At 42.3% G+C, this 128315-nt stretch overlaps 9 protein-coding genes across 15 annotated transcripts; 6 read left to right on the top strand and 3 right to left on the bottom strand.

The window, feature by feature from the left end:
• Positions 1-25777: 25777 nt before the first annotated feature.
• cdcp2 (CUB domain containing protein 2) lies at positions 25778-30303 on the top strand. Its single transcript, XM_062405296.1, has 6 exons — positions 25778-25844; positions 26060-26407; positions 27651-27992; positions 28889-29242; positions 29720-29898; positions 29998-30303. Exons 1-6 carry the CDS (start codon positions 25778-25780, stop codon positions 30301-30303), a joined length of 1596 nt encoding a protein of 531 aa, XP_062261280.1.
• A 62-nt stretch (positions 30304-30365) lies between these two features.
• Positions 30366-32868, bottom strand: tceanc2 (transcription elongation factor A (SII) N-terminal and central domain containing 2). Its single transcript, XM_062405298.1, has 4 exons — positions 32443-32868; positions 32219-32360; positions 31246-31439; positions 30366-30828 (listed from the first exon to the last, which is right to left on the bottom strand). Exons 1-4 carry the CDS (start codon positions 32539-32541, stop codon positions 30640-30642), a joined length of 624 nt encoding a protein of 207 aa, XP_062261282.1. The 5' UTR covers positions 32542-32868; the 3' UTR covers positions 30366-30639.
• A 464-nt stretch (positions 32869-33332) lies between these two features.
• On the top strand, positions 33333-37836 carry tmem59 (transmembrane protein 59). The gene is made up of 8 exons (XM_062404632.1): positions 33333-33523; positions 33714-33819; positions 34042-34136; positions 34791-34943; positions 35068-35140; positions 35740-35866; positions 36198-36315; positions 37129-37836. The coding sequence occupies exons 1-8, from the start codon at positions 33368-33370 to the stop codon at positions 37279-37281; spliced, it is 981 nt and encodes a 326-aa protein (XP_062260616.1). The 5' UTR covers positions 33333-33367; the 3' UTR covers positions 37282-37836.
• A 10442-nt stretch (positions 37837-48278) lies between these two features.
• Positions 48279-51181, bottom strand: lrrc42 (leucine rich repeat containing 42). The gene is made up of 7 exons (XM_062404642.1): positions 50793-51181; positions 49973-50104; positions 49763-49884; positions 49548-49633; positions 49354-49467; positions 48802-48886; positions 48279-48700 (listed from the first exon to the last, which is right to left on the bottom strand). Exons 1-7 carry the CDS (start codon positions 51179-51181, stop codon positions 48405-48407), a joined length of 1224 nt encoding a protein of 407 aa, XP_062260626.1. The 3' UTR covers positions 48279-48404.
• yipf1 (Yip1 domain family, member 1) lies at positions 51068-55993 on the top strand. 4 transcript variants are annotated; one of them, XM_062404646.1, is made up of 10 exons: positions 51068-51199; positions 52422-52530; positions 52960-53120; positions 53210-53290; positions 53403-53490; positions 53575-53691; positions 53781-53947; positions 54085-54267; positions 54843-54948; positions 55447-55993. In XM_062404646.1, exons 2-9 carry the CDS (start codon positions 52497-52499, stop codon positions 54927-54929), a joined length of 918 nt encoding a protein of 305 aa, XP_062260630.1. In that variant the 5' UTR covers positions 51068-51199; positions 52422-52496; the 3' UTR covers positions 54930-54948; positions 55447-55993. The 4 variants fall into 4 exon arrangements, with proteins under 4 accessions (XP_062260630.1, XP_062260627.1, XP_062260628.1 ...); XM_062404643.1 differs by lacking the exon at positions 51068-51199 and adding an exon at positions 52032-52136; XM_062404644.1 differs by lacking the exon at positions 51068-51199 and adding an exon at positions 52092-52241.
• A 1177-nt stretch (positions 55994-57170) lies between these two features.
• On the top strand, positions 57171-58268 carry zgc:113691 (uncharacterized protein LOC503529 homolog). The gene has a single exon (XM_062404651.1). It carries the CDS (start codon positions 57291-57293, stop codon positions 58047-58049), a length of 759 nt encoding a protein of 252 aa, XP_062260635.1. The 5' UTR covers positions 57171-57290; the 3' UTR covers positions 58050-58268.
• Positions 58269-58401: 133 nt separating this feature from the next.
• ndc1 (NDC1 transmembrane nucleoporin) lies at positions 58402-65923 on the top strand. Of its 2 annotated transcripts, XM_062404647.1 has the most exons (18): positions 58406-58572; positions 59331-59451; positions 59533-59634; positions 59951-60125; positions 60215-60341; positions 60496-60604; positions 60809-60860; positions 60955-61087; positions 61484-61576; positions 61678-61759; positions 61844-62005; positions 62213-62455; positions 62692-62807; positions 63472-63522; positions 64301-64364; positions 64455-64555; positions 64879-65039; positions 65126-65923. In XM_062404647.1, the coding sequence occupies exons 1-18, from the start codon at positions 58534-58536 to the stop codon at positions 65187-65189; spliced, it is 1995 nt and encodes a 664-aa protein (XP_062260631.1). In that variant the 5' UTR covers positions 58406-58533; the 3' UTR covers positions 65190-65923. The 2 variants fall into 2 exon arrangements, with proteins under 2 accessions (XP_062260632.1, XP_062260631.1); XM_062404648.1 differs by lacking the exon at positions 63472-63522 and having other exon boundaries at positions 58402-58572.
• A 391-nt stretch (positions 65924-66314) lies between these two features.
• dcaf8 (DDB1 and CUL4 associated factor 8) lies at positions 66315-73755 on the bottom strand. 2 transcript variants are annotated; one of them, XM_062404650.1, is made up of 13 exons: positions 73499-73755; positions 72995-73068; positions 72776-72871; positions 71746-72404; positions 71131-71271; positions 70929-71023; positions 70434-70544; positions 70187-70317; positions 69656-69763; positions 69405-69535; positions 69148-69267; positions 68776-68892; positions 66315-68416 (listed from the first exon to the last, which is right to left on the bottom strand). In XM_062404650.1, the coding sequence occupies exons 2-13, from the start codon at positions 73029-73031 to the stop codon at positions 68309-68311; spliced, it is 1854 nt and encodes a 617-aa protein (XP_062260634.1). In that variant the 5' UTR covers positions 73032-73068; positions 73499-73755; the 3' UTR covers positions 66315-68308. The 2 variants fall into 2 exon arrangements, with proteins under 2 accessions (XP_062260634.1, XP_062260633.1); XM_062404649.1 differs by having other exon boundaries at positions 72776-72874.
• Positions 73756-76993: 3238 nt separating this feature from the next.
• LOC133968547 (guanine nucleotide exchange factor VAV3-like) lies at positions 76994-120209 on the top strand. 2 transcript variants are annotated; one of them, XM_062404653.1, is made up of 27 exons: positions 76994-77218; positions 79963-80079; positions 85230-85288; positions 85727-85792; positions 86440-86557; positions 87297-87389; positions 87620-87688; positions 87969-88072; positions 89071-89170; positions 89657-89752; positions 91773-91841; positions 93045-93131; positions 94372-94457; positions 94706-94838; positions 97565-97674; positions 100042-100143; positions 100678-100769; positions 101264-101286; positions 102173-102197; positions 103855-103985; positions 107726-107791; positions 108062-108096; positions 108249-108365; positions 112072-112159; positions 113383-113512; positions 118516-118664; positions 119857-120209. In XM_062404653.1, the coding sequence occupies exons 1-27, from the start codon at positions 77015-77017 to the stop codon at positions 119896-119898; spliced, it is 2511 nt and encodes an 836-aa protein (XP_062260637.1). In that variant the 5' UTR covers positions 76994-77014; the 3' UTR covers positions 119899-120209. The 2 variants fall into 2 exon arrangements, with proteins under 2 accessions (XP_062260637.1, XP_062260638.1); XM_062404654.1 differs by having other exon boundaries at positions 87300-87389.
• Positions 120210-128315: the final 8106 nt, after the last annotated feature.

The raw sequence follows: 128315 nt of genomic DNA on the forward strand, positions 1-128315 counted from the left end.
TAGAAAAATCATCTTTGAGGAAAACTCTGCTTCAGTGAAAAGCAGTTTGATGGCTTCCACGTTCCAGAAACTCCTGGAATGTAAACACTGCCGTATCAACAGTATATTATTAATAATAATACATTTAATTATCATTTTCCTGTCTGTGTTCAACACAGAGAGAAGGTTAGAGAGGAAAGACGCAGGTCTAACACTTTATTCATAATTAGAAATATAAATCTTATTAATTGCAGTTCAGCGGGGTCTGTTCATGAATAGTAAATATTTCCAAAACTGTCTTATTGATAAATGAAAATGGTCTTATTCACATTGCAAAATAGCACAAGAACACTAATATGTTACTAACTAAAGTACGGTGTTTAAGTTGTACAATCATTAAAATAAATGTAGCGCATAATTAAAATAAATATATAATAAATTAGCATTTGTATTTTTTTTCAAATGACATTTCTTTTGCAGCTAAAAAATAAAGACTCTCCAGGACTTAGGCCCAAACTTGTGGCCGACCAAAATACATGAAACATTTTCCAAATCACTGAACGTGTGAGTGACACCTGTGTTTATATTCACGAGGCGTCAACAACGTTCATCAACACGTTCTCGTCTGCGATGAATCCCTCTCCAATCCTTTTTCTGTAATTACCGTTTCACGACTCTGGCTAATTGCTGGAGTTGAATTCGTTTTGGAGTCTTGAGCGTCTCCCCCCCCCCCCCGGCAGAGCCACATCTATCTGTGTCAGTCCACTCCGTCTGCCCCGGGGAGCGACAGTGAGCGAGGCGGGAGAGGGGGAAGAGCTCAGGGTGGAAATTGGTACAATTACGTTCCCTCTCTTGTCTGAGGACGCCTCCTGCGATAGGCGCTCCCTCTGGGATTAATCCCCCCCCAGTGTTTGAGCATCTTACCTGTTTAATAACCAGTCTAATCACTTCCTCCTAAGGTTCAACACTTCTCCAAAAGACACGAGCGGTTGATTTGTATTAACACGCGGCGCTTCCATTACGGGCCAATTAGGAGCCATGAATCAGTTGTGTGCTTGTGCACGTGCTGTAATTCGTTTGTTGTAAACAAAACGAGATGGGGCAATCGAGAGCCGCCCAACATGGCTTCACTCAGATTAGCAGTGTTATTTATCACCATAACAAACGCACAAGGCTGAAGTGCCGTCGCTGCACAATCAGATGTTGCAATAAAAAAAATCTGTTGTTTCTCCCGTTTCTTTATTTTCCCTCTTTGTGCCTCACACACTGTTTATCCCCAAGTGGCTTCAAAGGCTTAGCATTCAAACCTGGATCCCTCCTCAAGGTCGGTGGCGCCCGTACAACAGGCCTAATTGAGAATTTGATCTAGTCGCTCAAGGGGCTGGACCACGTGCTGCCGTGAATGCTAAAGATGAGCTATCAGGATTTGATCAGGAGAAATCAAAACGCCGGCCTGCTTTTAGGTCACTTCCCTCTTTGCCACCAAAGTGTTAGCGGCAGACTGTGCTTTATTCCCCGCCGCCATTTGTATTCCGCACCAGCGCCGGGCTGCAGCAAACACGTGGGGGGGGGGGGCTGGTTACTGCAGGCGAGATGGACGTAAATCACAAAGTACATTTTCATACTGTACACCGGGACAGAGAATTTGCTACGGCTGTGGCTGCCTGATGAAAAGAAGCTGTTCTCCTCACGACCCACAGGAATACTGGCCCGTTGTGAATCAGGACGACACGACGGCTGCCTCAAAGTGAAGCCAAACGCCCTGATCGCCCCCTGGTGGCTGGCTGCAGCATTGGTCATAAATCACATCTAAAGCACGTTAGTAGATGGGACATGGGCGACACAACATTTTTGACAAATGCATATTTTAGGGGTGAAAGGTCACGATTGAAAAGTGACACTAACTTGTGATGGTTCAAGATCTGACATTGGCAGAATGTGATGAGATCTGATGTCATTGAATATGGCAGAGACACATTTTTTTCTAGTTCAGTGGCTCTATGTTTTTTCGATTTAGGGGCCATAAAGGGGCCACAATTTACACAGGGGGGGGGCAATTATACGTGATAATAGGTGGTAATTGAAATTGTATGTAAAAACATTGAAAGCGGATCATGAATTAACCTTGAAAAGTCTAATTATTACTTCTCATATATGTTTCTCTGGTAGTGCAAGTTACAAACCATCTAAATTGTTCTCTCTCTTTGTAATTTCTGACAAACAGTTTGGGAACCTCGCACATTTCACGTTTTAACAGCTTTTCAGGACTAACAGTGAAGTGCAACACAACCACAGGCAGCAGCTTCCCACTCCTCCAGCAAGCCGTCTAACTCCAGAAGAGAAGCAGCGGTGCATGGAACAGTTTGCAAATTACACTCGACTTGGCAACTTGTCCATCTCTGTTGAAAAATCGTGAAAAAGTGTCGCTGAACGTTTGATTCCGCAGCCGCTCAGCGAAAAGGTGCGTCTCTTCCTCCCTTCTTTCATTCTTCATGATGTTGTTGCAGCCGAGGGAAGCGACTCTTCGGCACCAGGCCCTTAGCGAGAGGAAACAAACTCTCTGATTAAAGGCAGACGGCATTTGAATCTTTCATTGCCGCCTCAAAAATGAACTTGTGTTGCGAGAGGCGCTTTGATGTGAACTTGCCGTTTTCCAGCTCGTTTGACAGGCGGCAGTCACACGTTCCCTCTCTTCAGCTCGATGGCAGAGCGGTGATGATTAGCTCTCTCGCAGGATTCTCCTAAGGCGAGTGATTACGACACGCTCTGCAAACTGTGACACCTCTTACCTGGAGCCCAAACAAAGAGAGAGCAACCCCGGAAGAATTCCAGAGCGCTCGCAAAGACGAGTCAGAGCCGGGTTGCCTCCTCCCTGCAAGACTCTGTGTTTAATATTCAGGTGGAGGACTTGGAGGGGAAATTGGTTTTGCTAATGAAAATTACTTCCTATGAAAACAAATGAACTGTAAATGCCAGCCACAAAGAGCTGCCTGGCCGGCTTCTTTTTTTATTTTTATTCCTGCTCGGTGCTCAGGTTGGACGAATGCATCATCTTTCTCAGTGTTTGGCTCTGTCCCCCCCCCCCCCATTCCCAGACTGTGAGAAGTCCTAAGCCTCCACCAGAGGAATAACCTGAGCTGGAGGAACACTTCAATGTCGCCCTTTCCTCGTCTCCTCAGCGAGTGATTATACAATTGATTTTTTTTTTCCCTTCTCCCTGCCGTGGTTCCTGCTGTAGGAGCAGTAATAACAATTTATCTGGGCTCCTTGTTCCATTACAGCGGGGCTGCAGCGAAACCAGAGGAAAAGTGTTGTTTCTATGATTTATGGCGGCTGTTTGACCCGTGCCTATTAGAGGGATCTACTGAACGTGATGATGTCTTTCGGAAATAGACTATGAGCTTTGCCGTGTGATGGCGCTGTGGACATGGCTTTCGGGGAGATGATGGAATGGGAGTCCCCGGCTGATTGAAAAACAAACATGACCCACTCGGAGCGCCCACATGCATCAGGCTCGCTGCTCGGCTGGTTACTGTCGGCTCTCACTCCGACTCAGAGGTCAATAAGAAGAAAGCCTCCGCGTGGATCCCTCATAAAGAGTCTATGTTGTACAGTGAATCACTAAAACGGCCTCGTGAGGTGTTATTTGTGGGAGGATGAGATAAGAGGAGATGCTTATTATCACGTGTCCTCAACCTGATTCCAGTTTGTGTTAGAGTGATGCCTGAAGGAAACTGCCGTGGCTCTCCGGGGCCCCCTGGTTATTCCAGGCTGATTGGCGTTTACGGAGCCGTTTAAGCATGGCGGCTACCTCTGTGCCCGACTCCACCAAATCCAGGTCCCTCTCCTGTGGCAAGTGATAATATTTAACTGCTGACCTTATCTTCTCTCCCCCACGTCTCGGGCCCCGCCAGCGAACGGGGAGCATGTTAATGTCTGACACGACTCTGCGTGGAGCATGCTAATCCATCTGTGGCCCGGCTGATTAAAGATGAATATCGGCGGGATGGTAAACACAGGCGCGCCCCGGGCAGCTACACCGATGAGCACAGATTCACAGGACCATGTTAACGGTTACACTCCAGTCAGGATATTATATTACAGATCTGGGGCCAGATGAAAAAAAAACACAAGGGTGCCGAACAAGCAGACAAGCTGCAAACATTTATTTTGCAGAGTACGTAAAACCACGGGTTATAGAATGTTTATTAAAGTAACTTATATTTTGCTGTATTGAATGTATTTTCAAATCAAAGCAATTAATTATTAATATAAATAAATAAATACATATCGGGGTCAACGAGAGCCCGATCGACAAAATCCCGAATGCTTAGGCTTAATTTAATCTGGTAAGTATCTCCGGTTGATGTCTGAGGAATGATTCATCTGATTGGAAGGATTTATGTTGCATCTTCACAAAGTGTCTGTTAAATAAAATAAACTCTCAACTGAAATATTAAAAGAAAACAAGCTTTAAATCAATCTCCCACTCACCACAGAGTCATGTAGCATGAACAAACCATTAAAGCCAGCAAGTCAACACGATGCAATTAAATAAACGACACTCATCCCTAAATATTATGATCTTATATGTAATTAAAGTCGTATAAATGATTGGTATAGTTGCCGCAGAAGGTCACTGGGCCCAGTTGGAGGTTTTTCTTACAATAACAGCAGCCAGAAGCAGAATAAAATCTACTTTAATTACATATATAAATTAATGTGAGACTCAAATCTCTACCATACTAACTACGTGATTAATATAGAGATAAACTGAGCCATGATCTTATTGTAATTTAATATTTCTTTAGAGGAAACAAGCTGCATCTCTGTCTGGTGAATCAGTGTCTGCGCAGCAGCCCGGGTTCTTCACACGCGGTGAACAAACGTCGTCTTCGGCTGACAGAGACAGAATATGTGCCGCCTTCAGCTGATCGATAGCGCACCACCTGAGAGTTGTGCCCTTTCTTTGTCGGCACAGTTGTTACCATTAGTCTGGACGAGACGCACAAAGTTGAAGAAAAAGAAAAAAGGGAGATAAAGCTCGGAGAAAAAACACACCACCGACAACAACGGCTAAAAGCTGGGAACTGTGAGCGCTTCTGAGAAAGTGATGGTTCACTTTATTTTATGAATACCATGAGAAGAAATCATTATCTCTACAGTGCCGGGGGGGGGGGGGGGGGGGGGTGGACTTCTCTTTGCAGACAGGCCATGGGGCGGCGAGACAGGAGAACTAGCGTCTCACTCAGGTAGACTACTAATGAATCCCCTGAGCTTATGACATCTCCCCCCCCCAAAAATAAAAACGTGGTAATACTTTTATCTCTCTTTCTGCCGGAACGAGAAAAACTTTTGACAAGCGAGCATCACAAATGACAGGGAAGGAGATAGAAAGTAAACCTCAGAGACAGCAACCGTTTGAATCATGCATTTAATAAAGTTAACGCAGTGCACGGCTTCTTTAAAAACAGCCCGATGATGCTTCCCTGTGATGTACATGCGTCTCTGCGAGTGTAAACATGGGAGACACCACTGGCACACTTCAGGCTAAATAAATAAGTTTGCCAGCGTGAATAGTGTTCCTGCAAGGCAATCTAAACTAAATATGTTTTCTCAACCCGGTTTGCAAACAGCCTGTCAAGGGTCGTTAGCTCACGGAGCATTCAAGGGCAGAGCATGTTGACTGACGTCTCACAGCCAGCACAGATGCTGCGGTGGGGGAACACTTCCAAGGGAATGTGGGAGGAACGTCTCCGGCAGCTTTAACACGGCTGCTTTAAAGAAGGATTACCAGAGCTACTACGTTCGATTTGGGATTTTATTCTTATTTGAACAAAAATCGTTGGATTTATCTGGAGAGGAGTTTTTTTTTTGCGATTTGTCCATTTGTTAGCGAATTAAGCCCAAAACAAATATAAATAAAGATTTTGTTGAAACTTGAAAGAAATAATCGATCAAGGTTTGGTCCAGGTCAGAGGGTGGATCCAAAAACGATTATCACTTATCAATATTCATCCCTTTCTTTAAATTAAAATTGTAAGATAAGATGTTTCTTTCACTTGTTTCTCGAAGAACAATTCATGGAGCTTGTTGGAAAAAAAATCTGAAATGTTTAGGGAACCGATTTTATGTGTGTTGGCAATTTGGTGCAGATGCAAATAAAATCTAGATCTAGTGGATTTAATGGAGTCATAAGAGGACTGAGGTTTTCATGTTTTCATCTGCGTCTGTTTGTGTGTTTTTTTGCAGGATTTGACAAAAACTACACAACGGATTACTGTGAAACTTGGAGCATATCGATCTCAACACATGAAAATACAGTATGGTGATTAAGTCGAGGTGGAGGGATGTGATCCTCGGATGTTTGATTTATATACAAACAAATGTCTGGAACTACAAAACTGTGTAGTTACACCTTCTTTGCTGCCATTGTAGTATTTGAAACTTCACTTACAGGGACACTGGTGTATAATTGACAGCTTGTCTGGATCCTCTTCCTCATTTTTCATTACTGATAAAAAGACTCATTTTAGAGCCTGATCATATTTTATTCATCATTGCTCATGTGGCTTTTTTTTTGCTTTTGCATAAAACAGACTGACCTGCTGTCCTCAAACGTTTGGGCTCAACGTGCCTCTCTTCAACAAAGGGCATTAACACACACATACACAAACACACACACCATATATCATGCACTGAGCAGAGCTGCCCCATTCATCAAGGTTTTATAATACAACGTTATCAGCCACGACATGGTGGAAATGCCTAATTTTTCATTTTTTCCTCTGTAGATACGGGCCCACATCAGAGAGGTGAGCACTGTGTTTAGTTTTATTTATAGGTCACAGACACTGCACGGTGATGAACAGAGAATGTGAATGTGCCACAGGAAGCTCATAATCCTTCATTTTCACCTGCAGTCTCTTCGCAGAATGTTAAAGTGAAGATGAAGAGTCTCACATATTAATTGCAGTAAACTAAGCAGATGTGAAGGCAGAGTTTCATTCACAGGCAGGTTGTGTATATAAGCTACAATAGGAAACTTGACTTTGTAATTAAACTGGTAGTTTCACCAAACTGAGATCATACTTCTTTCAAGAATAGATTTCTTCGTCTGGCAGAAACAGATCCCAGCATGTTTGAGAGATATTTTGGGGTTTTGGATGTGAACACTGGTCATTTGATTGATACTAAATCGTACAATATAATATCAGTTTTATTCCAGCAGCCACACACACACACACACACACACACACACACACACACTTGACTTGCTGCACTCACTCTCAGCTCTGTGTCTGCTGCTGCACGTTGTAATTCAAATCACAGGGTAACACACAAAGTGCGCACGACAACTCTTTGCTGTGAGTTCTGACAGTCTGGTCATTTACACGCCCTGCATCTGCACCCATTAGGATCCAGCAAGCCCCTCCCCCCTCCCCCTCTCCCTATTCTGTGTTATTGTATAGTGTGTAATGAACACAGCTATTAACAACAGGCACTCATTTTCAGTGTGTATTCTGAAGATGTCGACTGCTGCCATGGGACAAAAACCCAATCAGGGACTGAAAGCTTACAGACTGATTACACCAATTATGTTTATGAAAAATTAGGCGTGTTTCCATGGACAAAAAGTTAAGATAACATTTTAATTTCATTAAAATTTACAAGTAAACGAATCATCTGGAAAGTACGGAAGGTTGATATGGACAAGATTAAAAATAAATAAATCAGCTCAGTGGATATTGATGATTATTCCTATGAATTTAAAATTTAAGTTTAATGAACAATTTTCTTTAATAATTCATCTTTAGGGCAGAGAACTCAAACAGCAACACGTTTCATAAATCTAAGGGAGAACATTAAAGCCAATATTGTGTTACACCTCCTCAGCATGTTGGCACAATGCACAAGCAATATGTTGTTATCCATTTTGTTATTGTTATTAATGAAAATCACAGAGCGATAATGAGCGTTATTGTTTTATCGCCCGGCCCGACTGGTTTCGAATAAATCACTCATCTCGTGTTGAAGGTGACTCTGCGTCTGTTCATCTTTCAGGAAGAAACAACGAGGAGACCGTGAAACTCTAGTTGGAGCTTCACGTCCACCACCGTGTCTCCATTCATCCACAAGCAGCCGTCCTCCAGAGACCAGCTGGCATCGGGAACACGCCCGTCTGTCGGTGTTGGCATCCACACCATCCGGCTTCTGCTGTTGATTGGCCTCTCCAGCGCTAGGCCAGCGAGCGGCATCCATGACACCTCGGAGCAACAGATCGCACTGGTCCATTTTCAGTTTTTGTAAATTTCCGGGCCTCGCCTGCCACACGCGCACGCCGCAGTCACCAGATGCCAATATCTTCAGCGCGAGTTTGGGAGGAAGAGGAAGGGGAGCGGCACATTAGCATAAATCAGGATTACTATGCATGACTGTCACTTCAGAAGATAATCAAACAAATTAGAAAATTCTTCAAGTGTTCACGAATGTTGGAATGAGTCACAGATAATCCACTTAGCTCATATTCAGTTATTTTATTTATTTATTTTCGTCAGTCAGGAGCGTCTGAGAACCGACTGCTGGTGCATGAGGACGAGGGAGAACATTATTTAATGAAGAGGTGGCAATGCGTCAAAAGGGAAAAGGCGAACACAGACTTAGGTCTAGACTAAGTGATGGATATGGGCAACAGCAAATAATCAATACACTCCCTCTGCCAAGCGATCATTTATAGCAGCTCCAGACGGGGCTCAGACACGGAGCTGGTTTCTTCAGACGGCCTGAAGATGAAGAGAGGGGACGTTTCCGGCTCCTTGTCCTAGATACAGTAATAAGAAGGCAGGTGAAATTAAAAGGTCAACTTCATGCGGTGACCATTTACTAATGTTTACAGCAACTAATGCAGAGGCTGAGTTGATCGTTCTGTTGAAAGGTTGTTAAGATGTTTCTGAAACACCTTTAATCCGTTGAAATCCTCTTCAGGTCCCCGTTAGCCATCAATAAGTAAAGTTAAGAACTCACAGTGTCAAAAAGAAGTCTCAAGTCATATTGCAGCTGGGGCCCATGCCCCCCCTGGCTCCACCCCTGGATCCGCCATGGAACCTGCTTTTGTTTTCATCTGCTTCCCCACGAGGTCACATGAGACGTGAGGGGGCGTGTCACTTCCTCAGGAGCTTTACAGTGGAACTGTTGTGATATTTTAGTTTTACTCTTCCCCCCCCCCAAAGGATTTCAGTTTGTTTTTCAATTGAATTGTACAGATTTGATCGCATTAAAGGTGGAAGAAGTTCTGACATGATTTATCTTGGTCTCATTTTCTCCACAGCACAACAACCTGTTTTTTTAACAGGGGTGTGAAGGCTTATTTATATCAAACTGTAATCTTAATCATATCCAGTCATGGTTGGTACGTTTAAGGTTATAGAGAAAAATACCTGTGGAGATTCTCCTCCTGTTTGCGAACGCCACCTGATTAAGAAACCAGCGGCAGCCTGAGCCCAGCTTCGACCTTTTCTCCTTTTTTCACCAAACATTCTACAGAGAAAACAATCACACTAAACAGAACTAATCCATTACGGGCTGCGGTGGCCTGAAGATCATGAAAGATGGGTTTTCATTAACATTTCTCGCTGGTAATAACTGGCCAGGAAAGTTACTGCTGATCTCTTAATCAATGAAAGTTAAGTGTGAGCCCTGCTGCCTCAATGAAGCTGCTCGCTGCACTGTGCAGCACAGAACTGCAGGAGCACTCGAGTTCAGCAGGAAGACCCTCTAACAACTTCCTGAGGGCTGAGACTGGAGTCAAGTTACCGTTTAAATATTTATCGTGTAAGAAAAAGACGAAATAAAAACTTCAATTCCCCAACACTGTAAACTAATGACATCACATCCTCGAACCCGGGGGCCTCATCAAGCCGCCGTAAAAGTTTAATAAAGCACAATGAAATGAGATTTTCACACGGTGCCACTCATTTCCATAAGCCCGGGCGTTTACTCGCCTCGCGTGACGCCGCCGTGTCTCCGCGGGGTTGTAGAGAAGTGGAGCTCGCGCAGGAGCGGAACGTTCTCACAGCTCCATTTTCATTAAAGGGTCATTAGAAATTCAATTCCCAGTAAATGACTTTTTCGAATTTCACAGCAGTCCCTTAAGAAGTTCCTGACGTGACCCACTTTTGTCTCGAGCAGCTTCTCTTCACTACACGGTTCATCCGACTGGCTGCTGAAGATTGTCCGACTCATGGCGGGGGAAGCCCGGACATTCAAAAAATCAAAGTCCCACAGTGGGTTCTGTCGCAGGATTGCAAACTATTATTAGCTTTTACAGTATTTCTCATTTCCGTCTTGTGTTTGCAAACTCCTTATACGACTGTGGAATACACTCCACTGGTAGAACACAGAGAGAATCAACACAGTGACGCAGCTACCAGGGGGAACCACGTGCATGTCTACCCTGCAGTCGAGCTGGTTTTTTTCGTGTTGCAACTTGATTCCCACAGATCACAGGGTGAGTTCCACCAGCACGTCCACATGAATTCCTCTCTGGGTCACGCGTCAGGAGCCAACACGCCGTGCATCGGCAGCTAAGCACGCTGAGATTATGTTCTGCGATCCGCCCCATCTGTTAACGGGCCCATGACGAAAATGGCAGTTGTGCAGAGAAGTGGGTGCGAGCTCACACTTGTAACTTTGAGCGGGAAACGAACACACCCACGTTTCCTGTCCGTGCAAACGAGGCTTAATGAAGGCGAAGGGGCTATAAACCTGGAGCTCCGCCTTTTTCAATTTTCCGCTTCAGTGAGCGTCCTATGGGAGCAGGGGGGCCGTCCCATCACCGGGAAATACCCCCACAGGGCGATGACATCACATGTGTAGTAATGCAACACGTGATTTGTGCAGAAATAAAGATTTCACACACTAAAGCAAATTGAATCAAATCGAAAAAGCAGATATGGGCCATAAACTCAAAAGAAAGTGAACTAGTCGGACCCCAGAGGAAAGGTCGGACTCCAGGGTGTAATTCTGACAGAAATCACTCTCTTCAGGTCAATGACAGTTACCCTTTGAAAGTTGAGTCCTAATGGAGCTAATGAATGCTCCACCAGCGGGTTTATGAAGCGCACATCCTTGACGTGAAGTCCACCGCCCCCGACGTTAATGGAAAGCCTGCTGGCTCCGACAGGTGGTCCAGTGCCGGGGAGCAGGTGACCCCTCCACCCTCCCTCCCCTCCACCCCCCTTCCCGTCCATGCTGTCAGCCCCCGGTGACATAGGTGATGTTAGGAGCAGGTCTCGATGTGATGGAGGGGGCGTCTGCACAGCGTGTACATCTTTTTATAGCCTTGGCACCCGGATCAGACGGGCAGGCGACACGCGCAGATTTACCCACTTTCCAGAGAGTGGACACATTGTCAGAGTCATTACAAGGTGCCCTCCTGGAAATAAGAGGATAAATAGTTTGCACTTGATCAGAAGAAATGAAATTACCACAGGTACCAAAGAAATGTCCTCCTATCCTTTTTCCAAGCATCTCCCCTTTTGAAATACTGACTACAATAAGAATACATAAGAATAATTAAATTCATCATTACGGTTTGTTATATTATCAATTAATTGATTCTTAATGAGTCATTAAAATGTTACACTCCCATTTTCCCAGGGCTCATTGTGATGTTCTCTCGTAAAATGATTCAGAACAGCTGCAAATTTTCACAAGTTAGAAGCCGACAAAAGAAATTAACGCTGCCATTAATTTCCAGGAACGTTTCTGTATTTATGTTATTTTATATTTTTATGGACAATTCTAACTTGGGTACTAAAGAGGTATTAGGTATCTGGAATCATTGTCAAATATTGTATATTTATGTATTTTATCAGCTGATATATCTCATCCAGAAATGTTTTGATCCTTAATACCAACATCGGCATCTTTAATATGATTTTGTATGTTTCATTTTTTCTGTTGCTCCACCATCTTTCAGTCTTTTACAACCATGCACTAAAAATACCAGAGTGCAAATGTGAGATGCCTGATGTGTTGGAAAGCTCTATAGAAGACGTCTATAGAGCAGGAGTCTGAGCTGCGGAACGAACGGGTCTCCCCAGAGGAGGACGAGAGAAAACTCCAATCACCTCTTCCTCTCGTCTTTCCCGTCATCGTACCTCGGATGTGCCGGTGTTGAAAACACGCTGTGGGCTGTAATGGACCCGTTTCATTGTTGCCTCCGTGCTAATTGAAACTGGAATCTAGGGGGTGAATAGGTCCATTTGGTCGGCCCAGGCTTTTAACTGGGCCTTAATGCACAGAGCGATTCATCTGAGCATAAGCTAGAGTTGAGAAACAGACACAGAGTAGAAGGAGAATCTCGGCAGCGTCTCTCGTGGACAGTGAAGACTCTTTTGAAAGCAGCTGCTAATAGCTTCTGCGCCTCCAGGATCTTTTCCACTTTGCTAGAGGATGTGTGTGTGTGTGGGGGGGGGGGGAGATGTTTGCATCATTTAGCCCTGAAATTACCCAAAAAAAGTTTTAAGGCTTAAAAGTAAATAAGTTACTTTGCCCTTTGGGTTTCTCTCGATTTCTCTGGGTTTGAACATTGACGGACAATTTTTTGGAGAATATCAGCACGCAAAACACATGGCATCTTGTTTTTAGACATTTTCCTAAAGAATTGTAACATATATCTTTAAATTATTAATTCCATATGTTTTTCTAATTGGTTCAGATTAGTGAAACGAGATAATGGGAAGCAATGAGTGTCGCCCTGGAGAGCAATATGTTTTTCAACCACGTGGTTTTCCATCAGAAACACCACGATGAATAAATAATAGATGGTTTCATGTATAAAAGATTATTTATGCATTATTCACCAGTAATAATAGTTTATTCCTGAGGTCTGGTATTTGTCGAGCACAAATATCAAATTCAGCTGATAGATTTTCATGAATATTTTATAAGAGCTGAGCTGTGTCAATTATTTGTGTATATCATAATGACGTCTCGACACAGGAGCCCAGATAGAGTGAGTGCGGCGCTCTCGCAGGTTCCCCGAGGTTAAAGCTGACGTCTTTGATTCCAGATGTACGAAAGAATCTAAATAAGCAGAAGAAAAACAAACACATCTGTCATAGCTATGCTAATTGCTTAGCATTATAAGTCTGTGTGACTGTATATGAATTGTTGCACAAGTTTATTCATGAGGATTAAAAACCCTCGATATGAATGTGTGATGTTTAAATGGTGCAGCTGGAGATATTCTACATTTAGCCCAAAAATCCCAAAAGACCAAATCCAATGTGATTTTTTCCAATCAGCAAGTATTTATTTTATCGACATACCTTATTCTAGCCTTTGCCACAGACCTCCACTGTTGCTATTACACTATTTAAGCCTGTGCACAACCATTCTAGAGCAACAAAGTTGTTGTCCCTGTCTGATTAGACCTCTTCTCACGAGTGTGTACAACCTACAGCTGATCCAGTCGTACATGTGGCTGCAGAGCTGAATAAATATATCTGCTTCCTGATGTAATACATGAACAATTTCAGTACAATGGATGATAATTGTCCTTTGAGGGGGGTCGGGGGGGGGGGGATGCTGATGCTGACCATTAGCTGGGCCACAAAACAGTGAATTCCATTAGCAGAAGTCCTGTTACTCTAGTCGGATGTGTAGTCTGTGGCGGAGCTCAGGTTGCAGTATAGTGGTGACTGAGAGGAGAGCTACGGGGCAGCAGCTACACGCTAACGCAGCTTGAACCACAGACAGAGATGCATTGTTGCCCTCCGCCCGATGCCTAACTGCCCAGGCGTGTCACCAAGGCGTTTGGGTTCGATGATTGATGGTGAGGATTGATTTTTTCGCTGTGGCTGGCAGTCACGGAGAAATATCACCCGCAGGACGACATAAGATACTGCCAATGTACCGCCGTATACTTGCAGACTCTGTTAAGAGTTATGACCTACTCCCAGATTTAGCTCAACAAGTCTCTTGCGTCGAGCGACAGTGTATATCGAGGGAAAATCCAAATAGTTGCATGGTCAATAGGGTTAAAGGGTAAGTTTTTTCTCAAGGTTAGATATAGGGACGGACTCTGGGCTTAATACGTCTTCTAAAAGCAGATAAGGATGAAACCAACAGAATGGAGCAGTACCACTTGAGAACATTGGGGGGCAGTGTAGCCAAGTAGTTCAAGCGAGACAAACATAGTAAATAAGGAAGAAATTTAATTAGCCTTTTTCACCAATTGCCAATTATCGAAACATCCAGAGATTTTTGCTGATGTCAGAAACTCTGCCCTCTAGTGGAAGAACAATCACGTTAACCTTCAGGATTAATGGAATTATGTGCAAAGCTTTTTTTGGTATGTAATGGCGACATAATTTAAATCGCCACCATGTGTATTGATTTGTGTTTGTCGAGAGGCAGATGCTTCTTGTGGACCTTGGATCTAAATATCCACGAGGCAAAATAGTGGCTATTAACCTGGTGAGTCTACGAGGCTAGCAGTGTAACCTTGTTGGAATAAGTATTAACATTCTGGGATGAAAGCAGCATGACAGAAAATCTAATTTACAACTTTATTAATTCAAAATGATTGTTATCCTTCATAGGGAATTCAGACAATACAGACAAATGAAGGAAGTGTTTATTTAGGATTTGTCTTTGGATCTGTTAAGTCAATTCACAACTGGATAATTACACCATTCTCATCCTCTCAACTCAACTGACTTGAGGCAGAAACCTCAGGGACTTCCTGTGAAAATCATACAATAAAAAGGCAAATGCCATCAATAGACAAGGGCTGTGAAAAATAAATGAGGTTCATGACGTCTTTATTTTCACGTTTTATTCCCCTGTTCATGTGGGATCTGGTTCAAATGCTCCCTGTGTCACAAAGCACAATTTACCCACAAAGCACCAGCTGAGAAAACCCCCGGCAAACCACGGATATATGCACAAACTTCCCCGGAGGGAAGTTGATGAAATGGTTATAGGACATAGTGAAACATCATCCGCACATAAGCTAAAACACATTTCCATATTTCATTCCTGAAGAGAGAGGGAAAAAGCACATTTGAATGAGGAAGGGACACGTGGGGCGAGCGACGTAAAGCAGGAAATGGAATAATCTAAGCGTGGTGACCATACAATCTTTGGAATATAATAAGGTGACTGGAGTAGGAGGTAGGCAGGGAGGGAGATTGGCAAGATTTTATCACATCAGGGGAAAGGCATATTAATCATAGTCCGGTGCACGGTGGTGCAGGAAAGAACTGGGAAAAGGTTAATGTGTGGAAACGGGTGTAATAATGCACACCGCTGGAATACTAAAATGTTAAATATGCAGTGTAGCAATCATCGCACTTTGTTGCACGTCTTTGTGCATGAGGCGACACCACGCACACACTGCTGGCAAGAAAATATGAAGGGTAAAAATGTCCACCAGCTGCCAAACAGCATGAATCCGACAATAAGAACCTGAATTGTTTGTGTGTGGGAAGCTCAGCTGGTTAAGGCTGTCAGTTTGAATCTGACTCAGTGCCTCCCGCATGTCATCCGGTTTCTCTCATTTCTCCGGCTTTCTCTGCTTAAACTAATAATCTCAAGCATCCTCTCGATGATCATCTACAACCTACACTTCAGGCAAATAATCAAAACCGAGGCAGACGAAGGGGGAAAATGAAAAAGGAGTAGAAGAAGCAGCAGCGGTAACTATTTTCAGCCCCGTCTCTGACTCATTTATGACCATGAGACTGACGATAATGAGACAGTGTGGAGGGAACCAAAGCAGAGCTGGAGCAAAGCAGATCCAGACCAGAGTGACTCAGCTCGGCTTCTTCTGACAGTCCAGAAGGCTCCAGGCTTTACATCTCTGTTTCGAATGCAGAATCAAAGAGATTGTGTACTCATCAGCCGGCAACAGACATTGTCCCCCTCATTGTCTGTCGGCGTGGACGTCCCGGCGGCGGCACCCTAGTACTAGAAGGGCCATTGTTTTCCCACTAATGAATGCAGACAAGAATTTAAAAAAAGGGCCATATTGAGAAGTAGAGGGACATAAAGCAGCTTTTCCAGATCTGCAGTGACGCTCACACAGACGCCACCAGAGAGCGGGACAGTGGGAAGACAGATCACAGAGAGCGGGTGTGTGTTTTTTAAAGTGTAACTTCAAAGATTTGGCTCAAGGGAAGCTGGGCTATGACGCACCTACCCACCCACTCATCTCTCGCTAACCTGACACACACGGAGACATCATAAACACACACACAAACAAACATACAACATACTAATCTGTAGCTGAGTTATCTAGGTCGTCCAGCTCTGAGAAACGACTCCAGGAGCAAAACACACTTGCGACAAATGTCCTAAGACGTGGAGGGATCTCGGCAATCACAGTTTCCCGACGGACAAGACTACAGGCGTCACAAGCCGTTCGCAATTGCTGCCACAATCGGCGGAGAGGATGGGGGGGGGCGTCTCTGAATGGTAGATGATGTGGTGCTGTAGGGGATGAGATTCATACTCACATCATTTATGAGAACTTCCTCATATATAAACATTATCGACGTGCAGACGGCCTGAAACGGTCGACTCTACGCAAGCATTTCGGCCCTATAAGGTCCTAGATGGTTTGAAACACTAGGTGGCGTTAGGAGCCACGTTCAACCCTTAAATGTTGACGTTTTTATAAATTTGGTAGCAAATTTGATTTTAAAACCAGCGTTAATGTATTTCATCAAAAGTCATAATTTAGTGTGTGGCTCAGACGTGTGCTGTAGCTCTTAATCAGGAAAACAGGTAATCCAGGTAACTGCTTTCTCATTTGTTGTTTCAGCTTTTTGCGTGAAATCAGAAGGTCAGTGGACCTCGACAATCACAGCTGCTAAAAACTACGACTTAAAATCCATCCAATCAGGCACGTTTGCACTTTTGGAATCACCGGACGAGATCAAAGGAAACCACTCAGCGCTTCTGAATCCTCTGAATCAGACGGAGCTGGTACAGTCTGGTCGTCACAGGCCACAGCAGCTCCGCATGAAAGTGCTGATTCTTTCAATTCATTCAAGAAACAACTTGTTACCTAAACTGCCCTGTTTTCAAAAACAATCTCACTCAGGGAATGTGACACGTTTGCAAAGCAACTCCCGAAAAAAGAAAAACCAATTTGAGTCATTTGCTGAGCTCGACATCAATGCAAATCGGGGGGGTGGCCTCCCGACATCAGCATAGCGAATCCCCCCTTTCCTGTGGTGAGGAGGTGTTGTAATAAGCGTGTAGCTGGTTCAGAACAACAATCCGGGCCTTCCAACGCGATATTGTGCGACATCAATCAGGACTGTGGGTACTAATGGAGCTTCAGTGGCCATCAGAGGAGGGCGGCCGACTGATAGATGAGGGAGCACGGGCATAGAAAAAAAAACCTGTGTACACACATAAACACACAAACACGCTCCTGTCAGTGCGCAATCAAGTCGTGACATTGGGAGTAATGATAATGTCTCATGAGAGGCATCGACATTCCAACCTACAACACTGAGATCCACGGAATGAACGACACAGGAGCAATAAAACGGGAGAAAGAGAAAATAATATCTTCTATTTACAGTTTTATTCCGAAGAACATATTACTGGCGATGTTCGGGGGGGGGGGGGGGGGACTATTTAATTAGAGCCCTATTAATCACAGTAATTTCCCATTATGCGTCCCGGGAGCGTAAGTAGCCAATAGCTGCTCAGTTGCTGCTGTTGTCCTCAAAACTGGTAACGTACTGCGGGGCATAATTTCCAAATGAGTCCCGGGAAGGATTTTCATTGGCTCCCAGTGAGGGGTTGATTATCTCCGACTGTTTATTCATGCAGGGGCGGATTATTCCTCAAGAGGACTTTGAATTGGTATCTCAAACAAACACACACATTTTGTTTTGCCATCGACGCGGGCGAGTGTCTGAGGGGGTTACACTTCTTCACTCGCCTGCACAAAGCAGCGGCTGATACCACAGAGAGAAGTGTCACAGAATAATTGGGCCGCTCTGTGTTTTTTTACCATCTTGTTTTGTCAGATCTAATGCGACATTGTGTAAAGTGTTCAGAGGGAACAGCGGCAGAGTGGCCCCGGTCAGGCTCTACGCTGGTCCAACTGGTATATATAAAGAGGGACGATATGACAGCTCCTCAAAAGTGAAGCCAAATCATCGTCATCACCCCCTGGTGGCTGGATGCAGTATAGGTCATAAACCCTGCCTTCTCCGGTGCAGGATACTCGATTTCAATATTTCCTTCTAAGCATGAGAATAGCTTGTGTAAGGCACTTATGTTTAGGATCTGTATTCAGGGTGAAGACGATTTCAGATTTTCTGTATTTGTCACTTTCTTTTGTAATTGTAGATATCGGGTGCTAAAGCGACTCGGTTAGACTAAGGGAAATACAGTTAGGGAATAATTGTGTTCATGGCTATGGCATTGAGTGTCAGCAGGAACCCGACCACATCGACCTTCTCCCTCAATGGACTTCGTGGCTCGGTAACAACCCAACATTTCCTGCCTTGCTCCCGGAGGACAAGAGTCATAAATCCCACAGCCGCTGGACGACTTCCCTCTCGTACTTAATGTCGGTTTTGGACGTTTGCTGCAACGACCGACGCTGATCTTTTTCAGGAGGACATTCTGGATATGTGAACATGTTAAAACTTATGGACTGCAGCACTTTACAACTCCGAACATTTGATAGAAGAATGTCAAGAGATGTTATTCCAAGTCTCTCACCTCCCATCTGCCGTCAAGTAGCTGAGCTGCTGGTGTCACTGATGCCTGTCCCCATCCACTTCATCATCACGGCCTTTTAATTACTTTTTGTGAATATTCATGCAAGATCACAGCAGGAGCAATCTTCTGATACCACTGATCCACGATGAGTCAGATGTTTACCACCCATTAAAACAGCTTAATCAAGTGCTCCTGCTAAGGGTCATGATTGTACTCTGTGTATGTGCCAGGGAGCACTTCTCTCCACTCCTTGAGTTTCTGTTACCGGGAGCATTTACACTGCTGCATCGCTATGTCAATGATTAATTAAAAATCGTTGACACCTTCTTTTTTCATTTTTAGCCCAATATGAGGCAGCCGTCTGGACGGTTCAGTCGGGATTGATTTAAGGTTCTCGTTTTGATGTCATACTTTTATGTGCTTGTGCCGCGGATAGCTGCGATATATCTTTCATTATCATTGCTATTATTGCAGAGAAACACTTCAATTGTCACTAATGAAAAGTGCATCTCAAACTGTGCCATTCGAAGTCATCTGACAATTAGCAAAGCTGAAACGATGAATAATGAAAGTGCCTGAGCGCACATTAGACACTTCTCTGGTGTCTGTAATACAGGGCCTGTCAATCAATGTGAGAGGATCGGGGTTTAAAAAGTGGCGTTTGTTTTTAATAGACAGGTTGCAATTTTGTTTATAGCACTGTGCTGATGAGAAACAAGGAATATTTACACAGATTTCACACAGCCTGGGTTCGGGGTTGAAATCATCTTTCTCCACATGATGATAATAAACCTCTCCCGTGAAGAGAGGCATCAATACGAAGCCAGAAGAAAATAAATCCACTGCTTGAACCTTTTGCTTTTGAGTTTAACTGCACCTTTTCCCTAATTATATACTCGGTATTGAGTGTGTGGAGAAAATGCTGCTGTCCGTTTGTGTAACAAGAGCCATGTGGAGCTTCCTGTGAATTCATATTTCAAGGGCGAAATATTACATGGGCTGTTTGCAAGAAAAACAGCCCCTGTCACAGATATGCAATATTCAAGAGACCCGATTTAAAGTGGGCAAATAGGGGAAAAGAGCAACAATCCTTTCCAAACCCACCACTCCATCTTATTCTGTTAATGAGACGAGTGCATTGACAGAGGAATGCCCAACGTAGCTCACAGCATCAGCCAATCAAATACCTGCAAGACAAGTTCCACACATTTTACAATGTGAAATGGGCAATCCTCTCGTTTCCATTGCAATCTGTGAGACAGAAGGCGATTCATTCGTCACAGAGTCTCTGTACAGGCTGCTGACCAGCTTCCAAACTCATTTCAAACTTCCTGCATCACACGTCCCACAGCTTCCAGCAGCAACCCACTGTTCAGGGACACAGGGAGTCGGTCAGAGCTGGAGGTGCTGAGAGAGTGAATAGTGACGTCATGGTAAATCCAGCGCAGCAGCACAACATTAATAATTCGGGATTCATTTGAATGGAATAAAAGGATTTTTACCAGTTTCAGAACATTTTAAACTACAGCAGGTATCAGGGCCATAAGTGAACTGTTCTATTCATCCCTTTACAATAAGTTTAAAAGAAGAAGTTTCACTTTGAGCTCAACACAACTGAACAGCTCTTATTTAATAAAGTTGAGGATTTGAAACATATCTAACTTATTATCACTACCATTAAAATCCCTGATCCTCATGCAGAATGTTATTAAAGTTACGTTCTACATCGTGTCAGATTACACAGAGTTTGCACTGAATGTTCTCAAAATTAACCATTATAATAATGTACCAATGGGCGGGTATTAGAACTTGTGGCATGCTTCTTTTCAAATGTTACTCTAGAATATTTAATCAAATGACAATGTAAATTTGTATTGATTTGTGAAGTAAACTATTTTTGACCTTGCAGTTCCAATTTCTCGCCTGTAGGAGTTGCTGAAGCCCACCACCAATCCCTGATGCCCTTTCAACGATACGTCACACATCACAAACGTTCATGGACGAGAAAACCGTTTCCTCTATGACAAGTGATGTGCAATTGTGTAATTTACAGCAACAACAAACCAGTCATCCTGTGTAACAAGAGCTATGTTGAGCTTCACATTACATTGTGCATGTTGCAGGGAAATCATCAAGTGGAGGCTGGTGTGCACAACAACAATCATGTGTGCATCCCTACAGCAACACAATCCCGTCATATATCAGAGACCCAGGTGCACAATGCGGCAATAGGAAACCGACACAAAAAAAACATGGCACCTTATGAAGACAAATGGGGCCCAAACTATCCAAGTTATTCTTCACTTTCTTACAAAGCATAAAAGCTCATAATGCACGTGTCTGACCGAAGATGAATGTGTTCAGCCGGTACGACAAAGTAGCTACTTCATAATTAAACAGACAAGTCGCAGCAACACAAGAGAAACAACATGAAATCGGACTCCAAACACTTTGCACAAGCAGCAAACACTTACCTTTGCTTGGCATCTGTTTGCGAAGAGTCAACACACATCAACTCCCAGTCCCACATCTCAGACTGGAGAACGTTTGCTTGAGATTCATCTCCGCCAACACAAATCTTCTTCCTCCACAAAGTGCTCCTGAAGAGGTGTTATTGGACTGTTAGCACGGCGGCTAATGAAGTGCACTTAACGAAGAAAAACAAACAAAATACTGATTTGATGATCCCCTGGGGAGGAATAAAAAATTACAATCATTATCGCAAGTTACATTTTTATCAATAACAATATAACAAATATCCCAAAGAGATATCATTCTTGTGCATTGTTCAAGCACATAATGGATCTATCTCAGATTTGTAAAATGTTTTGCTGTTTTGTCAAGTGATATCTGCTGATAAAAAAGAGATTAAAACCACAAAGTGACATAATTATCAGTATCGATATCAACATCTTTATCCTGTCATAATGTTCCGGTCATCTCGCCCACCCCTGTGGTCCCAAAGCACAGCAGCAGGATCAAAACAGACCACACAACACAAAGTTGTTCCTTTCTCACTCTAAAATATTCAGAGATATAAGCATCTGTAACATGTGATACAAGGTAGTTATGTTTTCTGCATAGACCCACAAAACTCAACAAATTATATCTGATAAATATGACCAAATAAATGTAATATTGCTAATATTTGTTGCAAACCTTCTCCAGGTTAAATTCTCAATCGAGGACTTTGAAGGTCTCTGTTTCTGGGTCAAACCTCCAGCTATTCCACTCACTGCTCCCCCTAGTGGCCTGGAGATTTTCCGTTGCGTTAACGTGCTGCATTCCATCCATCTGATGAATTTTTTAAGGACTGTGGGTTTGAATCTGTTCTTTGCATTAATTTGTATTAATCTTTAACCTATTTCTAATGACCCACTGCTGCAGTCTTTAATTCACAGCAACATTTACGTTGTTGTGTTTTTATTGGGGTTTTGGCAGGTGGATTCATGTTTCTGAAAAGGCAGCACAGTAGAAATGTGTTGGCGAGTTCCAGTGTTTGGCCTTGTCAGCCACCGTAAATCCAACATGGCAAAAAGGTGCAGAGCAACAGATGGAATGTTACCTTCTATATGTTGGCTCAGATTTTCACTCTGATGAAAACAATGATTAGTAACTGTAATTCCATCAAGTATTTTCTATCAGTAATGCTAACAGAGTATATATTGCTTCATTTTGAATTAGCCTATGTAACATGATACTAGTTCTTCTTGTTTTACGGAGCCCCAGAAAAAAAGCTTTGAAAAATAGTAACATTAAATGAGCTTTTAAATCAAAAGAACACTAAGTAAATGTAAATAAATATTACAAAGGCCTTTTTTGTTTGACAAGGCAGAAAAAAACTAATTTTTAGCCGTAATGAACAATATTAGTGGAGGCTGCACAGCTGAAGAGCTGCAGCTGCACAGCTTTTGAAGCCTCTGAGCACAGACACTTCTCATTCTTTGTGCTTTAAATTGCTTCTGTCGTCATTTTTATGTAAAGCTTTTGGTTCAATTTCACTCTGTTTGTAATTAAATTTGAATAAATCTCAAAAACAACCAGCAACATAACTATGGAGGGAAGGTAGCAGGTGTGAGAGTCAGAGAAGTCGATCTGTTCTCTTTCCTGTTTCTTAAACCTGAATAACGGATTTCATTGCCCCCATAACTATAAAGAGAGGCTTAGCTCATTATGGTCCATAATCCAATCTGTGAGCTCCCTGAATTGGCAGTGCAATGATATATCAATATCGTCCCTGGTACAGAGCGGGTGGAAATGCAACAAAGCAGCAAAGAGGAAATGTTAACAAAATCTCTGCGAGGGAGGAAGAAAAAAAAGCTTTTCTGGCTGTAAGTGAGCACCAGCTGGGAATACAAGGTTGTAGCAATGTTTCCTCAGTACTCATTCAGTTTGGCTGGTCCAGCACTGCATAAATATTTCCACCACTACCGTGACAATTTGATTAATGCTAAATACTCTGAGCAAAGCTCTTTGTTAGAAAATGAGCTTTTGGTGCAACCTGCAGAAACTGGATTTTCACTGTCGATGTGCAAACAATACGAATGAAACAATATGTTGTTGTGCACATCTAACTAAAAAGCAGCATTTCTGAAAAGACACAACAATGCATTGAAAATATTAAAAAGAAAAATCACGCCAACACCATATAGAATTGGATGCACTTGGAATAGGCACAGGGATGTTCTGTTGAGCTGTGTAGGAAACATTAACCTATAATTTCCCTATGACACAGTGTATGTGCTTATTTATCTAATTTCCTCCCGACTACTGGGGCTTCGGAGAACGTTCATCAGAGTGAGCACTTACCGACCCACAGCAGAATCTAACCTAATGACATGTGATGTGAACATTGTTGCAGCAGATTGCCTTTTATTTAACGATATTACACAAAAAATATCAACACGGACATAGATTTGCCTTCGAGCTATTTTGATCAAAAGATAAGATGCAGGCACTGTTGTCGCCTGCCAACCAGTAAAATCCCACTTAGTTCTGATGAATTATTACAGATTTAACACATTTGATGTGTTTTTGGACCAAAACCGTTCCAGGAAATATCCCAGGTCAAAAAGCAGCTCTTTGTTTGACAGATTTTTCCTTATTTCTCGTGCAATTGCTCAACAATTTCAACCTTGTTTAGTTGTTTGAGTATTTACCCGCTAATAGGTCATTTAATTGCTCTAAACAAACGCTATCTCTCTGAAACACATTTCGGTGCTGCCCAGTATCTACATCCTTGAACAATGACAAGCTTTCAGAGAGGACAGAATTAAAATTCAAAGGCAGGGCGGTTCATTTTAGTTCCAGGAACCACTGTGTGAAAAACACTTGACTGATTTTAATCACATTCTTATTTTTCTTTTCTTTTTTTTCTTTTTTTCAGCTAAGAGCACTGCATGACTTTTTAAACCCTGGTGGAGATTTTTCACAGGGTTTTCGCAGTGCGACAGCTCCATCTAGTAGGTTTCTTTAGGTACTAGCTTTTGTTCAATGGAGCCATTAGGTATTCACTCTAAAAGCCCTGCCTTCACAGAACTGCTGCAATAGCAAACGTTTATTTGCAGAAAAGGCTTTTACTAAGAGCACTTTATCTCCCTGTCTTTAATACACTTCACTCATACGGGATTACTGCTGTCTACATGTGTCCGCTCTGTTCCGTTGTGAGACTGCAGGGGTGAACCACAGGATGTGATCGGCATTTGGCAAAAAATAACAAAAACCAGTCTGCAAATATTTACTCCTCTGGGAGGGAGAAACCAGAGAGTAAACAATGTTTGCATTAAAATATATTGTGTTTGGTAGAGAAGACCTTCCTTAGGATTCATAACGCAGTCAATCTACTGTCAACAATTAGTCTGTAATGAGACATTATTTGTTTTTCAAACCAGTTTCATTTCATTGAGCTCAACAGTTTTCTAAGATCTACGTTTATTAGACAGCTGCAGGATTCTTGTGCAAAACATATTCTTGCTTTCTCAGTTAATACATCATACAGCATTAGAACTCTGATGGGGGGGTGCAGCACTAATCGCTGACATGCTCGGTGACAACGGTCTTGAAGGAACATGGGCCACATGGAGAGTTGTCGTCCACCCCAACTCCGGCCGCAGTCATGGCCGGTTTCTCCCCAGTGGCCACTGGTCACAGCCTGAAGGGGAAACAACCGTCCACGTTCACATTCCTAGTTAATTAGAGCCTCCAATCAACGTAACACCAGTCCGTGTGTCTTTGGACTATGGAGTGTAAGGTGGTGCACAGTGGCATTGAAGCACCACCTGTTCCACCATGCTGCCCACACTGACTTCTGCATTTAATGATATATGACAACAAATTATCAAGGTCCATTTACTGCCTATGCTTTAGAAATTCAATAGTAAAATCCAGCTTTTTTTGTAAGATGTATCGACTGCCATATTCCTGGTATAGCAGCTGAGCAATGAAGAATTTCATGTCATAAAGAAGTGAGATGGTTCTGATTTCATTGTTCTCAGTCTGGACAGATGCAGGTGCATTTCCTCATCGATGCAGTAACATGTCGATGTGTCATGCTTTGCTGCTTCTACACAGCAAACATCCTGCCCCTGACTCCACAGCATTAAAGGCTGAGGGGTCTTCTCTCCATCACGTTGCTCTAATGAAGCCATTTGTACTAGCAACAAATATGGCTGTCCTCTTGCTTGTCTCCTTTATCAACTCCACTCACAGCTGGTGTATGTGTTGTGTCTGTGCGTTGTGTGAGGCCACGCATCATTAAAAATGCATAAGCATCTCTCCGACGGTGTCCTGACAAGCCACTCGTGCTCATTGGATATCAGTCATTAAAATTTAGCGGAGAGGGGCAGAGCGCGGCCCGGGTGGGTGTCAGGTTCCTCGTCCGGGCTTTGAATGAATTTTTCAAAGTGCTGTTACCTCTGCAGGCACCGCCGCTGATGTCTCAGGGCTGCCTGTTCCGCTCTGACACTGCTGTTGTCTGTTGTTGTGCAGTAGCGTGGCTGAGGCGTGACACAAAAGCAGAATCAACAATAACAACAACATGAGTCACAGGGTGGCTTTGCTCGTTCATTTGCTGCTGGTCGTGGAGCGGGCGGATTCTATAAAAGGTGAGTTTTTTATTTGTTATCTTGATGGAGCAAGGCTGAAACTTGAAGGGAGTGCTTTATCCTGCAGGCAGAGTTGGACCTCAGTTGATCAGATTTCAGCTTCAGCTATTACACGTACAGAGGTTCTATAGGTTGCAAGGAAACTGAAACAGATAAGTGCAATAACCCTGTTTGTATATCTTTACTCTGTGCTGAAACCCTTTTTTCATTATTAGGTGTCAAATGTGGAGGAGTCCTGGCGGCTCCATCCGGCAACATCTCCAGCCCAAACTTCCCAGGGCCGTACCCCTTCAACACAGACTGCTCCTGGCTGATAGTGGTGGCCGAGGGCTCCTCCGTCCTCCTCACATTTCACTACTTCGAGCTGGAGTACCACGCCAACTGCGCTTACGACTACATCAAAATCTACAATGGCATATCTGAGGACCAGGGAAACCTTCTGGGGACATTTTGTGGGGACATCTCCCCACCTCAGTTCACCTCTTCTTGGAATGTCATGTCCATCATCTTCCATTCGGACCGGCACGTGGCCCACAGCGGATTCAGCGTCGGCTACAGAAAGGGTAACTTGTCAGAAGGTTTGATGCAATATGACATCAAGTGAACTGACAGAATCTTGATCCGACTTTTTCTGGCCTAGAAGGAATAGCATAACTCAAGCCTCGACCTTAAACCTCAACAAGGTCTCAACAAAACATTATACAGAAACATGAGAAAGAATCGAGGGCCATATTTAAAGCTCTTTGTTGTATAAAGTCACACAATATCATCATGCTCCTAATGAAAAGGCTAGCATGATGATGGTTAGCTGCATGGTTTAACATTTTCATCTAGGTTTATTGTGTTAGCATGTAAAAAAACATTAGCTGATGGCATTTGGTTATAGGCAAAAAACATTAATTATGAACTAATGACAGCACTAATGAAAGGTCGGAGGATATAAGTTACTGCAGCCGATCACTCAAGTCCAGGCACAGAGCAGGTAAACCCAGAAGATTGAATCAACAGCACCAGAACGTGCTGAACAAAATTGTGCAAGTCAGGGAAGCCAATCAATAATACAATGAAATAATAATAAAGCCGGGTGTCGTGGGGCAAGGAGTCCAGAGTTGCGTCCAAGTGAAGGTTGTTTGCAGAGGGGGAGCAGGGGCTGTGTGGCTGTGGAGCCGGCTGAGTGCAGGGGATTACTGAGGGTCAGACAGAGAACAGAGGTCAGGGCTCAGGCAGACCGGCGTACAAACATCAGGCTGGGAACAAGCTGAGTCGGCCCAAAGTATGAATACCACTAAGGTAAATCCACGCCCTGGCAGAGAAGAGGTGAACAAACCTGTCCTTGTAAACAAAAGCAGGTGAGCCGGATGATAGGATGATGAGTTGGTGAGGGGGAGGAGAAAACGGAGACCACGCCCAACCAGCAGGATACTGCCAACGAGGACAAACAGAGCAGGGACAGGGCAAACATGCACAACACAACCCCAAAACCAGGAAGTATCCACAGAGGATAGGTGTTTAAATTACCATCAAGTCATTGGAACATCCTCCAGGGACCATGAATACATATGAACTAAATGTCATGGTTGTTAGAATAGACACTCGCAACCACAACTTACGATCATCCCCTAGGTACAAACTCTGTTGCTAAACCTTATAAATATATACAGCAAACTAAGTCTCCAGAGTTCTACCAATGCTACATGTAAATACTTATTGTCATCCGTCCCACCTCATAAACCAAATTCTTTCACTTTAACAGTAGTGTCCTCTCTGGAGTCTCCTGTATGTAAGTTTGTCTTCTATTGTCTCCAGACATGTGTGGTGGAGTCCACACTGGCCTATCCGGTGTAATCGCCAGTCCAGGCTACCCTGAGGAGTACAGCAACAACGCCGACTGCTCTTGGACCATCCACGTGTCCAACACCAGTGTGGTCACCTTCGTCTTCCTGGACTTTCAGCTGGAGAACAACGAGGGATGTAATTTTGACTTTGTCGCCCTGTTTGACGGCCCGACGGTCACCCATCGGCTCCTGGGCAAATTCTGCGGGGCAGAAAAACCTCCCAACATAGTCACCACCTCCAACCAGCTTCTGGTGGTCTTCAAGTCTGACTTCAACATAGGGGGGCGAGGATTCAAGGCGTACTATTACTCAGGTACCACGGTTTTATTAGGTGTAATCAACTCTTCACACCAGTGTACCGCCTTTTTTTATGTCTTGGCAATTAAAAGAGGACTTTGGTCAGTTCCAAACAATGTGAGGAACTTTGCCCGACTTGGAAGTTTAAACAATGCAACATGTATTGACAAGGATCTGATTCATTCACCAGTTCAGATGAAAACATTAAGAATGAAAGCCAAGCGAGAACAAGCTATAGATCTGTAGAACAGCAAAGACTTTTCTGGGGGAATTTAATTTGACTAAAGCACAAGGGAACTTAAACACTTCTGTTGCCAGAGTCTGCACAGTGGTGATCGTATCCAGCTTCCACTGATAGACACATAATAAACTTACAGGGAGAATTAAGCACGTGGATATACATCAATCTGATGAGAACTACCTAAACTGACAAAAACCATCTGTGAGAACTGTGTGTTTTATGTATATTTTGACTTTCTAGCTTTGCCCATATTCCATCTGTTAACATGGAGGAGACAGAGTTTGTGACCAGTGCTGCAGGCAGCCACCAGGAGGCTATTCAGTCGTATCGGTTTCCATTCTGTGGTGTGGTCCAGAGTCATCTGACTAAAAACTAAAATGGATTTATGTTTAGTCTAATCTGAAAAAATGTTGACAAGGGACATTCAGGCACTTCCCTAGATCTCGGCCGAACACAGTGACCTGGATGAGCTGTTTCCTTTATGTCCAGTCTCTGTGCTCAGATAAACTAATAGGATGTAGGCTGTCGCTTCACATTTGTTGCACCTGAAAGTTGTATCGATCTTCTCATCTACCTTTTGGCAAGAAGGGAACTGAACTGAGCACTGTGTAGCAGACTATTACAAATTAAAAGAGTTGGCTAACTTGTCTGATCTGCTGTACCTTTTCCAGGCGAATGCCAACAATTCCTGTCAGCTGTAAGCGGCAACTTCAGCAGCCCCCATTTCCCTAGCATCTACCCGAACAACATCAACTGCCACTGGAGCGTCACTCTGGCGGCTGGATATCGCATCAAGCTCTTCTTCCCCGTGATGGACCTGGAAGATCGCAACGGTCTGTCGGACGAGTGCGACTATGACTCTGTGGCTGTTTACGACGGGGACAGTCAGACGGACGCCCTAATGGGACGCTGGTGTGGCCGAGAGCATCCTCCCTCTCTCATCTCCAAGAGTAACAAGATGCTGGTGGTGCTCAGCACAGACAGAAATGAAGCTCAAAGAGGGTTCACGGCATCTTATCTTGGAGGTAATACTGGAGTAAAGGGATAGTTCACCCAGAAATTAAAATGCATTTGTTATCTAGTCACCACTATGCCGATGGAGGGGTGTGAGTCCTCCAGGGGTAAACAGCAATGCAGCCAAATCCAATACAATTGAAGTAAATGGTGACCGGCTCTACTGCTCCCGAGGTGTCAACCAAGTGTCCCGAAGCCCCCACATTTAAATTTGACTCATGTTTTTAGCCTAAATATCCGCTGTTATCCATGTTCACGCACAAACACTTCACACACTCCTCCATCAGCATTGTCTTGAGTGTATTGGGAGTAAAGTTGAATTTTTGGGTGAACTATCCCTTTAAGCACGATATCATATTTTCAGCGTTTGATTATCATCAATCTCCCTACTATTGTCTGAAATTCTAAATGATCATCTCTGCAAAATACTCTTTCCAATGTTGATCTTAAAAAAAGCAAGTTGTCTTCTTTTTTTTCCTGTATCCAAGTGGTACCAGTAAACGTTAGCTGTACAAGATCAGAATTCACCATTTTGATACCCCAGCAGTCCTTACCTCAGCTGGACCGTGAGAGAATCTACCTGGGAAACCCGACCTGTGCCGCCCAGTTAACGGCCACCTCCTATAAGATACTCGCTCAGTTTGTCAACTGTGGTACGGCCGGCCAGGTGACGAGCCATAATCTAACGATAAGCAATGATTCACCCTGTAGCAGGTTAAGACAATGACAGTGTTGTGTTTACACTCTAACTCCTGATCCTGTGCAGAAACACCAGAACATCACCGTGCTGGTGAACAAGCTCTACATCGATTTCTCTGACGGGAAGCAGCAGAATGTGCAGGAGTACAAGGTGCAGTGCGATGCCCTGCGGAAGATAGCATCAGTGTCCCTCATCACGGCAGAGGAGCGGCGACTGGAGGAGCAGGCCCTGCAAACTGACCACAGCGGCGACGACCACCCCGGGCATCAGGACACCGAGCCTCACGATTTGAGCGATATCGTCTTCATCAGTATCTGCGTTCTGGCTGTTATCCTCATGGTGATAGCTATTGTTTGGCTGGTGTTGCTGTAGTATTATATATAATGTACATATAGTCTTATTCAGCTCAAGAAAGGACTCCAGTGATGAAGCTGTGATATTTAAAATCATATTTTATATAAAAAAGGGTCGAAAACAGTATAAAAACAAAGCATCTATCATACATGATCACGATAGATTCAACATTATCATCATCACCAACAATAAAATGTATTTTCTTGGTAATGACTCATGCAAAGTTCAACAACAGTGCAAGAGTATGTGCCACACAATGAACAATTATTTTGTATTTCCTTTGCAGAAAATAAAGAAAAATTAAATCAGAAGTCTCTGATATGCAGTCAGCAGCAAAGCCTTGTTCTTCTTCAGCTATTTCTTGTATTTGGAAACCACCTGGTTAACTGATAATGTGTTGTCCTTCACTTGAGCTCGGGTTTCTGGGTTGTGCTTGAAGGCAAACACCAGCGCTCGAACAGTCCGTCTGTATGAACCACTGACCAATCGGGAGCTCCGGTGAAACACCTCTCTCTCCATGACGTCTATAAGACCCGAATCCTCCTGGGAGCCAGAGATATGAGAAGAGAACACAAACATTACTTAAAACATTACTTATACATGTTTCTGAAGCTGCCATTGATCAAATAGCTACAAAGTAAACTTGTTTTTAGAAATCAAATAAGTGATATGAAAAAAGGGGATGAGATTCAACTTTAACTCTACTGAGTCTTAAACATTGATGAATACAGAAGAGCTGGACCTTATTTGATAGAGTTTAAGAAGTTTTCTTATACGAAAGGTAAAGTTGCAATTTGCATGCGTTTGTTGTGATATTACCTCTGACGGCCAACAAAAAGAAAGAGAAATAAATGTGACCCGAGCTAGGTTTTGTAGTCTGTACATGATGTAGATTACAGATGAGCAGTGGAATAGAAAGGAGTTGAACACGAATGCTTGTCCTGAGCTGCTCTTCCTCACCTTGACCTCCAGGGCCTCAGACATTAGTCTTCTGGCGTTGCTCCGGAGTCCTTCGGATTGTTTGTCGGAGCGCACCTCAATAGACGGCTTATTGGAATTCTCCTGGACGAACGTCCTCCAGTCGGTGTAGACCTTTGCTGCCATTGAACTCACCTCAGGGTCCAGATGCTTTCGCATTTTGTTCACAGTGTGACCTTAGAGGAGACAGATTTTCATTTGGTGCTAAACTGTGTGATATAAAAGGTCTGGCATGTATGAGGCAAACTTTTAAAAAATATGAGCTGTAACAGACCAGTGAAATCAACTGACTGTTAATTACGTGGGTTTAAATTGACTCAGAAAAAACGAAATAAAATACTTATACAAAACATATAACAGAGCCTGGACGATATATCTTTAAGCTGATATGAGCGTTTCACAGATAAATTAATATCAATGTTTATGTTTGCTAATATGCAAATATTTTAAGCCGTTTTCAGCCGTGCACTGTGGAGAAGGTCCACAAACAATTAGGTCCAGACTCTTTTGGCTGTTACCAAACACTTTGACGTGTTGGTTCTCACATGCATCCCCTTCGGAGAACTTATCCGGAGTTCAGTGCTCATCTGAGAGCAGCGTCCTCTTATAGAATAAACAGTGCAGCAAAGATGTGTATTTGTGTTTATGTTTTACATGTTAAATTATTTAACAAATCCAAGACTTATATTTATCCATTTGTTTGTATGTTTCCTTACGTTTTAAAGATAAGCAGATATTTGGCCAATTTGTTGGTATTGGAAAGTGTACCAACCTCAGAACACTGGTTTTACTTTTTGTGATTAATTATGTGGGTCTAACAATCCTGGTTGATTTGTTTTGAACCCATGTGCATTGTCTTAGATCATTGTAAGAAAGTGTATGTTGTAAAGGGTGATGTATGAACGCAATATATAATCAACCAGACCCAGGGACATGGGGATCTCTCCATTCTCACCTATTTTCGAGGACCGGAGCACCTGTGTGGACGGGATCTTCTTGCCCAGCTCGGTCAGGGCCGTCAGCAGGTTGTCTTTGCTCTGCTCAGGAAGCTCCGACATGGCTTTGTATCTCATGATGTCCTCAATCACAACAACCCTCTGTGGGACACACAGTCAGTAAACACGAGTAAATAAACCAGTCTCATGTAGTTACAATGGTTCAACTGATTATTTCACTCACCCTCAGAGACTCGATAGTGGTTTGTTTGTAAACCTTCTCGCTGCTTTTGGATTTAGCAGCTGGTCCTCCTCTGGGAAGCTTCACCACGAACTTGTCCATCTTCGGGGGGGGGGGGGGACTTGGCTCAGTGCTAAGTTCAAGCTAGAAGATGCTAACCCAGCTGTTAGCGGCACCAAGCTAACGCTGTCATTTGAAATTAAAGGTTTCAGACCCCTGGATCAGCTCGTACAAATGGATGCTTCCTCAAAACCCCCCATTCATGTTCGCTCTTCTAGTGGCGACGGGGAAAAATCTTCTGTTTGGCTAACAGCTAAGAGCTAACAGCGGCTCAGATGCTATAGTAAACAGAGGAGGCTAATGGTGCACTCAAGTGCTCTCGGTAAAACCGAAAGATAGATGGCTAGACATAGATAGACAGACAGATAGATAGATAGATAGATAGATAGATAGATAGATAGATAGATAGATAGATAGATAGACAGACAGACAGACAGACAGACAGACAGACAGACAGATAGATAGATAGATAGATAGATAGATAGATAGATAGATAGATAGATAGATAGATAGATAGATAGATAGATAGATAGATAGATAGATAGATAGATAGATAGATAGATAGATAGATAGATAGATAGATAGATGGATCAGTAGATAGATAGATATATAGATAGGTCAATAGATAGATAGATAGATAGATAGGTCAATAGATAGATAGATAGATAGATAGATTGTTTTTTATTGTTTACATCAGGTGCAACGACAAGGTTGTGCCGCAGCCCCCCTCTGTGAGGGTATAATCGATGAATTTCCGAGGAGCACCCAAACACAGCAGAACGCGAAGCTCGCGGAGTCTCGCGAGAAGACGTGGCGATTAAATAGGCGGAAGTGCTGCTTCGTGTTTGTTTAGGTTTTCAGGGACAAAATGGGGAGCGTGTCCTGCTTTGTGTACGTCTCCGGACTCCTCGCGCTCCTGTCAAGCGCGTCTGCGACGGCGGACGTGTTCGAGAGCGTCCTGGGAAACAGCGCGTCCTGCCACCGGTCGTGCGAGCTGACATACAGCCTGCACACGTACCCGCGGGTGAGTGTTGTCAACCCGCTTCTCGCCGCTAGCCGCAGCTAACCTGCGCGGGCCTGCGTGGCTCATTGTTTGTTTTTTGAAAAGAACGAGCTGTTTGTTTGTTTTGTTTGCTTGGAGCGTCGAATGTGGAGCTGCTCTTTCTTTACCCGAGGCGCCCGGGCTCACCTCGCCCCGTGCTCTTGTTTTGCAGGAGGAGGAACTCTACGCCTGTCACCGGGGCTGCCGTCTCTTCTCCATCTGCCAGTTCGTCCGTGACACCGAGGATCTGAATCAGACCAAATCCGAGTGTGAATCCAGTGAGCCACGCACCACTCAATCCCACCACACGTGACCTGTCAGGCCCGTGGGCTGCCACTGTAAACACACACTTTCAAAACATACACCCGATGAGCCTGATGTGTACACACTCCAGCATATAATTATAATAATAAGGAGGCTTGCTCCTAATCACCCGTTGTCTGTAATCCTGTTTCACCATCTGTCCCTTCTCATCACTTGTGCACCTTTTACTCCTGCAGCCTGTCGAGAAGCCTACACACAGTCTGATGAGCAGTATGCATGCAACCTGGGCTGTCAGAGTCAGCTTCCCTTTGCAGAGCAGCGGCACGAGCAGGTACGAGTATCAGACACTGTGCAAGAGAGAACATTCTATTGATCACACGGACACGTTCACAAAGTCATTTGTCACAGCAGCGCACAAGTCAGAATGAGGTAAACGAGAGAATTGGAGAAGGCATAATAGTGAAACTGGAGAATACAGAATTTGTACACAATGTACACTTCATCCCAGAAATAGTTTTGTATTGAAATACACTTGAGTCACGTGAAGTGATTCAAGAGATGTTGTACTGGGACTATCCTTATATATATATATATATATATATATGCAGATGTAGACTACACAGAGAATGAGTATAAAATGCTGTGCATATATTTCTCTATATAAATGGACCATAGTAACATCACATTACATTGTATATAAAAAGATATACATATGGATGTACATTTGCAATAGTTCACAATATAATATGAATGTAAAGGTATGCAGGTAAAATTTCACAATAAGAGGATTAATGTGGAATAATATTTTTGTAATATTATATTATTGGTATATGGGTGAAATGCAGAGGTCGCTAATGTGCAAAATTACTTAATAGAAGTGTGCAAGTCCTGATAGTTATTTGTGATATGAGAAGACAGTGCAGCAGTATATTATCTGTATGATCTCCCATTGAAAACAATAGTATTCACAGTAGTTGTTTTTCAGTTGGAGGCCATGATGCCAAGGATTCACATGCTCTACCCCCTCACTCTGGTGAGAGGATTTTGGGATGATGTCATGAGCCAGGCTCACACCATCATCACCTCCACGTGGACGTTCTACCTCCAGGCTGATGATGGCAGAGTTGTCATTTTCCAGGTATAGAACTAAATTGTGGAGGTGATTTAATCTCATGTCTGTGACGCAAACGCTCCTAATCCTGTTACTGTGGAAATGTAATGAAGAAACCTATTGTAACACATTCTTATTCTTTGTTTAACAGACTGAACCACAGGTCAAGTTTTTCTCCCAGCTTGAACTGGTAAAAGAAGTAAAGGAGGAACCAGAGAAGAGCCGTAAGCATTTCTTTCAAATTATCATCAATTCCACTGATGGAGTCAAACTAGTGATATTCTCTTCCTGTCTTATTTTTAAGAAATTTGCATCAATACAGACCAAAAATGTATTCCGGCTGGACCCATGTTATAGTGGGGTTTTCTAGTGCCATCAAGTAGGACATCAATTGGACTTTGTATTCTACAGATTGGAATGAATGAGCTCCATTGTGCACAGCACTCTGCTTATGACACATCCCTGATTACAATACTGGTGGAAATGTTTGCTGATTCACTGAGTTGCTGCACTGATGCCGAATAGAACTGGTTTTAGAACAACATTTATTTTGGTGGAGCGAACAAGTTGAGTTATATAATGAGGAATGTTGAATTGTCAGTCTTGCATACACCAGGAGTATTTTCTAAAAGTCGACCTCAATAAACTGGTTAAGAAAGTCACTGAGCCTTTTTAAAATGAAAGAATAAAAATAGAACATGTTCTGAAAGTTGCAACACAAAGACCATCTTTTAAACACTAAACAGTTTTTTATTCATCAAGGAGGAAAAAAACAAATTGTATGTTTTGGATTTTAAAGTAACTTTTACTTCTCATTTTCTAGCCCCTTCGTTGAGCAGCCCACTTTACAAAGAGTACCATCGCACTTTAATCCAGGAGAGGGACAGAGACATGCCCGGCGGCGATCGCAGCTACGATGTTGAATACAACATCTTCAGCTGTCTGTCAAGGTCAGTTGGGTTTTAACGTAAACACTTTCATTATATCTGTCTCAAGCGTTCACTTTGACTCAAGGAAAGAAATCAGAGGTCGTTATGAGAGCAAATCATTAGGCTTCGTGCATCTCTACAATAAAACGAGATTTCACCCATTTCGAAGATTTATAAAATCAATATGTGGCAGTCAGTGTTTTGATTGTGGTCACAAATGGATCAATGTGTATGAAACGTATCGAATTGTAATGATTTGTATACCAGGTCTTAACAGGGTTACTCAATAGAGCCTGAGGAGAAGTCATTTCAGCGGAACCACACTAACAAATTAATTTTACTTCCTTGTCAGGAACCCATGGCTGCCAGGCTGGATCCTGACCACAACTCTGGTCCTGTCTGTGTTAGTCCTGATCTGGATCTGCTGTGCCACTGTAGCAACTGCTGTAGACCAGTATGTACCTGCTGAGGTAAGTTCTGTACAGTCTGTGGTTAGCATGCACGCTCATCTGGGCAAGCAACTGTTTGCGTAATGTTAGGGTGTTTAAATAGTTTGACTTGTATGAACAAATAGACAGACTGTTTAGCTCAGCATAAAGAGGAAATGAGGAAATGGCCGGGCTAGCTATGTCTGTAACAGTCTCTTTCTTTGAGTCTCTTAAATGACCTTTGCAGATGTGTTACTTTTATTTATTTGTGATTTTCTTTGTACATTACTGTAACTCTAGAACTTGAATGACACTCAGGAGAGAGCATATATTTCCCTTTATGAAACCACATATAAATTCACCACCTCTGGATTTTTCTTTGGAATCTGCACCAAATTGCACACTCAGATTTTTTTCTTTCTTCATCCAAACCAATAATTGATTCTGAGGATCTTTTGTCCCTGACTGATACCACATCCTTCCAAGTTTCTAGGAAATCTGTCCAGTAGGTTTTATGTAATGCTGCTAATGCAGACGAGAACATCCAGTCCTTGGTGGAGAAAAATACAGTGGAAAACGCTCTAGACCGTTTAAATGGATCAAAAAGCTTTGAGACCATATCGCTCCTATACAAATGCGGTGTATGCACTCGTGAAGGAAAAGTATTAATCATTATATTGCTCTCTCATAACGTTTACTTTTTTACTTTCCCTTATTCCTAAATATTAAGAAAGCAGCGTTAATGTTTTATGCCATTGCCTCTAAAGCTGCCTCACTTTCAGAGACTAGCTTTGAGGCAGATTTTCTTGCTATTTGTATTTCAACATTTAAGTCATTTCCTTTTTTGTCTCTCAGAAATTGAGCATCAATGGTGATGGCGACTTCATGAAGGAGCAGAAACTGATCCCATATCCAGCTTCCTCCCTGCTGATCGTCCCCTCCACAGGGCCAGAGGAAGAGGCTGGGCCACTCCCATCCAAAGTGGACCTGGGCCAGTCCAACATCTAGGAGCCAAAGCTGTAGCAGAGAAGGCACCTCTCCCTTCATGAATAATCTTTAGATTATTTTTTATCCTCTGGTGCAAGGCCTGTACTTCTTGTGGTAAAGAACTTGCAGAACATTTTCTATAACGGATTTGTCTTGTCTCCCTTTGATGCTTTTAAAATTTGAGTGATGAAGAGTTTGTTTTTCTGTTTATTGTTATAATTGAGGCATTATAGTAAAGTGATGACCGTAAAAGTCAAATAGATTTTGGGTTTTCCTCATGTGTGCATTAGGTGTGTACTTATTTTACTGAATAATGTCGACGTGATCTGCTTGACTTAAATTGATCCAGGTTTCACCCACAATCCCAACTCTTGGTAATATGGATTGTACTAATGTTGCAGATTCACCTGGTTTGTTCTAATGTTTCTACTGCAGTAATTTCCAGATTATAGTGACTTGTACAATAAAATGTTATGCTCTTGATCTTAACAGTGATGGTACATGCAGTCGCTCTTTCCCACTTTGCCGTTTTTTATTCTTGTAATGATGGATCACCATTAAATACAGTGGAGTGAATGTGTTTGTATGGGTGAGACTTTATTTCAACCATTACACACCAAAGCTAACTTTTGTTTTGCAGTAAAACGTTTCAGAGACTTATTAAGAGTTGTGGATATAATCCGTCAGCAAATTCAATTCATTTAATAACAGGCCCCAATCTACACAACATTAGACAGAGAAACGGCAAAACAATTTCCCACAAATAAAAACATTAAATAAAAATGTATATATTATAAAAAATATATATATATGGCACTGAATCACAACACATTACACATGATGTTTCAGTTCTTTGCCTCAGGAAATTTTATCTAACTGAACTTCTTGGAATTTCAAAAAAATACCCCTGATGGATGTTTTCTGTCTTGCTTAAAAGGGAGGTGGTTTGAGATAAGTAGTCTGTAAAAAATGGCAGTCAAGGTGGCAGCTGTAAGCCAGTCCGCTGGTCAGGACAAATCCAAAAATAAGGAAACCTATAACAACGATCACAGTTAACAAAAATACTTTCAGCCACAGCGAATAAGGCTGTACCTCCTCCTGAGGAATCACAATTATCAATTCCTCTTGCAGATTGTGATCACAGTCCTCAGCTTGCTTTCTGCTAAGTTCCAGCTGAGCTTCCTCCAATTGGTCCTTCAGATCACAGGCTGGTTTCCTGAAGTCCTCTGTGAGTAAATGCTGCTCCTCTATTGTTTTGTGACAGTCATAATTTTCTCTGCTTTGCTTTGTAATGAGCTCATCTTGATGGAGGATGAGCAAATCAGCTTCGTGAAGTTGGCACAAAAGATTTCGCTCGCTTGTCTTTAGTGTTTCGATCTCTTTGAATCCTTTGTCTCTCAGTGACTCAAGTTGGGCCAGTTCAGCCAAAACGATGCTATTCTGCCGATTCAGGACTTCTTCATGTTCCTTTTTATTTTGATGTGTGTTGATCAACTTTTTGACTTCTGACTTCTCCATCAGAGATGTCGACCGAGTCAGCTCCTGTCTTCTCTTAACTTCATCCTTGACAGCTTCCTTAGCATCCTCTGATTGGGACTTAAGTGTAAATAACTCTGCTCTCAATCTGGAAATCTCTTTCAGTTGATGTTCATTCTTTTTCTCAAGTTCACAATTCCTGATCTCTGCATGTTGAGCATCATGTCTCAGACTTTCCTCTGTCTCCTGCAGATCATGCACTGCCACATACAGAGTATTGTTGATTGTCTCCAGCGTGTCTGTCTGCTTCTCATTTTCAGCCAACTTCCGTGATGGCGTTGGACTTCTTGGAATTTCAAATAAATACCCCTGATGGAGGTTTTCTGTGTTGTTTAAAAGGGAGGTGGTTTGAGATAGGTAGTCTGTAAAAAATGGCAGTCAAGGTGGCAGCTGTAAGCCAGTCCGCTGGTCAGGACAAATCCAAAAATTAGGAAACCTACAACAACGATCACAGTAAACAAAAATACTTTCAGCCATAGTGAATAATGTTGTTCCTCCTCCTGAGGAATCAATGCTATCAATTCCTCTTGGAGATTGTGATCACAGTCCTCAGCTTGCTTTCTGCTAAGTTCCAGCTGAGCTTCCTCCAATTGGTCCTTCAGATCACAGGCTGATTTCCTCAAATCCTCTGTGAGTAAATGCTGCTCCTCTATGGTTTTCTGATAGTCATAATTTTCTCTGCTTTGCTTTGTAATGAGCTCATCTTTATGGAGGATGAGCAAATCAGCGTCATGAAGTTGGCACAAAAGATTTTGCTTGCTTGTCTTTAGCACTTCGTTCACTTTGAGTCGTTTGTCTCTCAGTGAATCAAGTTGGGCCAGTTCAGCCAAAACAATGCTATTCTGCCAATTCAGGACTTCTTCATGTTCCTTTCTATCTTGATGTGTGTTGATCAACTTTTTGACTTCTGACTTCTCCATCAGAGATGTCGACCGAGTCAGCTCCTGTCTTCTCTTAACTTCATCCTTGATGGCTTCCTTAGCATCATCTGATTGGGACTTAAGAGTAAATAACTCTGCTCTCAATCTGGAAATCTCTTTCAGATGATGTTCGTTCTTTTTCTGAAGTTCACAATTCCTGATCTCTGCATGTTGAGCCTCATGCCTCAGACTTTCCTCTGTCTCCTGCAGATCATGCACTGCCACATACAGAGTATTGTTGATTGTCTCCAGCGTATCTGTCTGGTTCTCATTTTCAGCCAACTTCCGTGATAGCGTTGGACTTCTTGGAATTTCAAATAAATACCCCTGGTGGAGGTTTTCTGTCTTGTTTAAAATGAAGGTGGTTTGAGATAAGTAGTCTGTAAAAAATGGCAGTCAACGTGGCAGCTGTAAGCCAGTCCGCTGGTCAGGACAAATCCAAAAATAAGGAAACTTATAACAACGATCACAGTAAACAAAAATACTTTCAGCCACAGCGAATAAGGCTGTACCTCCTCCTGAGGAATCACAGTTATCAATTCCTCTTGCAGATTGTGATCACAGTCCTCAGCTTGCTTTCTGCTAAGTTCCAGCTGGGCTTCCTCCAATTGGTCCTTCAGATCACAGGCTGGTTTCCTGAAGTCCTCTGTGAGTAAATGCTGCTCCTCTATGGTTTTGTGACAGTCATAATTTTCTCTGCTTTGCTTTGTAATGAGCTCATCTTTATGGAGGATGAGCAAATCCGTTTCTTGAAGTTGGCACAAAAGATTTTGCTCGCTTGTCTTTAGTGTTTCGATCTCTTTGAATCGTTTGTCTCTCAGTGACTCAAGTTGGGACAGTTCAGCCAAAACGATGCTATTCTGCCGATTAAGGACTTCTTCATGTTCCTTTCTATCTTGATGTGTGTTGATCAACATTTTGACTTCTGACTTCTCCATCAGAGATGTCGACCAAGTCAGCTTACTGTGTTCTCTTAACCTCATCCTTGATGACTTTCTTAGCCTCATCTAACTGGTTCTTAACCCTTTACCCTTACACCCCCCCTGCACATTTATATTACATTTGTGATGTTTGGGTCCACTGGACCCAGGACTACGTAAAGTGTTCAATTGTATATCTCAATCACCTCTGGTCCAACATTCCTGCACATTTAAGTAAATGTTCTCTGCCAGTTACTGCATCTCACAAGGATTCTGTTGATTCCCCTTTGGATTTGAAAAGTCAAGCTAGGATAATAACCCCAAAGTATGCAAATATATGGGTTTGGTCCATCTCATTCTAGCGTTCTACGAAAACATGCTGTCCCTCCAAATTAGTGCAATCCAGAATGATTTTCGTAATGAAAAGTTCGTAAGAAACCTTGATGTCCTGCACATGAGTCACTGCTATCCGTGTCGGCCCTGATTGAACCTTATTACATTGGTAGCCATGCGGGCTGTCTTAAGTTCAAAAAGACCATTAAATTGTCATAATTTTTTGTCATCCATATGTTGGCTGCTGATGGCCTGGCTGCAGATTTGGGACTGGCTGCAGATTAACATTTTACGTAGCTGGCTGATGGTCAATCGCATCCTCTTCTAACCCAAACTCACTGTCAGACTCTGAATGACAGAAACATGATCTTCATATTCTCTAAACTCTTCCCCTTCATTGTCTTCCAAAGATTTTTTCTCTTCAAAAATCATTTCCAGATAATGTATCTGTTCATTGGGGCTCGTGTCTAGACTGAAAAGAGTGTGTTCAATTTCTAATTAAGTTCAATAAATAAACGTCAATACTGATGAAAAACCTTGATTCATATTCGTTTTTCCAAATCATATCTTGATTGTAATTGTTGTTTCTTTGTTTAACTGGATTTTATCACAAAAACGAAAAGCATTTTTATTCATAAATGTGATTTAACAGGGGTAAATGACAAATATTAACCATATATGCTCTTAATATTGGTTGTTATTGCGATAAAGTTAACATCTGTTAAGTATTTTTACATATATTGTTGTAGCTGTATTGATTGAAAGACTGAATAATGCGGTGGGTCCACCAGACCCACGAACATTGGCTGGGTGACCAAAACATGAACACCACACAAGGGTTGAGAGTATAAAACTCTGCTCTCAATCTGGAAATCTCTTTCAGTTTATGTTCGTTCTTTTTCTCAAGTTCAAAATTCCTGATCTGTGCTTGTTGAGCCTCATGTCTCAGACTTTCCTCTGTCTCCTGCAGATCATGCACTGCCACATACAGAGTCTCCAGCGTTTCTGTCTGGTTCTCATATTCAGCCAACCTCCGTGATAGCTTCAAACAGGTACTGTAGTTGTAGTATTCCTGTTGTGTTGCCAAAAGATGTTCTGTTGTCCGTATTCAGCATTTGAACGTGGTTCTCAAATTCAGCAATCTTCTTCGTAAGGTCATGACAGGTACTGCCCTTTCAACTTTCCTGCAGAGTCAGCATTCTTGCAATTACATTGTCTTTCTTTATCTGCAGCATCTTAAATAGGTCCTCAAGTTCAACAGTCTTCTGTGTTAGCTCATAGTAGGTAGTGCAGTGGTAGATTTCCTTTCCATCATCCACTGTTTCCACCAGTTTTTTGTTCTCTGTCCACAGTTTCCCTGCCAGCTGCTGTAATTCAGCCAGCTCCTGATGTAGCTCTGGATTGGTAACATAGACACAGCTCTCCTCAAACATGGATGCGTCTGCACCATAGACTGTATATATAGAGGTCTGCACTCTCAGGCATGGAAATACTATGCATTGTTTGTTATATCTGAAGCATTTAAACTGTCTCGTACCACACTGCTCGTAATACTCGTACTGCTGTTTCGCTGACCAGATGCTTTACTGTGTGTTTTTTTTTACCTTTGAAAAGTTATTGAGAGTTACTGAGAAATGGTGTGAAGCTAAGCATCCATGCTAACATCCTAGCTCCAAGCCTGCAGAAGAGGAGATGTTGAGCCTTGCCAGCGAGTGACCGCACTGAACGTAGTCCTGTTCCATCGGAGGAGAGCACCTGTTCTTTTGTAACGAGCATTAATCCTGTTGTCCAGCGAATGGTAGGACTGACAGGAACCTTCATTACTTCGACTAGAAGTTCGCGTGAACATAGGATTTCGTCTGAAGAGTGAACATCTCAGATCTACAGACTGTTTCTACCTCCAGTGGAATTTACGAACTGCACAACGTGGTTTTAGAAAGAATCCGTCTGAACTTGTTAACAAGTCAGTTACAACACACCGAACTGGATTAACACCATAACATTCACAGTATGTTAAGAATGGGTTCTTTTGACATTTGAATGTTATGCTTGATATTGATTGTATTGCATTGTATGCATATTATTTTCCCTGTGTATGTTGGTGAAGCATATGGTTGTGCTGTGCTAATGCTATCCAGCTACTCACTGGTTTAACTGAGGTGTAACGTAGGAAAGTAAAACTAGATTTTAAAGTTTAAATTGGCCTAATTCAAGATAAATTGAAAACTTAATAGAACATGTTAGAACTTGTTGTACTGATATAACTGATAACTCAAATAGAAACTAAACAATAATATTAAGTTTACAGTTTAAAAATCAATTTCAACAGAAGTCAAAATAGAATTGATAAAACCAGAAATAGGAAATGGAAAATCTTTTCTTTTTCTAAAAGAAAAAGATTTTACTTGAATTAAATTCATTTGAAGCTTTGTATGTAACATGTGTGTTATATGTTAGTCGTATTGTAAATGTCATATGGTACCTATTTGTTATTCTATCTAAAACGACTCACTTGTTCTATTCTTATATAAAAGAAGCCAACAATTTCACTAATTCTATGGTCTGTTGTGTGTTCACTGTATATATATTTCCATTGTTTAACTATTTTACTGCTCCTAAGAACCTAGACTCTGGTCCTGTTTACCTACGTAATGCAACTAGTAGTAAGTGTTGCGCACTGATCACAACACATTACACATGATGTTTCAGTCCTTTGCTTCAGGAAATGTTATTGAACTGGACTTCTTGGAATTTCAAATAAAACCCCTTGATGGAGGTTTTCTGTCTTGTTTAAGGGGAGGTGGGTTGAGATAGGCGTTACGCCGGGTTCACACCTGACGCGGAAGCGATGCCAAAGTGTGGTGTAAGCGCTAATCCCTAGCTCGCCAGCGCTTGGCTGTTCACACCGGACACTGAAGCCATCCCATCATTTGTTTTTTTTGGTGTTGTCTTTATACAACATGTTCCGAGGATAATTTTAATGTCATCCATGTTGAAGAACTTCTTCGCTGTTTGCTCTGTTAAATGTCGGGTGTCGAAGGAGGGGGCTTGGGCATGTGACTTACCCCGACCGCAGGCTCTGCTTCTCGGCCAGATCTTCGTCTCTCGCACTGCTCACCGGCTGGTTAGCGTCCCCCCTCGGCTAGCTTCCCCGGTAACACCCGTGCTATGGCTCGTAACGTAACCCGGTCTCCTCCTCCACCAGATCTCTGCCTCGGGGGGGGGGGGGCTATGCCATGTAGACCGATGTGACGTTAATTCTGGTTGTATTCACATTCTAAACACTCTATAATTATAGTTTCTGACATAGAGGAACCACAACAAATCGCGGGAGTTGTTTTATCCAAAGTTTTTGGGACGGTAGACACGCCAGATACCCAAATTAATGTGTAGAAGCAAAACCAAAGTGGAATTTTCATAATATGTCCCCTTTTAGAGCTGATGAGGGTGAACGTTTTGTTGGGGGGCTCAGATGGACAAAGACACTAGCCCCCCCCACAAAATGGCCCCAGACTGCCCCATCCCCTCCATCCCCCCCCATCACACCCCATCACATCTCTCTCAATTCAGGAGAGAGATGTAAATAAGCTCCTGAAGAAACTGAACCCCCGCAAGGCAGCTGGACCAGACGCCACACTGAGGCACTGTGCGGATCAGCTTTCTCCAGTATTCACGGACATCTTCAACTCCTCACTGGCTGAATGTGTTGTACCCGCCTACCTGAAAACATCCATCATCATCCCCGCTCCCAAGAAGCAGAGGATCACAGGCCTTAATGACTACAGACCAGTCGCCCCGACCTCCGTAGTAATGAAGACCTTTGAGCCCCTCGTGCTGACCCACCTCAAGACCATAACCAATCACCTCCTCGACCCGCTGCAGTTTGCCTACAGAGCCAACAGGTCCGTAGACAACGCAGTCAACATGGGACTCCACTTCATCCTCCAGCACCTCGACTCCCCCGGCACGTATGCCAGGATCCTGTTTGTGGACTTCAGCTCCGCATTCAACAACATCTCCCCAGCTCTTCTCTGGGACAAGCTGACACAGCTGAGTGTGCCTAAGCCCACCTACAGGTGGATCACTAACTTCCTGACCGACAGGAAGCAGCTGGGGAAGCTTGTCTCTGAGACCCGGACCATCAGTACTGGAGCCCCTCAAGGCTGTGAGCTCTCTCCTCTCCTCTTCTCCCTCAACAACTGTACCTCTAGCCACCCCTCTGTAAAACTTCTGAAGTTTGCTGATGACACAACCCTGATTGGATTAATTTCCAATGGGGACGAGGCCGCCTACAGAGAGGAAGTTAACAGCCTGGCTTTCTGGTGCAGCCAGAACCACCTGGAGCTGAACGCTTTAAAAACTGTAGAGATGGTAGCAGATTTCAGGAGGAGCACAGCCCAATATATAATTTATAACTCTATATTACTGGCACTGTCACCAATCTCTGCACCTTAAAACCGCACGTAACTCTTTTACTGTTTATATTGTTTATTTATATTGTTGTTTATATTGTTCGATATTGTTGTTTGTAAAGTGCACCAACCACACCCAGGCAATTTCCTGTATGTGCAAATATACATGACTATAAAAAGAATTCTGATTCTGATGTGAGCTGTCACATCCTTCTGACAGACGCTGCCTTTTTTTGGATTCTGTGACAAGAAACTCCTTGCAGGGTTCACTCTCACATACCAGGGGGGTTGCGTTCAGGACTTCTCTCACAAACTTTTCATCCACAAACCCAACTCTTGGTAATATGGATTTTACTAATGTTGCAGATTCACTTACGTTTCTACTGCAGTAATTTTCTGATTATATTGACCATTTTTACAGTTTTTTATTCTTGTAATGATGGTTCAACATTAAATACAGTGTAGTGAATGTGTTTGCATGGGTGCGACTTTATTTCAACCATTACACACCATAGATAACTTTTGCTTTGCAGTAAAACATTGCAGAGACTTATTAAGAATTGTGGATATATCAACGTCGGGAAATTCAATTTTATTTAATAACAGGCCCCAATCTACAACATTAGACAGAAAAACAGAATATAACACAGAAACGGCAAAACAATTTTCCACAAAAATAAAAACATTAAATAAAAATATATATATTATAAGAAATATATATGGCACTGAATCACAACACATTACGCATGATGTTTCAGTCCTTTGTCTCAGGAAATTTTATCCAACTGGACTTAAATAATAAATATCCTTGATCGAGATTTTCTGTCTTGCTTAAAAGGGAGGTGGGTTGAAACGGTAATGGCAGTTGTAAGCCAGTCCTCTGGTCAGGACAAATCCCCAAATAAGGAAACCTACAACAATGATCACAGTTAACAAAAATACTTTCAGCCATAGTGAATAAGGCTGTACCTCCTCCTGAGGAATCAATGTTAATAACTCCTCTTGCAGATTGTGATCACAGTCCTCAGCTTGGTTTCTGCTAAGTTCCATCTGGGCTTCCTCCAATTGGTCCTTCAGATCACGGGCTGATTTCCTCAAATCCTCTGTGATTAAATGCTGCTCCTCTATGGTTTTGTGACAGTCATCATTTGCCCTGCTTTGCTTGGTTATGAGCTCATCTTTATGGAGGATGAGCAAATCAGCTTCATGGAGTTGGCACAAAAGATTTCGCTTGCTTGTCTTTAGTGTTTCGATCTCTTTGAATCGTTTGTCACTCAGTGACTCAAGTTGGGCCAGTTCAGCCATAACGATGCTTTTCTGCAGATTCAGGACTTCTTCATGTTCCTTTTTATCTTGCAGTGCGTTGGTCAACTTTTTGACTTCTGACTTCTCCATCAGAGATTTCGACCGAGTCAGCTCCTCTCTTCTCTTAACTTCATCCTTGATGGCTTCCTTAGCGTCCTCTGATTGGGACTTAAGCGTAAATAACTCTGCTCTCAATCTGGAAATCTCTTTCAGTTGATGTTCATTCTTTTTCTCAAGTTCACAATTCCTGATCTCTGCTTGTTGAGCCTCATGTCTCAGACTTTCCTCTGTCTCCTGCAGATCATGCACTGACACATACAGAGTATCGTTGATTGTCTCCAGCGTATCTGTCTGCTTCTCATTTTCAGTCAACCTCCGTGATAGCTTCAAACAGGTACTGTAGTTGTAGTATTCCTGTTGTGTTGCCAACCGATTTGTGTTGTCCGTATTCAGCATCTGAATGTGGTTCTCAAATTCCGCCATCTTCTTCATAAGTTCATGACAGGTACTGCCCTTGCAACTTTCCTGCAGAGTCAGCATTCTTGCAATTACATTGTCTTTCTTTGTCTGCAGCATCTTAAATAGGTCCTCAAGTTCAACAGTCTTCTGTGTTAGCTCATAGTAGGTAGTGCAGTGGTAGATTTCCTTTCCATCATCCACTGTTTCCACCAGTTTTTTGTTCTCTGTCCACAGTTTCCCCGCCAGCCGCTGTAATTCAGCCAGCTCCTCATGTAGCTCTGGATTGGTAATACAGACACAGCTCTCCTCAAACATGGACGCGTCTGCACTCTCAGGCATGGTAATACTTTGCATTGTGTGTTATCTCTGAAGCGTTTAAACTGTCTTGTACCACACTGCTCGTAACACTCGTACTGCTGTATAGCTAACCAGTTACTTTAGATAAATGATGGTCATTCCCCTTGGTTCTTCTTCTTTGTTTGGTTATTGAGGGGCCAATACAACATCATAGGACTGTAGCATACACATAGACTGTATATATAAAGGGCATACATAGTCAAAGGACAGGGGCGCTCAATATCAAAGGAGTGGTACTGGTAATACAGGTCCTCCAGGAGCGGTTCACCAACACAGTGGACGGCGTAATGCACCATGATGTTGGCAATAAACCAAACAGTTTCAGTATACCTTCATACTTCCAAGCGATTTCGGTTGTTTTGTATAGATTCCTGCTAACCAATAATGTTATTAAAGTCATTGTCATCTAACAGTAGGGTAGATTTAGTTAATGAGATATTTGAAACCCTGTATAGATTTCTCAATATGAATGTTGTACTTTTTTCTGGATACTGGCAAACAGAGGAATAAAAGGCAATGAAGGGCTGGATGTTGATTAGGCTGAGGACAGGACATACTGTACCCTATAATATACTGAAATAGTTATACAGACACCCAATAAGATCATGTGAAGAACACTTTCTACAAGTCAGTCACAAACAATTTCAGGTATTTGTGTCAGTTGACCCTGTGCTGCATTGCTGCATGTTCACACACTTTTTTGTGCACCAGGCCTGAACAGGGTTGTATTTCTAAGCCTCTATATACAAAATCGCAAAAAAGGAAGTGAACAAATGTTAAATATTGAACTTTATTCAGAAAATAATTTTAAAAACAGCATTTTTGTTAATTTGAGTGTTACCTGTTATAGGACGTACTTGAGCTATGCTCTACTCTTTGGGAAATATCACGTGGGACATGCCTCAATAGCTATTCAACAGTTCAAGGTCTTCTGCATTAACAGCTGATGAGGGTGAACGTTTTGTTGGGGGGCTCAGATGTGAGCTGTCACATCCTTCTGATTGACGCGGCCTTTTTTTGATTCCATGACAGGAACTCTTTGCAGGATGATTTGTCTTGTGTGGAACCTGTTTCTCAGGCATGTGATAATTTGATGCAGGTCGGTAGAAATGCATTCTCTCCCTCTTGTCCTCTTCTTCACTCTCACATACCAGGGGGGTTGCATTCAGGACTTCTCTCACAAACTTCTGCCTTCCGACTACACAGCAAAAAGACTTTCATAACTAATTCATGTGGAGTTACAAAGCTCAATTTCATTTACCAGTAGTAAGTCAGAATGTCAAATGAAAGAAGACTTACAAAAGCGTAGCGCTGATGTTCTTGATGCTTCAATTTTTTTCTGTTTTGGCATTTGGGCGGTATTTGTTTCCCACTGGTTAACCACCTGGAAACAAGATAAGCATTTGTTAAGATGATGTGCAACACACTGGGCATTGAGCCTTTACTCAACAAAAGGAAAATTAAAAGTGAAAGGTGAAGAGAAAGCAGGGAAGACATGAACCCGACCCTTCCAGAGGATGCATGCAGAATCACGAATGGGCTTTTTAAGGAGGTTTCCCACGTGAACAACGCAGGTGGAGTTTCTTTGCTCTGAAGCGTTCACAACAACACAGTCAGAGAAGTCAAGAGAGCTTTTGTTGATAAGGGTGTTGTGCTATAAACAAAAACACATGATCTCCGCAGCGGAATAAATACATTATGTCCTACCTCTGCCTGCTGTGCCACACTTCTGTGAACACTTCTAAGAAGAGAATCGGAGAATCTCCCCCTGCATTGTTCGTGTTGATACATCCTCTGAAGTACATGTCTGTCACTGGCTGTATACTTCTATCAGCACCTGATGATATGTACCTGTTCGGCCCAGCCTTCTGTTTTACACCTCAAGTGATCGAAGAGGTCCAAAGGTTTCTCAGAACGAACGAGTCCCAACAGCTTCCATATGGTCTTCTTCCAACCTGCATTGAGCTGGATGTATACATTCATTTTATACATCGGCATCACAATAAGCTGCAGCTAGGTGTTGCACACAACCATAATTGGCTTACCTTCAAACTGGTCCCAGACACGTCAAGTTTTTCCAGTTTTGGGAGGCATGTGAGGTATCTAAGTGCTCTCTCTGAGATAGGGTTATCTGGACGAGAAAAAAGAATAACTGAGCAGCTGTTTAACAAAACATATCAACTTATTACTGGTTTGAATTTGATGGTGGTGGTATTTGTGCTACCACTATGTGGGAGCTGTTAATATTCTGGTAACAAACAGGAAACATCCAGGAGCTGAAGACGATCAAGTCCCCTCCTCATCATCCGGACGGGTGCAGTCAGTCTTTGTAAGCCAGCGTCCGACAGACTGTTACCACCGATGGAAAGATGAATCAAACTGCTGAAGATGAAAGACACAAGTGTTAGTTGATCTATTTCTTAGATTCCCCACAATGCTTCTTTGGAATAGAGAAATCACTGGTTATTACTTTGCCAATGAGGTGGATGTTAGATGATGGAATATCTCATGATCGTCACCCAGTCTGCAGCCAAACAAATCCAGTGACTTCAAACTGTGAAAGGTTTTAATTTCATCCATCCTCTCGTGCAGGAGTGGAAACCTGTGGAAATGAAAAATGAAGGACATGAAAAGCAAACCCACTCAGTAAAACTATTCTGGCACAGTCACACACAATTTCTGAAATGCTGGCACATTGGCAGTCCAATCCTGACAGTCCCCATCTACCACACGGCCACTGTAGGTTCACATCCAGATTACACTTGTTTTCCTAGATGGCCCACGTTTGTTTTGGTATACCCGGGCCAGACTTTAGCTATTTGCTTTAAGCTCATCTTTATTTTATTTGGGCCACCAGAAGTGTTGGCTACATTCTGATTATGGCACTCATAACCTATTCAAATTAACATGAGCAAGTTATAGCGACATAATGGCAGAGTAGACCATTTTGCCTCACATTTTCTCAGACATTCTGAAGTAAGATCTTCTGAAAATTGACCTACAGACAATGAGAGTCACCATGAAGAAGTGTGAGGAGAAATATCTGTCACCTCTCAAGGATATTTAAAAAACAATAATATGTAATATGAGGAAGTTATGAGTGCCGTAATGGAAAAGTAGACAACTTAAAATACATACATATAATATTCCATTTCATTGCACGTGTTGTTGTTTTGTGTTGACATAAAATCAAATGTGTCTCTGGACTTTTTCGCTTCAACGACCTTTACCGTAAGGTCACAAATAGATAAGCACATGACCTCAGTGGAGAAACGTAGACTTCGACTCGCCTGTTCCGCAGACACAGGGATCCCAGCACCATCTGCCCGTACGCGTCGCTGAACAACCGCAGCGCCTTGGGAGAGACGTCCGTGTTGGAGAACGCACGGTTCTCCACTGCGGCGGCGAACAGCCGGTCCCCGATCTGCTCGGGGAAGCCCACCAGCGAGTCCACGTGGTGGATGTTGTGAGCCACGAACAGCAGCGCCAGGTCGAACAGGGACTTGGTGGTGTACCGCAGGCTGCCCTCGGAGTTGTAGGTGAACACGAAGTGCTCCTTCCTCAGTACCAGTGGGTTCGTCCTCCGGCAGGACGACGCGGGCTTCGGCTGCGACAGAACGATGTCACTGACCCGACGGAGGTTTCCCTTTTCTCGCACGTAGACGGGGCCATCGTCCATTATTCTGTCCCTTCCACAGTGAGGACACAGCAAACACACCGCTCATGCACCTTTAGCTAGCTAGCTACCTGCTAAACACGTCAAAAAAGGACAAATGCTCACTTGCTAGCAACCAGACAGGAGAGTCGACTTAAGCTTCATATAGACAATATACACAGTCTATGGTTAAAACCGATTATTTCATTATTTGCTAGCTATTTGCGTTTATTTACATGTATAACAAGATCCTGTAGTTAGCCCACCCGGCAACTTCAGAGACCTCTGCCCGCCATGCAAACTTCAAACTAAAAGCCCAGCTACTCATAATAAACAATCTCGAGGTGGAACTGTTTCTTTATTTGGTCACTTAATATGTATTTTCTCTTATGAATAACATGCAATTATGTTTTTGTCTGATTTGGGGTATGTAGGCGGGGGTCCCAAGGAACAAGACGATTTATTTATTTATTTTAATATTTAATATGAGCTAGTTTTGATTTTAGGTATATAGGTGTATGAGTTTGTATTTGTGTATAAATATATGCATAGCCTTATTTTAATTATTTGTATTGTGTTTGTTATTACATATATGTTTTGTTAATTATATACAACAGGCAAACATATTTATAGATGTATATAAGTTTAGTAAAAGATAATTATTAGTTACTGACTTTATTAAGTGGTTTATTTCCTCAAGATACAAGATACGATAAACTGTAAATACTACTTTTTTATGTTTATTTATATTCTTTGACTTGTTTGTATAATGTCGAACTAAATGCAAATAAACGAATGACTCAATTAATATAATATGCTTGTTTCTGGGTTACTATTAATAACTATTAGTAATTTATGATTTTAACTCTTATTTTGAAGAGGTTCAGAAGCAGGAAACCGGCTTGTTTACATGACACGAATACGAGTTTCCTGGAGCCGAGAGAAGTGAAATGATTTCCCGAGTTTAAAAGATCAACAGGTACAACTGGCTTCGTTTAGAGGAACTGATCCAAACTAACATCTGGATTCCTGCTCGCAACCGAGGCTCTGGTTGTTTCCTCTGCTGCTGATGTTGCGATAATTGGCGAGTTGTTGTTGAGCTGTCAAGTGAGAACTTGCTAGCTAACTAACTAGCTAGCTAACATATAACGTGCGTGTTTCCCGGTGTATCCCTCTTTGAGCTCAGCTGTTTTATCCGTATGACGATGAAGGGGGTGGATAAGCCTTGGAGCTGAAAATGGTTTACGTTTCGTTTCCTCCACAGTTTTCTAAGAATAAAGTTGTTGCCAAAAGTTTCCTGACAGACGAGCCTCTGGAGTCTGAGGGTGAATCCGTTTAAATGGCGACAGCAAAAGATCCCTTTCAGTTCCAGGGTGAGTGTCCTCCACAGTCTCTCTGGTGTTAAGAAGTAATAATACAAACTTTATTCACGTAGCACCTTTTAAAACCAAAGATGCTAGATTCACAAATTATAACGATATAGGATAATATGAAATTGTTAGTAAAATTGGCCATTCGATTAAAAGTGAGTGTTAAAGGTTCATTGTGTCGAATTTAGTGACATCTAGTGGTGGAGTTGCATGTTTTAGCTGAATACCTCTCACCTCGTCTAAATCATACACACTGGACATTTGACAAGTAGCCAGTGGCGTGATGTTTATTTGAATTTAGCTGCTTCCTATTTATAGCTTATGCAAACACACCCACCTACCCATTTTGTACTGTGTTGTATCCGCAGCAGCAGTTAATCCATCAAAACACGCGACAAATAATTTCCATTTTGTTCCGTGTCATGAATTTAGAATTTGAAGAAGCTGGTAATCTGTTAGAAGCCAACAGAGATGCAACCACCATTAGCATTGAAGACGATGACGTCGAACCTGAGAGGCAGAAAAGAGCTGCTGGTTTAAATCCCAGTGGGGATGATGATGAGGACACACTTCCCTATGACGACCAGTCAGAGGTCTGCACAAGACGAACACTTTAAACAATCAAGTCTTGTTGCATAAAATGTAAACTTGTTGTCTCATTGTTCTCTGTTTTCTATTGAAGCTTCTCTCCGGGCAACAGAAAAGTGCCCCTTTCTGGACGTTTGAGTACTACCAGAAATTCTTTGACGTCGAGACGCATCATGTAATAAAATCACAACTTTTTCTAAAGACTTTAAACCCGTATGACAACAATATCATGTGCATCGGAACAAATGCAAGTTGTCAATCTATTTAGGTAATAACTTTTCTTCCAGGTGAAGGAAAGAATCCTCGGGTCAGTGCTGCCATGGCCTGGAAAGAACTTTGTTCAGGTCCACCTTCGAAGAAATCCTGATCTTTATGGTCAGCACTCTTCATGCCCTGTTTAGAGGTTGTCCAAATGTGCATGTGAACTGAAGATCTAATGATTTATATTTGTGTTTTCAGGACCGTTCTGGATTTGCACTACCCTTGTGTTTGCCATTGCCATCAGTGGAAATATATCCAACTTTCTGATGCACTTAGGCAAACCAAACTACAAGTACACCCCTGAGTTTCAAAAAGGTATTCAAGTCTCACTTGACAGTAGCAGGACACTTTCCTTAAATTATTTCTTACAGCTCTTCTACTTTAATATATTGTCTGTTTTCCAGTGACCATTGCTGCAACAGCGATCTTCACCTATGCCTGGTTGGTGCCTCTTGCCCTCTGGGGTTTCCTGCTATGGAGAAACAACAAGATCATGAACTTGGTGTCATACTCCTTCATGGAGATCATCTGTGTGTACGGATATTCACTTTCAATTTACATACCTGCAGTGGTAAGACATGAACAACTTTCAGAATCAATCATTTTTTTTAAACATCTTTACAGTTCAAGTAGAAGAAAAGCTTGGAATACATATTATGAAATGGGGCATTTACACACAATATAATTCACTTTTGTTTCCTCAATAAGGTCCTATGGATTCTCCCATTTGAATGGTTGAGGTGGTGCACCATTGTGGTGGCCCTCTGCCTCTCCGGCTCAGTGCTGGTGATGACGCTCTGGCCTGCCGTCAGGGAGGACCACCCAAAAGTTATCGTGGCCGTCCTGTCGGCTGTTGTGTTGTTCAACGTCCTGCTTGCTGTTGGTTGTAAGGTAAATTTGCTCCAGCTCTGATTCTACATAACGTTTCCATGTGGACTAATTGGAGAGATATGGAAAAAGTATCCGTTTGGGGAAATAAGATACAGCTGTTCATCACGGTGTAGATAACAATGATTGACCCACTCCGTATTGTCTCTAGTGATCTCAGTAGCGTGGCAAGGCTTTGAACCTGCTCCTCTATGTCACTCACATTCCAGCAATTGTGCGTGTCTCTCCCTGTGTGCATCTGGGAAATGACTTCACCTGAGAGTGTCACGTTAACTCACACGAGTCATACTCTCTTCATCGGAAACTGTGACTGTATTTGCTAACGAGTGTGACAGCGGGCTGTTAGTGCACCTCTTAAGGTCAGGCCTGCAGCGGTGTCCTGTCTCTGCTCACGCTCATGTAATTAGTCTCCAAGCTGTGTCGGACCAAGATGAATGCATAACACTTAACATTTGCTGCACAGTTACTCTCAGATACTTCAGCTTGAGCTTTTGCCTGATGGGATGTTTCTCCTAGTCATGTAATTGCCCCTTTGCCAGGTTCTTTTACTGATTTTTTTGTTTTTCCTTGGTTTTCAGGCCTATTTCTTTAGCCGACCAGAACCAGCACTACCAATTGAAATTCCAACTGCAGCAGTGGTGAACAAGACATCATCTTTGACATGAAGGCCTTCGACTGGTGAAGGTAAAAAATACTGACACAGAATCTTTTAAAGCCTTGAGGCTATTGTACAAAAACTCTAGTAACACAATTCCTGATTCATTCTGTCAGAGCTGAAACCTGACGTTACACAACTGTTCCTCGTATCTCTCTCTCTTTCTCTCTCTCTCTCTCTCTCTCTCTCTCTTCTCTCCCCTCTTTTCAAACCATCTCTTCTCTCCTCCCCATTTTTCTGGGGAAAAAACGTTGGGTTTCTATATACATTTTAAGATCTTGATTTTCTATATAAAATGCTCTTGAGGCAATGTCTGGCGCTATACAACCAAAATTGAATTTAATAATTATAAACCTTGTGCTCTCTCTTGACAATTTTAATTTGTCAAGAATATTTACCACCAACATTAGCCTTGCGTTGGCTCATGTTATTATGATTTGCTGGAGCTGAACATCTGACACCGGACTTCCTGTACATGATTTCTCCTTCCCGTAGCATGTGTCATTCTTTTTCTTTCTAAATGGCAGGTTCTCCTGTTGCCTTATCAGTGAGAATCGGGTTCCGGAGGTGATGAAGTCATTGGTCGTCTGGATTTCACCTGCACTGGAACATTCTGGCTCAAGACCTTAAAACCCTGTGTGTATCCTCGGTTCAACTTTGTGACCTTTGAAAATGAACACTGCTACAAGTATGTTATTTCTCATTGGATGGGTTCTGATTGTCTTGACACATAAATGGGCTATAATGTTACACAACACGGGATCTCTTTTAGTATGTAGTTGAAATATTTAGGTATTTGCAGTAATGTCACTGCACTATTCTACAATGAGATTAAGTTAGTGTGTTTGTGTACAGAACTTTCTCTATGAACAACTTTATAACTTCCAAGGGTCAGACTTTTTATGTACTAAGTTATTGTATTTGCTCTAACTGACATAACCATAAGTGCCCTAAACTAAGGCCAAAGACCAAATCCTGTAACTATTTTTGTAATTAAGTTTTTTTTTTCTTCTTCACTGTTTGTGATGAAATTGAATTTGTATTCAAAGGGTAATAAAATCAAACATGATCTTTTCGGGACACAATTTTCTTGAATGAATTTGTCAGTGCTATGACTAATAATTAATTAGTCATAATTAATTCCAAGGTCACTTGGTGGCGAGTTCCCATCATTCATTGAACTATATTAACCGATTATTTGCATGCTGGCTTTGCCAATATTCAATAAGTAGTTTAAGAAATCTAATTATTCACTTAGTTGTTATATGCTTTTTAGGAAGATGTAAGCTACTTTCATGTAATTGAAAATAAGAATTTTATTGTCCACGAAAGTGTAAAATTGTCTTTTGCTCACAAATAAACTAGTTTAGCATAAGGACTGGAAACAGGGAATAAGATATAGTCGATTAATCTGTACATTTGACAAATTATCCAATGATTTTTGCCATTGGAATAGAGCAAATCATTTTGCATACAGGCAGAGATGTTCACTATCACTTTAGTGTTTTGTGATTTAGTTCCCTAGTAAGAAATTTACCCTCTGTAATAACAACAAGTTTAAATCCTTGTAAAAATGTGTCAGGACTGTGGTATATTTGCATTATATTAATACTTGAATTACCAGAGAAGACTTTGTTTGTTATTTTCTTCCAGTGAACCTAAAGTCACGTTTGATGTCGCACAACCTCCTGTGTCGGCAACATGACTCTTCTCTGCCCAGCTCCTGACAGCATTAAAGGCTGCCAGGAGCTTTCAACAGTTGGACATTTTAAATATTTAAGGGAGAGATTGTAACTAATAGGTTTAACTTTAACTTGTCAAAGAGAGCGTCCAACTTAAAAAGTAGACATTTGGCTGCCGCTGCTGTTTGTTCCTTGCAACTCATCCATCTTATCTGTCGCCTGGTCGAGTGAATTGAGAGAATCTACTGTGTCGCAGATCGCCTGCAGTGGAAAATGTTACTTATGCATGCAAAGCCGGTTTCCAAAGGTAAACTCTGTGTGCTCAGCCCCTCATATGCAGAGGACTTAGGTTTAGGTCAGGGTTAATATTTCCATTGATTAACACGGGCTTGTTTTTTAGTTTAATTAAAAAAAACAGTAAGAAAACTGTGTCACTTGAAACGGTGTCAATAGAATGGTGGTGCCCTAATTAATGGTCATTCAAGCCCCAGCTTAGTGTTACACTGGGGCTGACTGTCAAGCAGGTTACCCTCTAAAAGGAATGTCACCCGCGTCAGTCCCGGACCTGCAGGCAGCTGCTCGTGCTTGTGGATTTATTCGCCCAACTCTAAAGGACTCTTTAAACCGCTTTCAAGAATAAAGAGATTATTGTTGTTTTTTTCATTGTGATTAGGAAACCTTTCTGTGGGATGGCCTCCTCAAGTGGGAAAGGTGAAAAAGTGTCCAAATTTGAGACTTTGAAACTTTTGGAGAAATGCAGCAAGGAACGAGACGACGCCATGCACAGGGAGAGCGCTCTCAGGGAGAAGCTGCGGCAATACGAGTCAAGGTGGCGCTCTACCGAAGCTGTGAGGCAGAAACTGAAGACCTTCAGCGTGGACAACAAGGAGCTGAGGAAACAAGTGAAGGCTCTTCGCACTGAGATCGGACTTGAGTGCAGCCCCAAGTTCAACGGCAAGACCACGAAGGACATAATCAATGACCTGCACGAGAAGGAGCGCGACTGCAGCTCCTTGGTGGAGAAGGCCGGGAAGCTGAGCCTGACCATCGACGAGTTGACCTCAGAGTTGGCGAATACAGTCACTTCGAAAACTCTGTTGGAAGACCAGGTCCAGTCGCTGCAGCAGAACCTCAAGGACATGACCAACAATCAGCGGCGTCTGCTGAAGTTGTGGGAAGACAAGAAGGCGCAGAGGGAGCAGCTGGCCCTGCCGGCCATCGCACAAAGGCCCGTGCAGAAACCATTTGTCGAAAAAACAACGCAAACCGACATGTCCATCAGCTCGTCCCAGAAGCTACCGGTCAACGCTTTCGAGACCAAGCCGTTCAGCCGGGACAACGACAAAAAGACTCTTTATGATAAACACACTTTCCCAACGTATGCGAACGGCTATCATCACGACAAGAAATCTTTTGTGTACGATGACACGAAAGGGATTCAGAACTGAAAGAGATACAGCCACTAACACTCTGAAGCAAATAGGTTAATTTACAAGTATCTGACTAATGTTTCAGACAGGAAAGCAAAGATATAACTTTAACGATTAAAACATGGTTGACGGCTCCTGGTGCAGTGTGTAAATTGATCTTGTGAGAGTGTTATATACCAGTATTTATCATTCAAATGTTTAAAGTTGACCTTATGACCTTATTATTTTCAGTTTACACTTGGCCAAAACAGTTTGAATCTAATATATTATCATTATTATTGTCATTGTTGTTGTTGTTGTTGAGCAGATTTTCAGTAGATTCATGTATGTGTGAGACGCTGGCAACAGGCAGGAGGGCGGGCAGCTATGAGCGCGGGGTCCTTCGCAGGTCTTTTGAGTGCATGTGGCGCGATATGAGAAACCGAGCTAAGCCGCAGTTTGACAGCAGGAGAACCGGACCCGGTCAGAACCCCCGTGCGGCTCGTTTCTTCATCCCGGCGACATGTATTCCACGGAGCAGAGCTGCTGGTTCATCCGGAAGGTGAGTGCCTCGTCCACGGGAAACATTTCCTCTCTGAGAAGTGGGAGGGTGGGAAAAAGAAAACGTCTCGCTTGTGCTAGCTAAAGTAGCATCCGTGTTTATGCTAGCTTATGTGAGTTTAGCTAACAAGCTAACACTGTTACTCTGAACGAAAACAGCTTAGTATTGTTTATTAACAAATACCGTTATAGACAAGTGAGGTTGTATTGTGTTAAAGTTGGTTTCATTGCCTGTTAAAGCTGCATCGCTCAGTTTGTGTTGCTTTGTCAAACTCACACAACTTGCACACACTTCATTGTATGTCCCTGGTGATGTTAAGGTCTTTATGTAATGCTTTTGTGACCTAATAATCACATTATAAGCCAAAGAAAACTTGATCTGATGTGTGTATGTGTTTGGAAGCCTATTTATTATTATCCTTGTTTCTATTTGGATGTTATTCTGGGATGGTTTGCAGGTTTATTATGAAATGGTTGTTTGCATATTATCCTTATGATGACTGCATTTTTTTTAACCTCATGTCGTTGATTGCTATCAATGTAGTTCTTGTGGAAGTACAAATGTATTTAAACTGGTAATATAACTTTCAAAAATCACTCACTTGGAGGAGTTGATTATGCATCTGATTTAAGGCATTTTGGTGAAAAAGAAAAGTCAAATATTTCATCAGTTTGTCATATGGACGTTTCAGTCCTGTTAAGGTGATTTAATGCTGGTGTATTTTGCAATGCATAACAATGACTGTCTGCTCTTTTTAGGTGATTTGCTGGAGAGCTGCGGCCAGTATTGCCTGGGCTGTCCTGCTGTTGCCCCCCATCACAGCGTTTTTTGTAATCCTCAGCAGGTTCAGTCTCCTCCACCCCATCCACACGATATCAGGTGTGTTCATTGAAAGAGATCTGACCAGGAGCTTGTGTATGAAACTGTGTGTGAAGCTCACACTTCTCTCTCTACCCGCAGAATGCTTCTCCTTACTCACGAGTGCGAGTGCCATCTTCTCCTTCATCCTGCTGTGTGGAGTGATCCTCATGGTGGGCTTCCTGAACCTGGAGTATTATACAGGTGCGGGGCATGGCATAGACACCAGGTTATAGAATACGCATTAACATAAACATGACTATTATCAGTTTTTGTGGAATTAATTGTTTAAATCAATTATGAAAGTCTATCTGTTCTTGGATATAACAAGAACAAGATCGTCTAGAAATAACATTTTTATATTTGATTTACCAATAATGACAAATAGTGTTTGTGTACAATGATCTTATATCAGTGTTTGTTTGGTAAATTGTAGTTATTTATCTTGATACAGTGTGAGAACAGTTTCTTTTACCAAAGGTTGAAGTTTGTTTACATTGTTTTTTCCATCTCTCTTCAGTCATCCCAACCATCGCTTGCTCAAAAATCGCACTGCTGGGACAACTGCTTCACCCTCGCCAGATTCTGAACTCCTTGGCCCACTGCATCATGGGAATAGTTGTGGCCTGGTCTTGTGCTGTCACCATCGGGGGCAGATATGAGACACTCGGTAACACGTGTATTCAGAGTGAAGGGTAAGCGGCCATCATATGGAACGATCACGCTGAGTTGGACATGCATCAGCTCGGTTCTAACTGCCTCAATGTGTGTTCAACACTGACAGTCCCCCTCAGATGTGTCTGAATGAGTATCACCTCGTCTTTCTGCTGGCTGGAGCCTTCGTTGGATTGTCTCACAGTCTATTGGGTGTGATCCACAACATGAACTATGTCTCCTTCCACACTGTTCAGGTGAGGGATATTTTATTTTCTTGAAACGCTTTGGTGCAAGTACTGTGACAGTTTGTACATAGTTATACATTATATCATAAAATAAAAGTCAGTGTCCTATTTAGAGTTCTACTCAGTTATTGTTGCTCATGCTCACCTTTTCTTATTTCCTCAGCAATACAAATACCTCCGCTTCAAGGGATCGCTGCCTCTGGTTGTGAAATGCAGCGCCACTCAAGCACTTTACTCTGTCAGGAACTTCATTGTTGTGTATTTCTTTTTGGGTGAGTAACATCTGTTTACAAAAAAGTAACACAAAGCTCCTATGCTCTGCATCAAACTGCTAAATGAGATCAAGCTCTCGGGTTCAAATAGACTTTTATTCATTGTTCAGTTATTGTACTTAAGCTCAGTTTTTCATTTGCGCTTGTCCTTTTTTACACAAAGTTACTGATAGAGCAATAACAACTTTAATTTAATTATAACAGGCTACATTCCAAGAGTATGGATCTGTAAAACACTGAATCTTCATTTGAACAGGTCAGTAGTCTTTTTATATTTTGTAAGTATTTATATATTATTCCACAAAAACTGATTGGAGAATTACATGGATGTGTTGGTGTGCGACCTCCAGCTCCATCCACCCTCTTGACAGCATAGCCGGCCTGTTGGACCTCTCCCTCCTCTACCAGCTGTGGATCAGTGCCACCTTCCTCCTCTTTACGTGGTACATCACACTGCTGCTCTTTAGGATCTTTGTCACTGAGGTATGTTTTGATTTAAAAATCCACTTACTATTTAATCAAGGCAGAGGATTTGCTTTGCATGCTTTTGTTAAATTTCATTCTTTCTTTTCTATTTTTGTGTAATTTTTAAACTGATTAACATTTATTTGACTTGAGCTGCTGTGCTGGATAGAGGTGACTTCTCAAACCTCATGCACCATAATGTAGAGCACTGCTGTTTTTACCAATTCATGAAAATAGTGAGATGCTGAGGTGCAAGGCAGACTTCTCTTGTTGCTTTAAATCATGACAATAGGGGGCACTGTGTCATTGCTTTGTACATCAAAGGGTTACTTGTATGTAAGTGGTAAAAGTCTCATTAGTAAAAAAATTGCACTTGAGAAGCCATTAGTTATTTGAAAGGTTTCTTATCTACAGGTGTACAGCTTTCCAGTGCAGTCTTCTTTTACTGAAGATGCCCACCAGTGTCTGCCCAAAGTTGTGACAGACAGGAAGCCAATAATATTAAAGGTGGGTACAACACATCCATAGATTCTCACAGGTTTACTCTTTCTGATGTGCTTACTGATGACTTAATATATGATTTATCGCTTGTCCCTCCCCAATTTTAGTTCCTAGCTCTGCAGGATTTGGCTCTGCTATCTCAACACTCCCCCTCTCGGCGCTATGAGGTCTTCAGTCTGAGTCAGCCAGGTCTGTTATATCATCTGGGAAGACGTCCTTGTCTGCAACAGAATCAAACTGTATTCACTATATATTTTCATTCCTCTTTCTCAGGTGGCCATCCTCACAACTGGAACGCCATCAGTCGGGAGTGTCTGTCGCTGCTGGCTGATCTGACCCAGAGACTTGTCAGCTATCATGACAGTGTAGCAACCAATGGCAGGGCCAAGTCCCTGTCTACTGGCAGTGAGAGGAAGACTTCATCTGAGACATCAGGTGGGTGCTTGGTGATTTGTAAAGAGCCCGATATACTATATGTATATTATGAAGTAGTACAGCACCAGTGCATATATTTTAGTAGAGTTTGTCGTTGATACAAATTAGGAAGTAGTCGTAAGCCATCTCTTATCTTAAGGATTTTTTCCCCCTAAACAATGTGTGAAAAATGTATCTAAATGATCTGTCTTTGTATTTCTCATCAAGTAATCTCAGGTTCAGAGGAGTTCATGTCCCCAAGGCCCAACATGCTGATGAAAACTCCAGCTTCAGTCTTTGCCCGCTCCATTGCCGGGGGCCTGCAGAGTCCTCTGACGGCACCTTTCACCCCCGACCTGGACAGCCCCTTCGCCTCTCCGGCCCTGCGTCAACAATGCTCCCCGTGGCACGGCTCGGTGCAGAGCCCGCACATCATGAGGAGGGAACCAAAACTCTGGTCCACCTCCACAGGTGAGAGGAGCCTCATCTGACATAATGATGCTAAGGAGATTTCAGTTCACAAGTGACACATTCACCTCATTGTATCTGCTCTGCACAGATCTGAACCTCTCAATCTTCAAAGGTTCAATGGCATATTTTCAGTGCCTGAGGGGATCATTGCATTAGTTCAGTAATAGATGGATGATTGATGTCTGAGTCCAGCTTCCTCGTTCTCATGTGTGGTTTAATCCTCTGTGTTGGTGTAGATGCACAGGTTAATGGCAGCCCCCCTCCTCCATCTCCTGCCTCAGTCCCCAGTCCCCAGCAGGAACCCTCTAAACCGAGTCTACTGGCTCAGTTCCTCCAGAACAGAAAAGAACAGGTAATGCAGTCGTGTTTCAAATCGGTTTTATAACGTAATTTTTTTTCTGTTCAACACTTTGCTTCTGACAAAAGGCTTTTCACACTTAACAGTTATCAACCCTGGGAGAGTCAAAACACAGACCTCCATTTGACCCATATATTCTTTTCCTCATTCATATCTGAATCACACTAATCCCCTTTGTCCCAGTGGTGGACAGGCAGTTTTTATTTAAATATAAACTGTTAATAAAGATCGACGTGTCTCCTCTTCCTCCTGTTGTATAAAAATGAAGCTGAAATGTTAATATACACAATTAATTGGAGCAGGAGTTTTTGCAGAAGTTATTGTGGTGGGGAGCTGTAGTATTGAAATCCTAAGGATACACACACTCGACCAATCATAAGTCACTGCTGTCAATCTGATTTGCATCTGGATTTTATGGTGAAGGCAGGGTTAATGACCTACACTGCAGCCAGCCACCAGGAGGCGATCCATACGATTTGGCTTCACTTTTGACGAGCTGTCATGTCGTCCACCTTTATCTACAGCCTCTAGCTTCAGAGATGAGACGGGGCTGTGACTCAACGATCATTGTTTGGTGTGAAAATCCATGATTTGTGCTTCTCGTGTCGGCTTCTTCTTCTGACACCAAAACAACTCTTCACTTAATTGTCCCATTCAGGTTAAACATTTCTTGGCAAAGCGGGTGCTGATAATGTATTTGTTTAACAAGGTAAGGATGTGTTGCCTGTGCATGCTTTCTCGTGAGGAGCTCCCTGCATAGTGATTCCTGTTCTTAATTTAATTTTAACAATTCCGCCCTGCACATTTCACCCATTTCATTCCTGGTTAGGCCTCATCATCTCATGCCTTACTAATGTAGCTCCCTGTCACACTAATTACTTTAAATATGATGGTGTTGTTAAAAGTGGTGTTTGTATTTCCGTAAATGTTGATGAATCTTATTTTTATGATCGTATCACAAATGTGAGGTTCTGACAAGTTCCTCACTTTGCACTTGCATGTTTTCCTTTTATGTAGAAACTAGTGGGTTTTCCTGTTTTCTGGGATGTTTCTGTATTTTCCTTTTAATTATGCATGTTGTAGTGTAGTCTCACTAAATCAGTAGAGCCCGTACCTCCGCCAAGGCCCAACAGCCTCCCTGTGAAACCAGTTAAATCCACTGGATTCAGTTTTTTATCTGGATCTGTATCAAATTTTATATACTCATAAAAATGGTGTCCCCTAATGTGCCTGATTTTTTTTTTTTTTGAATTATTCTATGAGTTATCCAGGTAAACATTGGCAAATACCAGATTTTGCAATGAAAGAGAGTGAAAAAGTTCCTGGTATTATTAGTCTGTTCCCTGACCAATAACACATCCACCCTGGGAATTTTTTGGGTAATCTTTCATACACCTTGGCGGAGGTAACTAGTAACTTTGCTCATTCCAGAGTCTGAATCTACAATCAATAAACAATCTCCTGCTCACTAACACTGTGTCCTGCAGCTTCCGGAGGCCTCCAGTCAGGCTCTCTTCGCTGACAGCCAGGCTCACATCTGGGCTTTAGAAGGTAGGACGAGCTTCTTCACCTCTTTCACTTGATGTGGAAGCAGCTTTCGTACCTCAGACACACTCATTGTGTCCCAATGTCCTCCTGCAGGTCTGTCTTATCTGGTTCAAGCCTCCTTCTCAGAAGACCAGTTTGGGGTTGTACAGACCACGTTACCCAGCATTCTCGGCTGCATGCTGGTCCTGCAAGAGGTAAATTGTTTCCCCATGCACCCACATGTAATTTAAACAATGTTCCTTGAGTGAAAGTTGCTACCTATGCGACAAATATCACAAAGCACAAGGATGACACCTACTGACCAATTCAGTGTACTGCACACAACCTGCCCTTAAAAAAAATGGATATCCCTCAGCTGCAGATACTGAAGCTGATGCAACATCTTCAGGAAGCAAAAACAAATGGGGTTTTCCTTGCTGAATTGTTTGCACACTGACAACAAGTGTAAATGATATATATTTAAGATATTATTATTAACAGTTGTGTCCTGCTCCCCCCCCCCCCCCCCCCCCCCCAGGCTGTAGACCGTCACTTCAAGCTTCCTCACGCCTCCAGTAAACCCCTCAGGTCGAGCAGCAGCATGGGAGACTCCAACTACAAAACACTGCGCTTCGCTCTCAGGGCCACACTCAAGACGGCCATCTACAGGATAACAACCACGTTTGGAGACCACTTAAAGTAAAGCCTGTTTTTTAAATGATGTGACTTTCTCCGATGGTAAAAATGACGTGTATTGATTTTTCATTTCTGTGTTAAATCCTCAGTGCTGTTCAGATGTCGGCTGAGCACCGGAAAAGACTACAGCAGTTTCTGGAGTACAAAGAATAACGCACCTGACACTTGTGGCTTCTGTGCCTTTTGGATTCTTCTCAGTGTGACGGGAACACATTGGTTTACATGAGATAACAAGAGAAAGCCCGTGATAGTGGCTCTTTTAATATTTATGCACTATGTCCAGGAGGATTGTATTCGACACGCTAGCTCACGTCTCCTACGTACACAAGGATTCCAGAGTTAGAAAGAATCACCTCTCGTGTGTTCGGGATTATTGAAACCAGCCGACTGCACGGATCAGCAGCTCAAAGATACTTGTTTGATTTTTACCACAAAAACATATCACTGTAATGTTTGAATTCTGTTGATTTGGATGAATTGTAAACAACTGTTTATTCTGCTTTATGGTTTCATACTTTAATGACATCTGCTTAAATGATATCCTTATGATTTCCTTAAACATTTTGGCTAGAATGGCCGACATTGTTTAAAGTAGCAGGCAGGAAAATATGCCCGAGATCTCTTCAGTTCACAGGCGTCCGATTGGTGTTTTCTCTGATCTGGTTTGTTCATCCAGCGAAATTGTGTTCATCAATCCAGATTATGAATCAGGAAATGCACCGCATAAAATGTGTTTGTCAGTTTTGTTGATGTGAAACGAGGCTGTTCTTTGTGTCAGTTTATTGAGTGTGTTTGGTTGTGACTGGTTACAGATGTGAGTCACTGCCAACATGAGGTTGAGTTTTCACTCAAGAGACTTGTTGAATAAAAACTTCATAAGAAAATCACATGTCAGGTTCTTGTCCATGAATGTTTCCATCATAAATGAAGGGAACTGTGTTTGTTGAAGTTATACTCCACTTTATTCACACAAAAAGTAAAGCGAGAGGTCATCTGAACATTAACGGTTTCCATGTTGCTGACTGATATTTATGATAGTGCAAACTGGTTCAGCCTGATTGATTTAAGGAGGACTGTTGGCGGAGGAATGTGCTCCACTGAGATTCAACTTTTAAGTCGTCATTAAAACAGTTGATAGCCATGAGTTTAGACTCAGCACTTAACTATCAGAAAATTGATGATAAAAGTCTCAACAGTTAAATAAGAGGAAACTCACAACCACATTAGTTAAGAGAAAACTGTAAGTTCAGTGAAATAAGAACGAGACCATGAGACGGCTGCGACATCAAGAGCACTGTCTTTTTGTTTATTGCACGAATCGTACATATTTCCAACTGAACTGGTTGAATGCAATATTAGGCAGTGGTGGAAGAAAATGTCCATCAAAAGCCTCATGATGTATACAAGATGCCAAAAATAGCCTGTGGGGAAATTCTGGATGGAACGGTCTCAAATGATGGATTATGCTATAGAAAGGAAAATACAGTTTTTTCTTGGTGAGGGATACTAGAAATGACCGACTCTGTTCAACAGACGAGGATTCGTTTAGGGAAAACACGGTGCCTCAAGTCTTTTTGTTTTCTCTGGAATTTAAAAGTACTTTGTCCTCATAAAGAATATAAACCTCTGCATCAATACCAATCAAATGATTCAACTTTGTTTCTTCTTTGAAGTCAAACAGCATTTGCTTAAGTATTTTTTTTTCTTTACAGTTTTAATATATATTTATATATGTACATATAAATTCGACTAGCTAGAGTTCTCATAGAAAATGAGAAAAGCTGGACTTTATCGCTCTCACACAACAAATGACTGGCAAGCGTTTCGACCCTGCCGACCCCTGCCCCCCCCCGTCTTCGAGCCGATGGTCATAACGGCACTGATTGAAGTTTCCACTCGCAAATTTCTCTGGAAAAAATATCACTCTGCAACTGATCGGAGACGTTTGGCATTTTCACTCCAGTCTCAACTGGCTCGTAGGCAGTGTTTCAATCGCGATTGATCCTGGTCGGCCCAAGCCCAGTCCTTGTTTTCCTATGCACATGCTGAACGCCGGCTACTTCTCTACGTTGTCATGCTCAGCGAGATAGTGGAACTTAAGATTTGCGGTCAAACACGGGGGTCGGGATGGAGAGTGAGTGGGAAGAAGTGCAGGAGGAGGAGGAGGAGAGGCTGGTGGAAGCAAAAAGGAAACCTCCTCTTCCTCAGTCGAGAAATGCCAAAGTGCAAAAATACCCCCTCAAAAATAAACTAAAAAGAAATAAACTCTACTGTAAATTTTCAAATGAGATACAAGGCAACAGTCCCCACCCTCTCCAAAACAAAATTAAACCCTCAGTGCATGATTTGTCGACGTCTTAAACTAGAGCCTCCCTGATTCGTAGTGCAGTCAGTAGTGGGGGGGGGACTGAGGGACAACGGGGTGAGGAGGGGAGGGAGCGGCTGAGGGCGGCATGTAGGGGGACGCAGCATGTCCAGATTAAGTCGTCCTCTGGGAGCAAACGTGGGACATATGTGATTAACTGCTCCAAGCTCCAGGCCAGAAACCAGTTTGAGTCTGGGGTGCTGCAGTGAGGGCCACCGGGGGGGGGGGGGGGGGGGGGGGTTCCCTCTCTCAAAGTTCAAACGTTAAAGGAAGTCACATTTCGGGGATGGTTTCAGGGTGCGAGCCTACACTCTTCCTCTCTGCAGAATCCCTCTTCATCGTCTACACTGAAAGCAGAGAAAAGGCCTAAGAGAGGAGGGATTGTGTGCTGGTGATGTGTGGCTTACTAGCAGGTGCGTGAAGTCCGAGGCGCTCGTTGCCAAACACGCACGGGGACATAGATCTGGGGCTGACAGGAGCAGATTGATGATGTATGGACAAGCCGGGGCCTCCGAGTGGTTTATAGGGACTTGAGAAATCCCTAAACCTTTTACAATTCTCAATAATTGGGATTCGGGAGGTGTGCATGCAGACCCAGGTCGCTGGGTGCACACTCTGCACTGCTGGGAAACCAGGCGTCAACACATCTGTCACTGCTTCAACGGCATATTTAGGTAAATGTAAATGTTTGTCTGTGTGAGAGTGTGTAAAACAAAAACACCCAAAGTCTGTGGCTCTGTGGCTCGTCAGTGTTTGAGTGTGCCAGTGTGTCAATAGTGCTTGCCCTTGTGCATCAATTCGAGGGCAATAAAGATTATGTGTGTGTGTGTCTGTATGTGTGTGTGTGTGTGTGTGTCTGTATGTGTGTGTGTGTGTGTGTTCGTCTGTATGTGTGTGTGCGTGTGGCTCAGGAGGACATGCACTGGACATGGTCTGGACCTCCCTCCTCTTCATCAGAAGAATCTGGAGAGCTCCAGGACTCGTCTGAGTCTGGGTCTGCGCCCTCACGACGAGTCTGCATCAAGACAAAGAGGAACAGTGAATATTACAACTATTAGAGCTCTGGAATACATTACATGAGGAAACATGTGTCAGTGCACGTCTTCTCAAAGCTTGTGGACACAGGCATTTTGGAAGCAGTGAAGCCAATAAGATACGAGGAAGAAGTTTAAGTTATTGGACAAACTAAATAAATCAAGAGGCCACAGGTCAAAAAATTAAAGCTGTAAAACCTGCAAAATCTGAATCTTTACTCTCAAAAACACAACATCTCCCATAATGCATCAGCTGTGGTTAATGCGTTGGACCCAGCCTTGGACAATTCATCTCCACTACCCAGAACATAATGAATGCTTCCAGAGTTTGAGAGCTCACCCTCGTGGGCCGTCTGTTCCTCATGTGTCTCATGAGGAACCACAGCAGCTGGGTGTCATACTGGTCGCCGTGGCGCACGCTGTCTTCATCGCGCTCCCGCTTGTTCTTCTTCATCACCTTGGCAAAACACAATCAATCCTTGATTAGAGGTGTTTCAATGTCATAAACAAGACTCAGCATGTTCCACATCAACATATGAGTATTAGATATAAACAAATGTGGAAATTACCCCAATTATTCGTAAACATGTTAGTGTTAAGACACTCAACAAACTGGAATAAGACATCTGAGACACGTCCCTGCGTCCTTCGAAACAAGAGGGTAAATGTACTGGTGACCTACACAGTAAAAGGATAGAAGAGAGTATAATACCTCCTTTAGACCCTTGAGTCCTGTGGGACTTTCGGCAGTGGGGGCCCACAGTTTGATGTCGTGGTCTAACCCACTGGTGGCCATACCAGGCAAATGGGGATGAGGCTCCAAACAGTTCACCTGTGTTTGTTGAGAAGAGAGAGAAGACGTTAAATGTCTGAGCAGGAAATAACTTGAAAAATATTGACCAACCGAAAGCATGAAGATCTGTTTCCCCGATTTGCATATTATACAATCTGTGTCTCTCTCTGACTGACCACGCCTCCTCGGTCTCCCTCCATGAACTGGACGATTCGTGCAGAGTTCTTGTCCCACAGGTAGATGTGTCCACAGTCGCTGCCACTGACCACGAACTCGCTGCTCGGCCCGTAGAAGTTCACCCCCTTCACTGTGTGGAAGAAGTGATGATGGGTGAGGGTCATGAAAGAAGAATAACGTCCAGCTGACGGACATGTGTTTGTGAAATTCAACTGCATCAGAGTTTTAGCAGAGTAGATGTGATGAGCACCTGTGGCGTTGTTGCGGTGTCCCTTGTATTTCCTGATGTAGTCGGCCCCGTCGCTGTGGTTGGCGTCAAACAGGTAGATGTCCTCATCGTTGTAACTGACCAGGAGCTCTGGACAGACAAAAGGATCCAACAGTCATTTCATTAACTTATTCTTATGTCATTAATGAAGGTTGGTGGATCTTTGAGTAATAAAAAAAACAATCAAACAATCTTTTTTTTCCCAAGAGCAGGTTGAACATTGAAGCGTTTTATCTTGATAGAGGTCATTCTGTCAGGCATCAAGTACAGGCCTTGTTATTTTTTAAATAAATAAGATAATACATGCTCATAACAGAAAGAGAAATTAAAAGGACAAGGACAAATTCAAAAAGATTGAAGTTTGAAACTGGATTATGGAAAAAACAAGGAAATAAAAACCTGCCACAGGGATATCACATGTGCTTGTGACAGGGGAAATGCATTGCCAGTGTTTTTAACTGAATTTGATCATTTAAATGTTTCTAATTGTGTTTTCATTGTGCATTGATTTACCTGTGCCATCGTGACTGTACACAAGGCAGGTTATGTTGGTTTTGGACTCGCTGGAAACCAAATGTGAGGGACAAAACTTTTTCAGTACGCCATTGTTATCGTTCTCATTAATCTTCCTCTGGTCATATATCCTACAGAGAGTGAGAAGATAAGGAAGTGAAAAAAAAGGAGGATTAACTATCAATAGCAACCCATTTGTATTATAATTAAAACAAGGAGCATTAAAACGAAGACGCTGGTTTCCTACCTGACGTACTGATCCCTCCCGCCCACAGCAAATTGTTGTGTCTTTGCTGGGTTGACGTAGATGGTGTACAGCCCAACTTTTTTATCACCCTCCTTTACAACCGCCAGTTTACTGCCACACAGAATAAAGGAGACGCAGGAGGAAAAGTAGGTGTGAGCGATGGCGAAGGGACAAAGTCTCAAAAATCAGGACGACATAGTTTAGAAAACAGAGGAAACCTCAGAGGAGAAGATGATTAGAGGTGGATGCTCGCTGAGTAAAGGACAGAATAGTCACATAACAACACTACAAAGTAATTAAAACTCATAATTGTCACCATTAATAATTAAAGGCTTAACTGAATTGTTATTTGCCTCAGCTGCTCTATTGTAACCTAATAATCTAATTGTGCCTTTTTGTCTACCTAACAAAACACTGTATACATTATTGACTAGTTCTCGCTCCTTGGGTCGATAAACTTTAGAGTTTAATAACTTTATTACTGGCATCACTCACTTGGCAGGTCGGTCGAGACGCAGGTCAATTCCAAACACCACAGCGTCCTCTCCGGCAGACAGGAAAGAGCAGGGCGAATCTGGCTCGAGGGCCAGCTGAAATAAAAACACACTCATGAGAGGCGGAGAATTTACTTCATTAACAGGCCAACAGAGTATAATGTTTAAACGCTTTCATTCACACATGCAGTACCAACACTCACCTTGTGTGCTGCCCCTTTGTGCTGGGCCACCCGCTTGGTGTTCTTGCAGCGCTGCGTGGCAGACAGCTCCGCCACTCGGATCTGACCGTCTCGAGCACACATGGCCAACGTGGAGTCTCCGCTGTGAGGCAGGAACTTGGCCTGTGTACATTAAGGGCAGAAAGAAGACTCCTTTTAATCTGTGTCTCCAATCTTCATCATATTGTGCCGACCATATGGGATAATGAATAACCCTTGTTGTCTAATCAAATTTACAATGTTCTTTACCTTGAATTGAATTGCCCCAATCTAGTACTTTGTCTATTTGCATCTTTGCTCTAACGTGGTTCAAATTATTTTAAAGCACAATGGAAGTAGTTTGTCTTTGTGGAAATAATCTAGCCACTGCATTGTTATCTTCCTTTTTGCTCTCTAGTGCCTTTAGTCCATTACATTACTGCCTGAAAAGAGAGTATTCTCTAGATAAATATAACAATCCACAAATTATTCATTAAATTCACCAAAGAAACGGCTGAACGGTAAATATTAGAAGTGGGACATTGGGATATTGTGATTGGCTCGGGACATTTGACTGACTAACAAATGATTGAAGATGAACTTATTGATTTCACTTACCTGAAAGACGTTGCTCTTGTGACCACTGTCAAACTCCAGTTCAGCGTGGCGGATGGCCCAGTTCCAGATCACAACTCGCAGATCATCGCTGCCTGATGCCAGGCGAGTTCCAGAGGGGTTGAAGTGCAACGTGTTGACGCAGCCTGTGTGCTTCTCCAGGCGGCCCTGCAGCTCCAGCCGCTGCACGAGGCCTCGGGCTGCACACACACGCCGCACAAACTGGTGCGAGTCCCTGCCGATCTCCCTGGAGAGCAGTGAGGGCACAGACCGCCAAATAGGCCCACGGAGTTCACAGAGCTCTGCTCCCAACCACGATTCCATGGCCTCATCATCATCATCATCATCCTCCTCGTCCTCCTCGTCATCATCCTTATGTTCTTCTTCATCGTCGTCGTCATCCTCATCCGAGCTGGAGGAGTGGTTGTTGCCACCGCCGGGTCTATTCCTCTTTCTTGCTGCCCTTTTACGACCATCTTTGTCCTTTGCCCTCTCATGTCTGCCTCCCTCACTCTCTCTTTCACCATCCTCTGTCAGGGAGTAGAGGCCGCTGCCATCCATGCTGTCTGTGTCTTCCTCTTCCTCCTCGCCATTTGTGCCTGTCTCTGCTTCCACAGCTGCCATTGGCTTGTCTCCAGACACCTCGCCTGTTTCCTTGGGAGCTACCGAAATAGGGAAAAGGAGTATAAGGTTAGGACGACACTGTCGCATTGGGAGATTCAACAAAAGGTTGTTTTCACTTGTGTGTTTCATCAAAATCATTTTGGGTTTCTCCACAGGTTCTATCTTTGGAAGGGGTGAGGGGTATTCAGCTGCAGCATACAACTTGACTACTAGATGTCACTAAATTCTAAACACTGAACCTTTAAATGTTTTCCAATATAGAACTAGAGGGTGAATACCCCTTGAATAAGTGAAGTTACACCTGAATACCTGAAGTTAATAACTATTCAATCTATAAGTTGTAGGTTTTTAAAAACATAGTCAAATGATCCACAATAAAGCATCAGGAGTATTCAGGAGGTGAGGTTACCATCTTGAGAAGAAGCCTGTGTTTGTCCTTCATTGCTTCCAGAGGCATCTCCCTCCGTGTGTTGATCTTCTCCGGGCTCCTTTTCCTCAGAGGAACCTACTGCGAGCAAAACACAACGAGCCGAGGTGAACAGTCAGCGCTGGAAAAATCAAAACATCTACACAATACAACAGCCCAGTTCTCCTCCGGGGGGGGGAGGGGACAGCGCTGGTCCTTTACCGTTCAGCGCAGTGGATTTGCCGTCAGCCTCGGCCATCCTGTCCCCTTGGTCCTGAGTCGACCCGGGGCAGCACCTTTGGGTGTCGCACACAAACACAACACGCAGGCTGCTCGTTAAGGTGCTAAGATTAAACACGTGAGTAATTCGAGAGCGCTGCTTTGCACCCGCTGACGACCACAACAACAACAGTGTGCTGAACAACAACAACAACAACAACAACAACAACAGTGTGCTGAGGTTAGCACTGTAGCTTCCAGGCTAACGTCACTAGCTGCACACAACTACGTTAACAAACTTGGTAGCTTGCTTCCAGGGTCCGTTTTAAAAAAATCCCCGACGTGCAGCGCTGTCGCTGTGATTCACCACGGCTAATGCTAACTAGCATCGCTGGCGGCTAACAAATGTCCGCTCAGTTCTGTCAGTTCCGCTTGACAACCGAACAGCTGCTCGTAGAGGAGCTAGCGAGGCTAACACGCACGGCTAACGTGCAAGGCTACCGTTACCTCTGCTCGAAGGCCCGACGAGGCGCACTTGTGAGTTGTTCGTCCCTTGAATCTTTCCCGCAGGTGTTTGTGTGTCCAGCTCAGCGCCCGGCGGCTCAGCTAGGGGCCTCTGCTGGGGTAAGTGTCCCGGGGGACACACGACATGAGGGCTGAAGGTTTCACCGTGAGACAGACGAGTCCCACACAAGCTCCAGCGCTTTCTGTTTATGTTTTGACGCTTCAGCTTCTCTATTCCCCGCTTTCACTTCCGGTGTGGTGCACGCGTCGCTTTTCTCTCCACCGGAAGTTGACAGAGGATAGCATGCTAGCGATGCTAACACCACCAGTAGCCTATTACCACTGTTAAAGGTTCAATGTGTTCAAAGATTTAGGTGAAATGGATATATAAATAGATATAGATATAAAATAATCAGTTTCCTTTAAATTTCACAAATTGTTTTGCTCCTTTATATTTAATACTTTATATTAACATCTCTATGGAGGCCACCATGTTTTTATTAACAGACGTCCACACTGGAGAAACTTGATGACTGAAGGCTGCCACACATTCTTTTTCATGTTTCATATTAAATTTATGCAAATTAACCCAAATCGTACACACTGAACCTTTAATGGTTTTCGGCCCATTTTGATTCACTGAAAGGAATTGTGGCATTCGGTACAATATTTTATGGCATGTATTGAACATAGTATATTATATTATTAGTATTTGTATTCAGACACAAATATCTGAACCCTAACCCTAACCCTAACCCTAACTCTAACCATTTTGATTCCCTGAAAGGAATTGTGGCATTCGGTACAATATTTTATGGCATGTATTCAACATAGTATATTATATTATTAGTATTTGTATTCAGACTGTTCTGTGTCATACCATCAACAGCTTGTGTTAATCAGTATCTTAAGATGCACACCAGTCCCTGTAATGTGTTTTCCAGCCTTTAACCATATTCAGGATGTAGAACATGTAGAATCAGAATCAGAATCAGAAAGCATTTATTGCCAAGTAGGTTAACACCTACCAGGAATTCGTTCTGGTAATTGGTGCATACAATGAACATAGAAACATAAAAACACAATAAATACAACACATCCCTGAATTTCTTTAAAATTGCATTTATTAATTATAAACAACTAATATGTTTATTTTATATTTCTTTCTCACAGTAAATCGTCTAACTTTCATGGCACGCTTAAGGCCTGCAACAAGAGAGATGATTTAAATGTGAAAGGATTTATACAGACACTTGCAAAACAAACAGCAGCAGCACAGATGTGTGTTCACCTGCTAATTATCACAATAAAATTATGCAAAATCTCCAGTTGCTCTCTTTATCCACTTTTTCTAATATTGTAACTCACTCAGAGTGGTTTTGGTTTGTCAATGATGTGATTGTAACAGCTTTGGCCACTAGGGGACAGTGTAATCAACTGTCATCACTGAGACAAAGTGGAGAAAGTGTTGTCACATCCAGCAGAGCAACTTTATCATTATTCATTTGAAACTACGTTTTTGTCCACCTGGCAAAATGAAGTCCAATGATCCCCCTCCTTTTAGCTCTGTTGTGGTCTCCACCACAGTGACTCCTTGGGAGAACGTTCAAAGCACAAAAAGGGAAATGCACAACATATCCAGAGATGGATCAATGAAAAGGACGTCACAAAAACAAAACTACGTTAAAAGGGAAAATATATGGAATGAGAACTGTTACCAGAAGTGCTGCGGAAAGCTTGGGGCAGTGATTTAGAATTTAAAGCATACCTAGATACCTTTGCTAACCTCACCTTACTTCACCTAAAATAAGATAAGCTAAGGTAAACTAAGATAAGCTAAAATAAGCTAAACTAAGATAATATAACCTTAGATAAGATAACCTTGTGCAGTTAACTCCTAAAAGAGAGCACTAGCAATGTGTTTGTTAAGATCTGATCTGAGGTAGTATAGATGTTATTTTCATGGCATTATAAGATTTATTCTGTATTCATAGTAAGAAAAACCCATTTACTCTTATACGAGTGTAAGTCCATAAGCCTGATCAATGTCTGAGGAAACATCTGGCTCCCACACGCAGGCTGAAATATGATGGAGTCCCTCGGCTTCCTTCCTGTGTTTATGTCACGGGTTTACTGACAGTGATCTACCGTAAATCCTGTGGCTGGAGGATGTGCTTCTCTCTGCCTTTGTTGGATCCCTTGATTCTTTTCTATCTGGTTATACTGAAACAAAGAGATCAGAACACACCTGCCATCAAAAAACTCAGATTATAGTCACCTTTCAAAGCCTTCTATAATCCACATGGAATGTCTGCTAAATCAGGTTTTTGTATTTAGCCTCAGCGTTGATTCAACATCTACGGACGTGTCTGTAAAAAACACGGTAACCTTCACAATCAGGATTCTGCAGCTTCTTACAGATTCTATAGGAATATAAACTCAACTCATTTTAGAAATAAGGAATACACCTCACCCAGTACAACACTACTTCTACTACTTCTACCACTACAGTTAATACTACTACCACTTCTACTACTTATACTTCCAATACTACTACTAATAAAGTATCATTACATCTTAAATGATAAATTGTTATAAAAGTATTGTATTTGCCCCAAATAGTGTAATTACCTACTCTTACAGTGGAAAGCATGAGGGGGTCCGACAGCTCATTTCACAGCCAGAGTTTTAAATTAGGAAATATAAATAAATCAAACTTAATCTAAATCTAGACAAAAATTCATAAATAAGTACTATAAGATAAAGGGTAAAATGTTGGTTCCCTCATTCATTCCACTGTCAAAGTAATGTGCAGCTGCTGTAACATTGCAAATCTTTTTTGCGGCACTAATAAAGGACTTCTTAATCTTAATCTTTAGGAATAAGCTACAAGTCCCTCTAAAATGAATAATAGTGATATTAAACAGACTGGAACAAAGTTCAGTGAAAGTTTATAAATGACAAATTTAAGCATTTCGCTTTTTTGCTTCAGACTTTAACTGGATCTTTTAAATGTCATGTAAACATGTTCTTATGTTTCTAAAAATCTGTTAGCTTCTTATTTGAACTACATTTTAAAATGATTTTATTTTCATCTGTATTGTTTGTAAAGCACTTTTAACTGCATTTCTTGAATGAAAGGGGTTAACAAATAAAGTTGTATTATTATTATTATTATTATTATTATTATGAAAAGGGTCATTTAGAGTAAAGGTGTGTTAAGGAGTCTAAGTGGAGAAAACAGCTGATGGAACGTGGGTCCACCCCTGAGCAAGCTGACAGAAGGAGGAAGGGGAAGTTGACAGACCGACAGACCGACAGACAGACAGACCGACAGACAGAGGGGGTTTCTCCACGGAGCAGCTGTGCGTCCTCGGGAGAACAAGCTGCAGCTCAGAGGGACGAGCCACCGGAGCTGAGTCCATCATGCACACGTTAGAACCAGGGACAAAGTTTCCGGGCCACACGCTGCACTGACCCACCTGGTCCCCCCCCCCCCCCCCCCCCGTCCCGGACAACATGGAGCACTGGAGGCAGTGCGCGGTCTGGCTGATCGGCTGCAACGTGCTGCCCGTGAACCACCGGGTGACCGCGGACACGGCGCAGGTGTTCGACCTGGCGCAGACCCTGCGGGACGGGGTGCTGCTGTGCCAGCTGCTGAACAACCTGAGACCCCTCACCATCAACCTGAAGGAGATCAACCTCAGGCCGCAGATGTCACAGGTACATTCATCCTCTATGTGTCTGTCCAGTTCTGTCTGTCCTCTATCCTTTTCTGTCTGTCCTCTACCTGTCTGTCCTCTATCCTTTTCTGTCTGTCCTTTCTTGTGTGTCTTTATCCTTTTCTTTTTTGACTCAGATATGCTTATTGAAGTCAAACACATATGTGTCAGATGTCAATATATCTGCATATCTGTGAGTTTAAGTAAGTTTTGATCATAAACAGCTTCCTGAGAATGTAAGAATTTTGTTTCGTGCTTATGGACAAGAGTTTGAAAATTTGCTGTGCGTGAAGGTGAAGCAGTTTTATTTTCTAAAGCACATTTCACACATGGATTCAAGGTGCAGTTCAGGGTCGTCAACATCGACCCAGAGACGAATTCAGAAAGCAGAGTTTAAACCGGTCTAAAGCAAAAACAAAAGCTTAAAAAAGAGTTATATAAAAGAGGTAAATAGCAAAATAAGGGTTAAGGTGAAAAGGAAAAATAGCTTAGTTAAAAGCACTTGTGAAGACGAAAGTTTCATGCAGAGGTGTGTGTGTGTGTGTGTGTGTGTGTGTGTGGGGGGGGGGGTAGTTCTATTTTCTTCACCTCTAGGTTATTCCATGATTTTCTAACAGACCAGTCGATTGTCCGGCTTTGCAGCCTAAGGCGAGTTTTTGATCAGGTTCCATCTGCCACACTCACCAAGTCCCATCAGTCTGGGAGCCGGCGTCTTTTTTCCTCTGGCTCCCTCTCAACCTGATAACTGTCACTGTAAACATCGAGGCCACACAGTGACCTCTGCCAGACCCTGGCTGCAGAGATTATCTAATGTGGACCTGTCGTTAGCCATCTGCTCCTCCTGAAATATGACCGTGAACCCTAAACCTGCTGTGTCCTGTTGCCGTGACTCTGTGATGACGGCTCTGGAATAAGTGACCGAGCTCTTAACATCCTCCAGCCTGAGAGAAAGCCACATGAGTGGAGCAAGGTCTGACTGAGCAGCCTTTTACTCATTGTTCCTCCTGCTGCCGCTGGAGACGCCTGATAACATCCTGGCTTTGATCCTCCCTTTAATTTGGGAACGCTGACTATTTGTGCAGCGGCTTGTGGTCGGCTCGCCGCTGAGAGCGAAGCCCAGCGAGTGTAGTCATGAGGAGACTTTGTGATTTCAACACACAGAGAAAGATTATTTATTTAGATTACACTCATGACAGGACACTATTTATATTGAGAATAATGAATGTGTGAAAAAATCTGCTACTTTTAAGGGACTACTATCTATTAGTGTGTGTAATTTGGTTCAGCTTGATTCAATACATTTTTTTAGTGTCATTGTGGTAATTCGTCATGGTATTAGAACAAGACTTCCTGTGCAACATCGCAGGCGGTCAGATCTGTATATTTTTATTTTCCTTAAAGGATGTTGCATTTGACTCTGACTCATTAAGACTCGAGCAATTGATTCCGAGCAATCTACAGCACAGTTAGCGCGAATGTCAAAGTATGCATGACATGAAGCAAGCACACAAAATAGTTTTTACGCAAGTAGAACTGATATTGTTTTTGTATCATTTTGTAAGACGTTGTAGTAAATGCTCAGGTACTTTCAAAAAGAGTTAATCAGAGAAACTGTTTCTACTTTCTCTGTCCACACATGTATCTAAAAAAAAAAGATATTTAACGCTGTGATAAATGAATGTCAGTTTTCCGCTCTGCAGAGTTGTGTACATGCTCCGTCGGTGTGCGTCCACTTGTCTTCATCCTCTTGACAGAGAGTGAAAGCGAACACGGTGCATAAAATGCTGGACAATGGCAAGTCCCAGCCTGCAGCTGTAGGCCATCTGACTAGGGTTGAGAAAAGCATGTGTGCCAGATTTTAAAGGGCTCTTTCATTGTGCCCCGCTGACCTGCGATCCTGGAAGTAGAATCAAGGGCACGGAGGTAATGGAGTGGATGGTGAGGGAGCAGTGTACTGTGATGATGCGGGGGAAAAGTACTTTATTTATCATAATGTATGTTCGGCCTAAGAAAGGAAACGTACTTACATTCCTAACTCTTCTTACATTATTTACTCTTTGTTTTCCTAGTGAAATGAGAGAATAAGAGAAGTTTCCTCATCAGCAAATGAACGGTGCAGCAACAAATAAGATAATATCAAACCATGTGGACGATTTTACCCCCCAAGTGGACACGAGGACAAGAAGCTGCCCCAGAACGTTGACTGTATTCAGGGATATGAGGCTGGCAGAACTCTGCCCTTCCTCCGCAGACAAGCCGGGCCCCAGAGGGCGGTGGAGTAATTACAGGCGCCTCTACGATTGGCCTGATAAAAAGCTGCCTATCTGTTCCCAAGAACCTATTTAGCTCTGTTAATACAGTAAATCATCACATTGTGAGTTTTTTTGTTTAGTCATCACTTAATAATGTTCTCAATTATGCTCGTATTTGTTTACTGCTATATATGAAATATGTGTCAGATGTGTTTATAAATCTGGGGTTAGGTTGATAAGATACTCTGTAAACGGGTGTCTCTATATATCAGTCCTGTAATACTTCCGGGTGCACCCCCACTCTTACCTTATGTCGTCAGGGTTGTATGTATCATCTACTTACTCTGTCATTTAACGCTGCTTTATTTAAAGCAAAAGAAAAATATGAATTTTGAAAATACAAAAATTGTCTTATCGTGATTTTAGAAAATGAAAAGTTACTGCAAGAGATAAAGGAAGCTAATTAAAGTTTCTGTCGCTGCTCTCATTTCAGTTCCTGTGCTTGAAGAACATCCGCACGTTCCTGAAGTCGTGCTGCGACGTGTTTGGGATGAAGAAGAGCGATTTATTTGAAGCCTTTGATCTCTTTGACGTTCGAGACTTCGGAAAGGTAACACCCACATCCATCGTTAAGTGTTTCTGTCACCACACGAAGAAGCCATCCTGTCTTTTCACATATGAGGATATTCTCCAACAGTTCTTCTTTTAGCTGCCGTCTTCTTTAGCAACAACTTATGAAAGTTCGTGAGCTTTTCGGAATCTCACATTTAATCAGAGTTATAAGGAAATGTATTTGTGTTGAGGTTTGAAGTAATCTACTGTTCATCTGACATCAACTTCCTGTGAGTGATGCTGATAATAAGGCTTTCAGATGCATTGTTGAGAAAAACACGTCCTGAGAACATTTCACACAAAAAACAAAACTGTGCCATGGTTTACCAAGCAGCTTGTCATTCACTGGATGAATAAACTGTAACACAACATCTTTTTGTTTCTACAGAGTATTTAATGTTGTTGGAAAATATTGTTTTCTAATATATTCTGGGAAAGCTTGAGATGAATGTAAGCAGAAAACTTGTGTGGAATCCAGACTCATTGGAAGGTGTGGCTGTTAAAGGTTCATGCAAACCACACATTCAACATCATAGTTGGGTCAAAAGTAAAAGGAAGTGCATGAAGCAAAGTCAAATTGCTGAAAATTAGTAAGACATAGAGTGAGTCAGAGGTATAGTGAGTTTGCCTCTGATGGAAATAAGGCTTGTGTGTGTGTGTGTGTGTGTGTGTGCGTGTGTGTGTGTGTGTGTGTGTGTGTGTGTGTGTGTGTGTGTGTGTGTGTGTGTGTGTGTGTGTGTGTGTGTGTGTGTGTGTGTGTGCGAGCGCGTGAGTTTAAGAGCATTCCATTTCCTCCATGCATTGCCGAGCATCTTCCTGGTGTTTGTCTGAAGGGGTCGACTCAGATTTTATTGCTGTGTTATTGTGGGAGCAGCACAGTGTTATCAGGTCAGTGGGTTTGTAGTGCACTTCTCCTCACTGGACTCTCACTCGCAGCACAGCAGCCTGAATTGACTCAGAGAAACACTCACTCACATTTCCTTACTTGTGTGCATTTGGTGCTTAACTTTGCCACAAGGTGTTTGTAGTCATCAGACAATGTAAAGTCGATCCACAGAGAAAGTATTTCTAACCACTTCTAACAATACACTGTAAATAAAGATTGATGGTATTACAGCTTTCCTTAAAAAAGCCTGAGCATTTAAACACGCCTAGTGGCTGGCTGCAATATAGGTCACAAATCCAGCCTCCTCCATGTTAGCAGATGGGACAGAATTGTCGCTCCATTCCGCGATCGCTACTGCAGACATAGAATGGTTATTAATGAGCAAGATGGAGGCAACCATAGCTAGTATATTTAACTTCATTTCTGGATAGTGGGAAGAAAAGAGGGTCGTCCGTCTTTATATTTACAGTGTATGTTTACTAGAGCGGATTCTACTTGTATTAATATAATTAATATATTTGTAATTATATAATTCAGTAGATTTGAAATAATAATGATAATAAAAGCCTGTAATCTCTGGTCAAAAGGATTTCATGTGACTTATTTACTTCATGCAATATTTCACTTGATAAAGATTTGTGTCTAGTTGAAGTCATTTTTGATGGATCTCATGTAGTTTTTTCACATTCTCAGGAATTTTAAATTAAACATGTCGGCAGTGCACAGAGACAAATATATAAATGGTATTTCATTCAGGCTGATTACACATGTTTACAATGTTTAAATCACTTCCCTGCAGGAAATAGAGAATGGTCTTAAGTCTTTGAGAACTATGGGGGCTTGCATGCAGAGCTTCGCGTGCAGTTTCCCACACAGACCATTTCCTTTCCATTCAGTGTGTAATGTTCTAAAGAAGCTTCCAGTTAATCTGCCCACTGGTAATCCTGCAGGGGAGGTGGTGCCTGCAAATATGTACAGCACATCCAAGCAGGGCTGCGTAATCTCAGTCATGTTAAAGAGTTGTCCATCAAACAAGCAAGCTTCCGGTGCGGGGAGATTGCACTGCCATCATTTCTTTTCCCCACCCCCCTCACATCATTAGTTAAAAATACGGCTGTTTGCAGGTTTGATGATTGGACTGGACTGACTCCAGGAAGTGTTGTACAGCTGAATGAGAAATGCTCAATCTCAATTCCCCTATTTTCCAGAAAACATCCAAAAGAGAACATCTCAAATCTCAGCCTGCACGGTCTAATCCACTCGCGCAGGGTTGTGCCAACTCTAGCCGTAGACTGAGCATTAGTCCGCTGAATATCTAATGAGAGCTCTCTAACCTACATTCATGCCGTGACTTAACTACAGGCTTCACCTCGGGCAGCCACGCTGACCGCATGAAGCTGCCAGGAGGTCTGAGAGATGAAATGGGTTTAGTTCTTCTCTCGACTGAGTTCAAGATATTAACTTGAATTCACTCGAACAGAAAAGTGCAGTAAAAGTTGTTATCCGACTGTGTTAGGTGGATTTATCAGATGATAAAGTTGATGCTAGTCTTATGTATGTGTGATAAATGTGAAGCTATAGCAGTAAGTGTGGAAAGGTGTTGGTGTGCAAACCATTTCTTGGCTTTCATTCACTTAAATCATCACAAACAACAATATAAGTAGATAAACATATATTTGATATAGTTTTTACATATTCATTTTTATACATTTCATTGTTGTGTCATAAATTGTTATCGTCGATTTTTACTGTTGATTCTGCTCTGGTACTTAAAGTTCTTGTTTTGTCTTTTCCCTTATATTTTACCTTTTGTTTTCACTTTCTACTTATTATGTTCATCGATATGCATCAAAACACCAAAGTGAAAGCTACTTGACAGTAAATCGCTTCTTATTCTGATGAGAAGACAGAGACAGAATGGTCGTCAGGAAATGGTCACGCTACTTCGAAACCCTCAAGTCTCTGCAGCAGAGTGTCTGTGGTGTTGGAGGTGTGAATGTGCATGTGTGTGTGTGTGGGGGTATGTGGGTATGTGTGTGTGTGTGTGTTGGTATGTGGGTACGTAGAAATTAGTCTGGAGGACGTAAATCCAGCTATTGAAAAGTTATTAATGTTCCTTTATCAGGCCTCGCAAAAGAACTGACTCAACCAACACTGAGCGTAATGCTGAGGCAAATACTGTTTGAGAAATAGTTAAATAAAGGACATAATGGAGGGTTATATTCTTGAGAAATCCCTCAAAATATTGAGTTAGTTGGTTAATTGGCTCATTTTCTAATTTCTGCTCTGAAGAAATTAGTAACAGTAAACTGTAAAGTAGGATTTGGATTTACCGGTAGTGTTGAAAAATATATTTTTGATGCGGTGAGATATCAGAGGCTGTATGCACCTGGTCTCCTCTTCCTGTGTCAATGAGTTTCTGCGGCTGTGGCTGAACACAGGTGTGTGGTGACGTGAAATGAAATCCTTTTTTATGGCAGCACGTTAGACAGAAGTACAAATGGCATCTGAATTAAAAAAATATATATACATAGTTTTGATTAAACACATTTAAAATAATAAATAGAAAATGTCAAATTTATGATTACCGTTATCTTTTAAGAGATTTCATAACTTAAATTTCATTCTGATGTACATCACACCTGTCACATATTTAACGCAGATAGTTGAATAACTAACAAAAATAGAAACACAAGTGAAGCATCCGATCTTCAAGGCAACCGGAAGAACCCACAAATACGCTGAAAAAAATCAAATCACATAGTAAAGCGTTCATACTTTTAGGAAGTCTTCAAAACGTTTTTCTCACACTTGACTTGTCTGATCGTCTGAGTCAGTTGTAGCCACATGTGAAAAGCAGACTCAACGTGGTTTCTGTGCCCTACTTACAAATTGTACTTCTAAAGCCACATGAGCAAAAGGTAACAAGAACTCCCAAATCAAACGTTCATGCGACATCAAACTGTCCCTTTGTTGTGTGTGTGAAAAGTTAAATCTGATATGATCTCAATTTATCACAGAACACACAGTAAGTTCTCCTTCTGAAATAATAAAGATTTCTCCCAAACGTCTTTTAGGTAGGTCAGCGCTCACTTGATTATTCTTGGCTGCCACTAACGACTGCATTTCTATCAACTAATTCTATAACCTAAATGATAACGCTTTTTATATAAAAAATATAGAATAAGCTCTTTTTCAAGCTGTAGCATTGACTGGAGTCGACCAGTGACGGGAACCCCCTGTTTTCATTTTCAATGCCGTCGATGACACCACAATGCAACAGCTCAATGTTCTACTGGTTGTAGTTGAGGTGTGTTGGGACACTATAGCACATCCTCAATATTGCCTAAGGTGTGACATTGTTTTCTATGCGTTAGCTGGTTGCTAACTAATTGTTAACGAGTTGCTTGTTTTTATTGGTGGCTAAAGGTTTAGTCGTTATTTTTTTAATGTACAGCAAGGTGAGAGTCGAATATTCTAATTGAGATACAGTTCAGCAGTTATATTATGTGTCTGTGGAGATTCTCAGTCATCCAGGTCATGGTATATCCATGCAACATGGAGGGGAACAGTAATATTTACCTGTTGGAAAGTGGTAGTTATTAGCTTTAGCATAGCAAGTGTCTGTCTCTCTTAAGCTGTGTCTCAATTCAGAGGCTGCATCCTCCAGTGGACCCAGTCAATGAAGACCACTTCCTGTGGGGGCCATGTAGACCTCAAACTGAAACAAGACGGCCTGGTCCACAGAGGATTCTGTGAACGGCCTCAGCAGCTTGTTGCCTGTACTGCGGCTCACTAGCAACAGAGCTGAAGTTGGACAAGACAAGAAAGTTTTAATGTCACTTGATATTTTAATGTGTTGGGTTGAGTTGAAGCAGGATATTCAAGCATTGGACATCTCGGTCACTTGCCTTCGCTGTTTGTCACTGACGGGCAATGAGTCCTGGGATATGTTGGACCTTTGTTTCTCAGGGATGAAAAGACACATTTTTGACATGTGGGACAGACAAGTCAAATTGAGACACAGCTTCTGTCTCTGTCACTGACACACTTGTGTCGGACACTTCTGTGTTGTCACACTGGCTAAAAACTGCATTGTTTGGTTTTACAAACAGAAACAATAGGTGTATTTATGTGTAGAGCGGTGAAGTGAGATCCAATCACAGGAGACACATTTAGTTCGAGGTGTGAACTAATGTTTGGAGCTGACCATTTGTCTTTGGACCCCTCAGGATGGACTCTCTCTTTCTGTCTTTCTCCAGGTCATGGACACGCTGTCTCTGCTCTCGTACACAACAGTTGCAAAACAAGCAGGATTCAAGTAAGTCACAGAATGTTAAAAACACACAAAACAGACGCAGTCATCAATTGACACAAACAGACATTAGGTAAAGTTATCAAAAGCCTTTTAACACGCACCTCCGTCTCCTCCTCCACTTACCACCATAGTCTCACATCTTATTACTTTCCAGTTTTTACCAGGAGTTGTAAGCTTTCATTCGTATAAAAGTATTAAATATTTACACCATATAAAATTGTTTCAATGTGTTGTTTGTTTTATTTATAATTTTGACATCAGTAAATCTTAATAAAGGCCCTATTTCTTGTTTTCTAAAAGCTGCGCTGGTGAATCTGTAAAATATTCCAAACCATTTCCCTGCTGCAGATATTTTATTATCTCCTTCCATTAGCCCCTCTAATAGTTTCACCGTAGAGTTTATTGAGATTAACAGCGAACCTGCTGTGCTGTCGTTTCTAGGCCCTTCCCGATGGAGGACAGCCTGAAAGACGAGGACATTTACAATAATCTGGAGGACTTGATTGAGTACGTATGACGCTGCTCTCTGTGGGCCCATCACTGTGGCTGATAGCACACAATTATTTTGCTGAGAAGCAGAACTCTGCTCATCGTCCTCGCTCTCCAGGGTCTGGACACCCACGAGTTGTGGTTAAAGGCTCCGTCTCTCTGAGACCGTCAGAGGAAATGAATGAGTGATTCCTGCATGCTTCTGCCGAATGCATCCCGCCCACATCAGGGTTCTGAATGGGGCTGTTTGACACCTCGCTCGAGCGCTAAGACAAATCAGGGTAATCAAATGTGTGCAGAGCAGAATTGTGCGCTCTTCCTTTATGAAGTATTTAATCTCATAAAAGCACTGATTAGTGATTAATGAGGAGTAAATGAGAGAGAAAGAAACAGCAGTTCAGTCTTATTGTTTATTTAATATTGTATAACTCTATCATGTTAATGGGTATAACATCACTTGTCTTCACACAAAGAGGATGTAGAGAAAGTTTGACACCTGCACATGTTTTACTGTTAATGCTGCATCTGATACACACCATCCATGGAGCCTGCCTGAACCCAACTGCTGTTAGTGTGTCTTTTTACACAATTGTTGGAAATAATCAATACATTTTAGAGATGGTAATGTCTGTGTGTGTGTCTGTGTGTGTGTGTGTGTGTTGTAGTGAGAATGCCCTTGAGGACGAGGACGACTTGTACGCGGTGGTCTATGGGCTGGAGGAGGACCACGCTGGTGGAGAGATCTATGAAGATCTCATGAGGGCTGAGCAGCATCCCCCACTGGTACCACTATGAGTCAGACACACACACACACACACACGCACACACACACACACACACACACACACACACACACACACACACACACACACACACACACACACACACACACACACACAAAATGTACATGGAAATTTCTCATCTGTATATGGTCACAAGAGTAAACTAGTCATATATAAAATCTTTAACTTTATTATTACTTTATTATTTAAAAAATTACATTTATTGTTGAATATTATTTAATAAATTGTAAAAAAAGTTAAAGTCCTCTATTTGAAATTATGTTATTAAAGGCGTAAGAAGTACTCATAATGCAAAGTGATGCTTTGTTATTCGTGTCATATTAGTGGATAATTGATTGATGGTGAAGATAAAAGCAGCATTTTAATATTGTAGCTAATGAAAGTGTAGACAACCATTATATTTGATAGTCTAATCTAATCTATAACAATGACATGTTTTATATCAAACAGACTTTTAGTATATGCAATAAGTAACTTTAGATCTCACATAAACATGGTAGATAATCTTTATTGACGTGTAATGCAGTACTAATATCAGGTGAGATAAAATGGATAAAGATAGTAAAGAATCAGCATTTACTGAATATTTCCCCTTTTATTCTTTACTCTTCTTCAAGACGGCAGTAAATGAGCAAAATAAACATAAAGAAGCAAACGACACGTTTCTCCATCAGACAGCAGTAAGTGTGGAACATGTTCTGAGGTGTGCGTCTCTCCAGAAGCAGGCGGAGGTGGACGTGCGGATCTGCTGCCTGACGGAGATCAAACAGACGGAGGAGAAGTACACGGAGACGCTGGAGTCCATCGAGAAGGTTCCACTTCAAACACTGTTACTTGTCAATTCTACTCAAATCTGAACTGAACTGAACTAATTCACATTTATCAATTTCCCGTAACTCTTGTATCTACCATCTGGTATTGACCTTGTGATGTCTCTTACTGGTTTCAGTTTGAGTTTCACCGCAGCTGTTTGTAGTTTGTAGTTTCACAAGGACCCTGAAAGATTAACAGAGAGTTTTTATCTGTATTTTCTTTTCTCCAGTATTTCCTGAATCCACTGACAAAGTTCTTCTCGGCGGCTGAAATCGACAAAGTCTTTCTGAACATTCCTGTGAGTTGGTTTCCCCTTTTTGTCACAGAACATTAAAAACTAGGATGGCGCTCACAACCTCAAGCTGCAGTCAATAACTAAAATCTTGCAATGTTCAAAAGAGTGAAAAGAAAAGTCCCCGATCCAGATCAACACTAAAATTGTATGTGTTCCTCTATGAAGTTTTATAAACAAACAAACCCTCAATAAAAAGTCTGACAGGGGTGGAAACATAACCTCCTTGGCGGACATGATGAAAATGTTTCTGACCGGACACTGACAGCTTCTCCGTCCAACGCAGGACCTGGTGAAAGTTCACAAGAGCCTGATGGTTGACGTGCAGGAATCCATCCTGAACAAAAACGCCTTAAATCTCTACCAGATTTTCCTCAGCTACAAAGAGAGGTATTCATGAACACCAATCATTCATATTTATTGTGAGGTTGAAGGCGAAGGCATCAAAGAGCATCGTTAATGCAGAGTCTCTCCGCGTCAACATGTTGCGTAAGACTCGTGAGGTGTGAACACGTGGAAGTCAGAGAGGCCAGGGAGGGAAGCATTTCATTGGCTGGTAGCAACATCTCATTATGGGGGGGGCGGTATTTTGGATCTTTAGATTAAAGTTGAGGTGTCGAGGATAAAGTTAACTCCTCTGCTCCATCGAGTCCAGGTTGAGGAGCAGCTCTGTGATGCTTTACATTGTGGTAATGCTCTCAAAGAAAAACAATTTCTTACTGAAAGACAAACAATCAACATTTCATTTGCACAAAGCTTTTTTTTTTAGGGGTAGTTTAATATGTTCCTCAAAGTTCGACTTTAATCTTGAATTTCATTTTTATTTCTGCCATTTTGACTTCATTCTTAATATGAAATGAAAAGTTTGACTTAATTCTCGACATTTCAACTTTGTGAAATAATCTTTTTCTTTCACCTGGCTCTCATACACTTCCAAAATGTCAGTTTCACGTGCACAGACGGTTTCATCTTTGTTTCCCTCCAGACATCTGTACTCTCTCTTTCAGTTTGCCCCTGACTGTAGAATATATATCACACATTTTAACTGCATTTGTTCTGCACCAGGTTTACTTTTGAGTTGTGACAAGCCAGTGGCTAAAAAAAGCTCTGAGTCAGTTCATGATACAAAGTTCTGTCCGAGTTGTCTCTGCAACATAATTAACACATTGCATTCGACTGTTTCCTGCTCATATTCGATTAAGGATGTCTTTGTCACTACTGGAAATGAGGTCATAGTCTAGATGAGTAAAAGTTTCACTTCATCTTAAATAATTCTTAATATGAATATCACATAATGTGAGTTAGATTATGACGCTTCTCTTATCTTGTGTATAAACAGTTTATCGTGTTTGAGCTCCCACCTCATTGCCTTTCCTCTGAATTGTTAGGCTGCTCATTTATGGCATCTACTGCAGTCGGGTGGAGATCGCCATCGCTGTGTTAGACCTCATCTGCAAAGAGAAGGAGGACGTTCGACTGAAGCTGGAGGTTTGACACCTGAACAAGCCTCTTCACTCACACACACACATATCTCGTTGTACAGTGGCCCCCAGTGTTTATTTTGTGCACTACACATACAGTGTTTCATGTTTTTTTATTGCATTGTGTGTCTTATTCAATCCAACCTTAATAGAACCAAACAATTTAGAGATATATATCATTATATGTGGGTAAGAGTTGTTTAAGATAATAGATTTTATTTCGTGGATCACTGACAGAAGTAAATGTAAATGTATAAATGAACTGTGTAAGCTCTTAGAATACAGTTGAATATACAAAACAATACATAACTAGGCCTCCCTCATCTTCATGACCTCCCATTTTTCTAAAACTCTGGGGTTTTGATAATTTCTTGGCCCAAAAATAAAAGTGAGCAGAAATACGCAGTGACAAATACATTGTTTTTGTGCTGATGCTTGTGAAAGATGTCAGCATCATAAAGTAAAATGACACAAACTGTTGTATTAATTCCAGGAATGCTCCAAAAGGGCCAACAATGGGAAGTTTACCCTGAGGGACCTGCTGGTGGTTCCGATGCAGCGAGTCCTGAAGTATCATCTGCTTCTTCAGGTAAAGAGACTGTTGATCTGTCTTTCTGAGAAACGGCAGCAGGTCATGTCAGTGACTGGGTCCTCTGGTCTGTTTGGTAATGGAAGATGTTTTTTATGCAACAATCTTTGGATATATTTTACTCTTGGAGTAATTTGCTGTGTGTCTCCACATTACTCAGATATTACCTGATGTTGGAGGGACTCAAACCTTCATGGTTATTGCACACATTCATATTTTCTAACTTTTTTTCTTTGAGGAGTAAAAGTTTTCTACATCGAGAGGTTTTATCATCTTTAAATCAACTGAGTTATCTTGCAGGAAGTTTTAAATGGGTCCACTTGATGGCGCCGTTCTCCACACTTTCCCTCCCTTCATAACAGAGCCACACTGTAAAAAACACCACTGACGTTCACGATTTCAATTAATCCATTATTCCCAAGACTTCAGTTTATAGAAACAAACAAGTATTTTTCAGGGAAGATAGTAATTATATAATTAGACCATATATTTCTCTGGTAGTTAATAACAATTTCTTTAGTGTTAAAATTTGGTACAGTGTAGAATGATCATGTATATTTCTTGCTTCCTGTGAAAGGAAGCAAGACACCATGACCATCTCCCCTGGTTAGTAGGAACCAGAGGTCAGTGTATGGCTGCCAGTGCAGTTCAGGACAATGACTGGAGAGCTGTTTTAAATGGTTGTAGAGAGTGATGGTCTAAATGGTGAGTGTTCTCAGTCACCCCCTACCCTGGGGAGGCACTTTGGGAAGGGGCAAGAAGAAAAGGAACAAAGGGAAGAGGAGGAGGTGAAGCGGAAATTAAGTGAGAGTGCTTTAGCTTCTAAAACACAGAGGAATAGTTAATCTCTTATTTTCGTATCGTTGGTAATAAAGGGCAAACACGCCTGTTTTTTTATATTAAACATATAATCACTATTTATAAAGACATGTTGATAATTTTGATTTTTTTCCTGCTTGGCTGCATCTGTTTAGAAAACAATTGTACGTTACAGAAAATAATGATGCGCTAATTTCCTTTATTACTAAAATGGGGAGAGTGGTGTGACAGACATGTAATCTAATCACGTCATCCCACTGACAGGGACCAGTGTGAGTGTCCTCTTTTCTGTCTGACTGGTGTTGTGATGCTAATGAAACCAGTCTTCCACACGAGACTCTGGACAGATTTCATAAACAGATTGGTTCCTCTGTGCAGGTTAATCTCCCCAAATACACTCCCATGTGTTGATTAATCAAAAGGACATGTGTTCGGCAGGGTGATGCGGTCAGAACGTCTTTTCCCCGACAGCCGAATTTGTTTAAAGCTTCAGAAAAGTTTATCCAAGAGGAAGAGACAGAATGTGTATCCATCTTTGTCTCGTTTCAGTTGCTGTGAGTAACTCAAGCAGGGTGCAAACATACAGACTTGCAGGGATTTAACAGAGATATTGTAATAAATGAACAATAACTGGTCTGCACGTGAGCAGGAAACTAAACACAGGTGATCCAGGCGTAGGTAGCAAGGAGATACACAGGTGAACACCAACAGGAACAGACCAATGCACTAAGATGAAGGGACAAAGACTTACAGTAAATATCAGCAAACTAAAAACGTCAGATAAGATAAGATAATCTTTATAAAATAAAACCACTGTTTTAATATATATATTAATAGATAAGATCTTTCGAAGTTGCAGAGAGACCCAGCAGTTTCCACAATGAGTAAACACGTGGTGACCAAAGAGAGAAAACAATTTTCTGTAACAACGTCAGAAGTGATAACAAAGAAAAGATCATGACAAGTGTGAAACAAATATATAATTTGAACTGAAGAATATAATCTAATCAGTATAATCTAAAAGTTGAGTCTTCTCCTTTAAAAGAATGCCTTTTTCTTATGAGAACAACATCCATCTACACAATTTACCTTAAAGCTGTCTTGTTATCGAATCACAAAGCGCAGAGTGTGTTTGTCCATGCAGTGTCAAAGTGTTTGTCTGAGTGTGGTCCATGATTTCCTCTCTGTTCTCCTCCATCAGGAGTTAGTCAAGCACACCCACGATGCTGCAGACAAGAGTAACCTGAAGATCGCTCTCGACGCCATGAAAGTAAGTGCAGGGCTTGATGGTGTAATCACAGTGATTTCAGCTTGTTACCGGCAGCAGGCTGATTCAAGAGATGATTCCAAAAATCTCTGCCGCAATCAACTTTTATCAGACGGAGAAAAGAAAAGACTCATGCATCATTCATGCTCCACTACGAGGGACCGGTGTGAATGGATAAAAACGTTACATTTCCATCACATAAGTGAGTGAAAGCCCAGAGGAGTCCGCGACAGAGATGCAGCAAATACATAACTTTTGACAATTTGAACACTTGATTCATAATATTTAAATGGGACTCTTTCCCAGAGGCACACACAAAAACACTCCACGGCATATTTTTGCTTATTTGCTTTTCTTGCTAAGAGAAAACTTATTCCCCTCTCATACCTGGGTTTTAAATCTGAATCTACAGCCGGCAACTGATTAGCCGAGCTTAGCATAAAGAGACGGTCTGTGACACAAAACAATCTGAGAAAGGCTTTGTTTGAAACTCTTTGTCAAGGCACAAGGACATTTCAAGGGACTTTGGGGGCCAAAAACAAAAACTAAACATTAAACTATTTCCACAACCCCAAACCCCTGAAGAACTGCATATTTAAACTTAGGACATTATAGTCTTTAATCTAACCTATAAAATGTTGAGGCTTTTGGCAGAAAAGTGGTATGAGTCCTCATTTCAGACCGTGTTGTTGTTGCAGTCTTCTTTACATAGAAGTCTGGGCAGGAGTGGTGTTGATATGATGTTTCGCCACTTTCTCATAGCATCAAGTAACTAATTAAAACCAATTTATCTGAGATATTAAAACTTGAGCGTACTTCAGTGTGACATGAACGACCTTAAAGGAGGAAACCATCTTTGAGAAGAAATTATTTAGCTTGAATCTTGCACTTTTTTAGTTTTGGTCCATGTCCCATTCGCTAACATGGAGGAGGCATGCTGAATTCATCACCTGTACTGCAGCGAGCCACCAGGTGGCGATGAAAAATAAAAATAACGGGCTTTTTGAAAGCTACATGTACATTATATGGTTCATTCCAAGAAGTACCCGAGTAGATGTGGTTGGAATAATCGTATTTTACAAAATGTACTGTATCCAGTGTTTACTGACATATTTCATTACCTCCATACTGCACAAACTCAAACTGACACAGACTATGTGTGTGTGATTTATGTGTGTCTGTGTGTGTCTGTGTGTGTCTGCCCAGGACCTGGCTCAGTATGTCAACGAGGTGAAGAGGGATAATGAGACGCTCAGGGAGATCGACCAGTACCAGAGGTCCATCGAAAACTTGGTAAACCCCAAAATCGTGTTAGTGTTTGTGAGGGAGAGAGATTTCAGGGAGACATTTTGTTTACTCTCAGTGGAAGTTCAGTTATTAGTGGTCGTCTTAACCCAGGGAGTCAGTCTTCCATTAACTTGTCTGAGGAAAATGAACCTGTAGCAAAAAGACACAACTTTGACAACTGCATTAAATATACAATATACTTAAAACAGTAACTGTAGACTGAAATCAAGGTAACCATACTTATCTGATAACAGATCATTGACAAATAACTAGACCTATGATGTATATTTGTTACTTACATTATCCAAATGTTTCCTTAAACATTCTAAATAATGTTATTTCATTTTGGCCTTTTAATTGGATCACATTTCTCACATTTGTTCTGAAAAATTCAAGTTTTAATGATGATAATTTTACCGTAGAGGAGATACCATAATGAAATGAAGCTAGTAGTTTATTAGTAAATCAATTAATCAACAGAAAATTTACAACTGTTACAATTTTGATGATGAATTGATATTTTGAGTATCATTTAAAGAAAACGTATTCTTGTCTTTAAGTTGAATCTCTTTATGTAAAATAAATCAGTGGATTAATCCACAGTTCGAATACATCAACATGTTAATAAATAAATCATTGATGAAAATATCAAATTATCTTCCACTGTCACGTCAGGCGGACGATGTAGGTTTTACTGTTGATTACAGTAAACATTCCCTCGTGGCCTATTGTCTAATGTGATCGTAAATACCACAAAGTTTGGTAACGCAAAAGTAGAACCGGCTGAGAGAAGGTGGTGAAGGAGGAAATCCTGTGATGATGAAACCAGCAGCAGAGGTATCATGAATAAGAGCATGAGGGGTTGTTAGGCTGGAAAGATCTTCTCCTGATTGAACACGATTGGTGAATTAAGTGAATGTCATTGGTGATCTCAAGATACAACGAGAGGTGGTGTCAACACGATTCACTGGGGAACTGCAGCGGAGGAGGGATGTGAACCAGGAAGCTGTAAATGGTTGAAATCTAAATGTAGCTGATACAAATCTGATGTCTGTGTCTAACAGAAATAAAACATAGTTACAAAATGCAATAGAGACATCGTGGATAAAAACCCAAACTCAGATATTGTTAATTATTAACAATATAAATTGCTAATTCTTAGAGAAGGTCTGATCAAATCCCGAAAGTTGTCATTAACAAACATGTTGGATTTGTCACACTTGCAATGCTTTTATTTTGCTTTCAGAATCAGCCTCTCATCAGCTTCGGTCGGCCCAAAGGAGACGGAGAGGTGCGCTTGATCTCAAATGTTGACAAGAGGAAACAAGACAGGTTGTTCTCCTTCACTTTCATTATCCTGGAAAAATGTATTTAAAATAATATTACAGCTGTCAACTTAGTTGGTAAATACAACTTTAATCTGCTTATGTGCTATCATGATTTACAACAAGTCATATGATCCATCATTGACTTCGTAATCGACAACATCTTTGCAACTTCATCTAAATGAATATGACTCGTAATTTGTCACAATAACAATAACACAACAGGATATAAACACAACTTTTCTCTGTGTACAGACACATCTTTCTATTCGACGTGGCCGTCATCATTTGCAAGAGACGAGGAGACAACTACGAGATGAAGGACGTGCTCGACCTCAACTACTTCAAGATCACCGACAACCCCACGTCTGACAAGGAGGGGAAGAAGGTCAGTTACTCCTCAGAACCACAGACTGTGTGTGAAGACAGACGACTCCTCCCGTTGTGTGTGGATTTCAATGCTTTTATCTTGCGCGATGCCATTTAGCGGTTGAGTGGAGCCGTAGTATCAAACCCTCTGCTTTCAATCAGTTTTTATAGCATCAAACAACTAATTAAAACCCAAATTACAGAAAAAGTGAGCACTTAAACATACAAGGGTCTGAAGTTAACTATCTAGAATGCCCATCCACTAACATGGAGGATGCAGGGTTAATGACCTAGACTGCAGCCAGGCACCAGTTGTCAATCAAGAAGACTATGCTCCACTTTTGCTGTCATCTCATCCATCTTTATTTGCTCTCCATCGCTCAGAATTACAGTGAAATCCTCGGATTTGCCGATGGGGGGGGGTCAGTGGGTTTTTCTCCTCATTCCAAACCCTGATGTAGAAAACCAGCGCGGCTCCTCTCTGACGCCTCTTACAGATTATTCCGCCCGTGTGTTTTATTCCCGCCCTGTGGGAGCGTCTGCATGTAGTGGAGGGGACTTGTTGATGTCTTGTTGATGAATGCTCACAGATGGTTTCCTCTCACTCTGGTGCTGATCGCCAATGTGAAAGTGACAGCTTGCCAGCCCAGGACGGTTCTGTGGTTTTTATCAGAGAGACTCTATTATCATCCTCATTTACTCCATTGTTCAGCCGTGATGCACGTGTGGTCGTTGTCTGGATATTTCCATTGCAAGGATTGGTTTCGCACTTGCATGTTTATTGGCACGATTCATCTTCTCTGCGAGCGTTTGTCATTATTCATGGTTGTGTCTAATATGATTTTCTAAATTAACAGTATTGTACTAAACGTGTAATGACACGAGCGGTGCCATTTGGCCGCACATGTTTAGATGTGTCATTACACTTCATTTTTTATCTCCACCTTCTAACGATGAAGCTCCATCAATCATGCGCCGCACAAAAAGACCCAGACACGTGCAGAAAAAGATAATTTGCAGCTAGACAAGAAAAGAAAAGAACAGAAAGAGATGATAAATATTCACAGAGGTGCAGATACTGTGTGTACCTTCAACCACCTCACCGCACACACACACAAAACCACATACACACACACACACCGCAGGACAGAGATGCTAATATCAGGTGATGAATGTGTGCAGTCCTCCAAGGCTGCTTACAGCTATATATCATTTTGTGCTAAATGAAACTTCAGTGTGTGTGTGGATGTGTTGCCACTGAGCGCCCACACAGTCATCAATGATTTAACACTTCAGCGGTGCTTGAAAAACACTCAGCACTGTGCAGGGCAGGCCAATCGTGCCCATGGGCAAGGCATTTAACCTGGTCCACTTCCGGCGGATGAAAACCGTGGCTTTTTATTGGAAAGTTGCCTCCACGAATCAGTGAGGAGAAAACAAGCACGTTTATGAAGATATATTTTAACACCCTGGGTTTTATTTAATAGATAGTAATGCCTATATAGGAAATCTGACAGCAGTAGTTGAGGTCTATGCCGGGTCCTTTTGCCTTACAGCACATTGGTCATGTTCCTAAATGTCGAACTTCTGATCTCTCTTCTGAACTTCGGCTCCTCTGAGGCAGATTAGCAGACTCTGCCTCACTGTCATCACAGCTTAAGTCCTCTTAAGGCTGAATTCTGGTTAAACTACGGCAGCTCTCCTGACGTCGACAGAATCCAGCAGCCGTCACACAGTCCGGCTGCTCTGTGAGCCGGGTGGCACCGGCCCTGGAACCACACGGCACAAGAGCTGAAGCCAGTGAGGACTGATGACGCTCTTTAATAGCTGCAGATCATTGTCTGACACAGATGGCCTGAACAAAATACTTGTTTGACAGTGTGTCAGGAAAGGGGTCGCATGGGTTTAGTTAAAAAACGTAACCAAATATTTGAAGGGCTCAGTTTGGGGTCTGTTTGTTTAAAAAAAAATCTTTACCCAACCAACAAATATAAAGAACTATGTGTGGGAGTAAATATCTTAAAATATGGCTCATGTCTGTTAGATTGATGCAATTTTGGGCTGATCTATTTAATCCTTTTTTTAGACATGCCCTGAACCCTGGATATTCTCCTGAGATTATCAATTGCTTTGAACATTTTCCCAGAGTTGTTTTGTGCCACCCCCCTTGTATGCCATTTCTAGCATGTTCCTGACATTGTTCTGTGCATGACAGTGTTATCGATCTTTTTTTATCCAACTCTCTAAATAACCGGGATCTTCCTAGCTGTGCCATGGGGAGTATGGCTGGAGTATTTTGGGGGGTCCATGATTTCTGACTACAGCCATATCATCTCGGTCACTTTTACTTAAAAACCCTTTGAGTTCATATCGGGTGAATCTGATTTTCTTTCCCGTTATTACTGACACCACAAATAGAATTTATCCCAGCAGCGCCTATTGACATAGCCGCTAGTTACAGAGGATCATGCGTTGATTACAGCTAAGCCCACGAATGCACCGACACAACCCTCCATTGGGTTTTGCAGATTTATGATATGCAAATTGAGAAAAATACTTTTAACTCAGATTGCACTCGTTGGGTAACGTTGCTCGCGACTGACCCGTCGTTGAAAGTGTACACACCATGAGATGATCATCACGGTATATATTTAGACATGGTATTTATACATATGCTAATGATGCAGCACTCGCATAAAGAAAATGCCTTTGGTTTGATGGCTGTCCTCTGCTTGACCTCCACAGTGGTGCTACGGGTTCTACGTGACTCACCAGCAGGGCTACACGGGCTTTGAGCTCTTCTTCAAGACCAGAGAGCTGAAGAAGAAGTGGCTGGATCAGTTTGAAATGGCCATGTAAGCACAAAGAGACACCCACACCAGCATCCAGGCAGATTGTGATCGACACAGAAGACCAGTGTGTGTACCACAGGGAGAGAAACACACACTGTGTACTCGTTTGTGTTTCGGTTGTGTTTGTTTGTCTTTGTTTGCGACCGTGTTATTCCAAGGCCGAGAGAGGTGTTGACTCTTTCATGTGCGCTGTTTGATCAGGTCTTAGCTGTAATCAAGCACACACTGCTGACACCAGTACGATAACACACACACACACAGACACACACACACACATACATGCACAATAAACACAAACTGTTTCAAAGAGCTGCAAACTAACACAAAGTGGCTCTGCATCGGCGGCTCCTCAAATCAGTGCTCTATGGAGGTAAGTCGTATTATTTTGTGTCAGTAGGTGATTTGCAGCAGCAGATATCCTCATGTTCTTCTCTGGTTTGTTGTTCTTTGACAATACAGTGTTGTTTTGACATGACACTCCGATTGAATGAGAAAATGTTTTGTGTTTGGATATGTATGAAAACAATATCCCTGCTCTGCACGCTGACTCTCACGCTGTGGCCTTTCTGAATTCATTCTCTCTTGTATGCATGTATCACAGCAGCACAGTGCAGTGTGTGGGGATCATAGACTGGGTATAAAGATGGACTCCACGTCCGCCCACCATCCAGAAACGAATACTAATATTTGGCGCATTTGCTGGGATAGCGAGGACCTGTCCTAGAGACCAATCATGAGTCATTCTCAGCTGTCAATCATAATGTATCACCCTGTTTTTATATTATCAAAAGTCGAATTAAATCTAAACTAACCGGAAAATTAACACTTCACAAACACTGATGTCATACGAACCACCTTAAAGCACAGAAACCAATTTTCAAGAAAAAAAATATTTGAAATGCATTTTGACTTTCAACCGTTTTTCAGTCCAACTTCATTTGACTTCACTTTTGGGAGCTGTCATGTCGTCAATCTTCAAACCAAGAACTGCACATGCAAATTGGCTTTACAGCTAACTTGAGGTGGTGGTGCACGGCCCCTGTGAAATAAACTAAACTAAACTAAACTGCCTTGAAAGGATTGGATATCTGTTTGTGTCTTTGAGAATAATTCATTTGACTCTAACTAACACGGAGGGGGCAGGATTTATGTCCGAGGATCTTGCATGTCATCTATCTTTATATACAGTCTATGTGCATTAATCAACGCCCAGTTTCCGCCTTTACTCTTTGAGCTGATGCAGCCATGTACAGAGTGAGGAGACACACAACCACTTCCCCGCTGGGCCCTCGACGCTTTCTCCAAACCTCATGTGTAATTTGAATAGAGAAGTAACCATTTTCACAGCAGCCTTGAAACAGCGTTTTCCTCAGATCCAGAGTCTGAGTCAGAAACAGCTGTGTGCCACAGTGCATTGGGTAATGACACCAGAACGGGTTCATTCAGAATGGGAAAATTGTACCAATGGAGAGGATGTGGGTTCCTGATGAAGGACTCACTTGTGGGAGCACTCAGTTTAAGTGGCTTCTGGATGGTGTGTTCAATTCAAAAAAGAACCAAACATGTTTTCCTTTATTTGTGTCCGTCGTGTTTGCTCACGGGCTGCATGTTTCCGCTCTGCACTCTCCCCTCCTCTCATGTTTGAACACACAGATCAAAATTGGATGTGGGCTGATTCAAGTCCTCTTCACTTTGCTCACATGTTCTGTCGGGTGGAGAAAAATAAACTAAATGAACTGCCACAGGAAAGTTATCTGATGATTAGTGAAGGGATTTCTTCCCACGACTGAGACACACACAAACAAAAAAAATTGCAAGCTGCATGGTTCTATAGGGACGGCAATTATAGGCTGTTTATAAATCGGTTAAATTGGGTGTGAACCTCTGATTTTACCTCCAGCGCCACTATGAGGTTTATGTGTGTTGCTTTGAGTGAATACCTCCAAACTACTTTAACATGGATGCGTGTTAGAGTCATTTAAAGGTGCAGTGAGTAAGATATAGGTGAAAGGGATCTAATGGCAGATATTAAATATTAAATAATCCTGGTGATGTTTCCAGTATTGTGTATTCAGCTAAATTGTATGAATTGTTGTTTTCTTTACCCTAGAATTTACCCGTTATATTTAAAGTGTTTAAATTTAACGGGTAAAACAGGCCGCCATGTTTTTTACAGTAGCCCAGACTGGACTAAACACCTTTTGACTTTTCACGACAAAACTGAAGGTTACCACAGGTTCTCTTCCGTATTTGGAAGAGAAGGGTGAAGTGAGGGCTATGCAGCTGCAACATGCAACTTCACCACTAGATGTCACTAAATTCTACCCACTGAACTTTTAACCATCTTTTCTTTCTTATTGTATGTCTCAGATCAAATATCCGACCAGAGAAAGCCAACCACAACTCCCACCAGTTCAAGATGCACACGTTTGAGAGGATCACCTCCTGTTGCTTCTGTCACCTCCTGCTCAGGTAGGATTCAGGCCTCCTGCAGCGAGCTCCTTCAGCTCTGGATAATTATGGAGCGCTGATGAAGTCCCAGTAGAGTATATCAATGTTGTGAGCTGGTTCTGAGACACGGTGCAAATAGAAACCGTTACTATACACCTCATTCCAGGATGGCAAATCATCATGCAGGGTTGATCTTGTGAAACTCCACTTCAAATCTTTTTCAGATTAAAAGGCATGAACGGGGAAACGGTGACATTTTACATTTCAGTCACTTTTCCTCAGGGGTCTTTGGAGGATGTGAAAATGAAAATAGCTTATTAGCACTGGGTTTTAATTGAAATAAAACGTTAGTGTACTCTAGTATGGATGGTTAATACCTCAGTTTTCAGCAGATGGTGTCAGTTTTATGGTTCAGGGAAGCTGAAGGACATTTCCTGTGTCATTTTTTTCTTCCCTTGAGTGTGTGACCGAAGCCTGGAAATCCAAAATGTCAAGGCGATTTTCTTTTGGAGGCTGATGTCCGTGAAATATAACCTGTGATTTATTGTTTTCCAGGGGCATCTTTAACCAGGGCTATCTCTGCATCAAATGTGGCCTGGGGGCTCATAAGGAGTGTTTGGGTAGACTGGACGTGTGCGGGAGAACAGGTGAGATGATGGAGACTTCCTGATTCCTTTCTAACACATGTTATCCTGAAAACTCCTCTCCATGATATCCACTCTGTGTGTCCCTTTGGAGTATAAATCAGCACATTTTTGTGTGACCTTTACTCTAGCGTCACCATCAGGAGAAAACTTTCACTCATTCACATAAAATCTGAAAATCTAAAGGGCAGATCACCATGAAATTCAATGAGCACATTCATGCTCGAGAGATGATCTGCTATTTACATTTGTAACTGTGTGTGAGCTTTTCTCTTGCACCACCCACATGTCTGATTGTCAACCACGTACACAACGCACCTAACAGCTTGTATTGTAACAAATTAAGATCTTGACCTTTCCTTGTTTTTCCACTCTCACACTCTAATTATAAATTTTTTGTCCCCATCACGTGGTCTTTATAATCTCTGAAGCATTATGAGGTTGACGGTTGATGTTGTGTGTCTCTCTCTGTGTGTTTGTCGCTCTCCTGTCTGCAGATTTGGTGAAGCAGAAACCCAAGGTAAGACCTGCACTGCTACACTAACGATTTTTATTTTTGCTATGTAACACAGCAGATGATACACCCACACATGCACTGGAGTGTGCCACCACAATATAATGGACTGTACGCAAGTGTCATCATATAATAATGTTTTAAAAGTTATTCCAGCGAATATATACTAATTAAATTTGGATTTAACTGATGCACTAAAATATACAAATTAAATGCAGGGTAATAAAATGATGTTGAAATGCTTGTCGAGTATTTCCACCGCCCTCTCTGTAACATTTACACTTTATAGTTTTGTGCTTGTGTTCATTTGAAGACTCTTTTTATTTCTAAGATTTGTGAGCCCAGTGTTTAATGAAGTCTTTTCCAAAAACTTGTTTAAACTTTTATAGCTCTTCCTAGTGTATATTTACATAAATATAAACAATTATTCAACATACTCTGTATTATATGTTCCTATTTCTAAGTATTCCACACCTTGAGTCACCTGTTATGAGTTTTTTTTACTTTATCCTGGATGTATAAAAAACTTCATCATACCACTTTGGAATAAATGCATTAAATTCCCATTTGCTCCCCAGCTGTTCCTGATTTCTGTAATTTGTGACAGTTTATCTAAAATTAATGAAAACTCTATGATGCCCTGATGGGTTATAGAGAAAATGAAGTTCCAGTATTTATGTATTGTATTTATATATTTTACCTTTATACATAATAACTGCTCAGTCCAGGAGAACGCCTTCATGTGACTTTAAGAGTATTACTCACTGCTCAGGTCAGGCTGATCCTGCACAGGGCCTCTCTCTTAATCCTTTCTCCATATTTCTTTTTGGATTTATTGTCTTTCATGCCTTTTTCCTGTGTCATGATTTGTTCTTTCTCTCTCTAACAACAGGAGAACTCAGCACCAGCAGACCCAGGTCAGTGAGCCTTGACCACACGACTACACTTGTGAACCTGCTAAGGGTTTTTCTTGCGCTGTACCTCTTAAGCTGCTTTCATCTCGGGGTCTGCAGCGAAACCGAAACACAGACAGGATGAAAAGCAGCCGGTTGGTCAGAGGCCAGATGTGAGATGGCTGCTGGTTTAAAGCGAACCCTCAGATGTTATCGTCCACTCCCCCCCCACCACCACCAGCACCCCACATTCTTTATCAAATATTTCTCAACTTTTTTCTTCTTTGTGTGCCTGAAGATTTACACTGACATGGATTTCTCCACAGGGCTCAGAGCAGGGAATGAACAACAACAGTTTCCTCTTGACAAAAAAAATATATTTGAGTAAGAATAGGACACAAAAGGAGCCCAAACCGAGGCAGGGAAGAAAAAAAAAAATCTCTTTTCTCACCTCATGCTGCGAAGCCTAAACCCTTGACGGCATTGAGATGAATTGAAGGAGGTGGAATCATTACGGGAACCGCGGCAGGAGAGAAACCGACAGAAAAGCACTTGCAGCAGTCTATATGCCTCCACCGCTGAGCCGTGCCTTTGTGATAAATCAATTTCCATAAGGGGGTTTATGAGAGAGACAGCTGTGCTTATTGTTCTTAATAAAAACATGAATGTGAGATATTCCATTCATCAGAGGTCACTGTTATATCCGCCCCACCCTAGGGCTGGTTTGCAGGGGGGGGGGCCTTTGGCTGGAAGCGAGTTGTGTCTGAGGGGGCTCGATGTGTGAGTCAGGGGGAGAGTAAGTGGCCGTGTCTCATAAGTTGGCAGCGGTGTTTAGTCTTTGCCTTAGCCGGGTGCTTGTGGCTGTATTTGTCCGAGGAGGGATTGGAGCCGTTCAGGAATCATAGAGATGAATTCTCCTGCTGCAGTGACTCGCTGTTTTTTTTGTGTGTTTTTTTTTTTTTTACAATGGAGCCATTTTGCTTCTTTAAACCTTAATCAAAACGTCTGTCAGAATTCCCACATAGATCACAAAGAGCAGGTGTCGAACCTTAAAGTGACAAAGTGACCGGATGGGACTTGGCTGGTTCACCTAAAACTACAAAAACATAAAAACACATTCTTCACCTTCCTTTATTATTTACATTTACTTTTATTTAATATTATTACTATTATTATTATTATTATTATTATTATTATTATTATGATTTAGCCAAGGTGGTTTTATGTGCTCAGAGATCACCTCAATCAAATAGAGCTGTTCTTGAGATTTTGTTTGTTGGGAACTTTACTGCAGTCAAACTTGTTGCATTGATGTCAAACTGGAGTATAGTGTGTCAGCGCACAAAAACCTTCCTGCATAAGGTGCAGGACAAACTACTGAATACGCCCAACCACAGCAACACAAGTCATCAAACTGGAAATCATAAAAACATATTTTTCCGGGAAATAGGTCACATCCCCCGGATGACCAACACTGAACTGGAAATGACCAGTTCTCTGTATTCAAAGCCCAATTTCACATTCATTTCAAAGTGTCAGTAACTGAGGTGAAACAGAAACTCTCTCTGCCCCACACGATGACAGTATTTCTGCTGCACAGCCGCTCGTGTCTGTGCACAAGACTCTTTGATACGTGTGTGAAAGTTTGAGTATTAATGTGTTTGTGTTCCCTGTCTGCTAGGTTTACCCAGGATGGTTGTGATCAGAGACTATGGTGGCATCCCTTATCCCCAGTACGGGCCCCCACTAAGCATTCATGTGGGGGATGTCATTGAAGTGATGTTTGCAGACCTGCACAGCTCCTGGTGGCAGGTGCGTGTCACTCAGCTCGTCCTCGTTTTATCCCAACATCTGTGATGCCCATGAAAAAATAACATGTTATGGCGTGCCAGGTTGGCTCGGCGCACGCAGCGTCTTTGCCGTGTCACGGGTTTGAATCGATGCCGTCTGTTGTCTCCTCTCTCTAATACTGGATGTCCCACTGTGTGGCAAAGGGAAGAAAAGCTTTCAGAACAGGCGTGATGGGCTGACGTCATTATTTTGTCCCCCCGTGGTCATCCCTGTTTATAAATCACACATCGTATCGTGGTTATCTGTCACATCCTGGGTCCTGACATCCATTAATATGACACTGAGATGAGGTCAGCCTCATTTGGGAAACTAGAAACACTAAAAGAACAACGGTGTTGATGAGAAAGTAAAATCTGTTCCTTGCCTCTAAACTGCAAATGTAGTCATTTAGACATTGAATCAGTCACAATGAAAACATTGATTATAAAATAAGGATTAGAAATTGGAAATTAGAAATCAGATGGAATTGGTATCTCACATTTCTGTAAAAATTCAGCAAAAGACGGTAAAGCATATACCAGTAGTTATTGATATGTTATAAAATACATGTAATAAAGAATAACAGTACAATCTGATTTGCACAACAAAAGTTTCGAAGCATACAAAATATATTTCACCGTGTTGTATTTGTCACTTTCTGCGTCCTGACAGCCATTAAATACGACACTGTGCTGAGGTCAGCCCCGTTTAGAAAACATCAGACGAAGATCTACTGGATCTGAACTCCACTGAACCCCGGATACATTAGAGACGGGGGTGTTTGTCTCATCAGATTGAATCACAGCCCACATCAGATGATCTCAGCAATTAATGGCTCCACTTGATTAATTTAGTGCCAGAGAGAGAGACAATAAAACAGCAGTCCCTTCAGCCTCTGGAAGATATTTTAATGGTGGTGCACAACCTCGTGTACCGGCACATTTAGCAGCCACCTCACGAGGTCAGCCAAACGGTTCACCGGGTTTGACCTTATCTATTTTGGAAAGGATGGCGATTTATCTGGGGGTCTTCCGGCAGCCTCCCTAGCTGTTTCTCACTCTGCTTTACAGCAGCATTAAAGCCTCGTGCTCCTCCCGGTGCCGCTCCAATCCAACCGCAGCCCTTTGCCAACGGCACGGCTGGGAGTGGGCAGTTAGCCCGGTGTCCTGTGCTCCGTGTTTCTCTCTGTTGAGACGGAGCACGAGGTGGAGGGTCGAGGACACGAGCGCCAGAGCGACTGGCTGAATGTCACAGACGCGATGGCACCGTGCCGATGTGCTGCCAGTGGTTACCGCTCATGCTGAGAGGGGATAATCAAAGGATTTAAATTATAATGCACGTTTGTGTTTTCCTGTCATGTGTGTAATGACACTGAGAAAAGCATAATGTAAGCTGCGGTTTGGAGGCTGTGACGTCTGGTGGCGCTGGAGAGCTAGAGACTGAGCAGCAGGATCACCTGATGTTCTCCGTCAGAGCGTCTATCACCCAAACCTGTCAGGCCCGTTACTGCAATAGAATCAACATAATTAAACATTTTTTTCTTTTTTTTGGCCCATTTCAACAAATTTGATTCAGGAAATTAACGTAAACAAAAACATAATATACAAATTTGTCTGAAATGGGTTAATTAGCGTTATTTAAGTGTAACCACATGAAATGACATGAGCACCACTAGAGTCAGATGCTGAGCTCCTGCATTAATCATGTAGGCCAATGTGAGCTGTGTTTTTTCCTCTCTAATAATTAAAGGTATTGCCTCATTCATTTATGAGGAATAACTCAAATAAACTGAATACTAAGATGTTGGTTGATTAACATTGATATTTTACTAATTACCAGTTATAGGGAGCTAAATTAATTAACGACCAAATAATTTAAACTTCAGCAGGTATCTTGTAACGATGATATAGTTACCATTTAATATGGTAATACAAAAAGTAGGATTCCAGTCGGCCTGTCACAGGAGGCCATTGCACAGAAGAGTTTTGATGAGAATAATCTTGAACCAAATCAGAGGATAGATACAATTTCAAATATAACATATCGAGAATTCATGAGTCAAAATGACGAATATAAACTATCAAGATAAGATATGATCCAAAACCGAGGATATTGATGGTAACACCAACTTTCACCATCAATATTTCACCAGCTGCTGCTTCTCTGAATGGATTGAATAGACCTGATGACTTGGATTTATTTCTGATAGTTTTGCTTTATTCTTGAAATGAAAAATGATATAAAAAAAAAACACACTCTCTCATTTGTTATCTTATGCCTGGCCTTCACACTCCTCTATACTAATGGACCACAAAGTGAATGAAAAGCTCCAATCTGTTCTTTGCGTTTAAAATTTCAAATGTGGTGATTCAGACATTGAAGAAATCCCATTGGAAACATTGTTTATTTAATGAAAGAAATTGGAATTGGTATCAAAGTCTCTCTTCAGTGAGACGCACCAGTACTCGGCGGTGACGGTGAGCTGTAATAAAATAAACCTGGTAATAAAGAGAAGAGGATTAAGGCGACCACAATCTCATCTGCACAATACAAATTTCTAAGCAAACAAAAAAATAGTATTTTCGATGAGTTTGTCTCACGGTCACAAACAAAGCATTTTGGGTGAGAAACACTAAATCTAAACAAAACCCTGTTTGTTTACAATGAAAGCTCCACAGGGTTCCTTTAATCTTCAGCGTCCCCAGTGGCGCCAGAGGATGGAATTACAGAACATTGAGAATTCATATCCCCTGTTACCCAGAAGGCAATTATCCCCCATCCCACTGGCAGAACAATACAATCAATCCCTGTAATTTCATTTGATCCTTTGGCTGCTGCCTGTTTATGCCAACAGAGTAATAAGTTGAATCTTTATCGTACGCTTATAGAAAGGCATAACAAATAGAGAGGGGCTCTCACAAAAATCCTTTGATGAAATGTTATTACACAGAATGAATCATAGAGATGGGTGAAGAATCGCTTTCCAATCTAGTTAGCGCCCGGGCGTGCACGGTCTCAAAAAGCATTTCTTGCTCTAATAAAGAGGAGTGAGGAGGAAAGGGTAAACAGGGCAGGAAGCGGAGTGAAGAGCTCCACGTGCCCTCGACACTCACTGTCCTCTCAGATTGACTCAGTGGACTTCAAATTGACCTCGAGCTCCGAACTGGATACTTAGATTACCTTGAGATTAATGCTGATGTATGTGTTTATAACCATCTACAGGATAATGTGCACGGAAGGGAATAAAGGTTATAGAATGAACCGAACTCTCTATGAAGGAGCAAGTTGATATGAAGATGAAGCCGTTTTTTTGAGGGGGGGCTAAATTGGTTTCTTTATACAGAGACTACACTATGTTTGTAGAAAGAAGTGACGACTTTCCTGTAAAGCTCAGGTTTGCTCGAGGCAGGTCAGCCAAAATGCAATTGTTAGACGTTAGCGCCGGGCGGAGAGCTTACGCTGTTTGGATATTCAAAGACCAGAAGAAGATCCATTATTAAGTGTTAAACGAGGCTCTTGTTTTGATGCAGCGCAAATCTCACTGCCGGCAGAGTTTGAACCATAATTAACTCGGGCTGCAAATTAGATGCACTGCTTGTTGTGTGCTAATTGCTGAGGATTTATTGGAGCGAGTGTGGGAGGGGAAGAGGGGGAAGGAAGAGAGCGGTGTGTCGTCGCTCCCAGACAAATATAATGCGATTAACAGCCAGTTGCCATTGCAGGGCAAAATCCTGGCGACGAGCAAGATTGGCTTCTTTCCAAGCGACGCGGTGAGGCCCTGCCCGTGTGTAAGTGTGCACATTTTTTTGGTATTCAATAAGACACATTGAGTGTGATAACAATTCATTCAGTAGATAATGACCACTATTGATGTCTCAGCGAAGGCATATGGTGCTTTTCAATTGCAGTTTTTTTCTTCTATTTCTGTAGAAGACTGATTTTAGCCATTAGATGTGGCTTGAATATCACATTACCACAAATTACCCCCCCCCCCTCCCCCCCCCATTGGTATTGACTCCATTAACACACAGAATAACCACAATTCTTTTCTATGGCAGGTTCCGAAACCTGTCGATTACTCCGCCCAGCTCTGGTAAGCGATGAAAACAAATTGCTGCAGATCGCGAAACAATAACAACAAGTCATTTCCACTGTACTGCATTGATTGCATTGACTGTTCTCATCCTCATGTTCAGAATGATTGATGGCAGTGTAAGTGCAGTAGTTGTTCACCGGCTGGTTCAGGTTTGCAGGGCCCTTGGAGAGATACCAGGCGGAGGTGGAGCTCCAGGACAGAGGGAACGGCACCTACCTGGTTCGACACCGGAGCAAAGAAGGCACCGAGTACGCCATCAGTATAAAGTAAGGGATACGACTGGTCGTTTGAAATTCATTTCTGTATCAAATCTCCTGCAGTGTAGTTTACACACCACAGTCTACCAAGAAGAGCAGGATGAATGAAACACATGCGTTTACCCTGTGGGCAAAGAAACCCCTTGTTGCTCGAGGCCAGTGGCAAGAACCACTCAAACAATGGTGCAGACTCAGAACAGACAGTGTTTTCTAATGGTGAAGCGGATGAGCCCCTGCTGAAGGAGATCGTGCTGCGTTCAACTTCTTTAAGCAAAGAAAGTTACACTGACTATGTAATCATCAGTAGTGTGTAACTGAAGAAAGGAGAAAGTTTGACTGGTCTGATGAGTCGCAGTGGATGCTGGTGATACAGGTGGTGGGTTCAATCATCCAAATTACAAAGAAAAACTAAAAACTTTTACCATTTGAATAGTTTCTTAGGACACTTCTTCACTCACAACCTTTCTTTGAGTCTTTAGCAGCGGCTTTACTGACGAGCTTAAAACACACTCTTCCCAGTCCTGCTGTTAAAACTGGCTGCAGAGGAAATCCTAGAAATGAACTGTACATTTCCATTATACGAGTAACACTATGTAAAGAAACTGCACATATAAAGAAAGTACCAGACCTAGTGTTAAAGTCAACCATAGATCTATGGATGCAGTGTTGTGATGAGGCAGTAATCTACACTCACTGTTAAAACTTGAAGCAAAGAGTTATGACTTTTATATTTGTATTTTTTTTAAAGTTAACCACAGATCTTTTGAAGGGAAATGTGTCTTTGCTTTAACCCAAAGTAGAAGTGTCCTTTCCCTAAATTACTGGCAATGATCAGAGGAGCTTTCTGATGTTTGGGGTCATGATAATTACAAACGCAAAGAATACTAAATCGTGCTTCAACTGAAAGCCTTTCGACAACGTATTGAGATAAAATACAAACGCAGACACTTAAGTGCGACAGGGCACGACCCAAATGAGTAACAGGTGTCTGGATAGAAGCTGAGAGCAGAGAGGCTTTATAGAAATCACACAGGAGAAGAGGAGGCGCTGTGGAAACCTGTTTTTCAAGGAATCATAAATGATCAGAAAAAAAGCTACAGCACAATTCAAAAAATTACCCATTTTGAGCACCTCACTTCAATAGACGAGTGGCGGACACTTCAGAAGCCCCTTGTGATGTTGATGAGGTGGAAGGGCTCCAACGCCATCAAGGCCATCGCGTCTTGTTTGAGAAAGTGAAAATCAATTGCTGGATCAGCCCGTTTATCAAGATTTTTTCTTACTTTAGTCATTGAAATGAGTTTGGTAGTTTGAATGTAATCCTCTCAGTCTCACAGTCTTTGGCGCAGGTGGTTTTCTTTCTTTTAAGTTCCACTCTGGGATGTCCACTGACACCTGGCGCTATCAAACCACTTTGAAGGTTTAACATTGACCCAACTCTGCTGTAACAGGATCATACACCAGGACGCTAACTTTATCCATCAACTGGTTCCATGTGACAACAAGTTAAAAGATGATCCAATTAGTTACTAATCTTAGACGTCACTGTGAATTGTTTTCGTTGGAACTACTTAGCACAGATCCCCATTTAGAGTGTGGCTCTGAAGAGTCTGCAGTTCATTTTACTTTCCCACTCAGTCCACATTTCAGCAGCATGGAGAAGAGGTTGAACTGGGTGATCTCTCCGTTTCACCCTATATCTCAGACCTCAGCATAGACATATGTTCAAGGTTGCCCGATAGCATTCGTCACATCATGCTCTGCTCTTGAGTTTATCCATCTTAAAGAGTGTGTTTCAATAGAGGACGAGCGACGCACTCCCAACTGTAGATAAAACAGGAATCCCCCCCCGGCCTCTGCAAATGTCTGTTTTATCTGCAAGTGGAGTGCCTCTGTGTTCCTCTTTTGATATACAATGCTGTCCATTTAACTAGTGAATATCTCTCAGGCTACATCAAAGTATGTTCAGTCTTTAAAAAAGAAAAGAAGGAACGAAAGAAGACTATCGAGTCCTTCTGACCAGGCATGACGGCCCCGAGAGATTATAATGATTAAGGCCTCGCTCCGGAATGGTGTTTTTTTTTACGCTGGGACTATTTAGCCAGTGACGCGTCATTCCAGCCCATTTGGTTTGGTCGGACTCGTACCGTCGCTCATTCAAAGCTTTGATGTACCGGGGGCCCCAGTGTCTGAACGCTCCAATCCTAATTGCCTGTCTCACTGCTTAAGATCATTATCAGGATGGCTGTTTGAGATAACTGGGGCTTTATAGAGCGAGCTGCTGCTAATCAACTGGAACTGTCTGATGTCAAAACGCTACCAATGGTCAGTTCGAGTGTGAGCTGAGGGATGTTTATGTGTTTCGGGGGGGAACGTGCATCCGTGCGGGCCGACAGCTGCGTAGAAAAGACTGCACCTGTCTCCACGTGTTATGCATCATATAAGTCGGCACATATCAATAATGTATCTCACTCCCTATATATTCATAATGTATCAGTGAATCTGCAACATGATCATATTCAGCCCTTATATACCGTGTTGGGAGATTTGCGCTGTAGATTTATCTCCAGTGTAACCTGCACATCGCCATATGGAAGACATGCAATATACAGCCCGGTGCTCGCAATTGGCCTGACAGCTCACCCCCCCCCCCCCCACTTGTGCGTGCAGTGTGTCCCGATCGTGTTTGTGTATTTGTCAAGGTTGGCCCTGCACTACTTTTCAACAAAGTACTTTGCCGGAGCTGTTCTCTGGTGTCGTATGATTATTTAATCGTTAAATTATTTAATCAGGCCTGGAGCATACACTCAGCAGTGCTTTGCTTTACAGTCCGTTGTGATATAGGATTGATATAGGAATTTGAATTTCAGATTTCAAGGCATTTCTCGGAGAATGATCATGATCTTGTTATGAAAAGTTAATTCTTAAAAGACTGATATTTACGAGTGTGTGCAATTGATAAAATTATCATATCATTATCGTAAGGGGTCTGGTGGAGGAGTGTGCTCTCCTGAGCGCCATTTTAGTTTAAATCGTATTCACTTGAACGTTTGTCAAAAACCATGAAGGTTTTATCTAATGAAATTAAATTACTTAATTTACAAACATAGCTGTTGCTGTTTTTGATTAGATATTGATTTTAAGGAGCTTAAATATTTGCTTTAAGCCATTTGATTTAAAAGCTGAATGTCGGCTGTTACCACAAAAGAGAACATTTCTACATAGAGTTTACAAAGGTCAAACTTAAGGGAAATCTAAGTCACAAGATGCTTTACTGTTTTTTGATTGACCTCTTATCTAACTTGTACAGGAAAGCTTCAGGACAGTTTCAAATCTAAGAATGAAAAATCACTGTTTGGTTCCTCACATTTCATGTCTACAGTCAGAATGGTCTTGAGTACTTTGGATATTACTTAAACTCAGGATTGAAGAGCTTTAAAGGAAGGCAGTGACTGATATGCATTATGAACTGATCTAACAAGGTAAAACCCGGGGACACCTATGACGCTTTCATTATTATCTGATGTGAGTGAATTGCTGTGGAATGTGGTTTCCACTGCAGGGAGAAGCCCCTTGTTAAACAGAGCTGCTCGGCTCAGCACGGTACCCGGCAGTCAGCGCCGGCAGACCTTCGTGACGGCTCACCATGGAGACTGGATTGATGTGGAACCATGTATAGTTGATTAGCAGCCCATGTCTTATTCATCCTCCACAGGTTCAACGATAAGATCAAACACATTAAGATTCTGACCAAGGACGGCTGCTTCTACATCGCTGAGACTCGGCTGTTCAAGACTGTGCTGGTAAGGGCTTTAACTTCCTATGGATTTTTGTGCCCCTATTAACTGCTGTTGCATTAATGAGTATAATCATTTTGACATTTACGCTACTTTTACAGCAGTCTCTTGAGATAAACCCAAGTGAACATTTTACTCTCCTTTTATGCAATGATAAAACCCTACTACTACTACTACTACTACTACTACTACTACTACTACTACTATAACTACTGTTAATAACAATAACTATTATGACAGAGCAGAGCTATAATGTTTTAGTTTTTTTTATAAAACACGTCCAACAATATTAGCACCCTGTACATATTTTTTAAAGATTTTAATATAATTACATATCTACACAAAGACACAAATATAAATTTACATAATAAGCTAGTCACACATGCATCCTCAACATTAGTATATTACAGATATACCAGTCTGATATGTTGTCTACAGAAAGTGCATTGTAAAATTGGAGAATTAAATTTGAAGGTCATAACAGCACAAAATTGGACCATGGGAACAATGAAATCAAACTGATCCAAGATCAGGTTTGGGCTTGGATGTTTTGGGGCCGGTCCAAGGTGGCCAAGAGTGAGCGATAACATTTTAAGATCAACTCTAAAATGTAAAGGGAGCCACTGCAGTAACGCTTAAACAGGTATAACGTGGTCCCATATCTCAAAGCCCATTAGGAGCCTGGCAGCTGAATTGTGAACTAGTGTTCTGCCTCACATTCGCCTCTGACCAAGGAACAAGTACAAAGATTTGATGTCTAGAAAAGATATAAGCATAAATTAGAATTTTCCCACGTAGAGAAAGACAGAACAAGTTATTTTGTAAATATTATGGAGATGTCTCTTCATTGTTAAAAATGTAATCCTGATGAGGTTAGAATGGGAGCATAAATTAAATAAAAAAATGACTGGACCCAAAATAGAGCCTTGTGGGACACCACAGTAATGAGAGCAGAGAATGTAAATTTTAACATTTATTCCTGTGGTATTAAATGACAGTGGTTAACATCAGGTTGTTTTTAGGACCTTTACTCTTACTGTTGTGCAGATAGATATATTAGTGGTTAGACGCTCTGCTCTGGAACACTTCTCTAGTATTAACTGCTGTTATATTGTTCAGATCAAACCACCTCTCCCTCAACAGCGTTCCCACGTGTCTTTCGTTTCTGTGTACACAAACCCATCTAGATTTACACGCACTTAACTGTGTATTGTGCTTGTTTTACACAGGACTTAGTGGAGCACTACAAGCAGCGCTCCCTGAAGGAGGGCTTCAGCAGTCTCGACACCACTCTACAGGTCCCCTATAGGGAACTTACCAATGGAATCATGCCCATGGCCGTTACCAAAGCTGACAGTGGTGAGTCTTTAAAATTCAAGCTGCTTCCCTGAGACTGTCTAGCAGGTGAAAAATGCTTCCTCTTCAGATCAGATCTCGATCTGTTTACAGTTGAAATAGCATTAAAATCTTCTCTATATAACCAGAGCAGTTGATGGAATCTTACATTCCCAGGTTATCACACAGAGCTGAAGGCGAAAGCAGTTTCCTGGAATCAGTATCTCTCTGATAATATTTTTTTTTAACAGGCCAGCTAATCTACTGCACACCCTCTCCTCGAAGGAATGTACAAAAAATGTTAGGTTACAGAATCATACTGATACAGCGCTTGCTTGGTTATTACACAAACACGAACAACACAGGGTGAAAAGACAGCAGCAGTTTCTTCAGGAGAATCCTCCTTAGTCCTTTACACAGTAAGGCAACATTTATAATTCCATTCAGACTTATACACAAACATGTCTTTATAACATGGGATCTAAACCCTGGTCAGACTGTGAGTGGATATTAATATTACACTTACTGCAGTTTAGTTCAACGGCCTAAGATGCCAAATATGTAATGACTTGCTCTGATGACTAGTTGCATTTATTCCAATCTATCATGGCTCCATATAGTCATATATATTTACTGCCTGTGTACATTTAACCTCTGCAGTGTTTTTATGTAGCTGCTCTGGAGCTTTCAGTCAAATCACATGGTCTTTATCAGCACATGGAGGTTGCCCTGCTGTCATGAATCTGTAGATGTCGCTGTACATTTTTCTCCTCTGAGAAAATAAGATGAAAATAAGATATATTAATTATAAAAAAACATAAAAATCAAATTATATGTAATAATCACAATATATATGTATATATATATATATATATATGTGTGTGTGTGTGTGTGTGTGTGTGTGTGTGTGTGTGTGTGGATTTATACATATATTTATGACCACCTCCATATGCAGTCTATCCGATTTGATCACTTTAGGTATTGCAGTATATTCTCTGTGCATTTCCACCTTTGTGCTTTTCCATATCTCCATACAAATAGAATGCTAATGTCAGGTGTAAATGTGCATAAAGAGAGGCACAGAGAATAAAGGGAACGTATGGGGTAACAGCGATAAAGGGAGAGTGAAAGACATGAGAGGAAAGAAAAAATAGAAAAGAGCCTCGGCATCTCACCAGGCTCGGCAGAGAGGTCCCAGTCAGGGCCCAGTGCCCCGGGCAAGCACCAGGAGCCCGCTACTCCCACCGTCACACTCCGCACGCTGCTCGGCTCCGAGATGGCTTCACAATCTTCCTGACAGGACATGACATTTCACTCGGGCTGGCAGCGGGGAAAACTGTGTGACAGCCGCCTGCTGACACACACCTGAGGGACACCTCTGGTCCAACTCAGGGACTGCGCCTGTTTCCCCCCCAAAAAAAACAAATAATAAAAAAAAAAAAAACAGGGGAAAAAGTTTTGCAAATATGATCTGATGTAAAGGAGCAGGAAGCAGCTGGAGGTAAACTGTCTTAACTGAAAGAGAGGTGTAGGTGTAAACAACCGCAGCCGAGGCAAACACACGAACGTGGGGAACAAAGTCAGAGTTAGCCCTTTGTGTCTGTTCGGATGTAAAATTCTGCCTCATCCTCGTCCCCCCGCCTCCGTTGGCAGCGTCAGTCTCCCCGCGCATCAGGCTTCAAAGCTCGGCAAGAGGTGTTTTTGTGCATCTCTGCCATTCACGCCGCTTCCCTCTGTGAGAAAGCCTTGACAGACCCGCCGCTGCCTCAGTGCATTCTGGGATAGATTATTATTGCCTTAAGTCGTCCACCCCCGTAGAAAGACTTAGTGTGGGCACCTCGTTCTCTCCGCCTGGTAAACAGCCTCTGCTTCAAGACAGATGTCATTCCCAAACAATACACACACACACACACAAAATGGTTTGAATCTCAAAACAGACAGTGCTCGAAAAGAAAACAGAAGGCGAGGCTGGGCAAACAATCACAAGACACACAACTAGTGAAAAGCCGTCAAAAACTCTGGAGTAATTTGTTTCCCCAAACCCCAGCCAGCGTCTTTAATTGAGTCTGACTGAGAGCTTCTTGTCTGTGTGCTTGAATATCCGAGTTGCGGAATAATTCAAAAGATCTTTTAACGTCTGTTGGTTGTGGGGGGGGGGGATCAATCTGCGGTTAAGTATTGATGCTGTCACGACTCTGTCGTATTAAATTTGTTTAAAATCACAACGGGATCTGGGAATATTAGAGGATTTATTAGACACATACTTTCTAAACTATTTCATAATTCTCCTCGTGCCAGTTTATGATGGTGTGTTTATATATGTGTGTATATATTTTCTGCAGTTATTTGAATAGTTGTTTGTGTGTGTGTGTGTGCACTATAGCAGCTTGTCGGCCTGCAGTCACTTATCCCTGCAGGGGGGGGAGTAGGCCATGGAACCATATTGTTGTGTTGATAGGAGCTGGTTTTCTCTGTGTGAGCCTCGGCTCCGATGGTTTTTCAAATGGGAGCAGAATCCGTCGGCTCTGAGATGTGGATTTCCAGCCGATTCCTTTGTTAAGGCGCCGTGCTGTTGCATCGGATTCATCCTCAGCCCCACGCTGCCGCTTTGACTCCCCAGGTCTTAAATGTTATCATGACCTGGAAAGGTTGTAGAAGCTTCACTCACAGTCCCAAAATATGTGGATACCTAATGTTTTATACACCGCTGTTCCAGCTCCATGGTTCTGGGAAGACATGGCTGCGGGTATTTGCTCCCATTCAGCCACAAACACATTAGTTGGGTTAGAAATTGACGTTGGGTAATAAGCTGTTGCGTTCCAGTTCATCCAGAATGTGTTAAGTGGGGCTGGGGTCAGGCTGCTGGGGGCACTGTTGAACCGGATCGGAGAGAATTGGAGAAACAGCAGCTGAGTAAAGGAAATCAGATAAGATGCTGGATGTGGAGCCTGGAATTTCTTGGCAGGGTGTTATTCTTGTTGGTGATACGACCCTAGTGTCGTCTAAGTTTCTCATAGATTCTCTTAACTTATTTGCGCGAGCATTCCGATATAGGGTTCCACGATTTCTGGAAAATCTCTTGCACAGGATTTCGATTCATGATTCTCTAAGGTCACTAATCATGATTTGAATACGATTCAATTTGCAGCTCTGCTACAGAAATGTAGTTCAAGCCATTCAAAAAAGCCCAGACTAAAGTAGGCCCATTAGCACACAGGTTGTTGTGTCAGTGTTAAGTGAGAATTTGTGTATTTGTGTAAGTAAAATAACAAATGATCCGATTCTTTCACTGTTGTTGCTTTTCTGACTCGTCTCTCCCCCCCGCCCTTGCCTTTTCTTTGACTTTGCCAACTTTTCTGTCCCCTTCTCCCTCTCCCTCTCTCTCTCTCTCTCTGTCTGTCTCTGTCTCTCTTTTCTGTCGAACTCGTGTTTACTTGGCCTATGTTCTCTATTCGCTCCCACTACGGCCTGAACCCCCCCCCCATCCCCATTACTCGCCTCGTCTCTCTGTAGTTCCTCCTGGCAGCTGCAGCTTTGTTCCTCCCTCCTCCTCGCCTTTCTGGTCAGGTACAGGTACAGCTTTTCTACTCTCTCTTTGTCTCTTCCTCGCTGCGTGTCCACGTTTCCAGGTCCCCCCCGTCTCTGTTAAATAATGTAGTCTAGTGATGACGCGTTTACCTAGCATCGCACAAACCGTATGTATTTTTATTTGGGCGGGGGGGAAGAAACAGCAACATTCAGATTTTTCTTTCGGAAGAAAATTCAACTGCACAAATGAAAAGAGCTGCAGAATTCTCAACTAATCTGAGGCAGAGAGCTGTGAAACCACCTACTGGCTTTTTCCTTTCACTGAAATCCAACAATAACGCTGTTCAGCTAATTAAAAGGGGGCAAAGCCTTTATCCTGTTTGGTTTCACTCGTTCATAATCCATAATAAAATGGAATATAGGTAATTGAGGTTTCCATTTTTAACATGTTCTCATTATGCTGACACGACTTAACGGCAGCACAATAATCTCTTTAGATGAATTGGTGCATGTCTCTCTCTGTGTGCACGGAGCTGCATGAGTGCATGAGTATACGCATGTGTCTCTATCTGTTGGCTCCAGCATCTGAGTCGGTTGGACGTTTTTGTGTTTGCATGAGGGAGGAGATGAATTACTCTCATGTGTCGTCAGAAAGACACACATTGGTGTTCACATGTTATATGAGCGCTGACCTGCATGTGTAGGAACCTGATAAGTGGAGACGCCGTGCGTGCAGCTGGGCTGAACATGAACTTCCGATATAATCAACACATGAACACAATTACCCATGACCCTCTCGTCTCTGCTGTGCACCGGGCGGCCACATGAGCTCTCCTCTGTAAAGTCTGGTTTATTCTCCCATCTCTGAGTCTAAGCTCTCATTTTATTCAAGCTCTACCAATTTATCGATTGGCAAATGAAAATCGGCCGATATTGGCGTTTCATTTTACAGGAGGTACAATGCAGAAAGACATGGAATTTAACTTTTACATTAAAAATATTATCATTTGTTTCTTAATTTAACTTTTAGACATTTGCTTTTTTATTGCGTTCAAGAACTTCTTATTTGTGTTTTCCTTTACAGCCATTTGTAATAAAGTGTATGGTTAGACTATAACACAATAATTGCCATTTAAAATATATATATATATATATATGGGTTGGGCTCTAGATTTTATTATTAAATATCCCTGTGAGAATTGTATTTCACACCAGCTTAAAACTTTTACAAACAACACTAGTAATAAATAAATAGCCCGGTATATTAAAGGTAGATAAGCTGATTGAGCTCATCTGACATACATCACTTGGCGATCTAGTGACAGATTTGTAACTTCACATCCTGATTGAGAATTAGTTTAGTTCTTTTCCATTCGGGGGGGGCCTCGAGTTGTTCTAAACAACTTTCCTAAATAACTCTGCACCTCTCAGAGCATCCTAGGAATATGTGTGAAATTTAGTGTCCATGGCCTCCTATAAAAGTGCTCTCTCTGTCTCAGTGTTCTCCCCCAGGGTGGTGGGTATTGCAGTGGCCCGCTACGACTTCTGCTCCAGAGACACGCGGGAGCTCTCACTGCTGCAGGGAGACGTTATCAAGATCTACACCAAGATGACCAGTGGGTGGTGGAAGGGAGAGCTGGGCGGCAAGGTGGGTCTGCTCGAGGATCCTCTCAATAGCTCACAGTTTATTTCCCGTTTAACTTGGTTTTTGCAGTATTATTACACATGCAATAGATCAGTATGTTACCACTTGTATGTCCTTCATTAAAATGACTGTACTGTATATAATACTTGTATATTATTCTCTTGTTTGTTGGTTCGTTCACATATAGCAGTCCCCCTAAATATACCTAAATGAAAAAAAAAAATCAAGATCCATGTATTTCTTCTCTGGGAAATCGAGGAAACTTTACAAAATTTTGAATGAATGATTGGCACCAGAGTTGGCTTCAGTCCCCTAAACATGGGTTTTTCATCAAGAGGCATAAATAGTTTTTTGAGAAATCAAACCACTTTGCATCAGTAATTTGTTATGTGTATACAAATGTCTGATATGTGGGTTCCTGGATGGAGCTGGAGCAGTAGAGCTGTTGGACATGATAGAAAACCTTGTTGGTGGGAAGTTGGAGAGGGATCTCGTCGTTACACTGTGGTTTGATCTCGGCAGAGTTGGAAGAGGATGAAGCTCGGCTCGCAGTTTGATCGCATGTATCTTCCCTTTCATGGGTGTTGTATAAGTCTGAGGGAAAAGAGTTCATAAGTTCACAGGGCACTCATGTGGACAGAAGGCCAGGAGGGTATTGGTAGATGACAGAGATTCCAGGATAGCTGTCGGTCTCTGCTACGCGTTCTGACTTGAGTGAACCGATTAAACTTGCAAGAGATTGTTTGTGTCCATCTGATTCTTTCTGTCAGACATCGGCCTTGAATATGTAATTACACTCTCAGCACCGTGTGTCGACTGCAAGAGAAAGTCAAGCTGCACCAGATTTCACACCATCTTAGTTGCCAAAATGAGTTTATTTTCATCAAGATCCATGAATTTTTTATCTGCATGCAAACCTCACAATTCCTGGATCCGACCCCTGATCTGGAGCCGCACCAAAATTTGATGGCTCCTTCTTCCAGTCATACCGCATACTTCCATTGAGTTTAATGAAAGTCTGAAGTTATTTTTGTCTTATCTTAACAAAAACACCAATTAACAAATAATTTAAATTCATTAAAACTTTCAAACTGAGGAGAAAGCTGGTCAAGAAAACACATGGAGCACATGAAAATGTATTTCCTGTCAGGTTCAGTGCTGCCGTCTGACGTGTACCTGTTGTGCTGCTTCTCAGGTGGGCTGGTTCCCCTCCACCTACGTGGAAGAAGAGGACTGACTTCGGAGTGACACTTCTTCCGTGTCCATTCAAAGCTGACCGCCCCCGCCAGGCGCCGAGCTGCTCGTCCACTCTCTCTCTGTGCCCCGCAAGTCAGATCTCTTTGATAAAAGCCCAGAGACTCGGACTTGAGAGGAAGCGGCGGTGCCCTAGAAAACGCTTCCTCCTGCCCTCTGACAGACTCTCACACAGAGCAGATGTCAAATCACAGATTCCGGGAGTGTCACTCCGTGTCTCGCCTCTCCGTGGTGCTGTCTGCCCCCGTGGTCCACCGGGAAGTGCATGTGCTGTACACAGACGCCCCCCCCCCCCCCCCCACCACCTGTCTCCCCATCCATTCACCTTGTCTTATTATTGATGACTCCATCGGCTGGTGTGAGACCTGCCCTCACTGTCATCATGTTTCGATACCAGAAAGGCTCAGTCGCCCAAGTGGAACAAGGATCCTGCTGACAAGGCGCCGCCCAGGTTCTCCTCCAGATTGAAAAGCAGGAGCTGAAGAGCGTTGGCTGCTGTTGGAACTCTGCAGCCAAAGCCGGCTCGACTTTCTATCAAAGACTAATTTTATTTTTAACGTCTGAAATCACTGGACCGACCTAATCTTATTTAAATGGAATCTCTGGAACGTGATTTGACCCAGAGGACGGAGCGATTTCAGCCCCACAGCACGAAGGATCATCCTTATAATGTGTTTTTTCTAAGTGACTGTTATTCTTTCGAAGTGATTCAATCCTATCAGGAGGGGAAAACTTGTCCAGAATCAAAGTAGCTTTTGTCCCTTTCTGTTGTACTGTTTCTGTGTTTTTCTAGATTTACTGCAGTAGTTTGATACATTGGAAAATGCACTAAAAGGTACAAGCTGCCGGTTTTGTTTTATTTGAGGATTATCAGGAGAGACATGTGTATGCTAAGCTAACCAATCTCTGACTGAAACTTAATACCTAGACTGTAAATAAAGATGGACGATGCATCTTCACCTGCTCCTACTCTCCAGAAATGAAGCCAAAATACCCTGGACAAGGAGGCTGCCATCTTGCACCACCGACATAATTTGGAGCCAGAGTCTGTGCCACCACGATCAGGAGATCTCAGCTGTCAATCATGAGGTTTCTCTCTGCTTTTACCGCAAATGACTCATTAGAACCAAACTTAATTATGTATGTTTAAACATTCCCTCCCACCTCACATGGAGGCGGGGTTTGTGCCCTCTAAAGCAGCCAGTCACTAGGGGGCGGTCAAGACTTTTTGGCTTTGTAGACAATGTATTTTTCCGACATGTGGAATCTATCTTGTCATCTAAAGCGGGTAAAACATAAAAATATTCCAAATTCCAAATGGCCTCACACAACTAAATTAATATGTTGAATTGTGAAAAGAAGGAAAGATAACGTTTGCAGATGCTCACATCTATAGCAGTAAACGTTCTTCTGTTTGGCTTCAGACGTGCGGCGTCATCAAATGTCATCAGTTTAGAGAGCATGTGTGGGCTGGACTGTGGCAGCTGCAGGTCATTCACTGTGGAAACCAGAGAGCCCTTCTACACCCCACAGGTTGTGTTTTCCTTTTTGTTTAAGAGTGAATGATTCAAGGGTGATGTAACAGCTGTTCACTGTAGTGCAAGGTAGCACAAGGGCGTTCCCCCCTCCTGCATTAACACCCCACTAATCCCATTTGTGACATCAGCATTTAATAAAAGGATCCTCTTTGAATTGTACTTTTGAAATTTGATGGGGCCATTTCACCGCTTTCAGACAAATGTTGAATAGCAGGAACAAAGGCATCGCAGTCGAGGAGGAGCGGTGGAGAACGGGCTGTGCTCACAAGAGAGGAAGAGAGAGAGAGACACCTGAAAACAGGAAAGTGTGAACCTAATGAAGGTCTTTGCTTTATTTCTTCATTTGCATCACTGGACTTGGGCTTGTTTCACCGGAATTTCACCAGCCGTGCTTCTACTTGCAACACAAGGTCATTTCCTCTAACGTTAGTTTCGACACATTCCACTAATTCAATTTAAATAACCATTCCTGTGATTGAAGCCTGACAGACGTTAAGGACTAAACATTTATCTCTGTGTTGCAGGCGGCCGTGATTTAAGACTTGTTTATGAAACAAGCCCCTTGTCCTCATCCTGTTTGGTCCTTTAATCCAAGACACATACGTTGAAGAAGTAAAAACAAGATTCCATGACAGATCTGTGGTTTTCCTGAATGCATCTTTTCCAAAAAACTGTTGTATCTCATTCAAAGATAAAGAATAACCTCTGAGCTTAACTTATAACTTCTGCTTTGATTTAACGTGAATTAAAGTTGAACTTGTTCATTTGTGGTGCGTCAATCTAAAGTCACAGTGAAGCAGCGGCATGTCAATTTATCCATAATTTTACCAGCCAGTGCGTAGAATCCAAAATTCTGTCTGTCATTCATTTTCAGTTTGTATCGTGATGGTCACCATTAGCACGAACCACAAGTTTAATTTCTAGATTTTCATCTTCATCCTCTTCATCATCATCATCCTCTTCATCATCATCATCCTCTTGTTTTGGATTTATTTCCTTCTGTTCTTGATGGGTTTTGACTCAGCTGGAATGCACAATCAAACCTGAGAATGCATTTACACACCAGAGCCTCACAATATCAGTATTCTCGTAATGTAAACACTCCCTCAGGCTCACTCCCCCCCCCCCACCGCTCTGCAGCCTCTCTAATGACCAAGCGCGGCAGAGGGAGGGCTCGGCTGCGCCAACAGTAACCCGCCCATCACAGGGAGGCAGAAAGAATGGCTCCCCTAATACTCTTCCTCTCCTTAATCTGCCTGTTCCTGTCTCAGCCGGAGAGATGAGTAGCAATGACAGAGGAGTTGAGGAGCAGCCAGAGAGAGAGGGGGGAGGGAGAGAGAGAGAGAGAGAGAAATGGGTGTACAAGGTTGCGTGGAGTAGATAAAGCACGGCGAGCAGGAGGATAGTGAGTGAGGGAATGTGTGTGTGTGTGCATGTGAAAGACACAAAAGGCAGAGGGAGAGAGAGAAAAGGAAGCCGTGCATCACCTTCATCTGTCTGAATGATCTCCTTAACCCCCGGTCTTTGCTCGGCAGGCCCCGCGGGGCCCCGTATGGGGGGTTGAACAGGGATTTAGCCCAAAAACTGAAGCGGCCCTCAAATACGGTGAGCTCCCCGGTTCCTCTCAGAAGGGCTTGACTCCGCCAAAGACTTTATCTGCAAGATTTATATTCAGCTGCCGACTTGTGACTATCAACCTCTTTAGAAAAATCATGAAACTACAGCTACAGAGTTTCTCTGTGTTCGGACGAGGTGTGGGAAAAGCTGCCACGCAAGAGGAAGGAGGTGTGTAGATATCTGGTTCGATAACAGGATCCAATGAAGAAGTTATTATTCAATGACCTCAGTGACATATAATCAGGACTTGACTTGAGTTAGAGTGACTCCACCAAACAGGAGATTCATAAAGAAACGATTAAAATGATCTTCTGTGCCTTTATCTCCCAACGACTCCGTTTCAGAAGAATGTGAGAATAACAACACTGTTGTTTACTCATAAACCTTACAACTACCTGAGTTTACTGCTGTTAAACTAAAGTAGAAAAACACAGTAATATTTAAACAGGTTAGTTATCATACATTCAGAAAGAAGATACAGAAGTGGCACAGTGGTTACATCAGTGGAAAAAAGTTACCATCGATGACGAGGGAAATCTTCCTCAATCCTGAACCCCACCTGTTGTCTTTCCTAAACTCTCGGGGAGAGCTTATTAAAAAAATATAGATAAACACCATAAACGATTTTTGAAATGGCGAAGACACTTCAAAAGGAGCATCCCGAAAAACTGATTAGTAATACAGGAATGACCATTGCTGCAATACAATGATGTAAGAGTCGGTGAATGAGAGGAGCTGAAAATGCTGGAAATTAAGTTCAAGGACCAGGAAGAAAACTTCTAACTCAGACAGATACAAGTTCGTTTTCCACTGAAGATCTTTAAAGTTCAATGAGCTGATAGAACCGAGAGGAAAAACTTGTTTACTTAAAAGACCTTGTTGGAAAACAGGCTACCTAGTTTTAGGCTCACTTGCTAATCTACAGATGTCATCAGGTCGATCCACCACTTTCATCCAGACTGAAATATTGCAGCAGCTGTTGGATGATTAACAATTATGAGCTTGTTAGATTAACATGCAAGTTAAACCTCTATTGAAACTTCCATCCCAATAATAACAACAACACCAGGTCATCCTTTGTCCTGCATCCTTCGGCCTCTTTTATCTCTCGCCAATGACTAGAATATGTCCAGATATGTTTCTCTCTCTATCACTTCCTCCTCTATGTCTCCGGCATGATGTCCACATTCCACAATCAGAATAGCCAGATCCTAATGTTCCAGCACACCAGCGTTACATGTTGCAGTTCCAGGTATCCAGGGGGCGCTGTGGCTACGGCAGACGTGCCATACTCTCAAAACGATTTTAAACTCTTTCAGGGTACGTAGAGTGACACTGCATCGTAATTCAGGAAACTACAATAAACCCATTAAGTCTTAAGAGCTGAGACGAGTTTATCAAGTCGAGGAAGGAGCGAGGAAGAGGAGGCAAGGACACGACCACCCTCCCTCCTCGTCCTCGTCCTGCGTGCTGCGGCTCAGAATCTGTGAGGACTCCATCAGTGCTACCCAGCAATTAAGATCTCACAGATCAAAGCAGTCTAAATGAGCTCATCCCCACAGAACCACTGCTCTCTCCTCCCCTGCCTGTCTCTCTCTCTCTCTCTCTCTCTCTCTCTCTCTCTCTCTGGGTCCCCTAAATGTAGAACTGTGAGTAAATGTGCATTAATGTGAAACACTTTAATATCGTTAATGCCAAGTTGTGCAGGGCTGGGGAGAATCTTTCAAAAGGTCTTAAGACATAATTTCATGAATCTATCTGATGGCCACATGCAGCGCGGTGGAGCAGAGGAGCCCAACACACACAACAAAACAAACTGTTATAATAGAACCAGGACCTGCATTAAAAGCTCCGGTGCAACAAGCTGCTCGTGAGAGGGCCGAGTCAGAAGTGGAAGCTTCTTGCTCAGAGGAGCGTGACGCCGGCAGCTACTTCGCAGGTCAGCCACTCTCATAGAAGAAGCAGAGCATCTGCCTGAGACTCCCAGGGACAGGTTTAACGAGGGGGCGCTGCTCGTCACCGGGGCCTCTTTGGCAGGACCTGCCGGTCTCTCACCCCTTCTGCTCCTTCTCTCTCCCCCTCTGTCTCCCTCCTCTTCACCAGTCCCCTTCCTCCATGTCTGCCAAACAGAGGAGGGGCTCGTGTTTACTGCTGCCTCTTCCCTTCAGGGAGCGATGGCAGGTTTAAGCGATGAAAGCTTCTCCCCACAGTAACTTGAATCTCTCTCTTCTCGGTGTGCCCTTTGTCTTTAAAGGAACTCCTCTCCTTGTGTCCTTGCCAGTCTGGCTCTCTGACTGTGACTCTGTTTCCTCTCTAATTGCTTCTGTGTAGCAGCTCCTTGTTTTTGGATTTTGGGCCATGGCTGCCACCTGTCTCTGCATTAACTAGTGTCACTGTCCAAACTCATTTGGGTTAGAATAACAATTAAGATGATGTTGCTAGATAACACAGATCAGCAGCAATAACATCAAATGCATGACGTTTACATGCAGGGTTAGGTTGTGGTTAGGGTTAGTTCAACCAAATAAAAAAATACATAATTTGTCATAATCTTCGATAAAGGGAAATAAGCACCAATGACAACAGATGATTGGCAGAGTCCTGCATTCTGAATTTTGAACAGATCCCATTGTGAAACCTCATTGAACATCAGATGTGATCAACCAGAGCCTCCCAGTCGCCCACCAACAAACATTTTCCTTTCCACTAAAGAGCCAATATCCTTCAAGTCTGCTCAGATCTTTCTTCAGAGTATAAACACACTTTCTTCATCAATCTTTTCAAGTCATAAAACTAAGTTTGTTGGTGCTCATGAGTCAAAATATCGAGTGTAACGTTTCTTCTAAAGTTGAGATGCTCCTTATTCCTCATTTTAACCAGGTAACAGACATCCTGATATTCTCCCTGCAAAAAAACTTTAGCCTTAGATATCCAGCCTCTCTGATAGTTGCAGTTTTATTTTCACATGGCTTTTCATATTTCTGTGGATCATCCAGCACAGGACTTATTATTCCTTATGATTTTCTTATGGATTCTGCAACAAAGGGCACCACGCTCCGGCTCCATGAGAAGTGCATCAACATCCTGTGTGTGTGTCTGCACAGTGGTGGCATGTTGATGCGTGGGGGCTAATGTGAATCAACACATTAGGATTCACCACAGTTCACTTTACCTCTGTTGCACCAGCTCCTCAGAAAAGCAGCCATTGTGTCCAATTCCCTCCACAGAGCCGAGCACGTCTGAACCGTGACACGTCCTCCGCCCGTGTGATGTGTTCATTGTGTGCGAGCGGCGTCGAGCGGCTGAGGTGAGTTGACCTGAATTCTTCAGCAGTGTGAACACCACACATGTCATTGACACAGGGCGCGTGATATCATGTCACGCGCCCTGTGTCAGGGTAGAGCCCGGGATCTCATTCATGTCACAGAAACAACAGGGGAAAATCGTTGACTGTTAAAGAAAGCAAAAAAACAATAATTCCTGATTTGAATAGACACCAAAGTTTAATTGATTCCTTCGTGACCAATTCCACATGGCATCTGTTTGGTTGTGTTTGTGTTATCGTGCTTACAAACAAACAAACTATAAACAAACAGGCAGTAAAGGGTGACAACATAATTTTGGCGATAGTATTTCTTCTTTTAGTATTTTTCTTTTTGTAAATCCTCTGGTTTCGTGCTATGAACAGAGGTAAAGAGCTCCCAAACTGCAAAATAATGCACCTTTGATTTAAATATGAATTATTAACACTCCTATTTACATGCACCCCACAGCCGTGCCTACGGCTTAAAAACCATTGCATTTGTGTATTTACTCAATACATCTCATGGCTCTAGCTCACCTTGTCCCCTCTCTTTACATCGGACTCTATAGAACTGTAAAGTGCATATCAACAAACTGAAATAAAACAATATCATCTCTGGTTTCCGTGCATTTTTGGAAGAGAAAAAATAAATGTATAAATTCGGATTGGCCAAGGTGTGATTTCTAGGACATATTCCATCCAGAAATTGATGGCAGTCTACATGCATTTGGAAAGAGGTGATAATATTTTACATGTTCTACAGGTATGTTATTTTTCCTCTCCCCCACTCCGAGGTGTCTGTGATGAAACCCCAGGGACCAACATAACCCCCCCCACATCCCTCCAAGCAAATGAAAAAAAAAAACGAGGATAAACCATTTTCTCCCAAGCTCCTGGAAACTGTGGAACAGATTGTGAATGGTATCTTTTATTTATGGACGGCGTCGGTTCGATACATAAATAATTTCTTCAACAGGGTGTTGGTCGGGGTTCGGGGGGGGGGGGGGGGGGGGGGTGGTTGGGCTCGCACCGCCAATCCCAGCCGAGGCTGATTTGCAATTTAGGTGTGGCACTGAAGGCCAAAAGTGCTGGATTTGGCATTGAGCAAAAATAGACAAGAGCTGTGATCATGTGTGACACTGAATAGGATTACCATCTGTAGCTGAGGGCCCGATTGCTGCCCTAGATTGTATTGAAATGAGGGGGCATCAGATTGGTTTGTGGCCGTGACAAGAAAGCAGATTTCTTTTTTATAGCTTTCGTTTAGTGCCAGAATCTCAACTACCCTGCTCCGAGCTGCCGCCGCCTTTCACATATATATTTTTAATTCCATATTTTCCCCCCTGCAATCGTCTGCACTATATTTGACACCTGAAACGACTCCATCGGATCCCACTAAAGCTCAGATTAGGAGTCCTCAGAAAATAGGCGACTTGTGCCTTTTATGATTAGAATAGTTTTTCTGGTGTTTCTCGAGCTAATGGACGAGGGCAGAGTGGAAGCATCGCCTCCCGTGTAGTCAGCTCCCGCTTTTTTCTGTAAGAGCAGTGGGGACAAGGGTTTCTCCATTATGCTATCTATTGATTCCAGAGTGCTCTGTGTGCCAAGCCGGCGCACCACCCACCAGCTGCCCTTGCGATGTCAGGGATGTGAATAGGAGTTTGATAAAGCCACAGATGGCATGCTTCTCCCGCCCCTCCATAAGTGCCATTCCTGATGTGTTGCCACATAAATGGAGCCGATACAATTTGTACCGCTGGAGCTGAAAAATTGATTAGGGTGGAGGCAGCAGAAAGGTCCTATAGATGCGGGGGAGCCGGTGTGCTCCGCTGCATATGTATTGTGCACATAAAAACACACGAGGTGCCGCTTGGAATGCGTTTGTGTCTCTTATATCATGTGCAACCTGGTTTTCACTCCTCCAGGGAACACTTATCGAAC

The sequence above is a fragment of the Platichthys flesus genome, chromosome 14 (assembly GCF_949316205.1).
Source record: "Platichthys flesus chromosome 14, fPlaFle2.1, whole genome shotgun sequence".
Classification (NCBI taxonomy): Eukaryota; Metazoa; Chordata; class Actinopteri; order Pleuronectiformes; family Pleuronectidae; genus Platichthys; species Platichthys flesus.

Excerpts from the sequence above, each read along its gene's own strand:
- cdcp2 (XM_062405296.1), top strand. The coding sequence starts at position 25,778 with ATGAGTCACAGGGTGGCTTTGCTCGTTCATTTGCTGCTGGTCGTGGAG. Across the intron at positions 25,845-26,059 it reads GCGGGCGGATTCTATAAAAG|GTGTCAAATGTGGAGGAGTC; the intron begins GTGAGTTTTTTA and ends TTTCATTATTAG. Across the intron at positions 29,899-29,997 it reads ACTGTGGTACGGCCGGCCAG|AAACACCAGAACATCACCGT; the intron begins GTGACGAGCCAT and ends GATCCTGTGCAG.
- yipf1 (XM_062404646.1), top strand. The coding sequence starts at position 52,497 with ATGGCGACAGCAAAAGATCCCTTTCAGTTCCAGG. Across the intron at positions 53,948-54,084 it reads CAATTTACATACCTGCAGTG|GTCCTATGGATTCTCCCATT; the intron begins GTAAGACATGAA and ends TTCCTCAATAAG. Across the intron at positions 54,268-54,842 it reads TGCTTGCTGTTGGTTGTAAG|GCCTATTTCTTTAGCCGACC; the intron begins GTAAATTTGCTC and ends CTTGGTTTTCAG.
- lrrc42 (XM_062404642.1), bottom strand. The coding sequence starts at position 51,181 with ATGGACGATGGCCCCGTCTACGTGCGAGAAAAGGGAAACCTCCGTCGG. Across the intron at positions 49,634-49,762 it reads TCAGCTCCTGGATGTTTCCT|ATAACCCTATCTCAGAGAGA; the intron begins GTTTGTTACCAG and ends TTTCTCGTCCAG. Across the intron at positions 49,468-49,547 it reads TGTCTGGGACCAGTTTGAAG|CTCAATGCAGGTTGGAAGAA; the intron begins GTAAGCCAATTA and ends GTATACATCCAG.
- tceanc2 (XM_062405298.1), bottom strand. The coding sequence starts at position 32,541 with ATGGACAAGTTCGTGGTGAAGCTTCCCAGAGGAGGACCAGCTGCTAAA. Across the intron at positions 32,361-32,442 it reads CCACTATCGAGTCTCTGAGG|AGGGTTGTTGTGATTGAGGA; the intron begins GTGAGTGAAATA and ends TGTGTCCCACAG. Across the intron at positions 30,829-31,245 it reads CTGAGGCCCTGGAGGTCAAG|GAGGATTCGGGTCTTATAGA; the intron begins GTGAGGAAGAGC and ends TCTGGCTCCCAG.
- zgc:113691 (XM_062404651.1), top strand. The coding sequence starts at position 57,291 with ATGGCCTCCTCAAGTGGGAAAGGTGAAAAAGTGTCCAAATTTGAGACT.
- dcaf8 (XM_062404649.1), bottom strand. The coding sequence starts at position 73,031 with ATGGCCGAGGCTGACGGCAAATCCACTGCGCTGAACG. Across the intron at positions 69,764-70,186 it reads GTACAGTCACGATGGCACAG|AGCTCCTGGTCAGTTACAAC; the intron begins GTAAATCAATGC and ends TTGTCTGTCCAG. Across the intron at positions 69,268-69,404 it reads AGGGAGACCGAGGAGGCGTG|GTGAACTGTTTGGAGCCTCA; the intron begins GTCAGTCAGAGA and ends CAACAAACACAG.
- LOC133968547 (XM_062404653.1), top strand. The coding sequence starts at position 77,015 with ATGGAGCACTGGAGGCAGTGCGCGGTCTGGCTGATCGGCTGCAACGTG. Across the intron at positions 91,842-93,044 it reads TCGCTCTCGACGCCATGAAA|GACCTGGCTCAGTATGTCAA; the intron begins GTAAGTGCAGGG and ends GTGTCTGCCCAG. Across the intron at positions 108,366-112,071 it reads GAGTACGCCATCAGTATAAA|GTTCAACGATAAGATCAAAC; the intron begins GTAAGGGATACG and ends CATCCTCCACAG.
- tmem59 (XM_062404632.1), top strand. The coding sequence starts at position 33,368 with ATGGGGAGCGTGTCCTGCTTTGTGTACGTCTCCGGACTCCTCGCGCTC. Across the intron at positions 33,820-34,041 it reads CAAATCCGAGTGTGAATCCA|CCTGTCGAGAAGCCTACACA; the intron begins GTGAGCCACGCA and ends TTACTCCTGCAG. Across the intron at positions 36,316-37,128 it reads ACCAGTATGTACCTGCTGAG|AAATTGAGCATCAATGGTGA; the intron begins GTAAGTTCTGTA and ends TTTGTCTCTCAG.
- ndc1 (XM_062404647.1), top strand. The coding sequence starts at position 58,534 with ATGTATTCCACGGAGCAGAGCTGCTGGTTCATCCGGAAG. Across the intron at positions 61,577-61,677 it reads GGAAGCCAATAATATTAAAG|TTCCTAGCTCTGCAGGATTT; the intron begins GTGGGTACAACA and ends CCCCAATTTTAG. Across the intron at positions 61,760-61,843 it reads CTTCAGTCTGAGTCAGCCAG|GTGGCCATCCTCACAACTGG; the intron begins GTCTGTTATATC and ends CCTCTTTCTCAG.